This window comes from Eschrichtius robustus, chromosome 12 (assembly GCF_028021215.1).
Source record: "Eschrichtius robustus isolate mEscRob2 chromosome 12, mEscRob2.pri, whole genome shotgun sequence".
Classification (NCBI taxonomy): domain Eukaryota; kingdom Metazoa; phylum Chordata; class Mammalia; order Artiodactyla; family Eschrichtiidae; genus Eschrichtius; species Eschrichtius robustus.
In genome coordinates, this window is record NC_090835.1 from 35,725,979 (window position 1) to 35,863,519 (window position 137,541).

A 137,541-nucleotide genomic window follows, 5' to 3' on the forward strand; every position below is an offset into this window, starting at 1 on the left:
ACCATTTGGCTTAGGGGTTTTTCATGATGGAATTATAAAATCAGTTTTCTAATGGTATAAGGTAAAATATTTTTGGTCCTTAGCCACTTCGTGACTCTGCAAATTTGTGCCTATAACTGATTGTAAATGCAGAGCTTTGGCTTGAATTCTTTTATAATCTTGACTTGTTGTCAAAGCACTAAGAAGTGTTCTGGTAAATTATATGCTTCACTTTAATTCTACTTCAGAAAATTGAAGTGTTATTGGTACTTTCTAAACAACCTGGACAGTAAAATAGTTCAGATCAGCTGGGCTCAGGTAACAAAAAGATCCTGAAGTATATCATCCAAACGCAACAGAGCCTGCTTGTCACTCCTATAATAGTCTGAGAAGGGTACCCTGTTAGGCAGGCAGCTGTCCTTTGTGTGGTGATTCAGAGTGTCAGCTCTTTTCATGCCTTGTCTCTGCCATTCCTCAGGTCCTCACAGTGGCCTGCACCCAGTCAACAGAAGGGCTAAAACAAAGTCTGGAAGGGCAAGGTTCTCCTTTAAGCCTTGGCCTGGAGCAGACACACAGCACTTTTGCTAACATTCTACTGGCCTGATTTTGGTCATAGAGGCAAAGGGAAGCCAAAGGAGCTTGGTAAGTGAAGCCTAGCTGTGCCTCAGTCAATGGAAATGGATAAAAGGATTGCTGGTGAATGGCAGACAATCTCCGCCAGAGGCAAGTCAACTAATCTTGGGGCTCTGAGCTCCTTCATGTACAATTGTCTACATCCATGTACCAATCTTGAGGGCTTGTGTATATTTATCATGGACAAAAAAAAGAAGAAGAAGAAAGAAAGAAAATAAATAAAAAGGTTGCAAATAAGAAAAGAGTTTATATGAAGTCTTAGAATTTGGGAGACACAGATTTGGGTAAAACCAAAAGAGTGTTCTGTGGAAGAGAAAGAGTCAGGGGCTTCTAAAGATGAAAGCCACAATGTTGTTAAAGTTCCTGGCAAGAATTGTGATTGACTCTGATGCAAGAAGGGAAATATCTGTCCTTAAGTAATGATGAGTTATTTTAGGGTAAGGGTCTGATAATTATCTTGAGTTTCTGGTAGATGTTCTGGATGAGTGCATTAGGACACTAAGTGGTCAAAAGGTCAGATTCCATACAGTCTGAGGCATGCATAAGTCATACTTCCTCGTGGCCTCCCTGCTGCAATTTAGAGAGCTCTCTTAGCAATACCGACTCCATTTTTATTTTCCTTCCACAGTGTACCTATGAAGCACTTTGAGTTCCATGGATAAGCAGTGTATCAGTTAAATATCCTGCTGTTGTTTATGACATTGCTATGTTATTGGTAATTTGAAACATTACATTGGGTAAAGTAACAGTAAACAACATAGAACTTTCTACCAAAGAACATTATCAAAAACACCATGTTAAATGCAATCTTTCCTGGCAATAGAGGGATGAACTAAATGTTGTTCTAATCCCATGTTCTTTTATTCTCACTACATTATTCCATATGGGAAAGCTATTTCTTTCTTCCTAGTTGAAAGTGTTATTATTTCTGCTCCAGAATTGACAGATTTAACTAGTTCAACATATCAGAAATGTAATTCTAGAAAACATCTAGCACCACTTAAAATACTTTCATAGAGTAACATTTTAAAATACAGAGGTCTGACCAGATGGCTTCACAGGTGAATTCTATCAAACATTAAGAGAAGCGCTAACACCCATCCTTCTCAAACTCTTCCAAAAAATTGCAGAGGAAGGAGCACTCCCAAACTCATTCTACGAGGCCACCATCACCCTGATACCAAAACCAGAAAAAGATGCTACAAAAAAAGAAAATTACAGACCAATATCACTGATGAATATAGATGCAAAAATCCTCAACAAAATACTAGCAAACAGAATCCAACAACACATTAAAAGGATCATACACCATGATCAAGTGGGGTTTATCCCAGGGAAGCAAGGATTCTTCAATATACGCAAATCAATGGATGTGATACACCATATTAACAAATTGAAGAATAAAAACCATATGATCATCTCAATAGGTGCAGAAAAAGCTTTTGACAAAATTCAACACCCATTTATGATAAAAAAAAAAAAAACCTCTCCAGAAAGTGGGCACAGAGGGAACCTACCTCAACATAATAAAGGCCATATACGACAAACCCACAGGAAACATCATTCTCAATGAACTGAAAGCACTTCCTCTAAGATCAGCAACAAGACAGGGATATCCACTCTTGCCACTATTATTCAACATAGTTTTGGAAGTCCTAGCCATGGCAATCAGAGAAGAAAGAGAAATAGAAGGAATACACATTGGAAAAGAAGTAAAATTGTCACTGTTTGCAGATGACATGATACTATACATGAGAATCCTAAAGATGCCACCAGAAAACTACTAGAGCTCATCAATGAATTTGCTAAAGTTGCAGGATACAAAACTAATGCACAGAAATCTCTTGCATTCCTATACACTAACAACGAAAAATCAGAAAGAGAAATTAAGGAACCAATCCCATTCACCATTGCAAAAAAAAGAATGAAATACCTAGGAATAAACCTACCTAAGGAGGTAAAAGACCTGTACTCAGAAAACTATAAGACACTGATGAAAGAAATCAAAGATGACACAAACAGATGGAGAGATATACCATGTTCTTGGATTGGAAATCAATACTGGGAAAATGACTATACTACCCAAAGCAATCTACAGATTCAATGCAATCACTATCAAATTACCAATGACATTTTTTACAGAACTAGAACAAAAAATCTTAAAATTTGTATGGAGACACAAAAGACCCCAAATAGCCAAAGCAATTTTGAGGGGGAAAAAATGCAGCTGGAGGAATCAGACTCCCTGACTTCAGACTATACTACAAAGCTACAGTAATCAAGACAATATGGTACTGGCACAAAAACAGAAATATAGATCAATGGAACAGGATAGAAAGCCCTGAGATAAACCCACACACCTGTGGTCAATTAATCTATGACAAAGGAGGCAAAGATATACAATGGAGAAAAGACAGTCTCTTCAATAAGTGGTGCTGGGAAAACTGGACAGCTACATGTAAAAGAATGAAATTAGAACACTCCCTAACACCATACACAAAAATAAACTCAAAATGGATTAAAGACCTAAATGTAAGACCGGACACTATAAAACTCTTAGAGGAAAGCATAGGAAGAACACTCTTTAACATAAATCACAGCAAGATCTTTTTTGACCCACCTCCTAGAGTGATGGAAATAAAAACAAAAATAAACAAATGGGACCTAATGAAATTTAAAAGCCTTTGCACAGCAAAGGAAACTATAAACAAGATGAAAAGACAACCCTCAGAATGGGAGAAAATATTTGCAAACGAATCAACGGACAAAGGATTAATCTCCAAAATATATAAACAGCTCATGCAGCTCAACATTAAAAAAACAACGACCCAATCAAAAAATAGGCAGAAGACCTAAATAGACATTTCTCCAAAGAAGACATACAGATGGCCAAGAGGCACATGAAAAGCTGCTCAACATCACTAATCATTAGAGAAATGCAAATCAAAACTACAATGAGGTATCACCTCACACCGGTTAGAATGGGCATCATCAGAAAATCTACAAACAAGTCTTCCCTGGTAGCGCAGTGGTTAAGAATCCGCCTGCCAATGCAGGAGACATGGGTTCAATCCCTGGTCCAGGAAGATCCCACATGCTGCAGAGCAACTAAGCCCATGTGCCACAACTCCTGAGCCTGCACTCTGGAGCCCGCATGCCACACCTACTGAAGCCTGCGCGCCTAGGGCCCGTGCTCCACAACAAGAGAAGCCCAAGCACCGCAACAAAGAGTAGCCCCCGCTCACCACAGCTAGAGAAAGCCCACACACTGCAACGAAGACCCAATGCAGCCGAAAATTTAAAAAATTAATTAATTAATTTTAAAAAAATGAAAATCTACAAACAACAGATACCTAGAGACCTAGAGACTGTCATACAGAGTGAAGTAAATCAGAAAGAGAAAAACAAATATTGTATATTAATGCATATATGTGGAATCTAGAATAATGGTACAGATGAACAGGTCTTCAAGGCAGAAATAGAGACACAGATGTAGAGAACAAATGTATGGACACCAAGGGGGGAAAGCAGGGGGGAGGTGGTGGTGGGATGAATTGGGAGATTGGGATTGACATGTATACACAAATATGTATAAAATTGGTAACTAATAAGAACCTGCTGTATAAAAAATAATAAATAAAATAAAGTACAAATCAAAAATAAATAAATAAATAAAATACAGAGGCCTGAGGCCTTTCTGGAGAAACTGAAGGAAAGAACTACCATCCTAATCATCTGGCAAGGACGAGGTAAGGAGTTTTATAGTAACTCCACAACCTTTTGGATATCAATCACGTAAAATAAATATCAACAGTGAAACAGCAGCATAAGGAAAACAAGTTTCACTCAAGTGTATCTAGTGTAATTTAAGAGTGTGCCTGGCAGAATAGTAGCAAGATACATGATCTACCTGGAAACCAAGGCTAGAAGATGCTAATTCCAACTCAGCAAATGAATCATTATATGACCTTGGGAAAATTAGTTAGCTTGCTTTCTCTGCCTACAAAGGTAAACAGTAATAAGCAGATACTTTCATTTATTTTTTAAATTATTTACTTATTTATTTATTTGGCTGCACCAGGTCTTAGTTGTGGCATGCGGGATCTAGTTCCCTGACCAGGAATCGAACCTGGGCCCCCTGCATTGGGAATGTGGAGTCTTACCCACTGGACCACCAGAGAAGTCCCTAAGCAGATACTTTTAGAATAAATCTTTAAAATCTGAGAAAGAGGACTTCCCTGGTGGCTCAGTGGTTAAGAATCCGCCTGCCAATGCAGGGGACAAGGGTTCGATTCCTGGTCTGGGAAGATCCCACATGCTGCGGAGCAACTAAGCCCGTGCGCCACAACTACTGAGCCTGTGTGCCACAACTACTGAAGCCCACATGCCTAGAAGCCCATGCTCTGCAACAAGAGAAGCCACCGCAATTAGAAGCCCACGCACTGCAACGAAGAGTAGCTCCCGCTTGCCTCAACTAGAGAAAGCCCACACGCAGCAATGAAGACCCAACGCAACCAAAAAATAAATAAATAAATAAATTTTAAAAATTAAAAATTAAAAAAAATCTGAGAAAGAAGGGGAGAGGGAGGAGAGAAAGAGAGAGGAGCCAGAGATGGAGAGAAAATGGACAGAGAGAAAGTTGCAAGAGTGAAAAGATGCTGAATTCTGGGCTAAACTAAAAGCGATAAGCATAGAGCCTAAGAAACAAAATATATTAATAATACAAGTAAATCAATCATGATTATTTGTTTATACTTATATGACAAACAAACGTTTTGTTGGCTGTAGAGCTGAAACAACCATCCATGGTTTATGTGGTAGATAGGAATCATCTTAACATTCCATTTAATCCAACAAATACTTATTAAGCCTGGCCTCTGTGTCAAAATGTGATAGTAAACAAGACAGACATGGTTCCTGCTTCACTAAGCTGATGAGACAGACAAAACATAAGTGAATATAATAACTACAACTCACAGATAAGTGCTATGAAGAAAGTGAGGAAATGAGCCGTTATTATATCACAGGGATATTAGAGACAAGAATGTTCCAGAAAGGGAGAACAACAAGTGCAAAGGCCCTGAGACTAGATTCATTTAGCACTTGTCAGTCAGTGGGCTGGGATGGAAAATTTGAAAGAGCAATTCACAGAAAATGGAGATGGAAAGAAAGCAAGAGACCAGGCCCAGCAATATCTCCTCCTAGGCCATGGCAAGGACTTGGGATTTGACATTGGAGAAATGGGAAGTCTGGGACTGACAAAGCTACACAGCTGGTAGATGTATTTTAGTGCCCTTTATCTTAGAGCCCATGATTTTATTTTATTTTTTTTTAATGAAAGGTTTATTCAGGGAGATACACACTCCATAGACAGAATGTGGGCCATCTCAGAAGGTGAGAGGCCCCAAAACATGGGGTGGTTACTTTTTATAGGCTGGGTAATTTCATATGCTAATGAGTGGGAGGATTATTCCAACAATTTTGGGAAAGGGGCAGAGATTTCTAGAAACTGGGCCACAGCCCACTTATTGGCCTTTTATGGTCAGCCTCGGAACTGCCATGGCTCCTATGGGTGTGTCATTTAGCTTGCTGATGTATTACAATGAGGGTATACTGAGGCCCAAGGTCTAGTGGAAATCAACTTGTCCACCATCGTGGACCTAGAGCCCATGGTTTTAAATGGCAAGTTTTATTTTTTACCACAAAACCACTCAGAGTGGGAGAGACATGGGTTGGACTGATTGGGTTTTAGGTTTTCATATTTTAAATTATTTTTATTAAAAAACTGTCATTCATGGAACACAACGCAAATGTTACCAAAGGTTTTCCAGTGCAGAGTAAGACTCCTTCCCACCTCTGATCACATGATCCCAGCCACCCACCTCCCCACCCCTCCCACAAGTCTCTTCCATGGCCTTAAGGGAGTTGGGTCTTAAGACAACATTCATTCACCAGTATTTATTGAGAGTCTACTCTTTGCTGGGGTTGTGTTAGGTACTGGAGACCTAATAGACTGAGATGGAATCTCTGACCTCTCAACGTCTATTGTCTAAAACAGTGGTCCCCAACCTTTTTGGCACCAGGGACCAGTTTCATGGAAGACAATTTTTCCACGGATGGGGTGGGGGGTGGGGAATGGTTCAGAGCAATGGAGAGCGATGGGGAGTGGCAGACAAAGCTTCGCTTGCTAGCCCGCCGCTCACCTCCTGCTGTGCGGCCTTGTTCCTATCAGGCCTCGGACCACTACAGGTCCGAGGCCTGGCGGTTGGGGACCCCTGGTCTAAATGACACGGGAAAGGTCTTAAGGTTTGATTCACAAATATAAGGTAAAGTCAGGCCTCAAAGTAAATGAGAAAGATTTTCAGTTCCAAAATACTCACATTCTCTTTAATGTATCTTAAGAGCTGTATAGGGCATCAAAGTCAACATTAACATGTTTGGGGCCATGCAAACATGCATTTTGAAGCAATTTTCTATTCTGAATATGAAAACTCCCTAAAATAACTTGGTGTTCTTCACTAGTCTAGCCCTGTTCAATCAAAAATAAATATTTAATAAATAAAAAAAGAAATGTCCTAGATTATTTCAGGAAATCTACATAAGAAAAAAACGAATGAATAAGGCACAAGAATGTAATGTACAGCATGGTAACTACAGGTAATGATACTGTATTGCGTATTTGAAAGTAGCTAAGAGAGTGGATCTTGAACATTGTCATCATGAGAAAAAAAAATGTGTAACTATGTGTGGTGATGGATGTTAACTGGACTATTGTGGTGATCATTTTACAATATATACAAATATCAAATCATTATGTTGCACACCTGAAACTAATATAATGTTATATGTCACTATACCTCAATTAAAAAATAAAAATTAAAAAACCTAAATTCTGTTTCAGGTGTGCCTTTGAATTCTGTACCAAGGGAATGTATTACTTATTCAAAAACTACAATTAAAAAAATTAGGGTACAGATTGTTTAAATGTTCCCTTGAAAGTAGGTGGGGGGGAGGGATAGTCAGGGAGTTTGGGATTGACATGTACACACTACCATATTTAAAATGGATAACCAACAAGGACCTACTGTAGAGCACAGGGAACTCCGTTCAATATTCTGTAACAACCTAAATGGGAAAAGAATTTGAAAAAGAATAGATACATATGTATGTATACCTGAATCACTTTGTTGTACACCTGAAACTAACACAAAATTGTTAATCAACTGTACTCCAATATAAAATAAAAAGTTTAAAAAAAAAAAGTAGGTATAGGGGATGTAGGGCTCTGCCTCCACTATGAAGAAAGGCAGCCATAGTGTGGATAAAAGGACCCTGGGGTAGCAGGCAGTAGTCCCTGGATTCTAATACCAGATCCCCCGACTAGTGTGCAACAACTAGCCAGTGATTTCTCCACCCAGCTTCAATTAAATCAACCATCAAATGAGGATGAACACATTTCTACCATTAGACTGTGAGATGAAAGGAAGCCCTTGCCTTTCTTCTCTGATGAATTCCTACTCATCCCTGAAACATTAATTCAAACATCATCTCCTCCATGAAGCCTTCCTATACTTTCCTGATGAAGTTAGTGGCTCCATCCTCTGGGTTTCAAGTGAAAGGTTTCTAGCACTGCCCCTACTTCTTTCAGTTTCTCCCAGAGCTAGAAAGTTGTCTTTGAAGTTTCCAGGGGGCTACCCTTTCACAATTAGGAGTTCAATAAATACTTGCTTAATGAACGGTAAATGAATTATACATGTTTCCTTGTCTGCATTTGTATACGTAACGTGATTCTGCAAAGAATGTAAGACATGAAGTATCTTTCCATTAACAAATGGCCTTGGGATGTAAAATCATCAACAATACAACTACTATCCTTTTTTTTTTTTTTTTCTGTCAAAAATTTTCAATTCCATTGGGGTATCTTTTCTGTAAGAAAATGTTTTTTAACAAGTCGGCGGTGAGGCAGAGCTCCCTATACCTTCCAAGCCTTGTTTTCCTCTTTAGCTAGTACCTGGCTCTTTAAAATGCTCAACAGATGTTTGCTAAAAGAATGAGTTATCGTTTTAAAGCTTTAAACGATCCAAGACAAACTCAAGCCTTCACGGGCTCTTTCCAAGACAGGATAGAAATATTTTCGTGGGATTCAGACGAGGAAAATAAGTAAACGTGGATAATCAGACACTCCTGTATAGTTACAGGCGGGTTAGTTTGGCTTTTTTCAAAATTTTCCTTCATAAAAACACCAAGAGATCCGAGATCTGGGGTAATTTTCGGGGATCCCTCCCTCCTTCCTCTCCGCTTTTCTGTGCTTTCTAAACTGCCCGTGGAGCACTGCCTTGCCACAGCGAGGTTTCCATTCTGCTGCCCCGGGAGCCTAGTCCGGCAGGAACGCTGAGAAAGCTCCCGAGCAGCCTTGATCCGGGCGCCGGAACCTTTCAGCCAGCGGAAAAGTAGCACCTGAGTCCCGGCCTACCAGCTCGGCCACGCGGCAGCACACGCCACCCCGGACGGTCGGTCCACTGGGACCTGACGACACTGGAACCCGACGCCCCGGGCGTGGGCGCAGCGGAGCATAATAGCTGACGTACCGCCTCGCCGCGAGGCCCGGCGGAGAGGAGGAAGTTGAGGGCGCTGACGCAGCTGGGGGAACTTTGGCTCGATGGTACCTTCCTGTCCGCGACTCCGCCCCCGCCAGAGGGGCTAGGCTCCGGAATTCAAGATGGAGTCGCTGAGTCGAGCTGGGCAAGAGATGAGCCTAGCGGCCTTGAAGCAACATGACCCCTACATCACCAGCATCGCAGACCTCACGGGCCAGGTCGCACTGTACACCTTCTGCCCCAAGGCCAACCAGTGGGTGAGTGCAGCCAGGCCGCTGAAGTCGCCCGCCCGGCCGCCGCCTCTTAAAGGGGCCGCGCGGACCGTCCTGGGTGGGGGCCGATGAGGGAGGCCAGGGCGGCAGGGGCGAGGCCAGGAACTGGAGAAGAGTCCGGCTGGCGCCTGAGGGGTGTCGGCTGAGCCGAGGATTGGGCGAGAGGAGCGAGAGAAGTAGGTCCAAACATCCGGGGGAAAAGCTGATAGAGGAGAGGGTTGGAAGAGGATCAGTCCCATGGGGTCCGGTTCGAGGATGTGGGCGACTTGCCTTTTTTGCAGGTGTGTTAGAGAATATGAGACCGGTGGAGTCATAAAGATGCCTGAAAGATTGTGTTTGAAGCTTTGAGGGTTATTAGATAAAGTATATATACATAATCTATAAAATAAACACTCCTTCTCTCCCCCCAATAGACACATAAATAAGAGCTCCCTTCTCAGAGGTCATTTGGATTTAGAGCTTGAAATCCAGTTAGTTTCAATTCTTGGAAGAGAGGGGTTGGGGATAAGTCCCGCATTTATCGAACTACACTGGATTTCCAGAGTTTGGAAAAGATTTCAAGGCACTTAGGAAAATGACTTCCATGTTAATTGGATTACCTTGAAACCTGTGGAAAAGAGACACTGTGTCTGTTTCAGCTATGCTGCTGGTGATGTCACCTCTGAATGCTCCCATCAGACTAAGTACTTTTTGTCTTTTTTGCACGGGAGAGGATCCGAAAAGTTGCATTCAGTTTGTTCACTGGCTTGTTAGCCCGTTTGAAGCTTCGTCCGTTGTTTAAATAACATAATTAGGGAATTTCCTGGCGGTCCAGTGGTTAGGACTCTGCACTTCCACTGCAGGGTCCCCAGGTTCGATCCCTGGTCGGGGAACTAAGATCTCACAAGCCGCGCAAGCGGCCAAATAAATAAAGATAACAATTTCCCTTTAAAAAAAAATTGAACCGTCTTGATTAACTCATTCAGCTATATAGGCTTTACTTAGAAAATAATCCGTAAATGTTTGTTGGATCGAATTAATGATTGACGTTCACGTTTCAGTAAGAATTGAAATCTTTATACTAACAAAACTGAAAGATTCTTATCGTAGTATGTCCTTTACAACATAGTGCAGATACATAGGTTATATTTAATTAGTAATTTTGTGAAAAATCATTTGGCATTTATAAACAGTTAATTCAGATAAAGAGAGTTTTCAAAGTCATCTTGCTTTACTTTATCTTCTTTCCTTCACCTCCTGGAAGAGAAGGAGGTATGGGAAGCTAAAGAGAACAAAATTATAGGTTTTTTTTTTAAGTGTGGCTGTTTTAGACATTGCTTTAGTTTGAATCGTTCTGAATCATTTTTCATTTCTTGCTCTACGTATAAATTTTTGTAATGTGGATTGCAGACAAATGGTGAAGATCTGGGGCATGGACTTATTATTAACAGGCTTTTATTTCTAGTTTGTCACAGACTTCCAATATTTTGGAATTTTAATTGTGGTGTTCTCCTTTAAATATGAAATACAAGCTATAATAACCTGAACTGAAAAATAAGCTGCCATTATTCATTTGGGTCATGGCACATGGAGCATAACCTAAGTCTCTTCTCTCATTGTTATTTTACAGTGAGTTGTAACTTTGCACAGTGGTTTATTTGGGCAAGTTTTCTTTCATTGTGAAACAGTTGATTACCAATTTCTTGTACTAATAAAGTTTGAAAGGCAAGAAAAAGCCTCTGAATTTTTAGTAAGGAAAAGTTTCATTATGATGTTTAAGCTAGGGCAATACTCCTGGAAGAAATCAAGATGGTAAATACTTTTTAAAATTATTTTTTCATCCCAGCAAATTCAATTTTATATGACTAACATTTAAGTTTGCTAAGTTTGTTGATTATATTAAACCATTTAGGTCCTATCTGGGCTGTGAACTGTAGACTAATGTTTTTTTTTTTTTGCTTTTTTAAAAACATTGTAATGGTGTTTAAAACCTAAATATGCTCTTGTCACAGCAAATGAAAGATGATGAGTTGTACTTTTTTTTTTTTTTTTTTTTAATATTTGTTTATTTGGTTGTGCTGGGTCTTAATTGCGGCATGCATGTGGGATCTAGTTCCCTGACCAGGGATCGAACCCAGGCCCCCTGCACTGGGAGCGCAGAGTCTTATCCACTGTGCCATCAGGGAAGTCTCGAGTTGTACTTTCTTAATCAAAACATTTACTTTAAGCTAAAAAAAAAGTTTTTAATTATTTGTAAGACCTATAAGAATTACACTAAGACGGAGTATCATTTCAATATTCATGATTCTTCAACACAGTTTTAAAAATAACAGACTAATTGTGTTTGACAGTAACTCTTAACTAAATTTGCTACAAAATTTGCTACTCATAAAACTATACCCCCAGTGATGAAACAAAGTGTCCTATAAGAAAATTTCTTTTTTTTTTCCCCCCTACTAACTTTGATAAACTTTAAAGGTGAAGAAATTGCTGTATACAGGACCTTGGCTTTAAAATTAAGAAATTTGGGTAAAACATTTTAGTTTTAAAAAGTGAAAGCTAATTCTAGAATTTTTCTCCTTTAAATTTTAAAAAAGGAAAGGGAAATTACTGCAGATACAGGTGTGTTGCTGGATAGAACATTGCATATCAGTTAATACGCATCAATAGAATAGAAAGAATACAAAAGAAACTGGTAACAGTAGTCTGTGGAGAAGACCTCCTTGACCTGTTCAAAGTGATTAATTTTAAAATAAATAAGTTGATCTTAAACATGAAGTATTTCTTCTCCATTGGGACTACTTGGGGTTAGATTATGGGGAAAAAAACTAATTGTCTCATTGTCTGTTATAGGAGAAGACTGATATAGAAGGGACCTTATTTGTATATCGAAGGTAAGCTTTTTAAAAAAAATTTTTTTTTAATTTTTTTTTTTTTTTTAATTTGATGGTGAACGGTGTCATACGGAGTGATTCAACCCTATTGTATATTTGTCTTTGGAACCTTCCTGCTTGACCCTTCAAGTATTCATCCATCCCTTGCTGTGAGATCCTTACCAAGTAATGTCCTTTCTTTGACACTTCCTGTGATTCAGAATCAAACAGAACTAGAATTTATTTAGGAACCTAGCAAAATGGAAAACATTTTCTAGTAATGAATGAGTCTAAAGCAGTTGCCTTTCTCCCTCCCCCCATATTAAGAAAAATAGAATTCATTGAGAAAAATAGTTGAGAAAAAGAGAATACATGGACTAGCTGTTGTGTGATTACTAAACAAAAAGTTATCTTCTAAGACTCTGGTTCTGTCCCCTTTCCAGCTACCCCCAAAAGTTTTGGATTGTGTCAGTGTCTGTAGTAATATGTATTTTTAGTTTGAGAGTCTTTTAGAAAGCCTAGATTATTCATAATTGCACATTTTTTATTTTTAACTTTTCTGAGAATTATCATCTTAAAACATGATTTTAAAAAAAACATGATTGGTTTGTAAATGCAACTTGTGTTTTGTTCGGCAACTTTCTTGGCCTAAAGGCAACTGACAGGGTATGTTAGTCATTGGAGTTCCTTGTTTTCCTGGATCCCTCTTAGGTCTTGCTCTGACTGGGGTAGGTTCCTTCCCTTGGTTTCTAAAGCTTAGGGAACTCAGCAGGAGTTATTACTGATACCTGGTTCTTTTCCTGTGTGTGTGTATTGTGAGTTATCTTTTATGGATTGCCTTTCTCCATTTCTCCACTAATGGTTATTAACAAGAATTTGTCAAATATTCTTCTAAATTTTGCTGTACAACTTTGAGATCTTGTCTAAAAATACTGATCTTTTTCTTCCTTTAAATGTAAATGATTTGATGTTACTTTTTATTTTTTGACATTTTGTTTGCTGTTATTCATCTTTCTCCTTTAAAAAAAAAAAAAGCCTTTACCCTTCACCTACTTCATTAGTCTTCATTACCAATATAAATATCTAGAAGCTCTTCAACTGTTGTTAGAATGTTCGTACTTGGAAAGTGGCTTGCTGGCCTTATTGTTACAGTAGAGTACAGATCCACCGGTTATAGAAGATGAAATTTAGTTTAGTGAGCGACTTGATTTAATGAAATTTATGGAGGCTTACACAGTATTGATTCTAATAAAAGGAGACCAGAGAAACTCTATTTGGGAAATGTGAGAACATTTTATATACTTTGGATAAATATATACCAGGATGTCAGAATGTCAATTTGGAGAGACCTTAGTATAAAAGAAGCCTGGATTTGGAATCAGAAAACCTAAAGGACTCAGCGAAACAAGTGTATACAGAGAAACAAGTGAGAAACCGTAAAGTGTTGTATACAAGTGAGAAATATCTAAAGGATCATATGCTGAATCACCCTGATATGAGAACCAAGGGTGTTTCTTATTGTAGGATTCAAAGCATTTTCTATGTAACTCAGGTTTTTCCATAGTTCTCACATTTGATGTAAGAAAAATCATTGTAATGGTGGGCAATAATTAAAACCAATCCTGCAACATATTTAAAATAAATTATATTTTTATTGAGCATATGTTTATTAAACATATACTATATGTCTGTCTTGGGACATATCTTAAAAAATGACAACCCTATTTGCATGGAACTTACAGTTTAGTGGAGAAGGACAATAAATACAAAAAATGATAAGTGGTGTGGAAAAAGAGAGAGGAGGAATAGAGGTATTGAGCTTGGGAGCATTAAAAAGGGTAGTTCTCTAGTAGGCCTCAGTGAGAACAGGACAATTTACCAAAGGCTTGTGGGAAATGGGATAACTAGATTCTGGGCCAGTGGCCCAGGCAGAGGTCTTTAGGTGGAAACATACCTGTAGGAAGAATGGCAAGGAGCCCAGTGTGGCTGGAGCAGGAGGAACAAGGGAAGAGGCATAGGAGATGAAGTCAAGGGGGCGCACATCACCTAAGGCCTTGGTGGCCTTAGATAGGACCTTGGTCTTTTCTCTGAGGGACCGAGAAAGCTTCTGAGAGGAGGAGGGGTATGATCTGACTTAGATTTTTTTGTTTATAGTTTTAAGTGCTAATAATATTATATAATGCAATATTGTATTCGTTCTTTAAAATGGAAATAAAGAGGTAGATAACATTTCTGCAAATTGAACAGTGACTACAGATTTTTTTTTTCTTCTATTAAATCTAAGGTCAGCTTCACCTTACCATGGTTTTACCATTGTGAATCGACTGAATATGCACAATCTAGTTGAACCAGTGAATAAAGACTTGGAATTTCAGCTCCATGAACCATTTCTTCTATATAGAAATGCAAGCTGTGAGTATCTATCTGTTAATTACAGTGCATATGTTTGCAGTTAAAATTGAGTGACTTTAGTTTCTGTCAGCACATTATTCTTGGAAATTAAAGGTACAATAAAAAATATGGTCTATACTCTTGTGGTTATAAATGAGTCTCTTAGTAAGATCAAAGCTTTTAAATTGGGCTTCTAAAATTGAAACACTCTTTTGTATACAGTAACTTATTACATTATTTTAGTTAACTATACTATTCCATATAATAGCATTACATTATATTCCTATTGTTTGTTCTATGAAAATAAGTTTCACCCTTTGTTTTTGTTGTAACATGTATTAATGGCTGCCCATGCCCCTGAGCAACAGAACTTAGTTTAAGAGACACAGGACAGATACTGATATTTCTGTCCACAAAGAAAGTACTATCTTTGCCCTGATTGTGGTATTTTTCAATCTGTTTATTTAGTTGAGTATCTGTTGGGTATAAGGGCTGGGCCAAGAGCTATTGTACTTTAATGTTAATAATATAATAACCTCTGGAGTAGGCAGGCAGTTAAATGAGCTGAGACTCTGAGGTGAGTGGCGGCTATTCAGGTGAAGAGTGAGGACTGTAACCCTTTTTTCTGCTTCCTAGTCCAGGGTCCTTTCAGGCATTTTATAGACTCTAAAAATGGTTGGGTGTGGTCAGCAAAGCTAGAGTGGCCCTTTCAAGAAGGAAAGCACTAAAAAGTATACCTGGTTCCTGTACTTCAGCATGGCTGTTGAAGGTATGAGTGTTTGAGGACAGAAGACAGGCAGTTTGTTTGGCATTGATGGTAGGGATATCAAAACGTTACGGTGGTAAGGTGATTGTGCTGTAACCATCATCTAAGGAGATTGCTGGAGATAACTGCTCCTTAAGTAAAAGTTTGCATTTCACTTGACTGGGAGGTAACTGGTATTGGGGGAATGTCTTCAGTATAAAATGTAAAAAACTACTAGAAATTATGCATCTTTTCATTCCCTGAATGAGAAATGGCAAGGTCTGTGTTGAAGCTAGAAACCCCAAATTCTTCTCTGTAGCTCACTTTTAAGCGAAATAAAATCTGTCTCTTGACTTTTCAGTAAACTATTTGTCCAGATAATTACCTCTCTTAGATGGTTTGAATGGATTTATTTAAACTAATGTTACAGTAGAATTACTTCAAATATCTGTTTTCTTTATGCTGACCATTCTGTTAAAGGGAAAATTCTGCAAAGTAACACAGATCCAATTTTTTTTAAGGAAAATTGGTTTAATTCTGCTTTTTATTACCTGAAAATTTAATCTAGCTATTGCCTCTAAGAAAAGTTTGATTAGTAGTCAGTAGGGGAAATTATCAGAGGACCATGGACTTGATTACCATTTAGCATAAGCCTGAAGTGAATCTCATTATATTTCTTTAACAAGTAAAGTTTCCTATGAAGTTGAAAGTGCAAGATGACACAAATATAAGTGAACCATGATTAACCAAAACCTTTTTTAAATTAATTTTTATTGGAGTATAGTTGATTTACAGTGTTGTGTTGATAAAACAAAATTTAATCGGAGCCTAAAATATCTGGAAATATTTCTATAGTCCATGTGTGGAAGAAATGAAAGCAAATTGTAAAAAAAAACAAGCTAATGTTAGGTTTTATTTTGCGAAAATCTAGTAAATTTCTCATGTGTTACTTGGGATCAATAGTATAACTTTAACCGCACTATAGTGTCATAGATTGATTTGCTGTAATGATAAGACCTTAAATGGTCAGGAGTGTTTTTTATATTAATTAGAATATTCTTGAGGGAAAAAGTAAACTACTGCTTTTTATCTTAGAAAGGTTTTCAACAAGAGGTTGAAACAAAGGCTTCCTTAGTTAAACAGAAGACTCACTTAACCAGGTCATACCCTTCCTCCGTTAATTGAGGTACTGAATCATCTCAAGGGCCTTACAGTTTCTGATATTGCTAATTAGAAATTCAAGAGCACATCAGTTTGCTTTCAGACCAGAGAAAAGCCTGAAAAGGTCAAGCACAATACAGTGGATATATTAGAAACAGTCCAGAGGAGGAGCTTGGGGAAAGTATTTAAAGGAATAGCTGTATCGGGGAGAAGTGACAAGGCAGCATAAAGTGATTCTGGGAGTGTTAAGGCCTCTCTTGAGTACATGTTTTGTCTACCTAGTCTTAAAAGTAAAAAGTAGTCTTGTCAGGTCAGCAGGCTATTGAGTTGTTTAGGGATTGTTCTTTAAATAAAAAGTTAATTAGTGTCTGATTGTGTATACAGGTAATTGTACATGATTCTGTAGCTGCTCTTCTGTTGTTTTCTTTTGGAAAATACCCCCAAGACACCTGACCCATTTTACTCAAGTTACACCCTCAGATCTAGCCTCTTCCACTTAAATCAGTTTTTAGAGTTGAGAGAATATTGAGCTATAACTTTTTCCAGTTCTAAATTGTTTGTTTTGCTTTATATTATTTTTTTTTTAGTGGTTTTTTTGTTTGTTTGTTTTGGCCGTTTTGTGCGGCTTGTGGGATCTTAGTTCCCCAACCAGGGATTGAATCCCGGCCCACAGCAGTGAAAGCGCGGAGTCCTAACCACTGGACCACCAGGGAACTCACTAGTTTTTCTTTATACACTCCCCACCCACCCCAGCTTCACCACCCCAAGAGAAAAGTAAAGTCTTACAGAGGAAATGCTTATGCCCTCCAGAAGCGTAGCTTTGGTGATTCTCTTGAACCTTTTGGAAGCAGTATATTTTTGTATACTGTGCAAGGACTTTGGGCAGCCACAAGACCCAATGAGGGTTGTGGAGACTGCAGATTCTGTAGTTATTAAGCAAAAATGATGTTCCCAGCACCTTATTTCTGATTCCCAACTTACAGATGCGGAAACAAGAGTCCCAGAGAAGTTAAGAAATTTGCTCAAGAGTCACAAAGGTTATAAGTGACAGGCAGAAGTCAAATCTAGGTCTGTTGAGCTTCAAAACCAATGTTCTTTCTACTCTGCTACAACAATAAAATTACTTCATCAATCCACATTCTAGAGCAGTGCTGTCCAACAGAACTCTATGATGATGGAAAGAGTCTATATGGGCACTGTCTCATATAGCAATCGCCAGCCAGCCACATGTGACTGTTGAGCACTTGAAATGTGGCTGGTGTGGCCAAGAAAAAAAATTTTTTTAAGTTTATTTAATTTAATCAATTTGCATTTAAATAGCCGTACGAGACTAGTGGCTACCATATTGGACAACAGAGGTCTAAAGCATGGATCCATGCAGAAACACACCCTTTTGTTGTGCCATACCTGAACTGAACAAGCACTTGGGAAGCTTTAGATTAGATTTTTATGCCTCTCATTTAGTAATTCCTTTTTAAAATTTACAAATGATTTCTAGATACAAAGGCTGCAGAAGATATCCCTGAGGGTGGCTTTGCCATGGTAACACTCTTCTGCGTGGAATTTAGTTTGCAGACAAGAATTCTATTCTAGGCTTTGCCATTTTACCAACTGTAACCTTGGATAAATCACTTAAACCACTGATCTGACCTGCTTATCTTAAGAGAGCATCATATATGTAAAGGTTTTTTGTCAGGCACTTACAAATATAAAATATTATAGACTATGTCTCCATCTTGGACTTAAGCCAAATGATCTTATTAGTGGAAGAGTCATAAAGACTTTATTATCCAGGTTCTCTTATAACCAAGGCCCATAGTGTGCTTCTTTCCATCCCTTCTGACTAGCACCATGACAAGCTGGGAACTCTGTTTACCTTTACAAATATTACATTCAAATGTTGTAAGGGCAATTACTAGACAGCCTGAGGTATGATAAGTTGAAAATATATATATATGTTAAAGATGAGAAATCTTAGAGGCTACAAATTTTTTAAAACTCTGATCAGTGGGTCATGGTGTGCTGGAACACACAGCCCCCTCCTGGCTAAAATTTTATAGGATAATGTAATGCTGTTTTAATCTGTGGACACATCTCCCTTAAAAACATTTATGATAGTTTTCATTTTATCTGTGATTAGTTGAAAAATCATAATTCTTTTGCTCTGTAAACATATGCATTACTACCAATCTGCTGATCTTCTGTTTTCATTTGTGAACAGAATCCATTTTACTAACTGGATGATAAAACCATTCTTTGGGAACTCTGAATTTCGAGGACTTATGGCATAGGCACATCAAAGAAAAACTCCTGTCCAGCAATATGATGTCAGAAAATCTTCCCCCTACAAACACTTAGAAATGCTATATAAAATATTAAATGCATAGTATAGCCTGAAAGGGAATGGGGGCATTTTAATGGGTGAGCATCAAAGTGAAAACTGAAAGCCAAAGTGGGAAGCTTGTGTGCTGACACCAGCTGCCAGCTGGTTATAGGGTTCTTGGGGATAGGGAACGCTCCTTAACATAAGGACCCCATTATAATTACATGGGATCAGGAGACAAGACCTTGACCCCTCACAAGGTGGCTCATTGGAGCTGAGATGTACATACCAACGTTCACCCAGGTGCCCTAATGAGTTATATATTAATAAATTAGAAAGATATCAGGGATATCCCCACGAACCTAGGGAGATGACAGGCAAGCTAATCTACCTCAATCTAGGCTATGAGTCGGAGGGAAAATGTCTCCCCTGAAAATTGTAACCATGAGCTCTCTCATACAGATTTGAGATTCAAGTTACATCATTCATTTGGTATAATTTCTTACCCAGGCCAAAAAATTAACATAAAATTGATCGTCAACTGTTGAGTACTCTAGAACACCTGGCAAAAGCAAATACAAAACTTTTCTAGAGAGAAATATTCTTAATCCAGATTGCCCAGGCATCTTATTGACAAGCCTCGTGGTCCAAAATTCCTATATATGCAAAGAAATAATTCAGTCAGTAAAAGTTACAATAAAACAAACAGCCAACCCTTCGCAGAAACTTTGGGTAATGAAATGATCAGATAGAGACTTTAATGGATATGAGTATCCGATGTAGATTATAAAATAAAATGATAGGTAGATTTGAAAAATAACCAAGTAAAACTTCTAGAAATTAAAATTTTAGTTATCGAAATAAACTCTTTACATGGACTCAACAGTTAATTTATAACAACTGAAAAGAGAATTGGGGAACTGGAAGAGACATCTGAGAAAATTATCCAGGATGCATTCCAGAAAGGGAAAAAATGGAAAATTTGACAGAGAGGATAGGATTGGAAAGTCTTAGAAAGTTTAACATATGACAGAGAAGAATTTCAGAATGATAAAATATAGAGAGAGGTAATATTTGAAGAGATTATGACTGAGAATTTTCCAGAATCCATGAAAGACAGAAGTCTCAGATTTAGGCAGTAAAATAAGGCCCCAAGCAAAATAAATAGAAATAAATACACACCTGGACAGATGGTAAAACATCAAAGGCAAAGACAGAAGCAACCAAGCTTGAGACTGATTATTTACAAAGAGCACCAGTTTGACAGCATATTTAATTGCAGCTACTGAATTTGAAAGACAGAGGAATAATATATGCAGAGTACTGAGGAAAAAACAAACAACGATTCAGTAATTCAAGAGAACAAAATAAAGACATTTTTCAGCAAAAACAGAACTGTTGTCTCCGCAGACCCTTGTTGTATACACTTCCAAAGCAGTACTCTCCAGTATGGTAGCCACTAGTCACATGTAGCTATTGAACACTTGAAATGTGCCTAGTACAACTGAGTTTTTAATTGTAAATTAATTCTTAATTTAGTTTAATTAATTTAATTTTACCAGTGCAGTTCTAAAGGCTATAGTTCAGAAATAAGGAAATTGAACACAGAAGTAATGAGATTTAAGCAACAACAATAATGAGCAAAAAAAAGAAGGTACATCAAAATAAGCATTGACTGTATAAAACAATAACATGACTAGTTTGAGTAGAGGTATTAAAAAGGTGAAGCAAAAATACTAGACAGCAATAATATAAGATAAAAGCTTTCCAAACCTAAAGCATCCCAAGACTGAGGAGAGGGTAAATAAATTGATGAACAACAGACTTTTAAGTCAAGTGATTACCCAAAAGATTCAGGGTAATCACTGCAGAACAAAAACGAAGATGTCTTGATTTTAAGCCAGTATAAATCAAGATAGGAAAAACATAAACAGAAACCATGGGAAATAGCCCAGTTATAGTAAAATGGCATAAATAAATAAAGCAGTATTTAGAACAAATGTTAAGTGAACTGTACTTGCCAGTTAAAAGAGATTCTGAGATTGGATAAAGATACAGAATTTGCCAAAAATGCTGTTTTCAAAAAACTTAAAACTCAAAAACCAGGAAAGTTTGAAAGTAAAGGGATAGGATGACATGTATTAGGTAACTATTAACCAAACAAGGCTGATGTAACTATGTAAATCACGTATGATAGATTCCAAGGTAAGAAACATCATCAGGAATAAAGTTACCACATAATGACAAAAGGAGTAAATAACCTGCAAGATAAAACAATTCCAAACTGGTATTACCTTGTATTAATATTTGTCAGAATTACATATCAAATGTTTAAAATCCATAATTATAATGGGAGAGTTAAACAGGCCACCTCAGTAATTGACAGATAAGGCAGATAATTTAGTAAGGTTATGCGATATTTAAACAACACAGTTAGGCTTGATCTAATGGACATATAAAGAACCCTGCTTCTAGTAGTTCAAGAATTTGCATTTTTTCAAGTCTGTATAGAATTTTATAAAAAATACCATATGTAGGCTACCCAGGCACAGAAGTTATAGAGGAAAAAAGAAATCTTTAAGTTGAAGGAAAATATAGATGAGTAGAAATTAATTGCAGAAAGTAGAGGCTTCCCTGGTGGCGCAGTGGTTGAGAATCTGCCTGCCAATGCAGGGGACATGGGTTCGAGGCCTGGTCTGGGAGGATACCACATGCCGCGGAGCAACTAAGCCCGTGAGCCACAGCTACTGAGCCTGCACGTCTGGAGCCCGTGCTCCGCAACGGGAGAGGCCGCGACAGTGAGAGGCCCGTGTACCGCGATGAAGAGTGGCCCCCGCTCGCCGCAACTGGAGAAAGCCCTCGCACAGAAACGAAGACCCAACACAGCCAAAAATAAATTAATTAATTAATTAAAAAAAAAAAAAAAGAAAGTAGGAATTGCAATAGAACAGTAGAGCAAATCAACAAAAAACAAAAAACTCTCCCCTATAACTTGATTGATCCAACAACAACAACAAAAAAAGGGTAAGGAGAGGCATAATAGGCAATACTAGTAATAATATATACTATATATATATAGCAATTAAAGATAGAGAATAAAATAAGAAACCACTGCGAAGAACTTTTTAAAAATAAGAAACCACTATGAAGAACTTTCTGCCTGTAAGTTTAAAACTTGGATTATATGGACAATTTCCTGGAAAAAACACAGTGTAACAAAACTTAGGAATAAATGGACTCAATGAAATAATTGGGTCAGTAGTTTAAAATCTCTTCCATCACATCTTAAAAAATGCTGAGAAGAAAGTTCTGTCCGGTTCAGTAAATGGTACTAGAGTAGTTCTCCATATAGCAACCAGCCTCTGAAAAAGCAGCCATAGGATCTGTACATTTCTGATCTTATCTCAGGACACTTATCTCCAGTGAGGAAATTGTGCTTCTATTATCCACTATTCCTTCAAGCATTTGGTGAGCACCTGCTGCAAGCAACATACCTCACTAAGTATGTTTCTCTTAGAAGGTTCTTTTCCCCAAGATCAATGTCAGAGGTGCTTTGATTTCCACTTCTGTGGGTATCTCTCAGGGTGAACGTGGTAACCTGGAATCTGTTATTTATGTGTGTGTGTGTGTGTGTGTGTGTGTGTGTGTGTGTGTGTGTGTATGACTTAATTATGACATGCCCCAAGGCCATTTTGTAAGGTAGGTTCTGAGCAATTTTTTTAAATCCAAAATTTGGTATGTGAATCAACCAAAAAGTGAAAGCAAGCAAAACTGGTTTTTCTTTGTTACAGCTAGACAGTTTACAGGATAACCTGGTTAATTGAAAATATTAAGATAAAGGTTTGTGGTACCACTAAGCTCTGTAAAATCGATTCTAGCATTTAATGATTTTCTTTTGCAAAAACTATTTATTTTGTCCTTTACTTTGTTTTTAAACAAACAAGGTGATTATTTAATTCAGATGCACATCTTAATTCATTAATGTTTATTAAGTATCTTTTGCTAAGCATTTTACCACATGGTATATCATTTTGATTAACAGTATTGTGTACTTTTAAAGAATTTTATGTATGTTTCTAGTTCTGAGATTCTGTTTTATTTTCTTAGAAAATTATAAGCAGAAGTCTTTAAATTAAATTGTGTTAGAACTTTTAGCGTCAGAACTCTGCCTTTCTGGTAAAGGTCAAGATTCTCAAAGAAATATGCTACTATATTAATCCCAGTGCTGTGCATATTTATTCCTGAAACAACCCTGTTAATTAGTGGTAAAAATTAATGATTTAAGATCTGTGATTTGAGACTTATCAGTTGCCAATTTGAATGATTAAGCTCGTTACAGTGAAAATGTGATCCACCAGAGAGATTGTGAGGGTATTTACGTGTTGTTTTTCCTGGTCATTTTTTACAGCAATACTGATTCATGAATTAGAAGGAGTATACAGTCTACATTTTCTCTTCTCACACCTAACTTTATTCTGTCCTTAGACAAGTTTGTGATGGCAGTTTTAGCCAAAAGAGAAGTGATTATCTTACTTTGTGTGCATGTTAGACTTGACATCTTTTTACTGAACGATAATCATTTTAACAAGGACAACTCCATGTTTCCTCCACCCAACACCTTAAGGCATGGATGTCCCACTGAATGCCACTTTTCATTTTAAAATGTTTTCTATAATCCAGAAGTACTTTTGAAAAAAATCAACAAAGCTTCACTCTGTAACCAGCTTAACAACAGCAGATCACCATAACAAAACAATTGAATATAAAAATATTATTGCTATTTAATATTTTTAAGAACTTACCTCCAAAAACCTGTGCGAAGTACCCCTTCGTTTCCGCTTCACTTGTAACTTTTCCTTTATATCGGGCGTCAGTCTCTTGATATAGAGCATTTTTAATTAAAATTAGATCACTAGAAAAAGCAGGGAAATTCATTTCCATAGCGTTGAAAATGTAGCTGCCAAATGGAAAGTTTTAGTAGGAGAAATACTGTAGTGTGTGTGTGTGTGTTTCTTGGTCTCTGCTTGTCCTTTCTCAGTTCAAGGGCAAGACTCGGAACAGTAGAGATGCTAGGTGGCTGCTGGCATTTGGCGCAAATCTTCAGACTTAAAGCACAGTGCAGGAAATTTCCTTGCAAGAGAAGTTTACAATTTGTCAACTCAGAAAATGTGAGTTCTACCTCGAGACTGAAAGAGGAATTTATAAACAGTTTTTAAAGTTACACAGTTCATTCTTTGTGATCTTTGAATCCAGCACACTGCTTCTTACTTAGCCTGAAGAAAGGCAGGCAGTCTTCCCCCATCAGCAGCAGCTGCTGTGGTTGGTATGATTCTGCAATCAGTGAAAGAAGAAGGATCTGTGGCGCTGCATTAGTCTGGCCTTCTGAACCAAGATAAAGAGCCTTGCTGTTGCCACCTTTGTAGATTGAAGAGGTAAAAACACCATGAAAACAGTGACTTAGACTCCAAGGCTGATCTGGTGACACTGTTAGGTCAGACATATCAAAAATCTTTAATGCTTCCTGTCATAGGCCGCCACTTAGTATTCTAGTAGAGCTCCATCAGGTACCTTCTTGTTAACTTCATGAGTCTGTGAACGTGTCAGAATTTCCAAAGCAGATTCTTTTCATTATGACTAATTAATTACTGGCTTCCCCCCCTGCCCAAAGTAGTGTTGTCAGGGGAAAAGCAATTTTTATCATTTTTTTTATTATAGTGTTATTTTAATTGTAAAGATTTAAAAAGTTAACCATGTATGCTCCATTTATTTCTTTTAGATAATTAATGTTTTCTCTTTCAAGAACTCAAAAAGGAAAGCAACAATTACTTATAGCTAAGTGGCAGAAACTTCTTACTATGTGTTGTATAGGTTTTCATCTTGTGTTAATATAGGGAAGCACATTGTGGAGGTGAAAAATTGAAACAGAGTAACCACTTGTCCAGGAAGATTTGAAGCCACTCTGGAGTGGGCAGAATAAACCTCAAGACAGCCCTCTGACATTCAAAAAATTAGGGCATTTGGGCTTCCCTGGTGGCACAGTGGTTAAGAATACACCTGCCAATGCAGGGAACACGGGTTCGAGCCCTGGTCCGGGAAGATCCCACATGCTGCGGAGCAACTAAGCCCGTGCGCCACAACTACTGAGCCTGCGCTCTAGAGCCCACGAACCACAACTGCTGAGCCCATGAGCCACAACTACTGAAGCCCGTGTGCCTAGAGCCCGGGCTCCGCAACAAGAGAAGCCACTGCAATGAGAAGCCCGCGCACCGCAACGAAGAGTAGCCCCTGCTCACTACAACGAAGAGTAGCCCCTGCTGGCCGCAACTAGAGAAAGCCTGCGTTCAGCAACAGAGACACTCAACACAGCCAAAAATAAATAAATAAAATAAATTAAAAAAAAAAAATTGGGGTATTTTACACACACACATCTGGAGTTCTGCCTTTTCTTCTTATGATGAAATGGCATGTATGGCCACACAGCACCTGCATTCCTGCAAGCACTAACAGTCAGCAGAGCGCTGGGTAGGGCCTGCTCACCGGAGCTTCACTGATCCCATCACACCCTGAGGTCTCTTATACCCCTTCGGCATTTGCCTTACAACCCTGGTTTGGATAATCTCTTAGTAAATTGGTAGAAAAACATGTAGGAGAGAAGTTAGAGAAAGGAGAGAAAAGAAATTCCCCCTTTTCTTACACCACTGTCTGACCTGTTTCCCAAACCCCTAAGTGTAGATTTTTAGAAGCCCAGGAAACAGGAACTTGGCTGCATGGAAGCCAAGGGCCATGCTTCCCACCGTTTTTTGTCCCTTATGATACATAAAAATGATAATATGGATTTGTGTGGGACACTGGGGTGAATAGACCACTAGTGGGGGTTGGATGAATCCAACATTTTGGCACATCCATAATCACTTGCAGCTCAGGGGAAGCTCTGCCTTAGGGAGTGGCAAGTACTGTGTGGCAATAGTGGCGATAAATCCTGACAGCAGAGGTGAAACCCTAGTGTGATTCACTATTTTATTCAGGGTTGCCCATCATTAAAGAATAAAAAGTTTATAAATAAGAATCATCAGTTGTGATATTTTGGGGTTTATTTTCCTAGTCCCCCAAAACATTCAGTGGGCATTTCATGTGTCTGAATCCTATACTGAAATTACAGTGTTAAAAGGGACTGTGGAAGCAGTATTGCTGGTAAATATTTTTGGACTTGATTTAATTTAGAGAGGGGAACCAAATTTAGAAACAAACCAAAGAGTTTGCAGAATAGCATTTTTAATTTCCTGGCCTAAGTCTTTTAATCAGTGTTTACTAAATAGACATTATAATTTAAATTTTAGAAAGTGGACTCTTTCTCTGCCATGTTAGTGTTCAGTGGTGTTTTAATATGTGTGTTCTTTTGTCCAAAAAAGGTAAGCTGCTGACGTAACCCAGTTACACTTACCAGCCTTACTTATAGATTCACAGCATTTCCTCACCTGCCTGTTTGCCACCTACCACAGTCTCCAGTCGTAATCCCAGGTCCGCAGTCTTTGGCTCCATACCCCTTTTCCTGTGTGTGTGTGTTCTAACCCCCACCCCACCTCAGAGACTTTCTCTTCTCTCTCTTTCCCAACCTTTTGATACTGATATGGAGCCACCAGGCTTATTCTTGTCTTAAAGGAAATGATCTGTCAAGGCATTTTCTTTTTCACTTGTCAGGGCAGGCTTATGTTTATATCATCTACTCCATTCCTAACAGTACTTTTATAATCAGAAGGATCTTCCTCATTCTAGGGTAAATATTTTTGGTTATGTTCAAAGTACATTTTCTTGTTTTTGTTCCCCAGTCTAGGGGATCTTTGTGGGTGTCGTCTTCATAAATTTTATAATAATTTGATAACTCAATGCCAAAAAGCTTTATCAAACCCCTTTTTCTGCTTGGCACCATACTGAGAAAATCTTCAGCCTCCTCAAATCCTTTTAGAAAGTAGATCAGATCTAAATAATAAATGAATAAAAAGACAACATGCATGAGAGTGATTCCCAGCTCTGTTTTTGTGACAGTTCACAGAATCTCTAGAAGTCTCAAGGGATTTTATAAAGGCTCCAAATTAATTTGGGTTTCCTTGATCTTGTGTGTGCCATATGCCACTGCAGATGAGAAGCAAAATGAGGTATAACATCAAATCATAATTGGCTCCTGGATCTTCAAACAGGACTCTCTAGGGAAATGGACATCTTGCCCTTCAGCTTTTTAAAATTTATCAATATTAAATAATCCAATAACTTTAATCTTTGTCGGTTGTATTTTTCATACTTTCAAAAGAAAAGGGCTGTCACTTGAAAAGCAATGGAGAGCTTCCCTGGTGGCTCATTGGTTAAGAATCCGCCTGCCGATGCAGGGGACACGGGTTCGAGCCCTGGTCTGGGAAGATCCCACATGCCGCAGAGCAACTAAGCCCATGCGCCACAATTACTGAGCCTGCGCTCCAGAGCCTGCAAGCCACAACTACTGAGCCCGCATGCCTAGAGCCCGTGCTCTGCAACAAGAGAAGCCACCGCAGTGAGAAGCCCGCGCACCGCAACGAAGACTAGCCCCCGCTCACCGCAGCTAGAGAAAGCCCACGCACAGCAACAAAGACCCAATGCAGCCAAAAATAAATAATTTTTTTTTAAGTTATGAAAAGAAAAGCAATGGAAACGTTTAATTTTTTTTTTTAAGATTTATTTATTGATTGATTGATTGATTTTTTTTTTGGGTCTTCATTTCTGTGCTAGGGCTTTCTCTAGTTGCGGCAAGCGGGGGCCACTCTTCATCGCAGTGCGCGGGCCTCTCACTATCTTGTTGCGGAGCACAGGCTCCAGACGCGCAGGCTCAGCAGTTGTGGCTCACGGGCCTAGTTGCTCCACGGCATGTGGGATCTTCCCAGACCAGGGCTCGAACCCGTGTGCCCTGCATTAGCAGGCAGACTCTCAACCACTGCGCCACCAGGGAAGCCCGAAACGTTTAATTTTGAATATACTTTTCTGCACTTTGCTATTTTTTATGGAAGTACAACATAAAGGTATTTAAATGTCCTGTCACACCCCGTAACTCTTCAGTAACTGCATGACTTACTTGGGACAATGGTTAACAGCCATGATATGTGGTGGGTGTCCAATAACTAAATAATTTGCTTTCATATTGAGAAAAGCCGCTTATAAAACAGGATGCCATTATTATTTACTATAGCAAAATTATACGGTATTGCCAAATCCCTAAATCCTCTGTGGTATAATTAATCAAGATGTTTCAGCAAGCAAATTGTTGGCAAAATGTGTTGGGCCTTAGAGTGTAAGTTCTCTTGAGGGAAGAATACTTAGCTTTGGTTTAGAGACAAGGTCTTCCATGGTTTTAGCTATCTGGTGAACTTGTCTGTCTTTCCTCACCAGTGACAGTGACAGGCTCAGTGGCAGCTCTCTGGGCCTCCTTGCCAGTTGCATGCACTGAGCATTTGATATGTTGGCAGACAGAGCTGATTCTTTGATGCGTGTCTGAACCTCTACAGGTCTGCTTTTGGCAGAATCGAGTGTGACTCTTATCCTTTACCCATTAAGCTATCATTATGGCTTCCTTATCTTTATTTCTTCTGCAGCATGCCTTTGAAAGTGTTTGGCTCTTTTTTGGCCGTTTACTTGATAATGTACAAACGTGGAAAGTGTACATCTTATTTCTAAATTACAGTGTATTTCTTCAAAGGAAAGGGGGTGGGGCTTAAGTAAAGATTTGTCAAAGTAAGTTGACAGCTCGGGTGGACTTACTTTGATTACTGATATGGAATTCTTTCTTAAGAGTTTGGTTTACAAATCCCCTGTGAAAACATACTTAAAAGCCTCTGCTTAGCCCCAGAAATACTGTGTGTTCCTCTCTGAGCCTGATGTATTGCATATCATCCTTTTTTCTCATCACTCTAAGTTGTATGGGGTGTATATTAGAGAAATATTGGTGTCTTTTGTATTTGGCCTCTTGTATTTTGTGTGTTCTTTAGCCAAGGTCAGATGAGGCATATTTAGAGAAAGGTAGTTGTGTGTAATTGCCATATATGAAGTCTTTTCAGAACCCCAATCCAATCTACTCTATGTTGGAGCAATTCTTAGCTGCTAGGAACATAACTAAGAGCCTGCGGTAGATAATGCTTAGCAATTATCTCCTCTGTAACAAGGTTGCTTCTGTGCTTCTTCCATTGGGATGTCAAAGGTAAGTTTAATCTGTCGACTTACATCATGTAAAATATTCCAGAATTATCTGTTATTCCAGGATGTTAACTCTGTTTGACGCATTGGTAGTGTTTTGAAGTTCTGTGAACAGAAGAGGGGTGATGAAAATGGATTCCAAACACAGGGAACTATTCACAGCAGGCTGACGGCTCAGAAAACAAAAGCAAGCCTGGGCTGCCTCATGGTAGTACGCATGGCCAGATGTGGGGTCAGAGAAACCCCCTTGTGAACAGAGTAGGGAAAAAAATATCCATGTTCATGATCTTCATTGATTAAAATGAAACCATTCACTTACTCTGTATATCAATGTTTTATCTCACTCTACAATGGCAATAAAAAAGCCAATTAAACTTTTATTTCCACTGAAAAGAAACTGTTAAAGTTGTGATTGGTCATGAAGTCTTTTATAGAATATAATGACCTTAATTCAGGGTGAAACGAAAAATTCGCCATTAAAATAGCTTTCAGTGTACACTGAAAACTATGACATTAATCAAAGAAATTGAAGAAGACACATTGGACTTCCCTGGTGGCGCAGTGGTTTAGAATCTGCCTGCCAGTACAGGGGACACAGGTTCGAGCCCTGGTCTGGGAAGATCCCATGTGCCACGGAGCAACTAAGCCCGTGCACCACAACTACTGAGCCTACACTCTAGAGCCCGTAAGCCACAGCTGCTGAGCCCATGTGCCACAACTACTGAAGCCTGCACGCCTAGAATCCATGCTCCGTAACAAGAGAAGCCACCGCAATGAGAAGCCCACACACTGCAACAAAGAGTAGCCCCCACTCACCGCAACTAGAGAAAGCCCGCACGCAGCAACAAAGACCCAATGCAGCCAAATAAATAAATTTATTTATTTATTAAAAAAAAAAAAGAAATTGAAGAAGACACAAATAAATAAAAAGATATTCCTGGGACTTCCCTGGTGGCACAGTGGTTAAGAATCCTCCTGCCAACGCAGGGAACATGGGTTTGAGCCCTGGTCCGGGAAGATCCCACATGCTGTGGAGCAGCCAAGCCCGTGCCCCACAACTACTGAGCCTGTGCTCTAGAGCCTGCACGCCACAACTACTGAAGCCCGCACGCCACAGCTACTGAAGCCCGCACGCCTAGAGCCCATGCGCCACAAGAGAAGCCACTGTAATGAGAAGCCCGTGCACCGCAACGAAGAGTAGCCCCCCCCGCCACAACTAGAGAAAGCCCGCGTACAGCAACGAAGACCCAATGCAGCCAAAAATAAATAAATAAATACATTTATAAAAAGAAAAAAAAGATATCCCATGCTCATGGATTGGAAGAATTAATAGCGTTAAAATGTCCATCCTGGGCTTCCCTGGTGGCGCAGTGGTTGAGAATCTGCCTGCCAGTGCAGGGGACACGGGTTCGAGCCCTGGTCTGGGAAGATCCCACATGCCACGGAGCAACTAGGCCCGTGAGCCACAACTACTGAGCCTGCGCGTCTGGAGCCCGTGCTCCGCAACAAGAGAGGCCGCGATAGTGAGAGGCCCGCAAACCGCGATGAAGAGTGGCCCCCACTTGCCGCAACTAGAGAAAGCCCATGCACAGCAACGAAGACCCAACACAGCCAAAAATAAATAAATAAAATTAAAAAAAAAAAAAGTCCATACTACCCAAAGCAGTCTACAGATTCAGTGCAATCCCTATCAAAATTCCAATGACATTTTTCACCAAAATAGAACAAACAATCCTAATATTTGTGTGAAACCACAAAGACCCTGAAGAGCCAAAGCAATCTTTTTTAAAAAAATATTTTATTTATTTATTTATTTATTTATTTGGCTACATCACGTCTTTAGTTGAGGCATGTGAGATCTTTCCTTGCAGCACGCAGGCTCTTTGTTGCAGCGCTCAGGGCTCTAGTTATGATGCATGGACTCTAGACCACGCAGGCACAGTAGTTGCAGCACACAGGCTCTCTAGTTATGGTGCGCAGGCTCCAGAGCACGCGGGCTTAGTTGCCCCGCGGCATGTGGGATCTTAGTTCCCAGACCAGGGCTCGAACTCACATCCCCTGCATTGGAAGGTGGATTCTTAACCACTGGACCACCAGGGAAGTCCTGAGCCAAAGCAATTTTGAGAAACAACAACAAAGCTGGAGGCATTACCCTCCCTGATTTCAAACTATATTATAAAGCTGTAGTAATCAAAACAGTATGGTATTGGCATAAAAACACACATAGATCAATGGAACAGAATAGAGAGCCCACAAATAAACCCAGGCATATATGGCCGATTAACTTATGACAGAGAAGCCAAGAATACACAATGGGGAAAGAACAGTCTCTGATAAATGGTATTGGGAGAACTGAACACACAATGGAATATTATTCAGCCATAAAAAAGAATGAAATCCTTCCATTTGGATGGTCTTTGAGGGCATTATGCTAAGTGAAGTAAGTCAGATGGAAAAAATAATACCACATGATTCCACTTATATGTGGAATCAAACAAAAACGGAGATCATAGATACAGAGAACAGGTTGGTGCTTGCCTGAGGTGGGTAGGTAAAATGGGCGAGGGAAGTCAAAATGTACAAATTTCCAGTTATAAAATGAATAAGTCATGGGAATGTAATGTACAGCATGGTGACTATGGTTAATAGTACTGTATTGCGTATTTGAATGTAGCTAGGAGAGCGGATCTTAAAAGTTCTCATCACAAGAAAAAAAATTTTTTTGTGACTGTGTATGGTGATGGATGTTAACTGGACTTGTGGTGATTATTTTGCAGTATGCACAAATATCAAATAATTGCACTGTACACCTGAAACTAATATAATATGTCATTTATACCTTAATTTTTTTTAAAAAATAAGCTTTTATTAACAGTGGCTTTCTAAATGAATGTGTGTTGGTAATATCAATATATGTTAATGTGTATTGATGAAATTCAAGTTGTAGTTATAAAAAAGGATTTTTAATTTATTTAAAGTTTCTTATGCTAGCATTTATATTTTCTATATTTTGTCAGTCTTTTAGTGTATAATTTTTAACTTATTCAATTATTTATACTTTATTCTTTTATGTGTTGCTTTAGTCTTCAAGCATAATTGAAGCTCATTAACTTTTTTGTTTTTACAAAATATTTTACGTTATTTCAACTAATGAGGCATTGGGTGTATAGTGGCAGGATTATTGGCCTAGGAATGAGAAGACCTGAGTTCTAGTTATAAGGCTATTTTTCTCTGATTTATTAATGTCATGTAGTCTTTCCATGAGCTTCAGTTTTCCATCCATAAGCATACATAATGAGACTTCTGATCCAAACAAAATGGCATAGATTTGTCTTTCCTTGCTTCTACCCTGTTAAGTACAACTATAAAAACCAGAAGTAACGCAAAAGAAAATCAGGAACACTCTGAACAGTAGAAGGAGGAAGATGATCTGGTGCAGGACCCAGAACTCGAAGAATAGCACAGCAGCAGGTTGTCTTACAACCCTCCCACCCAACAGAAGAAGGGGACCCAGGCCTGGTGTTTCTTGACCTCCAGTGTAGCAAAGGAGGGTGCCCCAGTTAGGCTCATTCCTCTCCCAGATCAAATGGGAGTCCTGCCAACAATACCAGGTGAGCCCAGCAAAACTGGCAGGAAGGATTGGAAGCCCTACTGACAATAAGTGGCCACTGGGGTAGTATGTTTCCTCCTTTTCATGAAGGTGTGGTGGGAGCAGGGGAGGAGTCACATCACAGCCAGCCTGGCCTGGGAAGCAGTCTTCATCTCTGAAGGTCAGAGGCTCCCCACTAAAGGCATACCAGATGGCCTAGCCGTGGGAAACTTCTCTCACCCCTTCAAGCAACACTGCCTGGGAGTCTACTAAATTCCCACCTCAAGAAATTAGGAAAAGAAGAACAAAATAAAATAACTCAAAGCACACAGAAGTAAGGAAAGAACAAAGATGAGAACAGAAAAATCAGTGACATTGAAAAGATGAAAATAGAGAAAAACCAATGAAACAAAAAGTTGGTTCTTTGAAAAAGTCAATAAAATTGATAAACCTTTAGTAATGACTAACAAAAGCAAAAACACGACACAGATTAGCAATATCAGGAATGAAATAGTGGACGTTGTTACCCCAAAACTGGGTTTGCCTCTTGATGGGTGTCGAGCCAAAAGACAAAGCCAAGCCAAAGATCAGTAGAAGGAAGGATTTATTATTACTTGCAGCAATTAAGAACTACTGGGCTTTCCCAAAGCAGGGTTTCCCCAAACAGCAAAATTGGGGGAGTTTTAAGCTAAGGATACATGCATATTCATGAAGGGGCTTGAGTGGTCCACAGAGTCCAAACTTTTAGTTGATTGAAGTCATGAGGGTCGGAAAAGGTCAGCATCATCATTCCTTAGGTTTCAGTTGATCTGGTGGTTGAGCTTTTCAGGCTAGTCTTACCATTGAAACAGAACAGGGAGTCTAAGACTGATATGTTATCTTTGTTATTGTTACTTCTCTTGCCTGGTAATAGTTAGTTTCTGCATTCTTTTGTTCCCTTAAGATCATTAGTTACTGGGACCTGTTCAGGGGCAAGCATGGTAGCCAGGCTTAGATCACAAAATGTCTTAGGCCAAAAATGGCTTCTCTTCTGTCAAGAAAGCCGTGCCTGGTTCTGTTTCTCCTGGGACCTCCTACCGTATCTGCTTACAATGTCACTACACATCCTCTGTAAATAAGAGAATGCTATTAACAACTTTATACTCATAAACTTGACAACTTAGAAGAAATGGACCAATTCCTTGAAAACAACAAACTGCAAAACTCAACCGAGATAAAATAGATAAATGAGTAGTCCTATAGCCATGAAAGAAATTGAATCCATAATTTTAAAGCTCTCAAAAAAGAAATCTCCAGGCCCAGATGGTTTTACTGGAGAATTCAAAGAAGAATTAACACTAATTTTACACAGTTTGTTCCAGAAAACAGAAAAGGAAGGAATTCTTCTCAACTGATTGTGTAAGACCAGTATTTACTCTAATACCCAAACAAGGCAAAGACAGTACAAAAAAAAAAGAAAACCACAAATCAGTATCTCTCATGAACTTGATGAAAAAAATCTTTAACCGGGCTTCCCTGGTGGCGCAGTGGTCGAGAATCTGCCTGCCAATGCAGGGGACACGGGTTCAAGCCCTGGTCTGGGAGGATCCCACATGCTGCGGAGCAACTAGGCCCGTGAGCCACAACTGCTGAGCCTGCGCGTCTGGAGCCTGTGCTCCGCAACAGGAGAGGCCGCGATAGTGAGAGGCCCGCGCACCGCAATAAAGAGTGGCCCCCACTTGCCACAACTAGAGAAAGCCCTCACACAGAAACGAAGACCCAACACAGCCATAAATTTAATAATTAATTAATTAATTAATTAATAAAATTTTTTTTAAAAATTGGGTTGGCCAAAGTGTGCCTTTGGTTTAAAAAAAAAAAAAAATCCTTAACCAAATATTAGCAAAGCCAACAATATATAGAAAAGAAATATAAATTATGCCCAAATGGGCCTTATTCCAAATCTGCAAAGCTGGTTCAGTATTAAAAATCAGTCACTCTAATCCACCATATCATAAGTGAAAGGCTGAATGTTTTCCCTCTAAGATTGAAAACAAGACAAAGATATCCATTGTCATCACTGCTATTCAGCATAGCACTAGAAGATCTAGCCACTGCAATAAGGCAAAAAAGAAAAAGAAGAGGGCTACAGATTGGAAAAGAAGAAATAAAACTGTCTCCATTCACAAATGACATGATTGTCTATGTATAGACTCCTAGAACTAGTAAGTGAGTTTGGTAAGGTCTGAGGATACAAGATCAACACACAAAAATCAATCAGACTTCTACATACTAACAATGAACCTGTGGAAACCCAAGTTAAAAACAATACCATTCATAATCTCTACAAAGAAAATTAAATACTTAGGGTAAACATAACAAAAAATATATAGGGTATGTGTGCTGAAAATTACAAAATGAAAGAAATCAAAACCTAAATAAATGGAGAGATGTGCTATATTTGTGCATTGAAGGACTTGACATACTAAAGATGTCAGCTCTTCCCAAGTCCTGTCAAAATCCCAGCAAGGATTTTTGGAGGCGTAGACAAACTTATTCTAAAATTTATATGGAAAGACACAGACCCTAGAAGCTAAAACAATCTTGGAAAAAGAAGCATAAAGTGGGAGGAATTATTCTTCCCAATATTAAAGCCTATATATAGCTGCAGTAATCAAGATGATGTGGTATTGGTAGAGGGATAAACAAATAAATAGGACAGAATAAAGAATCCAGAAAAAGACACACACAAATATGCCCAACTGATATTTGACAAAGGTACAAAAGATTTCTCAATAGAAGAGAGCATTTTCAACAAATAATACTGGAACAGTTGCACCAAAAAAGAAAAAAAGAACCTTAACCTTTTTTTTCCCCAAAAAACTTCAAAATGGATCACCATTTTAAATGTAAAACTATAAACCCTTTAGGGAAAAAACACAGGATAAAAAAATTTTTTTAATTTATTTATTGTATTTATTTTACCTTTGGCTGCTTTGGGTCTTCATTGATGCTCGCGGGCTTTCTCTAGTTAGCAGGGCCTACTCTTCATTGTGGTGCATGGGCGTCTCACCACAGTGGCTTCTCTTGTTGCGGAGCACGGGCTCTAGGCATGCAGGCTTCAGTAGTTGTGGCTCACGGGCTCTAGACCGCAGGCTCAGTAGTTGGGGTGCACGGGCTTAGTTGCTCTGCAGCATGTGGGATCTTCCTGGACCAGGGCTAGAAACCTTGTCCCCTGCATTGGCAGGCAGATTCTTAACCACTGCACCACCAGGGAAGCCCAGGATAAAATTTTGAATCTAGGGGTCAGCAAAGAGTTTTTTAGACTTGACATCAAAAGCATAATCCATAAAAGGAAAAACTCATAAATTGCACCTTGTCAGAATTAAAAACTTTTGCTCTGGAAGGCCCTCACGAAGAGGATGAAAAAAAAACTACAGACAAAGGAGAAAATATTTTCAAACCACAAGTCTGACAAAGGACTGGTATATTGAATATATGAAGAACTCTCAACTCAACAGTTTAAAAAACAGTCCAGTGGGGTAAAAGACATAAACAGACATTTGACTGAAGAGGATATACAGATGACAAGCACATGAAAAGACGTTCAGTAACGTTAGCCATTAGGGAGATGTAAATTAAAACCACCATGAGATACCACTATGCACCTATCAGAATGCATAAAGTTAAAAATAGAACAACAAATGCTGGCAAGGATGCAGAGAGACTAGATGGCTCATCCATTGTAAAACTGGAAAACAGTTTAACAGCTTCTCTTTAAAAAACGTGCAACTACTGTGACTCAGTAACTGTACTTTTGGACATTTAACCCAGGGAAATGAAAACTTAGGTTCACAAAAACCTATACCCGAACATAGCTTTTTGCATAATGGCCAAAAACTGGAAACACTCCAGATGTCCTTTAGTGGATAAATGGTTAAATAAACTAGTACATCCATACCATGAAATACTATTCAGCAAAAAATGGGAACATACTATTGATGCAAGCAACAACTTAGATGAATATCCAGAGAATTATGTTGAGACAGAAAAGTCAGTCACAAAAAGTTGCATCCTCTATGATTCCATTTATAATACATTCTTGAAATGGCAACATTATAGAAATGGAGAACAGATTAGTGTGCTTGTCAGGGGTCAGAGATGGGGGAGGGGTACCAAGGGAGATGGGTGTGGCAGTAAAAGGTCAACAGGGATCCCTGTGGCTACAGAAATGTTCTGTATCTTTTTTTTTTTAATATTTATTTGGTTTTGCTGGGTCTTAGTTGCAGCAGGTGGGCTCCTTAGTTGTGGCTTCCAGGCTCCTTAGTTGTGGCATGCGAACTCTTAGTTGTGGCATGCATGTGGGATCTAGTTCCCTGACCAGGGATCAAACCTGGGCCCCCTGCATTGGAAGGGCAGAGTCTTAACCACTGGCCACCAGGGCAGTCCCAAAATGTTCTGTACCTTGATTGTATCAATGTCAGTAGTCTGGCTGTGATATTATGTTATAGTTTTACAGAATGTTACCACTGGAAGAAACAAATTAAAGGGCACACAGGATCTCTGTTTATTTTTTACAATTGCATGTTAAGCTACAATTATTTCAAAACTAAAAGCTTAATTTAAAAAAATAAAAGCATATCTGCCCTTCCTGTGCCAGAGAGTCACAGTAAGTATGAAAGGGGGTGCAACCTGGGATGTGCTGTGTCACAGTGGGTGCACATGGTAGCAATGAGCCATGCCTATCCCTATGTTTATTTTGACGTATATATTCAGTATATCTACCTTATCCAGAAAGTATTTATATGTACGACACAGAGAATACAGCCAAAATTTTGTAATAACTGTAAATGGAAAGTAACCTTTAAAAATTGTATAAAAATTAAAAGTTAAAGTAAAAAAATAAATTCAAAAAGTATCTGAGGCTTCCCTGGTGGCACAGTGGTTAAGAATCCGCCTGCCAGTGCAGGGCACACAGGTTCGAGCCCTGGTCTAGGACGATCCCACATGCCGCGGAGCAACTAAGCCCGTGCGCCACAACTACTGAGCTTGCGCTCTAGAGCCCGCAAGCCACAACTACTGAGCCCGCATGCCACAACCACTGAATCCTGTGCTCCACAGCAAGAGAAGCCACCGCAATGAGAAACCTGCGCACCGCAACGAAGAGTAGCCCCCGCTCACCACAACTAGAGAAAGCCCGTGTGCAGCAAGGAAGACCCAATGCAGCCAAAAATAAATAAATAGAAATTAATTAATTTTTTTAAAAAAGTATTTACAGTAGTTTTATATTTAGTCATCTGTATAATAAAGTTCATTTATCCATTCACCAATGTTTTTCTTTATTTTTTTATTGAAGTATAATTGATTTACAATGTTGTTCATTTCTGCTGTACAGCAATGTGACTCAGCTATATACATATATACCTTCTTTTTTATTATCTTTTTCATTATGGTTTATCCCAGGATATTGAATATAGTTCCCTGTGCTATACAGCAGGAACTTGTTTATTATTCAGTGTTTTGTGGGGGCTTTTTTAGTGGTAATCACCATACTGGGAATAAAAGATTGGAAAAGAAGTGTGAGATGGAGCTCAGCCTGGGCACTTCCATTTCACGTGTGAATAGAGTCGATCATAGGATGGGTCTGGAGTTGGTGTTTGTTTTTTAAAGCTTTGTTTTTACTGTAACATGGTATTAATTTTATATTTTTAAATTTCAAGAGACTCATAAAGGTTCTGGTGTTTGGTTTTGGAACATGGTTTTCAACGATTAAGACACCTTTTTCCCCACATTTGACTATCAATTTGGAAAGCATTTTACAATTATCAAGTGAAGAAAAACAAAACCTAAAAGTTGCAGGTTAAATTTTATTGAGACCTTTCTGAGGACTGTTGCCCAGGAGATAGCTTCTCAGATAACTCTGAAGAATGCTCCAAAGAGGTAAGGGAGGAGCCAGGATAAGTAGGAGTTTTTGCTGAAAATGTGTAGTTGAAACATCAAAATATTACTGCTAATCACAAAAAACAGATACCTCAAGTTAATGATTTTTGTGCTTTTGTGTGTACGGGAAGATGCAAGGTCTGGGCTCATTGAAATTATTCCTTAGATAGGCATCTTAGATATGCAACTATCTAGGGCCAGTATCCAGAGCACACAATGTTTGCTGTTCATCTCCATCCTGAATTTGCCTTAGGGCTCACCATGGGGGGTTGGGGGGGTGCTGCAGTGGCTGATGGCTTGATGGCAGGCAAGGGCAACATACCATATTTACTGGAATGGTAGGAGTTCCCTTTCCACACAATCAATGTTAATTCTTAGTTTAATTGGCAGCATTTTTTTTTCTTGATAATACATAAAATAATAGTTTATCTTGTACTTTAGTGGCATCTTAAGCTCGATGAGATCTGGTAATGATGTCTAAAACCAACTGTTTTTGCAATTTTCATCTGAATATTTTAGCTGTCCTAATTTTATTAATAATTTTATTATTAAACAGTTTGCGGGGAGGCTTTTTTTTTTATTTAGAGTAACTGTTAACAGTTTGAGGTCCTCATGGTAAATTCTGTGACATTTTATGGTGATAATATATTACTTACATATTACCCAAGTATTGAAACCTCATTTCCCCTTATCTTTTTTTTCTTTGTTTTTCAAGTGTCAATATACAGTATCTGGTTTTATGACAAGAATGACTGTCACCGCATAGCCAAACTCATGGCCGAGTAAGTATTTCTGTTTACACCACAGATTTAATTAGTGATATATGGGAGATGAAAAAATGACTTTTCCCCTTTCTCTTTGTTACTGGAGTCCACTAACTCATGCTATTTTCCCCTGATTTCCTGTTACTGTCGAAGTTTTGAAAAAGGCAGCAAAGCTTAAAGAAATCTAAAATTATCTATAATCCTACTACTACTAGCATTACTGTTTTTGTCTGTTTCATTCCAGTCTTTTTCTTTACGTGTACCTTGGGTTGATGTGTGTGATTGTTTCTTATGTCCACTGAGAGAACAATGCACAACATAAAATTTGTGAGTTAATTTTTATTCAGTGACCTTACTGAGCGCTATAGCCTGGGAGATGGCCTCTCAGAGAGCTCTGAGGAACTGCTTCCAAGAGGTAAAGGAGGAGCCAGGATATATATGAACTTTTTTTTTATATATATACATCAGAAAAAAATCATCTACTCAAGATGTTACCACCAAGAGGAAAATACCATAGGAAAAAATATATTTACATAATTGAAACCAGCTAAAGACCACTTTGTTTTTAAACCAAAAAGGTAAGAAAAAAAAGAATTCAAAATATGACCCTCAGCAATAGTAACAAGAATTTTAAAATACTTTAAAAAGAAAAAACCAGGGAGCTAGAGAATGGAGTGCCAGAAGAATGAGGATATATGAACTTTCTTGCTGAGAAAAACATGTAGTCAAGCATCAAAAGATTACTGCCAATAGCAAAGGACAGACATCTCAAGTTGATGATTTTCGTGCTTTTCTATGTATGGGAAGATGCAAGAATCTGGGGTCATTGAAATGATTCCTTAGATATGCATCTTAATCTAAGGACCAGTATATCCAAAGCACAGAATGTTTCCTGTTTTTCTCCATTCTGAATTCCTCTCAGGGTGCACTCTCTGTGGGCAACTGCAGTAGCTATAGGCTTGATGTTTCTTGAACTGGAATGGCAAGCAACACTTTTTTCTTTACACTTACAAAAGTAAGATCATACTGTACATCCTACTTTTCATGTCAACAGCATTTTTCCAGGGCATTCTAGTATTTATAACGACTGCATTGTATTCAGTCCTGCAGACAGATCATAATTTAACTGTTAAACATGTGGTTAGAGCCATTGAACTGCCTAGCTCCAGAGGGTATCCTCTATATCCAGTGCACAGCCTAACCGCCACATGCAGTGGATCTGACTTAGGTTCTCTCCAGATTTCCACTGTAGCAGGTGGAACTGTGTTCAGTAACTGATAGAGAACTTCTGCACACATCCGTGGCTACTTCCTTTAAGAGAACTTATTTTTGACACAGATTCTAGGTTTAGTAGTCCCCAATCCTCTAATGTATTATGTTCCAGGAGAGTTCTTATAAACCAGAATCTTGGAATTTGGAAAGTAATTTTCATTGGATTGATGTTCTGAGCGATGGTTCATCGACCTTTCTCAGACTGGCGCACAGAAGCCACCCCTCATGTGGCTTACCTGTATTGCTGGTATGGCCATTCTGGTTTCTGGGAGCCCAAGACACTTAGGTGCTAGAGGGGCCTGAGGTGCTACAGAGCTCTGGACAAACTGTTGCAGTGGGCAGCGAGTTCCGGTGCACTTATGTTTCCTTTGCAATTTTTGCCTGAATCTCCTCAGAAATGCAGACCTCTCTTTCCCCTCTGTCAAATCAAAATTCCCTTTGCTCTCCTGCAAGGTTTTTACCTACATGCTTGGGGGGAAACAGTATTAATTTTCTTTTTAACAGTCTAATTTTAAACTAATTCTTGTAAAAGTGTAAATAATTAGGCCCAAAATCTCAGTTCCAGGTATATTTGCATTTTAAAAGAAGTGCACATGGCTAAGGCCATGTTTTAGTCCAGGACTGCTAACATGTCTCAAGTGGATGTTTATCTGCTTCCTGCTTTGTTTGCTGTAGCTATGAGCCACTGGCAGGCCATGTTTATTACTGTGTGCACCCCAAGGACATTGTTCCATATGAACTTGTGTCATTCATTTGAAAATGTGTTGTTGGCTCTCTAGAACCAGACTTTCTTTTTAGAACAACTTTTCTCTAAAAAAAAAAAAAAAAAGATAATAAACTTTTTTTACAAACCCATTTATTTGACTATTTTGTAGTTTTGAAAGTGACAGCAGAGGCAGCTTCTGATAACTTAGAAGACAAAGATTTGTTGATTCTTGATTGTCCTGAAATCCAGAATATTTTTCTTAAATATCTATGCTTTGGAATATATTAATATATAGACTTTCTCCTGCAGATTGAGAGCTTTTGGGCCCAAAGTGAGAGAACTTGGCTTTTGCAGCACTAACAGCTATTTGCAGGAAACCATTTTGAGCTTTTTTCTCTCTCAGGGCAGGTGGTACACCTAAGGCAAGACTTCAGAATGTAGATAAAGCAGAAGACTGAAGGCCTATCTGAAACTATTGTATTGAGCCTAGAAATAGGATGAGGAAGTAGAAACGGAAAGCAGAAAGGAAAAAGAAGGACATTCAGGGTTCCTTCACTAGAAATGCCCAAAAGAGGGACATTTGCTTAAGCTTTAAGCTTGTTTTACTAGAAGCAGGGGTGGTATTGAAACTGATTAGTGAATGCCCTCGTGAAACTGTTGATAGTGAGTTTTCAAGTGTCTGGCCTATTTATGGCTGAAGAGAATACCTAATATGTTAACATTAACTTTGTGATAAATGGTGTTCTGGTCACCGAAGATAAAAAGGTTACTTTATCTTCCTTTGCTCTAACTTTGCCTGCATACAGCCTCTATTTGCTACATATTTCAGAATATCACCTCTCTTAACCAGAAATACAGGTAAAATTCTTTTGGGCATATTGTGCATCTAAATATATGTGCCCGTTATTGCCCATTCTGTTAAATCTAGTTCTTATCACTATTTTGACAGCTGCAATATAATAAAAATTCTTCAAGTAAAAAATTGATTTATTCCAAAAGGTGTTAATAAGAACTGAGAAGCTATGTAGGAGAGCAAGAAGGTGGATTCAGGCTGATGTGGCCTATAACTGAGTATTAACTAATTAGTCAATTTTAATAGTACTCTTTTTTCTTATTATTAAAAGAGTGCCTGTTAATTATGGAAAATGAAGAGAAGTACAAAAAAAGAAAGCGAAATTGCTTGTAACCTACCATCAAGAAATAACCAATGTATATCTCTCCAGTCTTTTTTTCCTTTGCAACAGGCCTCACAGTTGTCACAATACAGTATTTCTTTCCCAAGAGTTGATTACCAGTATGGATATAAATGAAACAATATTTATTCTAATTGGTCTGATCCTCATATCACATGCCTGTCTTCTTTCAGTCTGCCATCAAGTCCATGATTCTACATTTGTTTTATAAATAATAATCCTATTAAGAGCTGTAAGAATCTAAATAGAGAAACGACACCATTACCTTAAAGCAGCATTTTCCAAATAAGAATCCTGCTTCAAGAGAAGATTCTACGGTCAAATAAATTTGGGGAAATCTGTAAGCCCATCCTTGGAGAATCATAACACATTTTAGCATGTTAAAAACTCAGAATGTTTTTGCTGTTTAAAAAAAAAATCTGTTTAATGTTGTTTAACCCAGTATTTTCAAATAAAAGAACCATCCCACACACACTATTGGGAGTTCCTGGACAGGCTGTTTTAAAGCAGTAAGCTGACACTGGGTGGCCTGTTGTTGACCTACTCCTCTTAGTCCATAAAAACAAACCTTTTGCTACTGAATTGTTTTATTGCCTGTCATCATCACTGTCTGAAAGTTCTCAATTAATATGATTATCAAGTTGTGACTGTACCCATAATATCCCATGGCAGGTAGGCCTATTCATTACAGTTGGGATTGAAACCTGAATGGATCTTTAAAAGAAAAAAAGACTAGTTGCCTTATTAAAATTTATTACTTTTATTTCAAGCTTGAAGAAAAATATAAGAAACAATAATATATCCACGTGCTCACCACCCAGCTTTCAGTTTCTCACATTTTGCTATAACTGCTTCAGACTTTAATATGTGGCAGGGGAGAGAGGATGTTCCTAAGAAATGAAACCCCTCAGATAGATTTGAAGACCCCAACCCTCGACTTAGACCTTGCCTTTTCATGCTTTATATATTTTCAAGGGCAGAATTAGCTTAAGCAGCACCAATCAAAATAAAGAGCATCGCCACAATCACCCTAACCTCAGTCACCCACTTAGTGATTTTTTAAGGAGAGAACAAGGGAAATCTTTTGTTTGCTTGTAGTGCCATCCTTAACTTTTGAAGATTCGCCGAGACCTCCGTTTTCAAGAAGCTAATCTTTCTCCTTGCTACCCCATTATCAATACACACTCTCCACAGGGGTTGTTCAACTATGCAGCCTTCCTTTGTCTTGGTGGCATTGTCCATTTTCAAATTTACTTCACCAGTTAGTTTGACTGATTTTGAGATACTTTTAAAAAAGAGAGAGAGATAATGAGATAATTCAGTAGAGTTTTCAGGGTACCTACTTCTACCCACTCTGGAAAGGAATTCTGTATTTTTGGCCTTCTGACAGTGAAATATATTGGTTGGTACTGTTGTGAGTGAGGTGGTGAAGTAGGTAGTCGTATACTCCTGGGATGGGGTAACTGAGGCTCTGTGTTTTGTATTGTGAGGACGGTGTTACCATGTGGCATTCTTCCTGTATCCTTGGAAGATGGACACCAAAAGAGTTCTTGGGTCAGATTGTATCAAAAGAGGTCTTTCTAAAACCTGGTTCTCCTCCTGTAGCGTGGTAGAAGAGGAGACACGGCGGTCCCAGCAAGCAGCTCGGGATAAGCAGAGTCCCAGCCAGGCCAACGGCTGCAGTGACCACAGGCCCATCGACATCCTGGAGATGCTAAGCAGAGCCAAGGATGAGTATGAGAGGGTGAGACTCTGCATGCTGAGTGGGAGAAGTAAAGGGAGGAGGAGACCTGCAGGGGGGCTCGTGGGCTGGGGAAGTCACCTCCAGGGCCAGCGGGAATAAGTCGTTCAAAAAGAAAACATGTCTTATAATTTTAAGCCTAAAAGATAAGGAAAGACATTTTCTTACCTCAGAAAATTTAGAATGCTCTTTTTCTATTCCTGTAAAATTACTGTGGGAGAAAACGATCTTGGACTGCAGGAGTTAGCCTGTAGCAGGTAGTTCTGGAAAGGTTTTACGCCTCTTCTTCCACCCTGCAGGCTCTGCTAGGTCTTAGGAATTTATGTAGTTTTTGAAAAGTACTCTGATAATTTGCACCCTGTAATACCGAAGCATATATTTATGATCTGTAATTGGTGCTAGGTGCACAGCCCTCATTAAGCACCTTTTGGAATATTACCCAAATGAGAGGCTTTTCTAGAATGCTTTTTTTTTTTTCTGTTTTGTATTTTAGTTTGTTTATTTATTTATTTATTTAAGCCTCGCCACATGGTTTGTGGGACCTTAGTTCCCCGACAGGGACTGAACACAGGCCCTCAGCAGTGAAACTGCAGAGTCCTAACCACTAGACCACCAGGGAATTCCCTGGGTTTTGTTTTTTTTTTTTAATGTTTATTTGTTTATTTATTTATTTGGCTGTGCCGGGTCTTAGTTGTGGCATGTGGAATCTAGTTCGCTGACCAGGGATCGAACCTGGGCCCCGTGCATTGGGAGCACGGAGTCTTAGCCACTGGACCACCAGGCAAGCCCCTGCCTGTATTTTAGTTTAAAAGTTAATCGATAACATTTTCTCCCCAAAGTTGAATTAAACGGAATTTGTGGTGCATTCATTAATTTATTCAATACATACTTATGAACTGTCCACTATGTGCCAAGCAGTGGGCAGTTCCTCAGTGGTCTTCAAACCTTGTGGCTTTGGAACTGTCCTGGCTTTTCACCTGACATCAGCACTTCAAAGCCCCAGGCTTCATTGGAGTGAGGTGGAAGGTTTCCACTGCTGCACTTTGTTTCAGCAGAATTGTAATTGTCATCTTACTCTTTACTGACATTGGGTTAAGTTAAGCTTTTTTTGTTTAATCTTCACCTCACCAAAAGTTCAAGGAACAAGGTGTGAAAAACACTAAGACGGTAGCTCCCCTAACAGTTCTCTGACACTAGCCTCTACATTGTCAGCAGGTGGTCCTTGAAAAGAGGTTCTAATTGGTCAAATGAGTTAAGAAAACATTGTTAGAATGGCTTCTCCTCCCCCGTCTTCTTGGGGCTTTACAGTGCTCAAGACTCTGAGAGGTCCCACAATAAACAAAACAGTAACCCCAAGTTCCAGATTGACTTGACTACAGGACCATTTTTCACATACTACCCTTTAACATCTCAAGAATCTAGAGTTCGGGGAACAAACTTTGGAAGCAGTGCTCTAGAAGGTAGTTGCCCGTAATTAAAAACAGTAATATTCACCATAAACTACAACAGATCTTCTATGTTCAAACACCAAAGGTCCCACCTCCTGGGTAGAGAAATGTACATTAGAGCCCATGAGAAGTTTCAGTTTATACCAAATTCCTCAGTGTCTCATAGAGAATTACGAAGAATTTGTGGGTCTGTGAAAATTAATATAGGAAAAGCAGTCATCTCTATAATGAATTCCTTGATTCTTAGGAAACTAGGTGAGATTAATTTCAAGAATCATTTCTGAACTTTTAGGTTACCATATGTTACCATAAATTCCCTCTTGTATCCTTAATGAGATATGGGTTATCTACATAGATACCTTGTTCTGTTTTTATAGAGACCTTTTGGTGTTCTGACAACAAGTAACTAATAAGTTCCGAGCTCTGTCACCTGTTCCCAGTGATGAGTAGATCAAGGTGCCACACAGGGTAGGAAGTATAGGCGCTGTACACTAGAGCAGACACTCCAGGAGATGGCCCGCCTTCCCCCTCAGGCTGAGAAGCGAGTAATCTCCAAAGGAAAGAAAGAACTAAAGCCTTGTTTTTCTACACAGAGCTGTAAAGGAACTCTAGGTCACATGAGCAGAATAAAAATCTGACACGATTTCTAGTTAATAAACATTGCAAAACTAGAAAATATGGAAAGTGCAATAATTACTGTTGTAAAGAAAATTCTTCCATGGTGTGGAATAAATGAAATTTCTGTGGTTGGATTAAGACTAAACCTTTGGGAATTTAGTTAAATCTTTGATATTTACTTCATAATATGTTCTGTTTTTGAAAACCGTCCATAAATAGGTGGTGCTTCCTTAAACAAGAGTTTCGTTTCTTGTCTGCACTTGCCTATCATCTAATCAAATGGGGTTAGTATTAGCAGTGGCCCCTGGATGGGCTCTTCTCTGGTGCCGATTGTTCCAGATGGACCCTTTATCTTTAGGTAGAGACTTGGGAGATTGATAATTTCAAGGGCAGGGGTACAAGCTAGGCCTCAGTGATGGAATTTAATCCCAATTCTAAATCTCCCCTGTCCAGTGTATATAATACAGTGAATGAAATTCCAGACTTTTTTTTTTTTTTTTTTTTTTTTTTTTTTTTTTGGCTGCATCGGGTCTTAGTTGCGGCACACAGGCTCTTCTGCTTTGTTGTGGTGTGCAGGCTTTTCTCTAGTTGTGAAGTGCAGGCTTAGTTGCCCTGTGGCATGTGGGATCTTAGTTCCCCAACCAGGGATCGAACTGGCGTCCCCTGCATTGCGAGATGGATTCTTAACCACTGGACCATCAGGGAAGTCTGGAAATTCCAGACTTTTGAGTGAGCAATTTCTAATAGAGACTATTTGAAAATAAAAATACTTTATAATAATCATTTTCTCCCCAAGTCCTATAGTAGTTTGTTTCAACCAACTTCCTGGGTTTTTTTTGTATTTATTTATTCATCTATTTATTTATTTATTTATTCACTTTGGCTGTGCCGGGTCCCAGCTGCAGCACACAGGATCTTCGTTGCAGCATGTGGGATCTTTTTAGTTGCAGCACGTGGACTTCTTAGTTGTGGTATGCGGACTTCTTCGTTGCGGCATGCGGACTTCTTCGTTGCGGCATGCGAACTCTTAGTTGCGGCATGCATGTGGAATCCAATTCCCCAACCAGGGATCGAACCCAGGCCCCCTGCATTGGGAGTGTGGAGTCCTACCCACTGGACCACTAGGAAGTCCCCCAACTTTCCTGTTTTTAACGTAAAGAAAGATAGCTGAAACACAGGCCTTGACTAAGGTTGGCCCATTCTGAGTCACATCTAGCCACAGGATGTAATCCTAGATTTTGGTAGGGACTTTTTGTTTGTTTTAGTGTAATTGCCAAAAAAATTTTTTTAACCCAGAGGGATTTTTTTGTTCTTAAAAAAATAGGAACACTATTATTTTTCTTATTATGTAAGCAGTGCATATTAATTATAGAAAATTTTATATTTTAAAATTATTATTATTTTTTTCCTTATAAATTTATTTATTTTTTGGCTGCGTTGGGTCTTCGTTGCTGTGTGCGGGCTTCCTCTAGTTGCATTGAGCGAGGGCTACTCTTTGTTGCGGTGCAGTGGCTTCTCTTGTGGAGCACAGGCTCTAGATGTGCGGGCTTCAGTAGTTGTGGCACGTGGGCTCAGTAGTTGTGGCTCGCAGGCTCTAGAGCGCAGGCTCAGTAGTTGTGGCACACGGGCTTAGTTGCTCCGCGGCATGTGGGATCTTCCCAGACCAGGGCTCGAACCCATGTCCCCTGCATTGGCAGGCGGATTCTTAACCATTGCGCCACCAGGGAAGTCCTATATTTTAAAATTATAATAAACGGGAAAAAAAAATAATTCCACCACCTAGAAATAATTGCTACTAATGCCTTGTTATTTATCCTTCCACAAATTTGTCTAAATATGTCCCAATGTGTGTGATAATATTTAAGTACACAGTTTTATTAACTAGTTTTAAAACTACTTTTTCATTAACTTTTTTGTAACCTATCTTTTTTCCAAAGAACAGTATCTTTTTGTGACAGTATTCATCTCACAGGGAGTCCCTGGGAGAGTTCATTTGGTAGAATGAAAAGCTTTTGAAAAAGCAAACTGTGATGTTAATAGTTGTATATTTTTATTTCTGTGCCTTATATAAACAATATCCTAGATTTTTCTAATTCTGTTTGAGAACTCAGAAGTATACCTTTGTAGCTGTCTTGTTATTAATTAGCATTAATTTTCTCTTAAGATAAGTTACTTGAAATGGGATTGGTAAATCAAAGGATTTTGACATTTTTAAGGTTTTTACCAAATACCGTAAAATTATCTTCCCAAGTTTGTTTGTGGGACTTCCCTGGTGGCGCAGTGGTTAAGAATCCACCTGCCAATGCGGGGGACACGGGTTCGATCCCTAGTCCAGGAAGATGCCTCATGCCTCGGAGCAGCTAAGCCTGTGCACCACAACTACTGAGCCTGCGCTCTAGAGTCCGCAGGCCACAACTACTGAGCCCACATGCTGCAACTACTGAAGCCCACGTGCCTAGAGCCTGTGCTCCACAACAAGAGAAGCCACCACAATGAGAAGCACGCGCACCGCAACAAAGAGTAGCCCCTGCTCACAACAACTCGAGAAAGCCCATGCGCAGCAATGAAGACCCAACGCAGCCAAAAACAAAATTAAAAAAAAAAAAAAAGTTTGTTTTTGATTGTCCATTTCCCCCAATTCTTATGAATACTGGTTACTATCATTAACAAACAAACCCAAAATAAACCCTCAAAAATAAATAAATAAACAAACAAACAAACGTTCCAAGAACAGCCCTGCATAAGTGTAAGAAAATATTTGAAGTTCTGGAAACCTTTTAAAGTACAACCCATCTTATAGCTCATGAAGTAAGTATTGCAGACTCACATGTCCCAAAACCAGGTGGGCCACAGTGGCGCCCACAGTGGGCCAGAGTGGAAGTAAAACCAACAGAGAGCCTGTCCCTGTGTCATCTGGTCAGTTGCAGCTCAGCTATAGCCAGTCGTTACCAAATGGGCTGGTGTGCCACATTATTCAGCTTTTCTCTGAAAATGACAAGCCAGGATTTTTATGTGAAAACTGCCAATTTTAAAGATACTCCTGAACATTTACACCTTCCATCTTAAGAACTTGTTGTGAGCAGTGTTTTCATTTTATATTGGGTTGGCCCAAAAGTTCGTAACATTTTGTGGAGAAACCGGAACGAACTTTTGGGCCAACCCATTATATTTTCTGTAATACAATTCAGTTCCAAGTATTCCCCATAAGGTGTTGATACTGGTTGATGGTGGTGTTGCACAAAGAGGTATGTTAGAAGATAAGACAGTTCATAAGCTTTCACAGACTATTTCACCTCTGCCTAAATGGGTAACATTGAGTAAATGGTGTTCTGAAATAATACAAGGACTAAGTCATTTGAATAGAAAAAAATGCGTATTATCCACTCATTTCACATTCAGTACCTACTCCTGCACTAGGCACGTATCTTTATAGTATGGTGTCAAGAAAGTTAATCTGTCTCTGAACTAAAGTTTGGGGCTTCTTTTTTTAAAAAGTCCGGTCCCTTGACTGTTCTAAACTGTTTTTGGTATCTATTTTGACACAGATAATGCTCACTAGATGCTTGATTATATAGCCTAAATATAGCTTAGTTTCTAAATTCCATGTCCATCTAGTGATCATTTTTTTAGGATTCTTTCTAAGAACAAAGATACAAGTTAACAGGAATTTTTAAACACTTTATTACAATGTTTTGTCATCTGTGATAGTGATGTTTAGAGACTTTTTTAAAAATTTATTTATTTATTTTGGCTGTGCTGGGTCTTAGTTGCAGCATGCACGCTTCTTAGTTGCGGCATACATGAGGGATCTAGTTCCCTGACCAGGGATCGAACCAGGCCCCCTGCATTGGGAGTGCAGAGTCTTACCCACTGGACCACCAGGGAAGTCCCTAGAGACCTTTTTAATTTAATTTTTTAAATATATGATGGTGTTAGAGTACTTGTACATTCATATGTCCAAAAAAATGAACCTCAACCTAAATGTAACACTTTATACAAAAATCAACTTAAAATGGGTCAATAGATCTAAATGTAAAAAATAAAATTACAAAAATTTAGAAGAAATGTATATTTACCATATGACCCAGAAATACCACTCCTAGGAATTTACTCTAGAAAATGAAGCTTTTGTCCACACAAAAACCTGTACATGAATGTTTGTAGAAGCTGTATTCATAGTCACCAAAAACTGGAAGCAACACAAATGTCCTCCTATAGGTAAATGGTTAAAAAACTTGAAGATCGTTACGGAAAAAACCCAAACGAACTTTTTGGCCAGCCCAATACATAACAACAGCTTGGATGAATCTCAAAGGCATTAGGCTAAGTTAAAGAAGCCAGCATTCCATTTATATGACACTGTCAAAAAGACAGAACTAGTGCCAGAGAACAGATCACTGGTTGCCAGGAGTGGAGGGAGGGCATGACTGCATTGGGATAGCCCGAGGGGGTTTTGGGGGGTGATCAATATGTTTTATATCCTGATTGTGGTGATAGATAGGTACACAGATAGAACTGTGCACTCCAAAAGTTAATTTCACCATATATTAACTTAAAAAATAAAATGGAAAAGAGTACATGATAAAGTAATGCTACTTGCTTTTCCTTAAAGGGGTTATAAAAGTAACAGTTGTTACTAACACTGTTGTCTAAAATCAGGTGCTCAGCTTTCTAGAAATTTTATTGTACAGGTTAATTTACATGCAGGTCCAGAGCAAACATTTGGGGGGATTTTATGCTTGACTTTTAAAATAATGTTTCTAGTAACCTTGAATGCTGTTTTGTGAGCCAAAGAATAGCAAGCTTTTCACATGATATACTTTTCCTTCTAATTTAAGAATCAGATGGGCAATTCAAATATCTCCAGCCCTGGGTTACAGCCAAGTACTCAGATCTCCAATCTGGGAAGCACCGAGACTCTAGAAGAGACGCCATCCGGGTCCCAAGATAAGGTTTGTACAGCTAAAGCCCTAACTTTATCCAAGGTAACCTAACAGAGTCAACATTTTGTAAGGATTTTAATGCAGTACAAGTTTGATTTGTTGTTCATCTGTCAGAGTATGTATGTACAGGCAGCAACGTAATGTCATCCTCTCATGTCATATCCCCTGGTCCATGTAACTGTCTTTCATCTGGATTTTGCCGTAGCCTCCTGTCTGGTTTCCCAGCATTTGCCCTTGCCACTCCCTCCCCTATTCTTAACCCAGCAGCCAAAGTAATCCTGGTATAACATCAGTTAGATCATGGCCTTCCTCCAGTGGTATCTCATCTCACTCAAATAAAAGCCAGGGTCATGGCAGTGGCTCACAAGCCCCTACCTGATCTGGCCCCCCTAACCCTGGCCTCATCCTCTATCTTTCTGCCTTGCTCCCAGCCTCATTGGCTTTTCTGCCTTTCTGCAAATGTGCCACACATGCCCCTGCCTCAGCACAGGCCTTTGCAATTACAGTTCCCTTGGCCTGAAAGACTTCCCTCCTAGAAGTAGCTTGCTTCCTTTCTTCCTTCAGATCTCTAGTGTCTTCCATAAAAGTGAGAGCCTCTCTCACCACCCTATTTTATTTTATTTATTTATTTTTTTAATAAATTTATTCATTTATTTATTTATTTATCTTTGGCTGCATTGGGTCTTTGTTGCTGCACGTGGGCTTTCCCTAGTTGTGATGAGTGGGGGCTACTCTCCATTGTGGTGCACGGGCTTCTCATTGCGGTGGCTCCTCTTGTTGCAGAGCACAGGCTCTAGGCACATGGGCTTCAGTAGTTGTGGCTCGCAGGCTCAGTAGTTGTGGCACACGGGCTTAGTTGCTCCGCGGCATGTGGGATCTTCCCAGACCAGGGATCGAACCTGTGTCCCCTGCATTGGCAGGAGGATTCTTAACCGCTGCGCCACCAGGGAAGTCCCTCACCACCCTTTTTCTTGGCTGTGTTGGGTCTTCGTTGCTGCGCACGGGCTTTCTCTAGTTGCGGCGAGCAGGGCTGGTCTTTGTTGTGGTGCGCGGGCTTCTCATTGCGGTGGCTTCTCTTGTTGCAGAGCACGGGCTCTAGGCGCACAAGCTTCAGTTGTGGCACACGGGCTCTAGAGAGCAGGCTCAGTATTTGTGGCACACGGGCTTTGTTGCTCCGCGGCATGTGGGATCTTCCCTGACCAGGGATTGAACCTGGGCCCCCTGCATTGGGAGCACAGAGTCTTAGCCACTGGACCACCAGGGAAGTCCCAGAAAACCATAGTTTTTTAATTAAACTTTTTATTTTGAGATAATTATAGATTAATATGCAGTTGTAAGAAATAATACAGAAAGATCCATGTCCCCTTTACCCATTTACTCCATTGATAACAGCTTGTAAAATACAGTACAATATCACAACCAGAATATTGATACAATATACCCATCTTGTTCACATTTCCTCAGTTTTATTCGTATTCATTTGTGTGTATGCGCATGTGTTTATTTAGTTCTATGCAATTTTATCTCATGTAGAGCTTTGTATGTCTTCCACCACAGTCAAGATACAGAAGACTTCCATCACCACAAGAATCCTCTGTGTTGCCCTTTTGTTACCGCGCTAACTTACATGTCACACCCTCCCAGCCTTCTTCTGGCATCCCTAACCCCTGGCAGTGACTAATCTGTCTCCAGGTCTGTAATGTTGTCATTTCAAGAATTTTCTATAAATGGAATCATACAATATATAACCTTTTGGGATTATGTTTCTTCACTCAGCATAACTCCTGGAGATTCATTGAAATTGTTATGTATATCAATAGTTCCCTGTCATTGCTGAGTGGAATTAACATTTTTAACCATTAACCTGTTAAAGGACATCTGAGTTGTTTTCAGTTTGGGACTATTATGAATAAAGTTTCCATGAACATTTGTATACAGGTTTTTGTACATAAATTCCCTTTACTCTGGGATAAATGCCCAAGAGTGCAAATTTGGGTAGTTTGGTAATTGCATGTTTTAGTTTAATAAGAAACTGCCCTGCCATACTGTTTTCCAGAGAGGCTGTACCATTTTACATTCCCATCAGCAATGTATCTATAAAGTTTTTAGGTATGTAGATGGTAATTCAGTTAAACCACATTTTGTGTACCACATTCCTTTCCTCCATTTTTACTGTATTTGGACTTAGGATCCTGAAGGTCAAACATATATTAGAAGCAATGCTGTGTTTTAAAAAAATCAAAGAAAAAAGTAGTGCTATATAAAATTTAATTTTTACAAAATGTATGTTAAGAGAGGCGGCAAGGGAAGGAGCAGATTCCTTCTGGTCTGGTTTATCAGCCAGTGGGCCAGTCACTTCCCCTTTCCTTCTGAATCATGGGATTAAGGATTCTTGCAGTGCCTAACTCACAGACTTACTGTGAGATCCAAATGAAGAAATGGACCCCCAAAAACTCCATTTTATAGCCAAAGTGACAGCATTTTGTAAAATATTGAGATCTGGATATTGTCAGAGCCATGTCTAAAATTAGCTAAAATCCATAATCGGGGTTCAGTAAAGTTCTCTCGAGGCGGCTGTGCAGTCTACGCTCTCTGAAAATGGCTACAACTTCAGAAAGCTCTGGGGGCTTCCCTGGTGTCGCAGTGGTTAAGAATCCGCCTGGCAGTGCAGGGGACACGGGTTTGAGCCCTGGTCCCGGAAGATCCCACATGCCACGGAGCAACTAAGCCCGTGCACCACAACTACTGAGTCTGTGCTCTACAGCCCACAAGCCACAACTACTGAGCCCGCATGCCACAACTACTGAAGCCTGTGCACCTAGAACCCATGCTCTGCAACAAGAGAAGCCACTGCAATGAGAAGCCCGCCCACCGCAACGAAGAGTAGCCCCCGCTCGATGCAACCAGAGAAAGCCCGCCCACCGCAACGAAGAGTAGCCCCCGCTCGACGCAACCAGAGAAAGCCCGCGCACAGCAACGAAGACCCAATGCAGCCAAAGATAAATAAATAAAATAAATTTATTTAAATGAAAAAAAAAAAGAAAGCTCTGTATATGGAAAAAAAAAGTCAGACTTTTGGCAGAATGCTGCCAGACAGATCGGAATTCAAACTCATTTACCTGTCCCAATTAACTAAAAGGGCAGACTTTGAGCCCTGCTATTGGGATTTAAAGTTATTTTAGAATTTTAGAACTTCTTATTTAATATAAATGTATTGAGAATATTTATATATTTAAGAACACTATTGTTCCCTTAAGCCCAAATGCACAATTGCTACAAATCTAATAAATATCTTGAGATTGGATGCAAAAAAAAAAAAAAAAAATCCATAATCGGCCCTCCATGCAGATTGTATGTTGGTTTAGAAACACTGCCATCTAGTGCTGAGGAGCAAGTAATGCTGTCAAGCCTTAATAGTATTAAATTTTATTTCAGTTTCATAATTCACTTATTAAAATTCCTTTGGGACTGTTTCCCTAGTTTGTTTAGTATTGTTTTTTTGGTTCCTGTGGTTAAGAATAATCGTATCTTCTAGTGTGCCCAGGGCACTATCAGGTAGGAAATCTGACATGGACACAATAAATCCAAACAGAAATATGAAGTTCTCTAAACAGCAAGAGCTATGGGGTGAGGAAGGAACAATGGAAAATCTGATACAGTTTTGTTGTTGTTGTTTTGTTTCTTGGGGTTTTTTTTTTTAATATTATTTATTTGGCTGTGCCGGGTCTTCATTGTGGCACGCAGGATCTTCACTGCAGCACGTGTGATCTTTTAGTTGTGGCAAGCGGGATGTTCAGTTGTGGCATGCGGGATCTAGTTCCCTGACTAGGGATCGAATCCGGGGCCCCTGCATAGGGAGCTCGGAGTCTTAGCCACTGGACCACCAGGGAAGTCCCCTGATACAGTTTATTAGAATTTTTTTGAGTACCGTACATGGTGTCACTCACTGAATTCCATTTCCCAGGGGCATGGTCAGACTAAATCTTGATTTAAGTGAGGCATTACAGAACTCAGAATCCAGTCTTTAAAGATGAGTAAATACAATTTCACCTTTTCTATGGATGATGGAAGATGAATCCATGAATAAATAAGCCCAGCTACTAGAGGAATGCAGCCAGTTTTTCTTATCAGAGGCAGAGAAGTGTAGAGAGGGTCCTGTCCAACTCAGAGACTATAAAGCTTTGGGGAGTTTGTGTGGAGACGCGTGCTGTGCCCACTCAGCCTCTTGCGACTGATTCAGCCAGTTACATATTTCCAAAAGTTCGTACCTTTTGACTTGTATCCACCTCTTAGTTATTCAAGTCTTAGCTGCACCTCTGTTCCCCAGAGGATCATATCACCATTCAGTTGAGTAGGTAACCTATCATCTGCTTGATGGACATCTCAGTATGGTGGCATAATGGTTAAGAATATGGACTGTCTTGTTAGAACTAGGTTGGAGTCTGGTTCTGTTGTTGTACTTGGTCATCATCTATAAAATGGCAATGATAATAGTACTGCCCTCACCGATTAATAGAGTAATGCGTGTAAAGTGTGTAGCACAGGGCCTCATGTGTAATGAGCGTTCTGTCTATGATAACTCTTATTGCCCTCATAACCTCATTTATTCTGCCTCATGTGAGATACCTCTGAAACCCTAAAGCTTTACCACACACCCTATTCCAGAGAAAGTCTGAGAATCTGTCTCTGGCCTGGCAGAAGTTGCAGGGAGGCAGCATGGAGAAATTGGAAACTTTCTGCTGCTTTTGCCGTCAGAATTCAGCATTCTACCATATGGTTTCATTATTTATTTACTTATTTACTTATTTATTTATATTTATTTAGGCTGTGCCAGGTCTTAGTTGCGGCACGAAGGATCTTCACTGAGGCATGGGGGATCTTTTAGTTGCGGCATTCGAACTCTTAGTTGCAGCATGCATGCAGGATTTAGTTCCCCGACCAGGGATCAAACCCGGGTGCCCTGCATTGGGAGTGTAGAGTCTTACCCACTGGACCACCAGGGAAGTCCCATTTTTTAATATGAAGTAGATTTCGTACCATTAGAAATACCAGTTTTGGGGACTTCCCTGGTGGTCCAGTGGTAAAGAATCCACTTTCCAATGCAGGGGACTCAGGTTCAATCCCTGGTCAGGGAACTAAGATCCCAACTAAGATCTGTGGGGCAGGGCTTCCCTGGTGGCACAGTGGTTTAGAATCTGCCTGCCAGTGCAGGGGACACGGGTTCGAGCCCTGGTCTGGGAAGATCCCACATGCCATGGAGCAACTAGGCCCGTGAGCCACAACTACTGAGCCTGCACGTCTGGAGCCTGTGCTCTGCAACAAGAGAGGCCGCGATAGTGAGAGGCCCGCGCACCGCGATGAAGAGTGGCCCCCACTTGCCGCAACTAGAGAAAGCCCTTGCACAGAAACGAAGACCCAACACAGCTAAAAATAAATAAATAATAAAAATAAAGGAATTCCTTAAAAAAAAAAAAAAAAAAAAAGATCTGTGGGGCAACCAAGCCTGTGCGCCACAACTACCAAGCTCTTGTGCCTCAACGCTAGAGCCCGCTCTCGCACCACAACTACAGAGCCCACACGCTCTGCAGCCTGCACACCACAACTAGAGGGAAGCCCACGTGCTGCAACGAAAGATCCCGCATGCCTCAACAAAGATCCTGTGTGCAGCAACTAATACCTAACGCAGCCAAAAAAAAAAAAGAAAGAAAGAAAGAAAGAAAATAAATAAATATATATATTTTTTTTTTTAACGGAGGATTTAGAGAGACTTTAAAAAAAATACCAGTTTTTTTCAACAGTCTTAGATATATGTATTAATTCAGTAAATATTTATTAAATTTATACTTCAAAGTAAGCCGTGTTTTTCTATATTGAAATAAACATTATCATCAAGCACCATAAGACATTCACCATTCTAATCGTCTTGGAAGGTGATTTTTTTTTTTTTTTTTTTTTTTTATTTTTTATTTATTTGGCTCTGTCGGGTCTTAGCTGTGGCATGTGGCATCTTTCCTTGCGGCGTGCAGACTCAGTTGCAGCGCGTGGGCTAAGTTGCCCCGCAGCATGTGGGATCTTAGTTCCCTGACCAGGGATCAAACCCATGTCCTCTGCATCGGAAGGCAGATTCTTAACCACTGGACCACCAGGAAAGTCCCTAGAGATACCAGTTTTTAAGTGTAAGTGTAGAAACATTCCACATGTAAATGTGGGTAATGTTAGTTGTTCAAAAGTTGATTTGTGTTCCACTAGATAGGTAAAAATTGCTACCTGGATCGTGTCATTTATGAAGCCTAAGGTGTATTTCATGGTGAGCTTCTCCATGTCCTATTGTTTGATTGCTCCTTTTCTTATAACATAAAATAGTATTCTTCCCTGGAAAAGACTCTTAAGTTTCTGCAAGATAGTCCCAATGTGGTCTGTGTTTTTTAAAGTAGGTATGTCTAAATGTTGGTTTGTGCGTGTGTATGTATATATATATATATATATATATATATATATACACACATATATATAAAAGAATATGGTGCTTAAGATCTACGTAATTGGGAATTCCCTGGCGGTCCAGTGGTTAGAACTCCGCGCTTCCACTGCAGGGGGCACAGGTTCAATCCCTGGTTGGGGTACTAAGATCCTGCATGCCGTGTGGCGTGGCAAAAATAAACTACATAATTTGCATTAATGAATAAGAATTAGTGTAGTTTTCCAGCACTTCTTTTGCCAAGCAGTCTTCACCATTTTGTTCTAAACATGATGTGTAAAAAAGGAATTAACCCAACTCAAAAATGGGCAAAGGGGGAGCTTCCCTGGCAGTCCAGTGGTTAAGACTCCGAGCTTCCACTGCAGTGGGCGTGGGTTCAGTCCCTGGTCGGGGAACTAAGATCCTGCATGCTGCATGGTGCAGCCAAAAAATAATAAATAAATAAATAAATTTTTAAAATGGGCAAAGGGCTGAATAGACATTTCTCCAAATAACATACACAAAAGGCCAACAAGTGTTATGGTAATGTAAAATGGTACAGCAGCCCTGGAGAACAGTTTGGCAGTTCCTCAAAAAGTTAAAATGTGGAATTACCATATGATCCAGCAATTCTTTTCCTGGATATGTACCTGAGAGAACTGAAAACAAGGACTAAAACAGACACTTTTACACTGATGTTCTATGAAGCATTATTCATAACAGCCAAGAGGTGGAGACAAATTGTCAATCATCAGATGAATGGATAAACAAAATGTGGTATATACGTACAATGGAGTGTTATTCAGCCTTTAAAAGGAATGAAATTCTGGGAATACCCTGGCGGTCCAGTGGTTAGGATTCTGCACTTCCACTGCAGAGGGCACAGGTTCGATCCCTGGTTAGGGAACTAAGATCCCGCAAGCCACGAGGCACAGCCAAAAAAATAATAATAAAAATAAAAAATAAAAAGGAATGAAATTCTCTACAACATGGATGAACCTTGAAAACATGCTAGGTGAAATTAAGTCAGTCACAAAAGGACGAATATTGTATGATTACACTTATACAAGGTAGGTAGAGTAGGCAAATTTATAGATACAGAAAGTAGAATAGAGATTACCGGGGTCTGTGGATGGGGCATTGGGGGTGACCAGGAGAGAAGGTAGGGAGTTGTTTAATAGGTACAGAGTTTCTGTTAGGGTTGATGAAAAACTTCTGTAAATAGACAGCATTGTGAATATTCTGAATGCCACTGAATTTTACAGTTCAGTATAAATATGGTTAAATATGGTTAAAATGGTAACTTTTGTTATGTATATTTTACCATAACTTTTAGAAATGGGAAGGGGGAAGGAATTGTCTCTCTGCTCATCAGCAGACATTTATAATGCCGGGGATCCAAAAGTGAGTAGATCACAGTGTTCAGCTTGGGGTTGGAACCTATGCGTTCTACTACAGTTATGTGGCCTGGACAGAGAGAAAGAGACATCTGTCCCATATCAGAATTCATTGTCTATTTCAGATTACTTTGAATGGATTTGAAACGTTACCAGTGAATTTTGAACAAATAGCTGTGTCTTTAATGACTCCTTGCCTCAGGGAACAATGGGGTGATTTATAATAGCACAGCCTCCATATCCCATCAAGTGGTTTTGTTGTTATTATTTTGCATTATAGGGGATGATATTCTAAAAGGATTTGATAGATTTTTAATATCCCCACATATTATTTGATGTTCTTTAAAACATATCCACACACAGATTTATCATAATTGCTATTAAGAGTGTATGTGGGGCAATGTGCTCACCGGTCCCGCAGATCTTTCTCTTGCTTCAACAGTGTTTGGACAGAACAGACCCAGGGACGCCCCTTGCTCCAGCCTCCTACCACTCTCCAACCTTTTTTCCAGTCCCAACCTTCGGAGTCAGCCACTCAGCTATCCTCGGCCACCAGGACCAGCTAACACCATTTTTTGAGCTTAACTCTTTATTACCGATCAACCCTGAGCTCCCAGATTCGTCAGAATTATTCCACCAAGGTGGAGGCCGCCATCAACTGCCTGGTCAGCATGCATCTGCGGGCCTCCTACACCTACCTCCTCTCGGGGCTTCTATTTCGACCGCAACATCGTGGCTCTGGAGGGCATGGGCCGCTTTTTCTGCGAATTGGTGGGGAAGAAGTGCGAGGGTGCCCAGCGTCTCTTGAAAATGCAAAACCAGTGTGGCAGCCGTGTCCTCTTCGAGGACATGCAGAAGCCATCTCAAGATGAGTGGGGTACAAACCCAGGACACTTTGGAAGCTGCCATTCTCTTGGAGAAGAACCTGAACCAGGCCCTTTTGGATCTGCATGCCCTGGGTTCTGCCCGCCCAGACCCCCACCTCTGTGACTTCCTGGAGAGCCACTTCCTAGATAAGGAGGTGAAACTCATCAAGAAGATGAGTCACCGCCTGACCAACCTCCGCAGGCTGTTTGGTTCCCAGGCTGTGCTGGGCGAGTATCTCTTCGAAAGTCTCACCTTCAAGCACGACTAAGAGCCTCCAGAGCCCAGCGGCCTTTGAGGAGCCCCTCTGGTGTCAGGGCTTCTGCCTGAAGCCCCTCTCTGCAGCCACTAGGCAGCTTTTTAACCACCCTGGAGCCCTCTCCCAAGCCTTGGACCAAATGGAAACAATAAAACATTTTGCAGCAAAAAAAAAAAAAGACTGTATCTGGGTTCATATAATGATGATAATAGCCAACTCCCAATTATTGAATGCTTGTTGGGCACCAGACATTATATCGAGAAACTTAATTTTTACAACAGCTCTGTGAGGCAATTAGCCACAGTTGCCCTCAGTTTTCAAATGAGGGAACTACATAGAAATGCTGTAATTTTACCAGTTAACAGCTGGTACTTGAACCTAGGTACTTTTTATTTCAGACCCTAAGCTCTGCAGTTTTCCAGAAGTAAAAATGTAAGGATATGAAACCATATAAAGTCTTTTGCAGTTCTTCACATCCACAGTGTATGATGAGGTGTTAGTGCTGCCTAGTATTTGGAGTGAGACTGTGAATCTGGAAAATCCCCTGAAGTGCTAGAAAGTGTGACAAGACAGTCTTACTAGTCTCGCTACGGCATTGTTAGCGGGGGCCTGAATGTGCCATGTGAGAGTTCCTTCACCTAAACAAAGCCTCTTGTCACATTAACTTGCCAAGATAAATTATGTTAGCTTTAATATTAATAGAATTCTCTTCATTGACTATTTTCTGAGATATAATGGTTCGGTACGAAATTGTAATTTTTTACAACTGGAGGAGGCTTCTGCCTCTTCCTCCACAACGGCTATTCCGCACCACCTACGCTCTCCCGGCCACCTCTCTCTCACCCAGCAGGTGCTTCTGCCCTCACACCAGGGAGAAAATGCACAGCGGCGCCCCCGAAACTTTTTCTGTCCCTTATGTGTAAGCTCCCCTGCATGCTCAGTCCTCCCTTCCCTGTTGTCCCTCAACAAAGGGGATCCCTAACCCCCTTCCCTTAAGAGCCTGCTGCCCAGAAGCTCCCTCTCTCTTCTTCTCCCCACCTTTCACAGCCCAATGCCCCTGGCACCTGGTTAACACCATTAATTATTTGTCAAATGGACGCAGCAAACATTGGGGGAAAACTGAGCTTGTTTTCCTGTAGAAATGGGATCATACCATAGTGTTATCATCATTGTATTTCAGATGCAGTGTACTTGAAGGCCTTTATAGACTTTCTGGGGCCCTGAAAATCATGTGTTTTCAGTGAATTTTTTTTGTCATGTAAACATATATGTAAACAACTAAGAAGTCCATACACTTCAGGGATAAAACCATAAATTGAGACTGCTTGTGTTCTCAGAGTACTTTGTCTCCCATGAGAATGTAAGCTCTGTCAGGGTAGGACTTTTTTTTTGTTACTTCCTGGTATGTCCTTTGGGCCCAGGTCGGAGCAGGACCTGCCACCCTGTGCATACTCAGCAAATAAAGGTTAAATGAATGCAGCAATACTGCTTGAAGGGAAGGGGCCGGAAAGCTCACAAGTGGGAAGCATGAATATTGCTCCTTTGAGTCGTTGCAGTGGTATCAATAAGCCAGATCACTAAAATATATGTAAATTTAACATGTTCAGGCTTAAATGCTTTGCTTTTTCTTAAGGATTCTGTGATTCGGGAGTAGGAAGGAGGAATGGCTAGCTATTTAAAAAATGGTTAAATTGGGAGGGGCAAGATCGGGGTAGGGGATTAAGAGGTACAAACTACTATGTATAAAATAAATAAGATATAAGGATATATTGTACAGCACAGAGGACATAACCAATATTTTATAATAACTTTAAATGAAGTACGAGCTATAAAAATACTGAATCACTATGTTGTACACCTGTAACTAATATAATGTTGTATCAGCTATACTTTAATTTTTTTTAATGGTTAATTTTATTTTCTGGTATTTGAGGCCTAGTCCTCAAGGTGCAATGCCTACCTTTTAGTCAAAAATCATGAAAATAAAGGTAGGATTGCTTGATCAGCATTTGGTCCCTCTGTCCTCTTGAGTGTAATTTCCCTACCATGTGTGACTGACATAGGACAATTAGGCACAATTAACTTTGAAGTAAAGTAATTGCCCCTTCACCTTATATCTGTTTGCCAACAAAAAAAAGATGAATTCTAAGCTATCACCTAGAGTCCGGAAAATTGGAATTTTACTACTAATGCAGATTTCTGTCCACCACCTTGGGGAGACCAGATAGATGTACCTAGGCCTTAATCCTGAGGACATCTTCAGTTTGTTCCACTTCCTATTTTCAGACTCCACCCAGCCTTGCTTCTGCAAACTGTTTTGGTTGATGGAAAAGAAGTTTAGTTGCGCTGGTTTGCAAGAGATTTCTTTCATTGGGTGGTTTGATTTGTTTTTCAGTCTGCTCCGTCTGGACACAAGCATCTGACAGTGGAAGAATTATTTGGAACCTCTTTGCCAAAGGAACAGCCAACACTTTTGGGTCTGGATTCAGAAGAAGTGGAGAAGCTGCCAGGAGATGCCTCCCAGAAAGAGCCCAGCTCGTTCCTACCATTTTACTTTGAGCCAGGAGGGGCCCCTCAGTCGGAAAACCTGGGTGTCCATCCTGCTGCCCAGCACTCAGTCCAGCCTGAAGTCACCACCCCGGTGCTAATCACTCCTGCCTCCATCACACAGTCCAGCGAAAAGCAGGCCCCAAGCTATGCGATCCCGTTGCACCCTGTGCTTAGTCCTACTCTACCAGCAGAAGCTTCTACTGGACAGGCTCCCCCAAGCCTACCCCGAAACACCACCATGATACAAGCAGTGAAGACCACACCTAGACAGAGGTCTCCACTTCTGAGTCAGCCAGTCCCTGAGCTGAGCCACACCAGTCTGACTGCCAGCCAGAGCCCATTCAGGGCCCCGCTGAGTGTGACAAACACAGCTGGTACATCCCTCCCAAGCGTTGATCTTCTCCAGAAACTCAGGTTGACCCCACAGCATGACCAAATACAGACACAGTCACTTGGGAAAGGTGCAGTGGCACCCAGCTTTTCTGCAGCAGCTGGCCAGCTGGCCACGCCTGAGAGCTTCATAGAGCCTCCCACGAAGACAGCAGCAGCGAGAGCCTCGGCCTCCCTGAGCAACATGGTGCTTGCTCCCCTTCAGGTACTGGCAGGAGGGTGGGGGGCTGTAACTGGGTGGGATGAAACTGCAAAGACCTGGATTTTAATTGACAGGAGACAGAGTTGTTTAAAGAGACAGCTGTTGAGTGTGTCAGGAGCTAGAAGAAAGGAGAGATAAGCCCTGCAGTGATCAGCCAGACCATTGGTAACTGGTGTTGTAACTCAATTCACTTCCCAAAGTTATTTCAACTGATAAAAGCTAAGAAACTATTTTCTTTCCCGGGTGTACATTTTAGGGTTTTTTGTTTATTTTTGCCTAACAGTTCCAGAAGTCCTTATTTGACTCGGGACCACGGATCCAGATTATCCCAATCTTTGTTCCATCCCTGGCTCCCTCAGTACTCTCACTGAGTGCCTGCCTTGTGCCAGGAGCGTTAGGGCTGCCATCAGACCATCCCAGATTTGGAGGTCTGGGGTCAAATAAAGCTTCCTCAGGAAACTGATGTTCAGCTGAGATCTGAAGACTCAGTAGAAGTTAGCCAGACCTATTCTAGAAGTAGGAAGAGTGTGTGGAAGCAAGGAAAGTAGCACATACAGAGGCCTGGACGTGAGAGGGCTTTTGCTGAACTTGCACTGCGGCTGGATCTACGTGGAAAGAAACGTAGGGGAGCAGGTATTTGTTGATGAGCAAAACTTTGTAAATTGTGTCAAGGAGTTAGAGGTTTGTTCTAAGGGCCCTAGGGAGTCTTTTAAGTGCTTTGAGCCAAGGGTGGTGTGCCGGGAAACGAGAAGATGGAAGTAGAATGACCCATCAGGAAGGAGGCTGGGGCAGTCACCCAGGCTTGAGCTGCTGGGGGCCTGCACTGGGGAGTGTGGACACGTGGATTTGTTAAGAAGTAGGATCAGTGGGACTTAGTGGTGAAGTGGGTGTGGGGGTGAAGAAGAGGCTTGTCCCTCAATTTATAAGGTCGGTGAGTTTACAAATGAGGAAGTCAGGTCAGAGTTGGAAGTGACTTGTGCAAGATCACAGAACTGAAAGGGGGTAGAACCTTTCAGGGTTTTAGTCTCATGCCCTTTAATAATTATAATCCCCAACTCTTAACATTTTACCAAATAATATTATGTAGAAGAGCCCATCATAATAATTGAGTATTATTTCTTAGTTAATGGAGTATTTTTTCCATTCCATTGAAATTCTGTACAGAAAAAGGGGAAACCTAGTGTCCCGGTTACATCATTAAATTGTCATTTTTTGCCATTTCTGTCTGCAGTATAAGGAGGAGAGAAAATGTTCTGTTTGACAGGTAGGTATCACACCCCTGCAGTGTGTCTGCTGCCACTGTTCCTGTTCTTCTGGAAGTACAACCAGCAGTGGTGAATGCCACCCCCTCCAGATTTTGACCTCTGGGATAGCACCCTGCTCTCCAGCATGCCTCCTTGCAAGGGAAGCTTACAGACATGTACATTTTCATTTATGTGGCAGTATTGAATTTTAGGACCTTGGGCTTTATTGAGTTCTAATGTATTTGCTCTACACAGGAAGTTTTTTGTCTCCCAGTGAATGGGGATAAAATTTAGCATGTGGAAGTGTGACTCTGTATGAAGACTATTTAGTGCCACCTGTCCAAAGTTTAAATCACCTTATCAGGAGGTATCACACTGCCAGGATCTTGCATCTCTACAGCCTCAACAGCAAAAATACGCTTGGGCTATCCCAGCTCTTATAAGAGACACAGGTTTCAGCTTTTTCCTTAGAGACACTTTCAAGACTTTGCACGCACCCCTGTTCTCGGGTGGAACTGAAGGGGGTCGGGTACTGTCCCAGAGCTCTCATCCTGCATTGTCACAAGTTCTGGTCAGCCTCTCCCCTCAGGAGTCTAGGAACCAGTTCATGTCTGAACTATTCCTTACTGCTGCTAACCTAGATTTTTCCACAGTAACTAAGAAATCTTAATTGAAACTTGCTACATCTGTTCATCTTTTCTTTTTAAACGTTGCAGTCTATGCAGCAAAACCAGGATCCTGAAGTTTTTGCCCAGCCTAAGATGTTATCCAGTGCCATCCCGGTAAGGATTCCCTTTTTCTGAAGAGCACAGTATGTTTAAGTTCTTCTGCTGAGTGTGAAGTAAAACACTGTCACTTGAGTGAAAAGTTTTAGCTTTCAAGCCTAGGCCCATCTTAGATGCCCCCTCCTGCTCCCCTAGGCAGAGTTCATTGCTGTGGCCTCTGTAGGCCTCAAGGCATCTGTCTGCAGTGATGTCTTCCCTGACTGTGTGTATGGGAGGGCAGGGTGGGCCACAGCAGGGGCACTCACTCAGTGTTTGTGAATGGGCGACTGCTGAGAGCAAGTCAGCCTGGTCCCTATGAGTAGGAGATTGTCTTTGCCCTGGAAGAGCTGTGGTGTCTCAGTAAACAGAAGGCAGCATCACTATGCTGCTCTCATTGGCTTCCCGTTGCTCTGATGACAAAGCCTCCCAGGCCTGTGTGCTCTGTGTCTTGCTGTTTCTCCCCTGCCTCATTTTTTAAAAGTTGCCCTCATCCTCCATTACCTACCAGCCTTGACATGCACACTTATTTTTTTCAGTTCTTAAACTTTTACATTCCTTTTGCCTTTGAGCCTTTACACCACTCCTCAAGTCTCAGAATTTAAAGTATAGCCAGCTTCTGACTGGTCTTGTTAACGGGTCTTTTCTGTAGCTTGTCCTGCTGCATGGTGATCGGCGGGAGCTCTCAGCCTGGTGTTGCACCAAAACAACAAACCAAATGGCTCAGAACCCAGAAACCACATTCTCAAAACTATGGCAAGCTCTTGGCTATTTGTAAATGAGGAGAGTGACAGATAGGAGGAAAAAAATATATAGCTGTCTGTTGATTATATCAAAATGTGAGAATTATTTAAAATACTAATTATTACTCTTTTGTGTATTCTGATGGTTAGCTATTATTAGCCCAGAAGTACATCTAAATGAAAGGAGATAGATATTAGATTTATGTTTTTAAAATGTATCTTTGAGGGCTTCCCTGGTGGCGCAGTGGTTGAGACTCCGCCTGCCAATGCAGGGGACACGGGTTCGAGCCCTGGTCTGGGAGGATCCCACATGCCGCGGAGCAGCTAGGCCCGTGCGCCACAACTACTGAGCCTGCGCGTTTGGAGTCTGTGCTCCGCAACAAGAGAGGCCGCGATAGTGAGAGGCCCGCGCACCGCGATGAAGAGTGGCCCCCGCTTGCCGCAACTAGACAAAGCCCTCGCACAGAAACGAAGACCCAACACAGCCATAAATAAATAAATAAATAATTTTTTTAAAAAATGTATCTTTGATACCTGTAATGGTATAATAAATACGTTGAACACCACCAAAGAAACTAAGGCTCAGGATTTCCCTGGTGGTCTAGTGGCTAAGACTCCGCGCTCCCAATGCAGGGGGGCCCAGGTTTGATCCCTGGTCGGGAAACTAGATCCCACATGCCACAGCTAAAAGATCCCGCCTGCCCCAACTAAGAGCCAGTACAGCCAAATAAGTAAATATTTTTTAAATGAAAGAAACTAATGCTTCATATAACTGGGTTTTTTTAATTCTCTTTTGATTGAAATAAAACTTACATATAATAAAATGCAGATTTTTTTAATTGAGTTTTAACGTACGTATATCCCCTGGGTAACGACCCAGCCAAGGTATGTAACATTTCCATCACCTCAGGAAGTTCCTTCACACCCTCTTCCAGTCATTTCTGTGCCCCTCATGGAAAAACTTCGCATGTTTGATTTATCACAGGACTATTCTTACTGTGCATACCCTGCTGTTATTTATCAGATACCCCTTCTGTGATGATCGGGCTTGGCTTCTCATAACAGCTCTAGGGCATCCTTATCATATAGATGGACTCTTTATCCTTCAGCTAACAAGCTTCCTAACCAGACGTAAAATGCCCAGATGCTGCTCCTGAATGTTCATCTGAACCCCAGATAGTTAGCATTGGACTCTGGGCTCCAGTCCCCTGCTGCTTATGCTTGTTATCAGGCGTCCACTGCTCTGGACGTGGCTGCTGGCTTCCACACTTCGGTGCAAAACGACCATTGTTCCCCTGCAGGTGGCAGGCCCCCCGCTGGTTCCTGCAACAACTTCGGCAGTGTCCTCAGTCCTGCTGTCCCCAAGTGTTTTCCAGCAGACAGTTACAAGGTCCTCAGACCTTGAGAGGAGAGCAAGCTCCCCTTCTCCTCTCACTGTCGGAACATCAGAAAACCAGAGAAAGCCTTCCATTATCCTCAGCAAGTCTCAGCTCCAGGATACATTAATACATCTAATTAAGGTATGTAGGATATCAATTTAGTCTTTGAATTTCATTCTTTAAAAATAAAAAAATTGTATGACTTCTTAGAAAATCAGTTCATAAAGAAAATTCAAGACTAGCCAGAACCAGTGTTTCTCTCTTCTTGGGCATACGCTCCAGGTGGAAAAATAGCTGAGTGGGGCTTCCCTGGTGGCGCAGTGGTTGAGAGTCTGCCTGCCAGTGCAGGGGACACGGGTTCGAGCCCTGGTCTGGGAAGATCCCACATGCCACGGAGCAGCTGGGCCCGTGAGCCGCAATTGCTGAGCCTGCGCGTCTGGAGCCTGTGCTCCGCAACAAGAGAGGCCGCGATAGTGAGAGGCCCGCGCACCGCGATGAAGAGTGGCCCCCGCTCGCCGCAGCTAGAGAAAGCCCTCGCACAGAAATGAAGACCTAACACAGCCATAAATAAATAAATAAATTTTAAAAAAAAATATCTGAGTGAATTCCAAAATATTAATGATGGTTATCTCTGGGTGGTGGGATTCTTTGGGTAATTAGTTATACAGATCATGTATACAGCTTCTTCCTAAGCTGTTATCAAGAAAGTAAGCTCTAATGAGGTAAATGTGACATTACCATCTCTTCCAGAATGATTCCAGCTTCCTCAGTACGCTTCATGAAGTCTACTTGCAGGTTCTGACCAAGAACAAAGACAACCACAACCTCTGACTGGAGCAGAGTAAATACGAAGGCAGAATGTCGACCTCAGAAACAAATAGGCCTCATCATGGAAACTTCTAAACAGAACATTGAGTTTTGAGAATCCTGAAATTGAGCCTATGAGAAAGAGACTCATTCCTTAAGAATGTTTTCCAAGTGACGTTCCCAGTGATAATGGAGGTTTCACTGTGAAGCATCACCAGCAGACCTTTGTTTTGACAAAAAAAAAAAAAAAAAAAAAGACCGTTGTGTTGAGTTGTGTGGGTGTTTTCATCAGATCTAAGCAAGTTTGTGAAATAAGGAATCTGATTTTCAACTCACTTTCACGTTCAAGGTCTTAGGGAAAAGGGGTCACCAGCCTTGCAGCAGTCAGAGTTCAGCCCAGCCTGCACCCCTCTCCCCTCCACTTCCCCCCTAAAAACTTGAGCATTGGGCTGATAGTCAAGTTCAGAACAGAGCAGAAGTCAGCTCTGTGCAAAGTAGCTACGTGTTTCAAGGGTCAGAGTTTAAGCTGGCAAATTAGGACTGATTTGTTCAAGTGAAGTATATTTTATATGAAGGCCTCACTTGGGCCTTAAAAGTTCTGAAATTTCTTAATTGTGTTTTGTTTTTAAGTGTCCCCAGTGCTGCCGTGTAGCAGGCTCCCAGTGCGGGGATACACTGGAATCGGGCCCTGCAGGCCCTGTCATGGTATGGGAGCAGGCGTGGCACACCTTTGAAATAAAGGCTGGGACTGGTAAGGCCCGAATTCTATCAGAAATCTTCACTTTAAGTTACTCTCCAGTGGTTTTGAAAATGTTAAATTTGTGTGTGAATCATAGCCTTATTTTCCTTTTCTGTCTAAACACAGTGAGAAGTCATTGTTAATTGTTTTCCTTAACACTTTGACAAAAGGACCAGTGGACCAATCTGACAAAGCCATTCTGGTTCCATTCCTCAAGTCTACTGAGAACAGTTTTAAAGCTATGCAGAAAAGGGAGCTGTTATTCACACTGCCCTTATTTTATTATAGAATATGGAGTTAAAAACAAAGTGTGAAATTCAGAACTTTACCAATGTATTCCTAGGCTGTGAGTACTTTTGCAGCCCAAAGTGTGAAAATATGTAAAGATGCTTTGTTACGCTGCTATTGATCCGCCATGATTTATATTTATTCTTTTATGGCATGTAATGGTGATTAGTAATATTTTAATGTAGATTTTGATTTATTTCAGCAATAGTAATTTTAAGATATTCTTTGAATGAAAGTGTCTTCGTTTCTATGATACAGGTCATTTTGTAGTATTTAACCAATTAAGATGCACTGCTTACTTTTCTGAGCACTATTTAATGATGGGGTAAAACCCAATTGGCTCAACCAGCTAGCATAAGGATTAGCTGTGAATAATGCTGACAGATGTAATGGTTCCTCGGGAACAATCATTTAAGCTTTAATGGTAACTCAATCATAAGTCCACAGATTTTTTTTTTTCTAGCTGAGATTTTAGAAAATTACTTGTGAATTACATACTTGTTTTAGTTTGCTCTTAGTTTTTTAGCATAAAGAATACCTTGATTGGCTTTTGTTAATCTAAACATGCTTCCTGAGCAACTTTTCTGCTTCCCAATTTAGTGTCTTCTATTGCATTTACCTAGTTATTTGTGAATTGCGCAGAAGTCAGGGAAGCTTTTAAGTTCTCATACTCCATTAGGAATAGTTTGTTTTCAAAGGTAGTGTGTAAATTCAGCAACCAAAAATGAATTGCTTGCGTGTCACCTGGGAAAGAGAAAGTTACAGTAAGACATGAAGTGTTGCTGACACCAGGAGATGGTGTCCAGGGAGCCACGTGACTGTTCTCAGAAAACAGTTGCCCTGGTAGGTTTGCTCGCATCCCAGGTGTAGTCTCAGTGGGCTTTGGTAAGCGGAAGAATCAAGGGATTCTTGTTATGATAGACATTTGAATTGAAATGATGATTTGAGTATGGACAATATTATGAGAGAGTTGAGAGAATATCCTGAAGAGGGTCTTTAATCAAATCTGTTAATTTTCACCCTTTAATCCAAGTAATGAATATGACAGACAGTAAAGAGAATCTGTGATAAGGTTTCCTTCGTGTGAAAGTAAATTTTTAAGTGCCCAAGTCATGGAGATTTGAAAAGGGTAAACCTGTTTCAACTCCCAGATTTCTGTATTCAAAGCATTTTGAAAATTCAGAAGCCAGAAGTTCACCGTCATGATGACTAGGAAGCTCAGGCCAGAATGAGTCCCTAGAGAAGTCAGGCCAAGCCTGAACAGTTGCAGTTGGATGACCCTGGCCCGAAAGTCGCAGTTCAGTTGCCTTATTCCTCGTTCAGGCTTCTGTCCAGAACCTCATGCTAGTTTAGGTTGCATGTTTACATTGCTGCAGTGACTTTACTGGAATCTTAGTTTTAAACCTTAGTTGAATCAAAATGGACACCAAAACAGAGATGCTTCTTGCTAGGTTTGCAGAACTGCAGGTGACCTGCATTTAGGTCACCGTGACTGTCTGTATGCCCCCCCTCACCTGGGTGGGTGGCACTACTCTTCTTTGGTTCTGGTTAATGTGGTGTCTTTGAATGGACTCCCACCTCCCAAACAGCCGTGCTCCTTTCCTTTAAGGAAGAAGCTCCTCCTCATTGTGCATCTCTCCTGACGTTTGTAAGGTGTGACTTTGAATCCTAGGTTTTCAAGTGACTTGTCAGTTTCAGAAGCATTCATGCTGTCTGCATGTGAATGTGAGTGTCCATGGCTTACTTTGGAAGGCTTTTGGGAGTGGGGTTTTGTTAAGAGCCCAAGTTGACCTGGGTCCTTCTCTGCCGGAGGATGCACAGGCTAAGTTTAGAATATGACCCGATTTTGCATGTCAAGAATTGTTCTTTTTCCACCCATGTATTCTTGTAAAAATTTTAAACCCCATCAAATCTTCTACTAGGTAAATATTTTTAAACCACGCAGCTTTATTACTCTCCTCCCCAAAGAATGTAGTTTGAAATTTTCTCATTTTGGTAGTAGAGGCCATAACTGCCATTGTATTACTAACAATGCAACATGAAATTGAAGGTGCCTAACTGCTTAAAAAACAAAATTAGCCATCATACTGTAACTCTGGGCAAAATGAAACACAGAGGAATGAGAGGCGGCACAGGCACGAGTGGGCTCAGTCCACGTGAGTGAAGACGAGGAATCACAGGGACATGTGTCCTGCATTCTTGCTGCGTGTTTGCTGCTGAGCACGTGTTTCTTTCTTACTTGTCTTTGGTTTTCTTCAGTTGTATTCAAAGGGCCTTCTGGAACCAATAGTGCCCTGTGTTTTCAGGTGTCTAAAACGTTAAGATCTGAAACAAGTAAAGCAACTTACACTGAGCTTTTTAAAGCTGTGCTTGAGAACATTTCCCTGAGTGGGCTGGGGCCTCAAGGAGCCTGTTTTTCAGCAAATTCAGCAGGAGAGATGTGTGCAATGTTTCACTCGGTTTTGTATTTGACATCTTCATTTGAAATGCTATGATGCAATATCGTTCACTTTGAATGGGGAAAATGCAAAATTGTGTTGCCCTTTTATCTGTGTGATTCCTTAAGAAACGTGTTTTTAACAGTATGTGTTCTAAATGGTTTTTTATTCTGTATTCCTGCTTTGGCCATGTGGCTCTCATGACCTTCAGTGTACCAGAGTCTCAGCGCCCTGAAATGTGAGCATGAGAAGCTCTGGGATTACAGCAAGATTTTTGTTCCATGAGCGCAATACAGCATCATTAACATTTTTAATGGTATGGATTTTATACCATCTGTGTATGTTTGCAAATATTAAGTTATTACCTGTTTTCAGATGAGCATTTTTCATCCTAAATTTTATATGTTTGCAAATATATTTTTTTAATAAAAGTTCAAAACCAAGTTTTAGCACCTACTAAATTTTAATTGTGTTTTTATTGAATTTACAGAAATAGGAACTTTTGAATGAGTTGCTACACTTTGCCAGAGCCTCCTACTGCTGAGAGGGAGTGAGGTGAGAGAGCAAAACAGCTCCATTTATTCCTCTGAGTTTTCCCCAGATGGAGGGTACAGGTCTAATCATGACCAAAAACACTGTTTTACAGGGGACTTAACCTTCCAGGTCACTTCCCAAATTCACTCAGTTGATGTGTATTGAGCTGTCATATGTGCCAGGCATCTAGGATGATAAGGAAGGAAAGAGGGAGGGAAGAAAGTAAAATGTGATCATTATGGGACGTAGGGAAAAGGAAAAAAGTGTTAATCACATATCTCCCTAGTAATCGTTCACATTAAGTGTGTTTCCAAATGAAATTCTCTCTAAAATGTTTGTTATACCTGCCTGCTTTTGTAGAGCAGAGCATATGCTTAACCCTTGCTTTATGACTTTTGTACACACGCCCCAGTCATCATTAATGCATGCTCATTCAGCACTTAAGCACTGCTGTCCATTATTTTCCTGATCTTCACAATAACCCATTTTAGGGAGAAGGGAGTTGAAGCCGAGAGTGACAGGGCCTGCTGCTTATTAAGCCAGTACTGAGTTAGGAACCCGAAGCCAAGCAGACCGGAGGGCTGGTCTAGAATTCCTTTCTTGACTCCATTGCCTCCACGATAAATTATTCTAGATTGCCTTCTACAATTCCTTAGGTCACACATTACCACTGTTTATTAAAAGCTAGTTTGACCTACTCACGTGCTGCTTTTCAGCTCTCATGACCTAGGAAACCAGGTAACCAGGTTCATTGGAATTTCGTGAAAAACTAAGGCCACTGGATCGTGAACAAGAGCCATAGGGTTTGGGATTTTAGGCTTCCTGGTTGTTTCTAATGATGTTTTCACTCACCGTTTATGGATACTGGTTCATGCTGTTGCTAAAAGATACCTCGTCTTGGGCTTCCCTGGTGGCGCAGTAGTTAAGAATCTGCCTGCCAATGCAGGGGATACGGGTTCAAGCCCTGGTCTGGGAAGATCCCACATGCCGCGGAGCAACTAAGCCTGTGCGCCACAACTCCTGAGCCTGCGCTCTAGAGCCTGCGAGCCACAACTACTGATCCCCGCGCACCTAGAGCCCGTGCTCCGCAACAAGAGAAGCCACCACAATGAGAAGCCCACGTACCGCAAGGAAGAGTAGCCCCCGCTCTCCGCAACTGAAGAAAGCCCGCATGCAGCAACAAAGACCCAACGCAGCCAAAAATAAAATAAGTAAATATTAATTAATTGAGTGGTTAATTTTAAAAAATACCTGGTCTTTGAGCAAGTGTGTGAGTTAGAAATTGCTGAGGCTTCTGTGTTTGTCAGAGCTACAAGAACCAGCCTGTCTCTCCTGGATGAGCAGCTAGAAATCTGGCCACGGGGTTTCCTCTAAAGATGAAGCCGGGTTCTTGGAAAGCTGAAGGGAAGAGCAGCAAAACAGTCATTAAATCAAGCAAACCCTGGAGCCCAGCCTGCATTCCCTCCTTCAGACCGTGTCTTTTGGGGTCTCTGTTACCCCCAAATGTAATGGGAAGACGCCAACAGGTTTCTAAAGGGCTTAGATCAATTCAAGATTCTTCACCCGTCTAAGTTTGCTGCCACGCTCATGCAGACGGAACCCATGGCAGGGCAGGAGGATGGGGCTTACACATATCTCTTCAGGTTCACCAGGCAAATTAGCTAAAAGTAAAGATGACTACTAAGAGATTTCTTATGCCCAGCGGTAGAATGGCTCGGAAGGAGGTGATACAAAGGCCGCATGACAGTCACATCATGTTTCACAAACACTTCTTTCACGTAAGTTTGAATAAATTTGAAGTACAGTCCCACAAGTAATCATAACCGATGTTTGTTGTGTGCTGTGTGCTCTGTGTGCATTCTTTAACCCTCCCCACATCCCTGGGAGGTGGAGGCCATTCAAAGTGCAGCCTCGGGAAAGGGCCACTCACGACACCAGCTTCCTGTCATCCTGGGAAGGGGCAGAGGCCCTGGCTGTGGTTAGACTGACGTCAGCCCATCAGTCTAAAGAGGGCCCCAGAATTTGGAGCTGAGAAGGCGGCCACAGTCCACAGGAACTGCTGCTTGCTTACCACGTCCCTGCCCCTGCAGAAAGATGGGTCTGGTACTGCCTGAGCCCTGGCAAAGCTCTAGAGGCACCTCCAGCAAACTGCCCGCCATGTTCTGTGGAATTTCTCAGTGTTGGTAATGGTGCCCTGGCTTCTGAAGCATGTACAAAATCTGGACCCCTACACATTTTGCTAACCAAGCCCCGTTTCGTTGTTTCTATATCTGACGCGTCCCTGCCCCCAGAGATTGCCCCTCCCAGCCTCTCCCAGGCAGGGGTCTTTCCCCTGGACAGAAGGGCTAACACCCTCTCCTGTCCTGCTGGCACCGAGAAGCTTCCCTGACTTCCGTTTGACCCTTACCCCAACAGGCCCCCTGATGGGAAAGGGGACTCTAGCAATGTTGCCGGCAACACCCCCATTTACTGTGTGGTCTCCACCCCAGCAGGCACCTCACCCCCTTTTAAACAAATATTTTGTCATTTCACCTTTACCATTTTGACCTAGAATTCATAGAGAATGTAACCTATGCCTACGTAATTTTTAAATAAGACCTTAACTGTGATATAGAGGAGAAGTTTTAAAGTAATTTATAATCAGATGTTCCATATTAAATATGGAAATGCTTGGGCATGACTACACAAATTCTCAGAATGCCCCCGTAAATAGGAGCCCTGGTCTTCACTCTGACACGGCTCCCCTTCACCTAGAAGACGGCTGCTCTCCCACAGAGGGCCCGTCCAGGGCCGACACACGTGGGAGCCAGCTCCCGCGCCCCTCCATCGCCCGCCCTGACTCACTGGGCTCCTGCCCAAGAGGAGACTGAGGAGCTGTTTGCGCTCCAGCCCAAGATGGCGAGGCTATTAATTAACATTCCCCGAGGACTTGGGAGCCCTTAAATGATGGGCCGGTGCGATGGCTGGTGCCTCAACCTCAGAGAAAGGTAGGGGGGAAGGTGGGAGAGAGAGAGACACACACACACCCTATTTGTTGGTCCCCATCCGACCCTTGGGGCTGGGGGTAGCAGCTATTCTGTCCCAGACTCAGTGCTGGACACTATGGGCACAGCCCCACACACGCCTGCCCTGTCCCCTTAGCCTGGGCTCCGTGGTAAACTGCGATTTCGGGAGCAGGGATGCACGTCACTCTGTGGAATAGAGTGACTTTCACCGTCCTGACCACCTGGGGGACACATGTCATTGCCTCGTTTTCCAGATGAGGGAACTGACCACTGAGTGATTTGCTGAAGGCCATCCGTACAAGTTCACCCAGCTAGGGGGCAGCAGAGGCAAGAGTTGACCTGGACGTGTTCAGTTCAAACCTCCCTCTGGGTTTGTGGAACATGGAAAAAGCTTTTGGGTCCCTGGAGAATTTTGAAGCACGTTTGGAAATGACAGTGGCGTTGCTGCCAGTCACCTGTTGTTATCCCTTCCTCCCAGGTATGGCTCTTCAGAGGGCTTTCTCAGCCCTAGGCCGGGGGTGGGGGGTGGGGGGGTGCGTGGGAGTGGCTCAGAGGCATCCTGCCAGGACACTGGCCGAGCTGGGAAGCCGAGGTCCAGATCTGAAATGGGTTTATAGTCTCAATCCCCATCACCCATGCCAGCATGACACAGGTACAGTTTGGTGTTATTTCAAAATTTGCTGTCGGTTGTCACCTCCTCCTTGGAGCCTTCCCTGATCTGCAGTCTCAGCAGGCAATTCTTTGTACAGATCACAGGACAGGGCCGCGTGGCCCCCGCCAACCTGTGACCTGTGATCTGAGAACAAGGACAGGATCATCTTCTTCCCCAAACAACTAGCACAGTGCCAGCACACAGGCCTTGGTAAATGCAACGAACGAGTGAATTCATGAGGGAATCAAAGGGTCAATCGAGGCCTCATCAAAGTCACCAGAAGGAAGGCTGACTAGATGTCATTGCTAATTCTGGGGGTGGGGTGGGGAGAAAAAGCCATTGTGTTTGGAGGGCAACCAACCTGGGCTTGGGACTTCCTGTGGCTGCTGACTGTTCCTCCCAGCCAAGCACTGTTAGGGCTTCGTGTTTCCCAGGAGGAGCCGTGTGGCTCTGAACAGGGAAAGGATCCCTCTCCATGCCTTTCCCCAGACTGCTGCAGCCCTACCCTAAATAACCACCACTTCAGCTACTCAACAACTGCCCAGGAGAAGATCCACTTAATCTCCCCACAACAAAACCAGAATGTTCATCTTTAATATCCACAGGAACAAAAGCCACCTCTACCACCCAGCTTGCTCAGGGAAACCAGGAGATATCAGAAGAGGGAACAGGGTGACAATCCCTCCCCACTCTGTGCCGCAGGCCATGCAGGCGGGCCCGGCTGCCCTAGAAGTGCCCTGACTGTCAACAGCACTGCCCAAGCCCAGCCTGGCATGGCACACCCGGACAGGAACTGATGGGGGCTGTTGAGGCAGCTCCTTACTCCCCACCCAGGGAGGTGCCCAGGCTCTGCTACTCAAACCACAAGCTGCAATGACTAGGCACTTTTCCTTTGTGTGCAAGGAAAGCAGGCCTGGCAGGGCTGCGCTGGGCTTCATGCTGGTGCTCACCTTTCAGGAGTGCCAGGTGCCTGCAGCCCCGGCCTTTGGGGGTGACTCAGAGGGTCGACCACCCAATCTGGTCCTGGGATTGGCCAAGGACACACAGTGATGACCAGAAAAGAAGCCCTCTCTCCCAGAAGCAAGTGCTAGCTATAGTGAAAGCACAAGTATTGTTTGATACAGTACAAACACGGAAGCAATGCAAACGTCCAACCAAGGGGGGACAGTGGATGACCTTCCTCTGTGCCAGTAATAATTCTGGGGGAGAAAAGCACGCGGACTCTGCGGGAAAGCATTTAAGATGCACAGTGATATAAACCAGAGGGATCGTGACCTTACTTAAAATATTTATGTTCATGGATAAAAAGGAAAAAAAAAGGCCAGAAGGAAATAACCAAAATGTTGTCCTTAGTGACCTCTGGATGGTGGATTATGGGGGATGAAGTTTTCCTCTTTGTGTATCAGTCAGGATACAAGCAGAGAAGCAGAACCTGTAGGTCTATATTAAAGATTTGTGGCAAAGAATTGGATTGTTCCAAGGTGGTGGGGCGAGGGGACTGATAGGTAAGTCACAAACTGCAGAGGAGGCTGGAGCTGCCACAGAAGAAGTCACTTTTCTTCTTCAGCCTTTCAACCAACTGAATCAGATCCACCCAGTTTATCTAGAATAATCTCTTCTACTTAAAATCAACTGATGATGGGATTTAATCACATCTACAAGATACCTTCACAGCAGCACCTAGGTTAGTGTTTGATTGAATAATTGGGGACACAGCCTAGCTGAATTGAAACAGGAGGGAAGGGGGGCAGGGCACAACCTTTGAAAGAATGACATAGCCCGAGGACATGACATAAACGGATTAGAACCAAATGGGTCCAAGATGGTGGACAAGTCGACTTCCACTAGACCTTGAGCCTCAGTATACGCTCATTGTAACACATCAGCAAGCTAAATGACAAACCCACAGGCGCCATGACAATTCCAAGGCCAACCATAAGGATGAAAAAGTGGGCAGTGGCCCAATTCCTGGAAATCCCTGCCCCTTCCTGGAATAGCTGGAATACTCCTCCCACTCATTAGCCTATGAAATTACCCACCCCTATAAAAACTGACAATCCCTTACCCTGGTGCCTTTCTCACCTTCTGAGATGCCCACACGCTGTCTGTGGAGTGTGCTTCTCACTTCTTACCTATTACTTTGTCTCACTGAATCCTTTCTGCAATAAGACATCAAGAACCTGAGCTTCATTAAGTCCTGAAACCAGGTGTGCAATCTCAGTTGGAAGACTGGGGGTTTTGGCCAGGTTCAAGTCCCGGCCGTGTGGGTTCAAGTCCCAGTCTGGGTTTTGGCTGGGTTTGAGCCCCAGCACGTGAGTTCAAGTCCCAATTTGGGGTGCACGGTTTCAGAATGACATATAAAACAGACTATCACAGTATTTTGCTATATTCTCAAATTTTCTACAAAGAACATGTGTTGTTACTTGTATAATTTTTTTTTTTAAAGCAGTAAATGACAAAACCACCATGAGGTACCACTTTGCACCTACGAGGCTAGTTAAAATAAAAAAGACAACAGGATGGGCTTCCCTGGTGGCGCAGTGGTTAAGAATCTGCCTGCCAGTGCAGTAGACAGGGGTTCAAGCCCTGGTCTGGGAAGATCCCACATGCCGCGGAGCAACTAAGCCCATGCGCCACAACTACCGAGCCTGCGTGCCACAACTACTGAAGCCCACGCACCTAGAGCCCGTGCTCTGCAACAAGAGAGGCCACTGCTATGAGAAGCCCGTGCACCACAATAAAGAGTAGGCCCCGCTCACCGCAACTAGAGAAAGCCTGCGTGCAGCAACAAAGACCCAACGCAGCTAAAAATAAAAATAAATAAATTTATTTTAAAAAATTATTAAAAGATACATTTCTGCAAGAAGAAAAGTGAATCCAGAGAGAAGATTTGGGAGTAAAGAAGCAACCCTGACTGGTTCGAGTCCCAGCTGCGTAGGTTCAAGTCCCAATCTGGGTTTAAGCTGGGTTCGAGTCCCGGCATGTGGATTCAAGTCCCAATCTGAGGTGCACAGTTTCAGTACCACGTGGCTTACGGGATCTTAGTTCCCCGACCAGGGAATGAACCCAGTCCCCTGGCAGTGAAAGCGCCGAGTCCTAACCACTGGACCACCAGGGAATTCCCAAGTTGTGATTTTTTTAAAAAGCAATAAAATGAGAAAGGAAGGAGAGAGAGCCATGTGCACCTGGGTTAGAGCTGACTTCTAGCAAAGTCGAGGAGCTGGTGAGTTATCCCCTGTGTCCAGGTTCCCTTTCCCCACCCCTGCCTCCCTGTCGTGGGGCTCTTGCCCAGTGCCCACGGTCCCAGAGTCTGCAGGTGTCCTGGAGAAAACCATCTATAAAACTCATCTCAGAATTCTCTCTTCGCATTGATTTTCCCTTTGCTCACTGGCCAAGGGGGTCTAATACCTCCTGCTGCCTACATACCACTGCCAGGAAGAGCTTACAGCTGTGAAAATGAGGGCAGCCTCCCCACCTTGAATTTGCTTTCCCCAGGCAGAGAAAGGGAAAACAAGAAGAAACCTCTGTTTGTTGTGAGAATGAGCCCATTTTACAAATGTGAGGAAACAGAGGCCCAGAAACATGCAGGGATCCACCCAAGGCCATGCAGGTCTTGGATTCCCTCCCTCTGCCCTCTCCCCCAAGCACATGGCTGGGACCTCTCTACTAAGAGGCAGAGGTGACTGAGTCACAACCAGACTTCCTGGAGAGCTCATTGCCAAATATGTATCAAGGGCTTTAGAAGGGTTGCCACCCTCTGACCTAGCAGTTTCCCATTGAAAACTCTGGGAAAACTCCCGGCTAAGCTGCCAGGAGGACAAGGATTTAGGTACCACATGTTAACTGCAGGGTAATACATCTTGCTGAAAACCTGGAAGCACTCCAAACACTCATCACTGAGGGATGGTTAATAAATGAGGACATAGCTCCATGATGGGACAATACACAGCTAGTAAAAACGATGTCTTTGAAGAATTTGGGAATGCTAATGGGAAAACGTAAATGAAAAATGGAGAATTTTATGTGATCCTGACAATAAGAAAACAAAAGAAACTATAGTAGCAAACACCTATTGAAGGGACCCCCACTTCTACTCTCCAGCCCCTCTCCCTGACCCTTGACCCTGTTTTATTTTCTTCAAACAATTGTAATAAATCAGTATTTGTCAAATGAGGGAATTCCCTGGCGGTCCAGTGGTTAGGACTCCAAGCTTCCTCTGGAGGGGTCACAGGTTCGATCTCTGGCGGGGAGCTAAGATCCTGCATGCAGCGTGGTGCAGCCAAAAAAAAAAAAAAATTTGTCAAACCAACAAATGACTTTAACAGTGGTCCTCTTTGGGTGGCATTACATACAATTTTAGTTTACTGCTAAATTTTCTATATCTTCCAGGTCTTTACAATGAGTGTACTTTACTTTTACCTTTGGAGGCGGGGGCAGTGTTTTTAAAAAACAAGAACAAAAACAAAAGTTAAATCAGAAAAATCAGAGGTTCTGTGAGTTGAACTGTGTGTCATCTCACATCCCTGGGGGCAACATTATCAAAAGAAACTTTACCCCAAAAATGCCTCTGGAAGGAAATTTCTGGCATTGAGAGGAGAGATGGATTTATTAAAACTGAATTCTTCATCAACCTACAAGCCCGTTAGAGAGTGTCCAAAAGTGGGCCCTCTGCTACGCATTGGTGGACACGAGGCTGGACACATCCTCGCACAAGGACTCATCCCAGGCCCCCACAGGCTTTCAGCCCCGGATATGAGTCAAAGACAGTGTCCTGAAGACCCAGACTGGGATGTTGCCTCCACTGCAAGCCCAGTGCTGACTTAGGGCCCCCAGCACTAGCCCAGGCCTGCCCCAGGAGCCGCACATGGGCCAGACCTGCCAAAGTGATGCCCAGTGCTGTCATTCAGGAACACAGCTGCTCAGGACCCGTTCACGCCTCATTGGTGTCCACTCAGGGGATGTGCAGAAGCACATCAGGATAGCTCTGCCCTGAATTTCATGTAGATAGCAGAGCAAGGGCAGGAGGGACCTCCCACTGGTGAGCACCCACCGCCTGGAGGTTTGCTCCCAACTCAAAAACATCCAAGGAAACAGCCTGGCTTATGAAACACAGAGGCAGCTTTACATAATCATGAGAAATTACAAGAAAAAGCGCATTCATAAAAATGCATCTCGAGGGCTTCCCTGGTGGCACAGTGGTTGAGAATCCACCCACCAATGCAGGGGACATGGGTTTGAGCCCTGGTCCAGGAAGATCCCACATGCCGCGGAGCAACTAAGCCCGAGCGCCACAACTATTGAACCTGCGCTCTAGAGCTCGCGAGCCACAACTACTGAAGCGGGTGCGCCTAGAGCCCGTGCTCCGCGTCAAGAGAAGCCACCGCAATGAGAAGCCCATGCACCGCAACGAAGAGCACCCCCCGCTCGCCACAACTAGAGAAAGCCTGCGCGCAGCAATGAAGATCCAAAGCAGCCATTAATTTAATTAATTAATTAATTAATTTAAAAAATGAAAATTAAAAAAAAATACATCTCCCAATCTCAACAGTGCTTTTTCAAGATGGAATTTTGTTTTGCTTTTTTTTGGATTATAAAAGTCAACAGTGTTCACTAGCACTAAATTCCAGCCAAAGAGAAATCTGTAAAGTAGAAACCCAAAGTCTCCCTCAGTCCAACCCTCCAAAGTCCCCCACGGCTTGAAGTCTGTCCTTGCAGCCTCTGTTCTGCCCAGGCACACTTATGAACACGCACATGTATGGGTACACACGCATGCATGCACACACACATGCGTGTGCACACTTTATTTTTGACAGAAATAGGATCACACTCTACGTGCTGTTCTATACCTTGCTTTACTCTGTTTTCATGTCACGGACATCTCCCCACCACAGCTGGACTTTCAGTGCTTCACTTAGCCCCATGGCGTAACCAGCGAGGCGTTGAACTCAGGTCTGTCCAGGTCTCCCCCATGTTTTTCTCTGGAGAGTTCTCAGAACCCCAAAACAGAATTGCCTGAGGGTCTTTTAGAAATGCAGAGTCCTAGGCCCCACCCTAGGGATTCTGATTCAGAAGGTTAGATGTGGTGACCAGGGATTCGTGTGTAGAATAACTGTTTCAGGCAATTCTTATGACTTAGCCAGCTAGGGGACTGTCATGTCTGGTGATTGGGACCCTTAGGAGCTATACAGTTCCCCACAGGCCCTTCCAATTTCTGTCCGCAAGTCAGAAATGGGGATACTTTAGAGTATCCCCATTTCTCAGGAGGCTTGGTCTTCACACCGATTGGGTGAAATGACCACGTAGGCCCCCACCAGCCCGTGCCTGCTGCCATTGCAGACATGCTTGCTGATGGAACTTCCCTCAGCATCATCTCCCAGGCACAGAGTTCCTAGTGGAAGGGCACAAGCATTGTGAAGGTCTTCATGTCCAAGGGTCTAGTTGGGTGCCCAGATCTGAGCAGCAGGAGGAGCTAGACCTTGGCTCTGCCCTGTGCCTTAGCTAAGGCACCCAGACCTTGTAGGCCAGGGGTGTCGGGGAGGGGGGAGGGAGGAGAAGGCTGTGGTGATGCCAAACTGGGTCTTATTCACCTGGAATCCTGGGATGACAAGAAGCTGCCCCAGGGGTCCCTAGAACCCCACAATGGGGCAGGTGGAGGGGCATTTTCTTCCATCACTGCTGGATCCCCAGAGCCATGGAGAGACCTGTGCCACCATTAGAGACCAGGGTGGGTGCAGAATGGCGAGGATTAGTCCCATTGGGCAGAGGGAGAAATTGAGGTTTGGAACAGGAAACCACTGCTCTAAAGGCCAGAGTTGGAAGGCACAGAGCTTCCAAAAAGGGTTTCAAAGGTATGTCCTTTCTTATCAGACTGAGGGCAGAGGCACACGTCAGGTCTCTGACATGGCATACCCTTGGGGCTATCTCACTCCAATCCAGCCTGCAGCCCTTGCCAGCTTTGGAGCCAAACTTGGGTGGGCAGGCCTCCGTGGGCTGGGCCAGCAGGACCCAAGTGCTATGAGATGCACTTGGCTTAGGGTTTGGCTGGGCATCTGGGAGCCAGGCCAGCAGAGGAACAGCCAAGAAGCACCCGGAGGTGGGGTGGGGGACTCAGTCACATTCAGTCCATTGTCCCTTGTGACCCAGAGCTCTGAGTGTTGGCAAAAGACACAGAGGGGACACAGGCAAGGAAGGCCTGGCCACTTGCCTCCCTCAGCTCGCTCAGGGGCTCAGCATCAGACAGATCTGATGCAGGCCCCTCCTCAGCCACTGATCTGAGGGGATACCTTTCTCTGTCCTCTGTGAAATAGAGCTTCTTCCTGTATAAGACATGGTAAAGGGTATCAACCTCCTGGGGCATGTGGGGTGGGTCAACTCCACCAACAGCGTCTGTGATGACAGTCCCCTCCCTACTCCCACTCGGGGGACCCTCGTCCCCCTGGGGGCCAGGGGACCTGGTAAGAGCAGAGGTGGGTTCTCCTGTCCCTACAGACCTGGAACCAAACCCAGTGATCTCCCTAGGAGTCAGCAGTGTTATTAGGCCCTAATAACTTGTGAAGGGTTTGCCTCTAGTAATTTCTCAGTTAACATTAGCTGATATTATCATTACTACTAATATGTGTTCTCATTTTCATAATCCTCATCGTCCTACAGGCTCCTCAAGCCCTGGGGTCCCTCTCTGGGGCTGGGGCTTGAGGATAGGGCGTGTTTGCTAGGGCAGAACCCCCTGCACGCACCAGCCCTGTGACCTTAATTGACCTTGCCAGTTTCAGTTTGCTCATTTTTACTAAAGGATAATCAATGAAGCCTCCCCTCTCAGTTTCACTCCAGGGCTTTGTGGAGGAAGGAGAGCGGTCTGCAGTGAAGATGCGAGTCAACCGGAGAACCCTGAGCCGGGCCTATGTATAACTGATTCACTTTGTTATAAAGCAGAAGCTAACACACCATTGTAAGGCAATTATACTTCAATAAAGATGTTTAAAAAAAAAAAAAAAAAAAAAAAAAGAACCTGGAATTATTATCACATTATTTGTGTCGGTGGTTAATCCCGGCATGGCAGTGCAGCCTGACTCACAGAAGCCTCGCAGCCCGCAGCTGCCCCGCAGATTTCGGAGGAAGTAAAAAGAGACGGAGAGGTTCGGCGGGTGGACAGCATCGGGGCGGGTCCAGAGTCTCCCAGGCTCCCAACCGCCTCGGTTTCCTATCAGCGCCGGAGGGCTGGGGCGGGGCTGCCTCCGCGGGTCCGGGGGCGGGGCGGGGCGGGGCAACCTGGGGTGATGCCGGCGCCCCGCCCCCGCGGGCGGCTCCCGGGACTCTTAACGCGCCCCCGCGCGGCGTCCGGCCTTAGCAGTTGCCTGCGGCTACGCTGCACTGCGTCTCCGTGTCCTCGGCCTCCCCACCCGCCCGTCCGCCCGGCCGCGCCATGGAGGCCTACCATAAGCCAGACCAGCAGAAGCTGCAGGCCCTGAAGGACACGGCCAACCGCCTGCGCATCAGTTCCATCCAGGCCACCACGGCGGCCGGCTCGGGGTGAGTGGGGGCGCAGGGCGAGGGCGCCGGGGCCGCGGGCACGCCGGCTCCATGTCGCGCTGCACGGTGCCACCACGAGGGAGGTGGCCGGGGGCGCGGTCAGATGGCGGAGCGCGCGCCTCTCAGGTCAGCGCCGGAGGAGCCTTCCGCCGCGCCCGCGCTCGGCCCGGCTTCCGCCGGCTGGGGCCCGGCTCCCAGCAGGCCTCAGGCCGGCTCGGCCCCTCATTCCCCGCTGCTCTAAGGCGCAGGGGACGCGGCTCCGCACTGCGGAGGCCCCTCGCCGGCCGTGCCGGGAAGGCCACCATTAGTGCCCACTCGCCGAGAGACAAGCCCTGTACCGTGCCCTCGGCACGCGCGGCCCCTGGACGCTTTCCACCCTGGTAACTGGTAACGTTGCACCCACACGTGAGGAAACTGAAGCTCCGAATTTGTCAGTTGCCCGAGGTCACACGCGGCGAGAGCTGGAATTTGAACCCATGCTGCCCAACTCGAGAGCGCCTGTTTTAACCCCTCATCTTGCAGAGGAGCCTGGGGCCCCGGCCTTGTCCCTACCTCAAACTACCCGTCCCCTCCTCCACCTCACATTCCTGTTCAGAGTCACATTCCTGCCACCCTTGGCTCTGGAGCAGGGGTGCTGAGACTCCAGGGGAGTAGGAGTGGGGAGTGAGGAGGAAGGTGGCCACGTGGATGCAGAACCCTGGCATCCCTTGTGAAGGGAAGGTCTAAGAGCTCCTCTGGGGTGGGGGCAGGAGGAGGGGATGGGGTGGAGGAGGGGAGACTTGGAAGGTTAAGAGAACCAAGAACCAAGCCCCAGGGCCCTGGGGTGAACATGCAGGGCCAGCCTCCAGGTGCACTTTTCTCAAGTCAGAGGCCCATCTCCCAACGTTCTTTCCCGCCAGCCCCAATGGCTCAGAAGATGGAGCAAGGCTGTTGCCCATCCCAGGGAGCCTTCTCTGAAGATGGCCAGTTGCAAGGGACAGTAATGATAACTGGCCACTGTGCAGCTGGAGGCATCAGGTGAGGTAGTTGAGAGGATCAGCTAGTGAGTCACTTCAGAGCCTGTTTCCCCCTCTGTAAAATGGGAACAATAGTAGCACCTACACACTGAGTAGTTTTGAGGATTCCAGCCCTTTGGAGCGGGGCATGAGGCTGCCCAGACAGCATGTATGGGTTCATGAAATGATTTTGAAGTCTGGGTGGGGGATGGTTTCCAGGAACCTTCCCAGCCAAGTCTTCTCTTTAGAACAAAGACAAGATTCTAGCTTCTGGCTGATTTCATACAGGATATGCTTTTAATGAGTCAACATGTTGACCAGCAGGGCAGGTAGCCACTCACCCTGTGTGCCTTTAAGACACCCATTTCTCAGAAAGGATTAGACCTCTCCTGGGAGGCCATTGCCCTCCCATCCCACCTCTCCCACCCCACCCACCATGCACTCTTTGGACCCTTTATCTCCACTGGGTTTATATCAGTGGAGAGACACTGATACCCAATCATGCGGGGTATCCCTTGGCCAGGCAGGGATCTGGCTTACTCCTGGTGCCCTCTCCCCCGCCTGGCACACAGTAGGTCTGCACACCTATATTGCTTGGTGAGTACTACTGGATCCCCTTCCCTTGACCACTTCAGGGGATCATTTGCCCTGCAGAACCTTGTTGAGCCCTGCTGTATGCTAGGAGCTCTCTAGCCAGATTCCTGGCGGTCTAGCTGGAGGGACACAAAATAGTGTTACACTTCTGAGCATCTTACAGGTCTAGATAAAACCTATAGACAATTACAGGGTTCCTGAGTGGTCAGTAAGTATCCCTGGTGTGACACAGCATCCTTTATTGCTAATATTATCTTATGGATTCTGAGAATAACCCTATGAGACAGATGCTGTCATATCACATTTTATAGATGAGGAAAGTGAGGCTAGTGTGTTAAGTGACTTGCCCAAGCTGGTCATTGGTCGCCGTTCCATGCTGTCCAGTGAGGGGCTCACGTTAACCAGGAAGAGTTCTTGGGCAGGCAGGCAGCACCAGGCCAGAAAATGGAGAGAAACTAGAAAGGGGAGGATAAGGCACAGTGATAGGGGATCTCAGTCAGTTTGAAGGCACTTGGAGAGAAATGAAATAACATTGACAACTGGGGGAGGGGGGCTCCCAAAGGAAGAGGGTGTCCAATAGGTCTCCTGGGTCTTTGTTAGATAGATAAACTCTGATTTCTATGGGGAAAAGATACTGGATTTGGCAACTAAGTTACACCCAGGTTTACTGTTGTAATGCCTTAGGGAGGAACTCACTGAACTCAAAGTGTCCATTTACAAGAAGAAAAAGTGCAAGATACAGTGATTCCTGTTCGTTTTAAGCATGCGTAAAAAATGAAGGAAAGAAATACGTAGAAAAAAACTTGCCGCAAGGCCAAAAAAAGAAATACTTAGAAAAAACTTAACTTTTCAGAAGGAAGTAACATTACTAATACTACCTCTGTCACAAGAGATTTTGAAAGGCATGTGCCAAGAGCTCTGTGTGCACACACACAAAAAAAACCAGTAAAGGAAGACTTCAACAGGTCTCCGGATGTATGTTTTGAGGCCGACTATTCCCTCACAGCAATGGGTGCGGTCCATCAGGTGAAGGCTCAGCTTTGAGGCCCTGGCTCTGTGCAGTCATGGCCAAAGTGACCATCCTGTCAGGTTGTCTCCTTTCTGGGGGAGCTTACACCCCCAGTGGTGAAACAGCACTTTGGCCAAAGTCTTTTCATGGTCAGTGTGGAGGCTGGACTGACATTGGATCAGTGAGGACCAGGCCGTGGTGTTCAGGATTCGGTGAAGTCCTGATATCTTGGTAGCTTTCCCCTTCCTGTGCCATAACTGACCAAGTGACAGTGGACCTCACCAGGCCCGGGAAGTGAGGACACTGGCCTCTGTGTCCAGGGAGCTGAGGGACAGAGCCAGCACAGAGGGCTCCTTGTGGCAGCACCCACAGCTTCTCCAGGTCACCTGCCCCTCCCTCCGCGTGCTGGGGGAGCTGTGGCAGCCGTGGCAAGGGTCCAGCTCATCCAGGCTTTAAAAGATGAGACTTGATGGCCTTGTCAGAGGGGCCCTTACTGCTGAGGCTCATAGTGGAGATTTCTTAGTTCTCAGCAAGCGGGCTAGACTGGCGTTATCCAAACAATGCTGAGTGTCATCTGAGGACACCATCAGAGTCAGGCCCGGCTCTGGAGGCGCGGGCTGTGCTTAGAAGTCCCCGGGGCTCTGACCCGCAGTGTTGGGGTGGATACTCAGGAACATAAGGTCTGGCCAGGCCTGGCTGGTGGGCACAGGGAGACGAATCTAACCCTGGCTGTGTTCCGACTGGCTGTGCCCTTGTCAGAAAGACCCTTCCCATCCCAGGGCCTCAGTTTCCCTATCTCTAAAAGAGAAGTTCACAGATAGGTTGTTTTTGAACTGGGTTTCTCTGGGGTGGGGCTGGGGGACCAGAAGGAGCAAGCTCTGGGGTCCTGCCACCTCCTGTTGTGGGTTTCATGTCCTGGGGGTCCACGTGACCTTGAAGTGGCTGGAAGTACATCCCTCCCTGCTACCCAGCTCTGGTGCTTAGAGAGGCTTTGAGTGCTCAGAGGGCCCCTGTTGGCCCAGCCTCTCTGGGCAGAAAACTGCTGCCTGGGCCTGCTTCTCCATTCGGGCTGTCTTCACCCCAGCTTGGCCCTGACTGAGGCAAGAGCAAGCCCGTTGAGATTACCCCAGCAGCAGCATTTCCCAACTCTGTTTGAGGACACCCGGCTGTCCTGCAATGACTCTGTTCTTTGCCTCTGAACTCAGCAGGGCTGATGGGCAGTGCTTCCTGAAGCTGGGAACCTGGTGCAGCCACCTGGCTAGGGTCTGAGGTGTTCTGTCTTCCCATGAGCTGATCACACTGTGGCCCCTGGACCACCAGCTCTGACTCCCCTTGACTTTGCCTCTTTAGGTAGAGGCCTGTTGTCACTAGAGCCCAGTCTCACAAAATCAGGAACTCCTTTATTGCCACAGACTACAGCTACCAGCCCTGGACGCTGGGTCCTTGGGCAGACTCTGTGCTCCTGCCCTGAACAGTGAGGTGAAGTCCACTCCATGGGGTGGGCTGGTGGGAGCTGGCGATTGCCCCAGCATGTGGGTCTAGCTGGCGGGGGCCTGCACTGTGTGGCCTTCTTGTTCAGAAGTCAGTCTCACCCATGGCCTGGCTGTAATCTCTGAGGGCTGCACAACTGGGTAAGGGAGTGTGGCTGCTCAAGTACTTCCTCTACTGGGCTCTGAGCACCTTCTTCCTTTTAAACATCATCCTTTTATAGCTCTAATGAGGTATAATTTTCATATGATAACATTCTTAGTGTATGGTCCAGTGGCTTTTAGTAAATTTAGTATATTGACAGTGATTTACAGTAAGTTTTAGTGAATTTACCACTTCCCATTTTAACTCTTCTGGATATTTCATATAAATGGAATCCTACAGAATGAGGTCTTTGGGGGTCTGGCTTTTTTCACTTAGCACAATATTTGGAAGGTCATTATGTTGTAGCATGAATTAGTACTTCATTTCCTTTTATTGCTGAATAGTCCATTGTTTGGATATACTACATTTTGTTTATCCATTCTTCACTTTCTCTTAGCGTTTTGCTTTTCTCCTAGCTCTTCTGATGGTAGGCTGTGTGACCTTGGGCAAGGTACTTCCCCCTTCTGTGGACCTTAGTGGTCCCATCCTCAAAATGAGAAGGAGGTTCGACTTCATATCTGGTATTTTTAGAGCTGATATTTACTGAGCAATTGCCGTTTTCCTATGCACTGTGTTAAGCTCTTTACACACAAATACTACCTCATTCAGTCAGATTCTGCTACTGTCTCCATTTTACAAAAAGGAAGCTGAGGCTCAGAGAGGTCACATCCCTAGAGTCTTGGAGCCAGGATACATCATTTATTTGTGCACTCTTTGTTCCAGATGCTCTTCAGGCCCGAGGCTACAACAGTGAAAAGACTCAAACTCCCTGCCCTCCTGGAGCTGGAGTTGCACCTAGGATAGACAGGCAACAAATAGCCACATATAATGTCAGTTGGCGGCAAGTATGAGTGAGGGGAAAAAGGTTTTTTGTGTTTTTTTTTTTTTTAACGCGATATGCGGGATCTGAGTTCCCTGACCAAGGATTGAACGCAAGCCCACTGCAGTGGAAGCACGGAGTCTTAACTGGTGGACCGCCAGGGAAGTCTTGAAGAAGGTATTTTAGATAGTGTGGTCAGGGAGGGCTTCTCGGAGGGAGTGGTGTGGGGCATAGCTCTGTTTCTTCACAGTCTGAGGTGTGGAGGCAGTCTTTCCAGGCAGGAGTCAGCCCAGGTGGTTCTAGGAACAGGAGGAACAAGGATGGCTTCTGTCCTGGCATCCTGAGATTCTCTTGCCTGAGTATTTTCTTTTTTAATGTTTTTTTAAAATATATAAGTTTATTTATTTTATTTATTTATTTTTGGCTGCATTGGGTCTTCCTTGCTGCACGCGGGCTTTCTCTAGTTGCGGTGAGCGGGGGCTACTCTTTGTTGTGGTGCGTGGGCTTCTCATTGTGGTGGCTTCTCTTGTTGCAGAGAACGGGCTAGGCGCGCGGGCTTCAGTAGCTGTGGCTCGAAGGCTCCAGAGCACAGGCTCAGTAGTTGTGGCGCACGGGCTTAGTCGCTCCGCGGTATGTGGGATCTTCCCAGACCAGGGATCGAACCCGTGCCCCCGGCATTGGCAGGCGGATTCTTAACCGCTAGTTAAGAATGCCACCAGGGAAGTCCCCTGAGTATTTTTTTTTTTAATATATACCTAAAAAAGAATATAAATGATGTACATGTTATAAATAACGAACCTGGGTGTACCTACCTCCAGGCTTAAGAACTAGGACGTTAATAGTGCTTTAGAACCTGCTGGGTGTCTCTCCCTCCTCAGATAAGGAAGGTTTCCCCTAGAAAGAACTATACACTGAGTTTTGCATTTTATTGTTTTCCTTATAGTCTTATAACATTTGTATAAATTCATAAACAGTATGGTCTTCCCTGCTGTAGAGATCTGTCAGCAGTGTGCTTTGTTCACGTGTCGTATTTGTGAGATCTTGTTGAGGTTGCTGCGTAGTATTCCATTATAGGAATATATTGTCATTAAATATCCTCTTTATTTCTTTATGGCTGCATTGGGTCTTCGTTGCTGTGCGTGGGCTTTCTCTTGTTGTGGCGAGTGGGGGCTACTCTTCGTTGTGGTGCACAGGCTTCTCATTGCGGTGGCTTCTCTTGTTGCGGAGCACGGGCTCTGGGGCTCACGGGCTCAGTAGTTGTGGCTCACGGGCTCTTGAGCGCAGGCTCAGCAGTTGTGGTGCACAGGCTTAGCTGCTCTGTGGCATGTGGGATCTGCTCGAACCCGTGTCCCCTGCATTGGCAGGCAGATTCTTAACCACTGCGCCACCAGAGAAGTCCCTTTTTTTTCCTTTTTGAAGAGCTAACTCCTGACTTCGATTTTTAAAAATTGAACATTTGCTTCCTATTTCATAAATTTCCATTTTTTATCTTTCTACTGTCTTTGAGCTCACTGTATTTTTTAACTTTTTAGGTTGGACCTTAACTGTTGGTTTTCAACTCATATTTCTTACTTTTTCCTTCGGGTACTTATTTCTTCTTCATAACAGATTATTTTTCTTTGTATTTTTAAGCATTGGAGAGGCTGTTGTAGTGCTCACCTCCCTGGTTCATTTTCTGAGGCCTTGAGGCATGTGTATGGCATGTGTAGGGTGGGAGAAGGGCCATCTTCCAGCAGCTGGCAGCATTATCTGTTGATAATGGAGAGGAGCCCAGCCAGGGGGTGAGGGATCTTCTCTGCACTTTTTCTGCAGGGAAATCTGTGAGCAAGCAGAGTGAATGCTGAAGGGAAGGGTGGTGGTGGAGACATCTGGAAGAATGTCCTCCCAGAGGTGGGGGGCCTTTGGGAGACTTGCCTAGGCCCAGCTCTAAGGCCTCAGCACCGCCTTCATAGATTGAACTAATTAGGAGTAAGTGGACAGGTTTTGGAACAAACTTACAATCCCCATGCATCACAAAGAGTTGCATAGTGGATAAAGTTCCCTGCAGCCTCCCACCTTGCCCACACCCCTCCCTGCCTCTTGCCAGTTTACATTCATGGGTTTGTCCTGTACAGCACCTTGGGGTGGGCCCCCGCCCACAGTTGTCCCCCCAGGGCAGGCTGGGGTTACAGGAGAATCTCAGGCCCTCAGACCACAGACTCTGTACACTGAAGTTCCTCTAGTAATTTGCACCTAAAAGTAACTGTCTCCCTGTGTTCAGCAGTTTATGGCTTGCAGAGCCCCATCTCAATCCTCAGCTCATTTCTTCCCTCCTGCCTGCCCCGTGGTCCGCAGAGGGTCGCGGTCCCAGCCTGGAGATGAGGAGTTGGAGGCACTGAGAAGTGTGGCATCTGGTCTTCCAGCAAATGGTGGTGGCTGATGGTAACCTGGGCACTTTGAGTTCATTGTCTTAGGGACCCCCCGCCATCCCCACACAGCACCCCATTTACAAGTGAGGAAGCTGAGCCTCGGCGAGGTGAAGCATGTGCTAAAGTCACAGCCTGCGTGGCCCATATCCCCACCCTGGGACACCTCTCTCAGAGGGAGTCCCCTGAAAGCTCTGGGGTGGGGTGGAGCAGACACCTGGCCCCCAAGGATCCCTTATTCTGTATGTTTTTATTTGGCAGGTATGAAGGTAGGGCCAGTAGTGTGTCCGGGATGCAGTCTTTGGAGGAAATATAGGCTCAACCTCCGTGGGTCTCGCAAGGAAGGGTTAAAATCAGCTACTTTTCAACTTCTGGTGTCTCTTCATGGGTGACCTCCCTCCCACCACGTCAGCTTTGCCTGGGTCAGGCACACTTCCATCATGTGCAGAAAGTGCTTGTGTCACAGCCCTTTCTCCCTGAAGCCCCTTCGTGGGAACCGCCAGGGGGGCAGGGCAGGCCAAGCTCCTGTCCGTGTCTGCCTTCTTTCTCTTGGAGCAGTTTGGCCTGCTCTCAACCCCCATCCTTCCCCCACTGTTCTCCTAACAGGGTCATGACTTTTGAAAGAGGGTTCCTCAGGGATGAAGCTGCCCTAGGAGGGGAAGGGCAGGAGGTCAGCCTGGCTGGTGTCGACTGGGGTGTCCCCCAGCTGAATTTTGCGCTAGGGACACGGGAGTTGGGTTCCTGCCAGGCAGGGAAAGGTTTCTCGTTCACATTTCCTCACCTCCCTCTTTCAGGTCTAGTGTCTTTCCCCATGACCAGGAGTTCGTAGAAATGGTTAAGTATAAGACGATTGTGTGCTGGGGATGTGGGTACTAAACCAGCATGGACAGTTCCGGATTTCTCTACTAATGTGTCTGCTCTGGGAGTGACTCACCCCTAACCCGTGGCGGGAGCCGGCTGGCAGGGAGGAGGGAGGCCCACGTGAACTCCAGGTGGTGCATGTGCCCTTGAGTTTGGCAGTGGGCATGTTTTAGTGTGAAGGGCCTCAGAGCAGCGGCAGAAGGCTGCGCTGAGCTGCATGGAGGGAGCGGCTGGGAGGCACGTGCCCTGAGGCTGACATTGTAATCAAACTGCGGACCGGACCGCAGGGCTTCAGGAATCACAGCATGTCCTGCCGGGAACCCCAGTCTCCACTCCTGGGGGCTGGGGCTGAGGCTGAATCCATCAAGTGAGTCCTAAGAAACCTGAATAAGTCACATCTCTAAGACAAAATCCTTGTACTTTCTCTGGTTAAGTCCTTTGCCCAGTAGCCATTCAAATAACTGTGCAACAAATAGAACAAGAGCCTAAAAAGGGGAGACCCGTTGACCCCACTGCTCCAGGCCTGGAAGGGCAGGCGCTTGCTGCTGTCAGCCCCAGCCCAGCCCTGTCTCAGGCAGAAGGAATTTTTATTTTTTCCAGGATTGTAGCCTTTGTAGAAGGTAAGAGATTGCTTTGCCTTTTAAATTCTGTGCAAAAACATGGTTTCTGGTGGCTCTGCCAGCCCTCAGAATGCCCATTAAAGGCCTGCCGAGTAGCCCAGTGATACTCTTGGAGAGCCCGAAGGCCCAGCTTTCAGACTACCAACCCTGTGGGTGGAGGCTGCTGGGAGCCTTCGTCCGTTAGCCCCTGCCCAGGGCCGTAGGAGGCCCAGCACCCCTGGGGGCCTGGGAGGCCAAGTTGCCCTGACAAGTGGGCAGAGTCCTGGGCAGTCCCACTGGGACTTAGCTAACTGTTCATAGAGGGGCCACCGCAGTCTCCTGGACCCCTCCTCCTTTCTTACTGTAGTCCAGCCCCAGAATTCTTCAATTACCGTGACTCTGAGGGTCCAGACTGTTGGCCCCTGGGAGGGTGCAACCCCCATGCTGCCAGCAGTGCCTCCTTGAGACCCCATGTAACCCTCCCAGGAGGGAGGAGCACGTGTCTCTGACAAGCCAAGCCCGTGACTCCTTGGGACCTGCACCCCCAGGTCCCTGTCTGTGGGCGTGGGATAAGCCCTGTAGATCAGGGGTTCAGGGCTGTGATGCATGCGTCCGTCTCTCTCCTGGGCCACAGCCACCCCACGTCATGCTGCAGCGCCGCCGAGATCATGGCTGTCCTCTTCTTCCACACCATGCGCTACAAGGCCATGGATCCCCGGAACCCTCACAACGACCGCTTTGTGCTCTCCAAGGTAGGAGGCCAGCCCTCTGTCCTTCACCTGGGGCTGGGTGGGCCCTGAAATGGTGAGAAGGGGACCTACCTCCCTGGTGTGAACCCAGCCCCTCACCACTCTTCTCCACCTGCTCCGCCCGGCCCCTCCCTCGGTGTCTTGCTCTGTGCTGACCCAGCTGGTAAACTTAACCCCAAGCTAAGGAATAAACAGCCGAATTAGTAGGGGATAATGGAAATGATCTGGGTGTTCCACCCATGTGTGGTGTTGACAGGCAGGACTGGAGTCCAGGTCTGGGGTATAGCTTTGTGGCTTTCTGCACGCGTCTCTGCTGTGCCAGTACCCAGGCCACGCTCGCTCTCTCAAGAGTGGTGATGCCCTGCAGTAGGGTTTGGGATGGGGCGCACTGACCGGCACTGACCACCTCCCCCTGCCGCCCCGCTTGAGAACCATAGCCACAAACTATGCCATGAACCCCCGAAATCCACCTGTACCCAGGCCTGGCTCCATGGCCTCTGGTCTCTCGGGGTAGGCATGAGAGCTTAGAAGCCTGTCCAAGTCCGCTCACATGCCAGAACCCAGGGATTAGGGCGGCCGGCTGCCTGCTGGGGTTTTGGCCTCGGGCCTCACAGCTGCGCTCCCCCTGCACCTGTCCTAGGGCCTGCTCGGCCTTGGCTGTGGGAACCTTGGGCTGGAGAGGGATGACAGGAGGGGAGGTAGCCTTCACTTGCTTCCTTTCCTGAAAGGGATACCCGGGCCGGCAGGTTCGGTTCGGCCAGGCCCCGGGTTTCGGGGCATGGCGGGAACAGCGCCTCATCTGACCCATCCCCCCACCGTCCATCCCCTGCAGGGCCACGCAGCGCCCATCCTGTATGCCGTCTGGGCTGAAGCCGGCTTCCTGCCCGAGGCAGAGCTGCTGAACCTGAGGAAGATCAGCTCTGACTTGGACGGGCACCCTGTCCCGGTAAGTGCACCCCACTGGGAGCCTCTCCAGGCCTCTGCTTCCACTTCCTGTTTCTCAAGGCATGCGGGAAGGGGGCAGGGCACCCACTGAAGAGCCGAGGGTGTTGGAGGGCAGAGGAGGGCATTAAAGTGAGGGAGAAGCAGGTATTTGGGGGCACGCTGTTTACCCCAAGCTTGTGCTGAAGCATGAGACCTTTAAGGCCCCAGCCCAGGGCACTCTGGGTCAACTGCGGAAGGGCCTCTCCCCAGGCACCAAACACCGGCTTCCCTTCCCTGCTGGGCCTCCCTGGCCACTTAGACACAGCTTGGGAGAAGAGGTTCACCAGGGATTCTCTAAGGGGGTTGCAGCAGGATGCTGGTGACACCCACGGAAGGGGCCCGGTGTGCTCCTCAGGGCGCTGCAAACATTTGGAGTTCATGGGGTTACCATGGAAACTGTGACGCCCCATCTGGGCACCCACTAGGGCCAAATAATTCAGTTTTGTCATGAATTCTCCCAGCCACTGTGTGAGGTGAATAATGTGGGCTCTGTTTACAGATGAGGGAACCGAGGCCCAAAGAGATTCAGTCCGTGGCCTGAGGTCACCCAGCTCCCCATGGGCCGAGCTGGTATTTGAAACACACCCACAATTACTGCTGTAGGGGAATAATGAGAAGTCACACTCTGCCTTCTGCAGACCTGCCTGCACCTTGGGTATGGGTGGGGTGTGGCTTCGAGGCTTGCAAGGTCACAGGGCTAGAATCCTGGGAGGCACTTCTGGGAAACATTGCCTGTGGTAACTGTAGCCCTCTGTCATGACAGAAGCAAGCTTTCACCGACGTGGCCACGGGCTCCCTGGGCCAAGGCCTTGGGGCCGCTTGCGGGATGGCCTACACCGGCAAGTACTTCGACAAAGCCAGGTGACACTCCCACTCCCCACCCCCACCCACGATGGTTTTGGGAGGGGTCCTGGTGGCCCAGCTTTACTCGATGCCCCTAGGCACCTCCTTGCCTGCCCAGGGCGGAGTAGGAACTGAGTAACTAACCGTGCATGTGTGGCGTGAGGCTGGTACCAGGACCAGCTCCCTTTTCAGATGAGGAAATAGGCTCAAAGGAGTGAAGGGACCTGCCCAGAGTCCCTGGATCGTTGACTGGTAGGGCCAGGCTTGCGTCCAGGGCCACGTGCTCTTTGACCAGAGCGCTTTGGCTCATGAGTCCGTGCTGCCCCCAAGCCTGGCAGCTGGACCCTGGAAGTCTTAGGTGGGCCCACCTCTCAATGCCTGACTAGGTGCCGAGAACCCAGGCCCGAGCCACTCGCCTTTACCTCGGGAAAGGAGAAAATGGGGTGTTCCGGGGGTGTTTCTGGGCCTCCCTGACCCCCGCGTGTCAGCCAGGGAAGAGATGAACCCTGGAGAGAGTGGCCTGTGGAGGGTGAGCAGCCTGGTCAGAGAGGTTTGCTGCTCCAGCACCAGGCAGTTTGGGAGAGCGCCCCCTCGAGGCAGGTTTCAGCTACAAGGCCGTCCACCGTAGCCTGCAGACAGGTCTCTGTTGCCGAGGGGAGGAGTGTTGGCTGCAGGCTGTCAAAGTGGTTTCTTCATTCCTTTACCGTTTAGGGCCCTGTCCTCTGTGCTTTATAGGGTTTCACCTTGATAAGGGGATAAGGTGCGTACAGCTGCCCCTCTCACAGGTGGGGAAACTGAGGTAAGATGTTTGCCTTATGGTGGAGGCAGGATGTGAACCCAGGGTGTGCATCTGGGGTCCATATTCAGGGTCCCCAGGCTGCTCTGAGGGACCTGAGGGAAGCACAGCAGGCTCGGGGAGCCCTGTGGGCGGGAAGCTTCCCAGAGGAGAGGCCGAGGGAGTCTGGCCTGCAGGCGGCAGGAGGCTACAGGGAGCCTGACTGGATGCTCCGCCCCAGTGAGCACCTACTGTGTGCAGGGGAAGCTCCTGAGACAGCTCTCCAGGAGGTGGGCTGGGGCTGTGAGGCCTTCCAGACTCAGGCCAGTGTTACCTGACGGCATAGCCTCCCGGGCTGGGCTCTGGGGCCAGGCTCAGCTACACCCAGAAGTGATTCACCATGCAGTGAAGAAAGTCACAAAGAACGGGGTGTGTGGTTAAGAGTATTTTATTTGGCACAGAACCAGAGCTGTGAGTTAATTATTCTCTACAGTTGCTTGAAATAATTCCTCGTGAAGGATCGTTTCCTGACCCTAACATAATGGGAAAAGCCAGTGTAGGGAGAAAACGTTTAGCTGGGTTCTCAGTGGCCAGGGTTGGCTAAGGCTGAGGGGTTAAGGGAATTATCAGGCTGCGCCAGCTGCCAGAGTTCCTGGATCCAGCCTCCAGTCAGGGCTGTCCAGCCATCAACCAGGGAGCACACATCCAATTGGCTCTCTTCCATTTCTCTTTTGTTTTTTTTTTTTTGGTTGCACTACATGGCTTATGGGATCTTAGTTCCCCAACCAGGGATCGAACCTGGGGCCCCGGCAGTAAGAGCACTGAGTCCTAACCACTGGACCGCCAGGGAATTCCCCATTTCTCTTTTAAATAATTTTTTTTTTGGATTATAAAATACATACTAATCTAAAATACAGGAATGCATTAAAAAGAAACGAGGGATTTCCCTGGCGGTCCAGTGGTTAAGACTGCGCTTCTACTGCAGGGGGCATGGGTTCAATCTCTGGTCAGGGAATGAATACTGTGAGGTGTGGCCAAAAAAAAAAAAAGAAACAAACATCTTCCTTATTCTTAACCACCTCTCCCCCATATCAGTCTCACTTAACAATGTATCCTATTTCCTCCATGTTATTGTGAGAAGAAACTTAATGGATTTATAATCCTAGTATTTATACAACTTTACCTAATTCTTTTTAGAAAAATCTGAACACTTTCTCACACCCTAACTGTCAAGAGCTAGTGTTGTTGTTTTTTTAATTAATTTATTTATTTTTGGCTGTGTTGGGTCTTCATTGCTGTGCGTGGGCTTTTCTCTAGTTGCGGCGAGCGGGAGCTACTCTTTGTTGCGGTGCATGGGCTTCTCATTGCGGTGGCTTCTCTTGTCGCGGAGCACGCGCTCTAGGTGCGTGGGCTTCAGTAATTGTGGCACGTGGGCTCAGTAGTTGTGGCGCACAGGCTCAATAGTTGTGGCTCACGGGCTTAGTTGCTCCGTGGCATGTGGGATCTTCCTGGACCAGGGCTGGAACCCGTGTCCCCTGTATTGGCAGGCGGATTCTTAACCACTGTGCCACCAGGGAAGTCCAAGAGCTAGTTTTAATGACTGGATACTGTTCTGTTTTATGGGGATGCTGTAACACGTTTAGACCGTCATCTGTTATTGGATATTTGAGGTGGTTTCCCAACTCCTGCAGCAAATGTTGGCCCTCTCGTTAGGGTCTCTTCTCTTCATGGTAGTTCAGGACTGTGGGCATTTGTAGCTCTACCCTGAATCTAACAGCTTCAGGAAATATGCAGCCTCAGGGTTAGCCCTGGCTTCTGCAGGGCCCCCTTTCCTGTTCACAAGCACCCCCAGTGTCTCCCCACGCCGCCCTCCTGACTTGAGTCTGAGGCTATGCTGGAACTCCACTCTTGGCTCCAGTTCAGCTTCCTTGGAAGTGGGTGTGGGGTTGGGAAGGCAGCCAGTCTGCTTCCCTAGAATCCCTTTTTGGGGAAGTCGAGTTCCCTACAGGCTTCTCTGGCTTAGCCCCATCAGGCTGGCCATTTTCGGGAGCTGCTGTGCCAGACCCCACCCCTGCAGTGTCTTCGGGCCCCCCTTGCAGCCTGCAAGACCCAGCTTCAGATAAGCCTCTGTGAGTGGGACCTTCTGCTCCTTGTGGGGGAACCAGTGGCCTGGCCTGCTAGAGGCCGCAGAAGGGAAGGTACGGGCCTGGCATGGCAAGGGGAGGACGCAGGAGCCCTCCCTGACCTGGAGGCCTGCAGGGGTGCTGAGTCATGCTGACAGCACCACAGCCGTCCCCACCTCTCTTCAGCTTCCCCTGCCTTGGCCCTGCAGCAAGGAGGCCTGGAGGCCCGACCCACTCAGCAACAGGGCGGCTGTTTCCCTCCGAGCCATCCAGGCACCAGCCTCCCTCCCTGGGGTCACACATCTGGACGCTGGGCAGGGGAAAGGGGTTCCCCGCATCCTGCTGCTCTTCCCTCGCGTGCGATCCTAGTCAGCAAGGAGTGGACAGTCTGGGCTGGGCAGTCGGGCCTGTGTTTGAATCCTCGCTCAGCTGCTCCCTGACTGCATGATCTTCAGGCAAGTGCCTTGACCTTTGAGCCTGTTTCCTTGTCTGTGTGTTTTTTTGGGAATAACGACTGCACTTACCTTCTTTGAGAGTGTTACTCAGTGCGAAGCAGAGTTGGGGGGTTGGGGGTTGGGGTCAAGGTCCCTGAACTGGTCTCCCTGCCTCCAGCCTCACCCCTTGGCTCCACCCTCCCCGACCAGGGAAGGTTCTGTTTCTGGGTAATTTATCCCAACTTCATTGCTCTTTTTACCGTGTCACACTGCCTTTGGAACAGTCATGGCTGCCTGTGTTGAGGGCAGGAGATGGCCCCTGGGGTGGAGAAAGCCTAGGCCCAGCTCTAGTCTTGGGTAAGAACCAGCCCCAGAAGTTTGGGAGGAGCCCATCCTTTGAGGCACCTGCCCACACCGTGATCCCGGCCTTCAGGCCCCCTCGTGAGTGCTCATTTTCACCTGAAGCCTCCCTCTAGGGTGCATCACAGATGGCCTCCCTGGCCCAGCTCCTCTGAGCAGAAAGGTCCTCTGTCCCTCTGGCCCACTTAGTGAGTCCCAGGGCTCCCGCAGCAGTCCTGGTTCACGGTGGGGCGGAGAGAAGTGGGTGCACCCCGGCAGCGGGCGGCTCCAGGCCCTCCCGCCAGCGTGAGTAGTTAGCCCCTGTGAGCCTCAGCATTTTCTTCACGCCCTAACAACTCCAGACTGCTGTCTGGAGCTCTGTTTCTTGGCAGCTGGTACTGCTTTCTGGAGCTCCTGACAGCTTCCTTCACAGCCCCTTCCTCACTGGGTGTGGACTTGGGGTGGGCACAGCTGTTGCACGTCCCAGAGGGAAAGGCCAGGGGCACGTGGGCCAGGCAAGGGGGCCAGTCTCTAACCCACCCCCCCACCCCCGCACCCCCGCAGCTACCGTGTCTACTGCATGCTGGGAGACGGGGAGCTGTCAGAGGGCTCCGTGTGGGAGGCCATGGCCTTTGCAGCCATCTACAAGCTGGACAACCTCGTTGCCATTCTTGACATCAACCGCCTGGGCCAGAGCGACCCCACCCCGCTGCAGCATCAGATGGACGTCTACCAGAAGCGCTGCGAGGCCTTCGGGTACGTATGAGGCTGTGGCCTGAGCACCCTCATAGCAAAGGAGGCCTCTGTGCCAGAAGCTTTGCAGATGCAGGGGCTGAAGCCAGAGGTTAAGCCCCAACAAAAGAAGGTCTCCCTTCAGGGTCTGACTCACAGGGCATTTGGACTTAAAGTGGCCGCCCTGGCCAGTGCCATGGATTTGTGGGCTGAGGCCCAGCTCTGAGCAAGTTCCTTTACTTGCACGTTGGGTGGTGTGATGGCTCTCAGAGCTTCCACATAATGTGATCTCACACATCCTCACCTTGTTCTTGGGTGAGGAGGGAGGAGGTGCATGGTGTGGACCAGGCTTGCTCAGTACGTCAGGCCACTGGTTACCTCCTGTGACAGGAGGAGGAACAGGCCTCTCATAGGGAAACGGGAGATAGGGTTTCCAGATTTCCCCCATAGCCTTGGATGGTTGTGAGTTCAGAGTCACGTGTTACAAAGCAGGGAGGTCCATCTGGGTGGGTGTCAGCCAGAGAGGGCCTCACCTTGATGTCCCTCCCCTACCCCAAATACAAGTTCTGCAGTTGGGCTCTGAGGGTCCAGGGCCTCCAAGGCCACCCTTCATGGATGAGCCGATGACCAGGGAGAGTCGAGTTGGAGTTGCAGTACCTGATCACACAGCAGACATAGGGCTGTTACCTCTGAGAGACCTTATAGAGAGAAAATGAAGAGAAGAAAGATTCTCTGTTGGACAGGGGAAGAAACAGCCACAACATGCCTCAGGGACAGACCTCCTCAAGGCCACATCGGGCTGGGACTTGGAGTATAACCCCGGCAGCACCCTTGGGTCTGTGTCCATAACCTTGTGGCTACGAAGCCAGATTCCTTAAGTCCTGGCTTCATCACTTAACTTGCTTTGCGGCCTTGGGCAGATTACTCCACCTTCAGTATGTCAGTTTACATGTCTATAAAATGGGGACAACAACAGGTTTTTGTTCGTTTGTTTTTAATAATTTGCCTTTTATTCTTTTTTTTTTAATTTATTTATTTTATTTATTTATGTTTGGCTACGTTGGGTGTTTGTTGCTGCGCATGGGTTTTCTCTAGTTGCATCAAGCAGGGGCTACTCTCTGTTGCAGTGCGCGGGCTTCTCATTGAGGTGGCTTCTCTTGTTGGGAGCATGGGCTCTAGGCACGCGGGCTTCAGTAGTTGTGGCTCGCGGGCTCTAGAGTGCAGGCTCAGCAGTTGTGGCACATGGGCTTAGCTGCACCGCGGCACTTGGGATCTTCCTGGACCAGGGCGTGAACCCGTGTACCCTGCATTGGCAGGCGGATTCTTAACCACTGCGCCACCAGGGAAGCCCAACAACAGGTTTAAATGGGTTAATATGTGCTCAGCCCCGTGCCTACATAGAGTGGGCACTCAGTAAGTGTGAGCTGCTACTTCTGTTACTGTTAATCTGCCAAAAAGTGTCCCAAAAGGGATTGCCTGAAAGAGAAAGGCTCCTTCCTCAACATGGCTCATTTTATACAAGTTTCCGGCACCACATCCAGCATCTATGGAGTGATCGGATGTGTCCCTTAAATAAAAATTCATCAAAAATCTAGTAGTAGATTCCAAACCCAGTGCATTGTCCTAAAAGCAGCTTTCAGTAGGAAATGAATAGCTCAGGAATGAAAGACAATAAGTGGACTAGGCTTTGCATTACTTAGGAGAGAGGAGGAAAATCTGTTCAAAGGCAAACAAGAGGAAGTAAAACAATGTGAAAAGAGAAAATTAAACCCAAATCGGAAACCGGCAGGTTTGAGGCGCCCCAACTCCTCCAGCTCTTTTCCAGATCACAGCCGTGCAGTGGAGCGAGGGCAGAGCCTTTCCCCAGGACCCTTCTCAGGGCCCTCGCCCCTCACGCCCTCTTTCTGTCCCCAGCTGGCACGCCATCATCGTAGATGGACACAGCGTGGAGGAGCTGTGCAAGGCCTTCGGGCAGGTCAAGAACCAGCCAACGGCCATCATTGCCAAGACCTTCAAGGGTCGAGGCATCACAGGTCTGTATGCTCGAGTCTCCTTCCACCCACCACCCCGGGACTGGGCCCTGCGGCTGACTGAAGAGGGGGGGGTTAGGAGGCGTGCCTCTGAGAGCCCGCGTCGGGGGTTGAGCCAGCCCCTTGTTTCCTCAGCGGAGTGCACCCAGTCCAGGGAAGGGGGAGCAGGAGACTAGCTGGGCCGTGTGGCTGAGCTGGGATTTAGACCCTGGTTTGGCTGGTCTCGACTGGGGGTCATGTGTAGGCAGGAGGAGAGGGAGGACTTGGAAAGGACTGTGGGTAAGGAGAGAGGACACTCCCTGCCTGGCATCTGCAGAGCGACCTTGACAGCTCCAGCTGTCTGCCCTGAGCCGAAGGGCTGTTGCAGGGAGCCCCAGGAAAGCCTGGGGAGACCTAGATTCTTCCCTAGGAGGCAAGCGGGGTACCCCTCATGCAATGGAAAAGTGATTCCAGAGGCCTGTGTGGGTGGGCAGCCCAGGAGGGTCTGGAAGATGGTTCCTGTGCCTGGCCTGAGAGCCATGCAGACATAAGTCCCTCCCTAGCACCTAGGCCCAGGCTCCAGACCCTTGCTTGGGGCTGGGATGGCCCTTGCCCATTGTAAAGATGGGAAGATGGGGCTAGAAGTGGCCAGGGACTTGCCCAGGGATACAGGGAGTCTGGCACTAAAAGAGCCAACTGCCCGCTCTGGGCTGGCTTCACTGTGCCACGTGCCCGGCTCTCCCCCTGCCCACCAGGGGTCACGTCCCCCTCTGCCTGTGTGGACTTGAGGTAAATGAGGATATTCACTGGTATCTGGGAAGAAGTGTACAGCTCTGGAACCTTCTGGGAGAGGACTCTGGGATACAGTCATGACCTCAGTGCTGCTGATGCTGACCCCTCAGGTGTTACCACCACGTGGGCTCTGGAAACCTCATAGCTCCTGGGGGCTGCTTGGGAGGGTTAGTCCTTGGCTTTCTCCAGGCTGTGGTGACATCTGAGGTGACCTTAGAGGAGAGGGTTATTAAGCCTCACTGGTCCCCACACAGCCAGATGCCACGGTGGGGGATGCACCTGGGGGCTTACAGAGCCCCGTCTGCTGCTCACTGATGCATAGGTGACCTTGGCGGTGCTCCCCCTGCCCTAGGCCTCAGCTTCCTCTCCCAGCCTATTCAACAAATTGAGTGTGATTTCTACAGCAGACCCCACGCTGTGCAGGCTTGGGGTGGGGAGGTGATGCAAGGGGAACGGGATGGGGTGGCATGCCAGCAACATTCATCTACCACACATGCCCCCTCCCCACTGGGAGCTCCTGGGGGACTGGGCCTCTACTCAACGGGGGCCTGCAGTTGAGTGCTGGTCACCATGGTCCTCCTTCCCTGACCCCCATGGTGGCCTGCCCTTGACGTGTGGAGGGTTAGGCCCCCTCGAGCAGCTTCCTGGCCCTCTGGGAGCTTTCACCTTACCTGTCCCTCTGCCCTCCTATGTTGTACCCATAGGGATAGAAGATAAGGAGTCTTGGCATGGGAAGCCCCTCCCCAAAAACATGGCTGATCAGATCATCCAGGAAATCTACAGCCAGATCCACAGCAAAAAGAAGATCCTGGCGACACCCCCGCAGGAGGACACCCCCTCAGTGGACATCACCAACATCCGAATGCCCACCCCACCCAGCTACAAAGTTGGGGACAAGGTACCCAGTTGGCCCTCACTTTTCTGGACCGGTTGGGCTAGGGTGGCACCGGTTCTCTGGTTCCCCAGGGGTGGGGCCGGGAAAGAGAAGAGAGGTTAGATTAGTTGGGGGTCAGGAGGAACCCTGAGATGTTGCTCCTGCCAGTTCTTTCATGGGGCCAGCCAGCTCTGGAATTATTTACATGCAGAGGCTCAGAGAGGGCAAGGGTTTGCCCATAGTCACACAGCAAGCTACTGGGATCAAAGCTGACAGCTTCTGAGTCCCCCCCAGCCCCGGTCCATCATGGCCTTGGCCTGCGCTCAGGACTCCCCCACTTCTGGCCAGGCAAAGGCAAAGGGCAGGCCTGCCCGGCTCTGGGCACTCCCCCTTGTGGACCCATCATTGTCACCTGAGTCAGGCTTTCTGACTCCCAGGCCCTCAGTGTATTCTCGTGCAGAGTAGGGCGAGTTCACAGGCCTCTGTCACAGGGCTGGGGAAATGGGGGTGTTAGGACATCTTTTCCAGCTCAGATGGTTCATAGCCGGGCTGGAGACAAGAGGCTGCACCCAAGACATTCATCGTTTTAAGTTCTTACTGGCAACCTTACAGAAGTTTCCACAGGGCCATATGCTGCTGGGCTTCCTGTTTTTACCCTTTTCCGCCCTGGTGGAAGCTGTGGCCCAGAGGCTGAGCTGGGCTCCAGGCCACATACCCCCCGAGGTGCTCAGCCTTCCCACTCTCCTCCCTACAGATAGCCACCCGCAAGGCCTATGGGCAGGCCCTGGCCAAGCTGGGCCACGCCAGCGACCGCATCATCGCCCTGGACGGGGACACCAAGAATTCCACCTTCTCAGAACTCTTCAAAAAGGAGCACCCAGACCGCTTCATCGAGTGCTACATTGCTGAGCAGAACATGGTGGGTGCAGCTGGGGTCTGAGAGGTGCAGGGGCAGGGCTGAACCCCTTCTGTTCCCTTGAGCAGCCGTGTTTGGCACTGCCAGGTGCCTGCTAGGCCCTAGAAACAGCTAGGACCCAGCATTGACCCTTGACCTCAAGTAACTGGTGGCAGGGGGGTGTTGTGACACCCAAGGGCTGGGTGAGTGCACACGGCGGAGCTGAGCAGGGGATGCTGCGCGCAGGCCAGGCATTGTGGTGGATGGGCTTTCTCGGGGGGTAAAGGGCCCTCCAGGTGGAAGGGCAGGCACAGCCAGGAGGCTGGAACTAGCAGCCAAAGTCCGCTGGGCCCTTTTATGCACAAGGCTTTGGCCCTTGCCACCCTGTGGAATACAGAGATGAGAGAACTTTGTGGACCCCTGCCATGCACACAGTTGGGTTAACAGCTCCTAGTCAGGATCTATGGTTGTTAAATAAGGAACAGTGTTTTGTCCTGTTTTTCAAAATATCCTGGCCGAGGAGCCCAGTCTGGCCTGCAGGCTTCTAGGAACTGGGAGCTTCCTCCCCCTGGAGACCACCTGACTCTGTTGCATCCAGAGTTCTTCTTCAACCTGAAGTTGTCTCTGGCTTCCAGCCTTGGCAGCTGGAGGGTCCGGGGAGGGTGGTGGCTGGGGAAGGAGGGCTCCTGTCAGCTGGTGGGTTTCAGAGCTGTGGAGGTGATGCCAATTTAGAACCAGTGCCTGCACTCAGTGCTTCTGGGCCAGGATTTGGGGCCTGGGGCCTCTGGGCATACAGAGGGGTTGCGAGGGCTGGTCTCTGCAGAGGCCTTGGGGTGGCAGGGAGATGGTGGAGGAGACTTGCAGAGGCCTGGGAAGGATGGACCATCCATGCCCAAGCTTACTAGCCTGCTCTGTGAAAGGCTTTGCTTGTTGCTAGAAAAGTGTTCCCCAGGACAGTGATCTTAAGAGAACTTGTGAAATTACTATTTCAAGTTGAAGGAGTTTGGAAACAGACTGTGGAGTCAGTGGGTGCACAGGATCACTTGCATGGGAGGAGGAGAATTAACAGTTACTAGGATGACGGAACCCTCACCTCCCAAGAGGTGGGCCCTGGGGGTCCTGGGCCCCCTGGCCACCCTCTCCCTCCTCGGGGCTGACACCACCCACTCTGCCCCCAGGTGAGCATCGCCGTGGGCTGTGCCACACGTGACAGGACGGTGCCCTTCTGCAGCACCTTTGCAGCCTTCTTTACACGGGCCTTTGACCAGATTCGCATGGCAGCCATCTCCGAGAGCAACATCAACCTCTGTGGCTCGCACTGCGGTGTGTCCATCGGTAAGGAGCTGCGGCCGCGTGCTCACGCCTTGTGACCTCCCCGGAGTTCTTTTTTTTTTTTTTTTTTTTTGCTTTTTCCCACACATAAACATTTATTAAACATTTTGAGTATTACACACAATTTGCTTCTTTTACTTAGCAATTTTTGGCATTTTTCTGTCAGTACTTCATTCTTTTTAACTGCTACAGATTTACATTTTATAGACATATTGGTTAGTTATTTATTAATCAACATTTGGGCTGCTTCCAAGTTTGAAAAAGAAAGTTGCAACAGATACTCTTGGGTCCATTTCTTTGTTCAGGATTAATTTCCAGAAGTGGAAGTTCTGGGTTCAAACCCAGAATACTTCGAATTTTAATTGATATTGCTAACCTACACTCTAAAAAGGTTGTACCAATTTATAAGGCAGAAAATGCTATTTTTTTTGGATACTTCATCTAAATCTTTGCTAACGTGATGGGTAAAACATGTTTTAATTTTCATTTTTTAATTCTGTGAAGTTTAGTTTCTAACTTACTAATTTTGGTTTCTAGCAATATTCATTCTTAATTTTTACCTCTTTGACTTTTTAATTTTAGCCATTATGCTTGATATTAGGTTATTCTTTTTTGTAAAGAGCAGCCAGTTCTTGTTCTATCGTTGTAACATCCCACGCAATCTGATTGAAGGTCAGAAACAAAGTTTTCTAAGGTCTCAGACCTTCTCCTTTAACCACCAAAAAGGTAGTCTCGTACCTGCCTCTTTACTATCTCTGTGGAATATCCTGGAGTTTTCAACTTACTGACTCCTAGTCTGAGTGAACAGAATTTTTTTCAAAAGTGTGATATAAAGTAATTCACAGTCCCTCTTTTGATCTAATTTTAATAACTGAATGCTAGCTCTTCTGTTTATAATCCATTTCTGACCTTTGGACCCATCTGCCTAGCTCCTAACTCTATAGGCTCTGGTTTCAACTCATGCTACCAGGGGACTCTGCCACTTTGGGCTGTCTTGGTAGATATTCTACCCTAGGCAGGTGCTGGTCACCTATTCTTGACTCTTGATGGGCATTCAGGCAGTTACAGCAGGAAATGTTTCACAAATGGTATCTGATACAGTGTAGTTAAGATTAATGGGGAATAAAAGTACTTTGCTTAGAAATAATTATCCATAGATCTAAAGTCAACAAAAGTCTCCACAACAAAAAATACATAATTTTTTTGGGGGGGTGAGGAGGAGGCTTGAAATAGATCAGAAATCACTTTCACATTAATTGTTCTTTTTATATACTTCAAATTTGTACTTAATGCCTTTCTCCTCCTGGACATCAGAAGGAACACCTGGATATCCTATAAACGGAACTGCCTTCCACTATCCAAACCATGTCCACTTTATTTGTTAATTCTGGTTGCTCAATAAGTTTTAAGGCATCATCCAGACTTTTAGCAAGAAAATGAGCTCCCTGTGGAGGTTCCTTGAGTTCTCTACTGAGAACTATATTAATGCTGTCCTTTAAAGGTCGATTCTTCTCTGGAATGGAGATCCAGGTTTTCCCACCCATAATCACCAAATTCTGTTTACCTGAGCGGGGGCCAGGGCAGGTCCCCATTCTTGCCGATGCCCATGTTCTGGGACACAGCGACAATGCAGTTTAGCAGATGAACCATGACGGTGGCAGAAAACACTTCCGAGCTAGCATGTCACACTAACACGGGGATAGCCCGCCAGCTTGGCGCGAAATTCTGTCCCCGGACTTCTGAAACAGGGTTTGGGGCCAGGATTCCATTCCACGCATGAGGTCGTACTTCAGCATATCCTTTCCCACACCCCAGGGGAAGATGGGCCCTCCCAGATGGCCCTGGAAGATCTGGCTCTGTTTCGGTCTGTCCCCATGTCAACCGTCTTTTACCCAAGCGATGGGGTGTCTACGGAGAAGGCAGTGGAATTAGCAGCCAATAGAAAGGTGGGTCACTTGACTGTTCTTTCTTCAGCTGGCAGCTAGCGCTTCCCTAAAGGAACAGGAAGGGAGGCCAGCATGCAGGCCCAGAGCTGGTCATTTGCTGCCCCAGAGTGGTGTCTCCTGACCTTGCACTGGTGTTGTGGCTTGGAGGAGTTAGACCAGGAAAAATGAAATACACACCACCCTTCCTGCTGCGTGGCAGACATTGCTAATTGAACACCGTTGTCTTTCACCACTGAGCATCCTGACAGCCCCTGCCAATCCAGCAGTTGATGCCTGTCTGCCCTCCCTGAGTTGGATTCTCCAAGACAGAATGAACTGAGTCCTGAACAAGAGCCACGCTGCCATTGACTGGAATGTCTCACGTGGTTCTCGTTCCTCTGAGGGCAGGGGGCGAGCCACAGCACTCTGGGGTGGGGGGTGGAGGGGGTGCATGCAGTCATTGGAGGCCAGTCTACCTGATGGAGAAGTTATCTTCCATCTGGGGCTTGGGGCTGGCTCTCACGCAGGAGTAATATTTGGAGAGGCACGTGCTGCAGAGGAAAGACTCCAGTCCTCAAGGTTGGAAGTCCTGCGTCCTGAAATCCTCAGTTATTCTGTTTCATTCCAGGGCATCTGCTTCATCCGAACCAGCCGCCCAGAAAACGCCATCATCTACAACAACAATGAGGATTTCCAAATCGGACAGGCCAAGGTCAGTGTGGTTTATGCCCCAGTGAGACCCCATAGAGCGAGCCTGAGGTCAGGACCCACCCCAGTCTACCAGTCCCTGAGCCTCACTGGCCCCCATGTTGCCCCCAGGTGGTCCTGAAGAGCAGGGACGACCAGGTGACTGTGATCGGGGCTGGGGTGACCCTGCATGAGGCCTTGGCTGCTGCTGACCTGCTAAAGAAAGGTAAGGAGGGCGGGACCCACAAAGTCTTAGATGGGGTGCTAACTGCAGACCCGGTCTTGGGTGAAGAAAAATCTCATCTAATTAAATGATGAGAGTATTACTAAAAGCCAGGCTGGGAGCACTTCCTGTGTGCCCAGCATGGTGGCCAGATCAGAGGCCCTGGAGCCTGAATCTACTTAGCTGGCTTCTAATTAAGTATGTTATTCAGCATCATTGTGCCTCGTTTCCCCATCCATGATGGAGGTACTATCACCTTCCCCATGGGGCTGTCCTGAGGATTTAATAAACGTGACCTGACATTATTATCATTGCGAGCTCACGAGTGTTAGCTGTAGGGAAGACAGGCATTAGCCTCCCCTGCAGTAGAATCACAACAGATTTCAGCCGTGCTGAGCACCCAGGAGAGGGCGGACATGGGTGTCCTTAGGAAAATGACCTCAGGGCTTCCCTGGTGGCGCAGTGGTTAAGAATGCACCTGCAAGTGCAGGGGACATGGTTCAAGCCCTGGTGCAGGAAGATCCCACATGCCGCAGAGCAGCTAAGCCCGTGCTCCACAACTACTGAGCCTGTGCTCTAGAGCCTGGGAGTCACAACTACTGAGCCCACGTGCCACAACTACTGAAGCCCACGCGCCTAGAGCCCGTGCTCTGCAACAAGACAAGCCACCGCAACTAGAGAAAGCCCGTGCGCAGCAACAAAGACCCAATGCAGCCAAAAATAAACAAATTAAAAAAAAAAAAAGAAAATGACCTCAGATGTGAGTAGGAACTGATAAGCGAAGAGGGTGTCCAAGAGGCCCAGGCATAAGGAACAGAGCTCTAAGGAACTAGGGGGAGGGCCAGAGCAGGAGCGAGACGGGCTGGAGATCCAGGGGGAGGGTTGACCCATCCTGACCTGACACCGTCCTGCCTGCAGCCACAGCTCCCCTCCCCACCACCCCACATGCCCTCACTTTACCTCAGGGCGGACCCTTGGAGGCGGCCGTCCCCCTGGCTTTCCCTGACAGTCGGTCCAAAGGCCAAGATACTGCAGCCCAGGGCGTGAGGGGAGAGAGGAGGCGCTCCTCTTCTTGCCTGAGACCTGCTGCTCCTGTCAGGCCAGGGAGGCTCCAAGGTGGAGGGGTGGGTGCGGAGGACACGGGCATCACAGCTCAACAGAGGCGGTGGCCGAGCCATCGGGGGTGGGTAGCTGTGTGACAGGCCCCCTCGCAGGGTGCCCATCAGAGGCCCCCAGAGGGCAGACCCACGGCGCCCAGCTCCTTCCCCTCAGCCCGCCCCGCTTCTTCTCGCCTCACAGAGAAGATCAACATTCGCGTGTTGGACCCTTTCACCATCAAGCCCCTGGACAAGAAGCTCATTCTCGACAGTGCCCGGGCTACCAAGGGCAGGATTGTCACCGTGGAGGACCACTACTGTGAAGGTGACAGAGCCGGGGACACACGGGTTGGGAGGGCTGGGGCACAGGGCTGGACATCCTCCTTTATCCCAGCCCCAGGAGGGTAGCTGCGGCCCAGGAAACCCAGAGCAGCTGGGACTTGGCCTCTTAACAGACCTCAGGCTTGGCCTGGGGACCCTTGAACTCGATGGCTGGAATGGCTCCTTGGATCCCTGCCTGACTCAGGAAGCCTGAGAGGGTTCCAGCCGTGCTAAGAGCACACAGTGGTCATGTCCCTGAAGTACCTGAAAGTTAAGGCTGTTGTGCAGAATCAAACTGGGAAAGCGACACAAATTTCTGGCTTTTATGAGTTTTTCACAAAGCCATCCTCTACAAATACACACTACTCTCTCCTCCAAGGGAGGCCCCAGGGGAATAGACGGGCTTAGACCCTGAGATCAAGTGCAGATGTCGGTTGATGACAGCTGCCCAGAGGATGGTGTTAAATATGATTCAGAGGCCATATTTGGGCTTACGAAAAAAATAAGTACTGTGATTGGTGATGTCTGCTCTGGCTACTGGCGTGGGGCAGGGTGGTTGGTATATATGCCATCCCCCCATCCTTGGGAAAGGGAATAAACTCAGACTGATTCAGGGCCCGGGGGCGCAGCTAGGGGCTCTGGGGACCCACCCACCGCTCACCTGAGGCTGCATCACCTGACTCACCTCTTTTCCTTTGTCCAGGTGGCATAGGTGAGGCAGTGGCCTCTGCAGTAGTGGGCGAGCCTGGCGTCACTGTCACTCGCCTGGCTGTCAGCCAGGTGCCAAGAAGCGGGAAACCAGCAGAGCTGCTCAAGATGTTCGGCATTGACAAGGACGCCATCGCGCAAGCCGTGCGGGGCCTGGTCACCAAAGCCTAGTGGGGGGCATGGGGTACAGCGTGGGAGTGAGTTCTACACATTCCTGAGATCCTGGCAGAGGTGCTCAAAGATGTACCGAGAGGAGTCATAAATATACGTTTTGAGAACAATGAATTGGCTCCTGAAATGTTTTTTTCTTTGATGTGAATGCAGCCAGTGCTGGTTCAGAGGAAGAAGGGTGGAGGGAGAAGTAGGGAGGTTGGCGCAGTTGGTTCTGAGCTGCTGCTGCTTCCCAAGCACCACCAGGTTCGCCTGCAACCTGCCTTCCAGCCCAGAGGCGGAAACCCTCACCCTCAGCTGGCCCGGCCCCAGGGGCCTAGGGAGCCGCCTTACAGTCAGACCCCTGTGGTCCAAGGTCTCCTGGGGTAGGGAGGGCACTTGCTTCTTGTTCTAGTTCCTTCCCATGCCCTCTTAACCAGCAACCTCAGAGAAGCAGAGGGAAACAGGGTAGCCCCATCCTGGGAAAGAATGTAGCTCTCAGGTTGGCATCAGAGCTGCAGGCAGCAAGAAAAACAAGAATCTCCCACCCAGCACCACAGACCCAGCAGTCCTCAATTCCAAGTGTGCAGAACTGCCTCCCCTCGACTTGTGAAAATGCAGTTTCCTGGGCCTTGCCTCTGGGGCCGGGGCTCTGTATTTGACAGCTGGCCCAGGAGCTTCTCCTCACACTTAGAGAGCTGTGCAGGCCCAAGCTCCAGCCTCTACGCGGGGCTGGTTCCCTCACCTCAGTGACCACAGCTTATTTCTCCCTTGCTCCCTGGGCTCAGCTACGGTAGGCCTTGCCTGTAGCCAAATGCATAGAACCTTATCCCGACCTAGGACAAATTAATGCCAGGGGAAGAGGGCTGGGTTCTCCCAGCCACTGGTGGGGCTCCCAGGAAATCCGGAGTCCTTGGGGAGATGAGACATTCACAGACATGCCTGTTTGTCCACCCAACAATCTGGACAGTATGAACCAATCACACCCACAGTCAGCAAGCTCACAAGGCTACTCAGCCAGGTTTGGCTGGACCAGGGGCTGTGCCTGTGTTTGACACCAATTCCAAAGGGTGCCAGGAAGAGCAGGGGTGGGGAGGAGTCCTGGGCCAGGGCTCATCAGCCTGCTGGCACCAACTGGAGGCAACTTAAGCACTAGAAGCCGACATCAGGGCAAACACCAGGGAGGCTGGCACCAGGCACTGCAGGAAGCCCACATGGGTAGGGGGAGGAGGGGAGGAGGCAAGCCCTCTCTTCCTGCCTGGGACCAATGCGGTGGGGGGAAGAGGATAGTTCTCAGCCAGAGCTCCGGATCCTGACACAACTCTGATGCCCCTTCTTGTATAATCCAAAATAAACTACAGTAAACCAGAAAAAAAAGTAAGGAAATCCATGGAGGTCTGCAAAGCAGCAGCCTGGGGACAGGGAGCTGGGGGTGGGCGCCACCTGGTGGTCATCCCTGGTACTGTGATGCCTGGAACGGATCCCCAAGGTGGGGCTGAGACGAGGAATGGGATGGTGGCTGTTGTCCCAGGACTGGGCTGCAGCCAGCCAGGAACAGTGAGGAGTGGGAGGTGAAGGTGACATTGCTGAACACCTGCAAGCCAGCGCTTTATGTGTACACATCTACTTAGCCCTTCCAACTGGATCATCCCCATCTTTCAGATAAGGTAGAACTGAGGCTCAGATGAGACACCAGTTACTCCAGCACAGTAGTAAAAGGCAGAGCTGGGATTGGAACCTGGGTCTCTCTCACTCCAAGACCTCAGCCTCTGCACCCTACTGCCCCTCGGCCCCCTGGAGAAGGGGTTGTGCAGCGGGCACCTGGAGAAGGGCCTTGGGTCCTGCAGGACCATGGCTATGGGGAGCGTGGAGGGAGCACGCTGGAGCTCAGATTCTGTACAGCTGTCAGCAAAGCCGCCTGTGGTCCTTGGGGCCTAAGGCCCATGCATGTAAGTTTCTAGAAGCAAATGGTGGGAAAAGGGCACCTGAGCCATGGACACAGGCCCAGGCCTGAAGGGAGGCTGGGGTAGACCTGCTGGGCCCATCTATATGCATCAGCCATGACCCCAAGGACCTGGGCAGCCCTGGATAATCCAAGCAGAGGGACAGGAGAGGCAGCTGCCCCAACACCCCAGCCTGCTCAGCCTCTCGAAACCCACACAGCTTGTGAGGGAGAAGACAAAGGCCTGGGCGGGCAGGCCCTTGGGGCTTGGGCAGGATATGGAGGAAGTGACAATACTCCCAAGGCCCCAGACCTAGTCCTAAGACATCAGGGACACAGGAAACTGGGACATTTATGGACCCAGAGCCCATGATGAACCTTTGAAACCCTGCTTCCTCTCTTTGGCTGAGAAGACATAGTATAAAACGTGCTTGGTAGAGACTTCCCTACAGGTCCAGCGGTAAAGACTGCGCTTCCACTGCAGGGACCGCAGGTTCGATCCCTGATCAGGGAACTAAGACCCCACATGCCATGCGGTGTGGCGAAGCACATGCAGGAAGCCCAGTCAGCTGGGCCCTCATGAAAGTCCGAGGAACCTGTTATTTCCTCCTCAGCCCCTGGCCAGGGAGGATGAGAAGCCAGGACACAGTGCCCAAGGCTCTCCTTGGCCTGACCTCCCAGCCAGAAAGGCCTGGCCAAGCCTCATGGCTTAGGCAGCTGAGTGGGAGGTCAGTTTCAGGGCCCCACAACAGCCTCAGGACCAACTCCTGGCACCAGTGAAGGGCCTCCCAGCCCAGCTGGCAGGGAGGGGAGGCCAGGGACCACTTTTCTTTGCACCACCCCACAGCCGTGCATGTGACATGGCTACAGGGGTGAGGGGTGCCCTGGGGACTTCTCGGTTCTCAGGCGAGGCTGAGCCAGGTGAGCCTGACAAAATTATACTGGTCTTTTCTGCCTTCTTTTACTTACCATAATGTTTTTAAGGTTCACCCGTGTATCAGAATTTCATTTCTTTTTATTGCCAAATAATATATTATTGTATGGTTATACCACATTTTATTTTTCCATTCATCAGTTATTTCTCCTTTTTGTCTATTATAAGTAACGCTTCTATAAACATTTGTGGTCTGGAGGGACATATGTTCTCATTTCTCTTGGGTGTATACCTAGGATTGGAATTGCTGGTAACTATCTATGTTTAACTTTCTGAGGAACTGCAAGGCTGATGGCTGTGCCATTTTACATTCCCACCAGCAATGCATAACAGATCCAATTTCTCCTCACCCTTGCCAACACTTGTAATTATCTTTTTTATTACAGGTGAGGTCGTATCTCATGGTTTTGATCTGCATTCTCACGATGGATAATGGTATGGAACACCTTTTTATATGCTTATTGGCCATTTGCACACCTTCTTTGGAGAAATATCTATATGGATTCTTTGCCTATTTTTAAAATTGGGTTATTTCTCTTCTTATTATTGAATTGTATGGACTGAATGTTTGTATCCCCTCAAAGTCCATATGTGGAAATTCTCATCCCCAGTGTGATGAAATTTGGAGGTGGGGCCTTTGGAAGATAATTAGGGTTGGATAAGTCATGAAGGTGGGGCTCTTACAATGGAATTAATGCCCTTTTAAAAGAGGAAGCAAATAAGATCTGTCTTTCCTGTATGCACACAGGAAATGTTATGTGAGGACATAACTAAAAAGCCATCTGTATACCAGGAAGAGGGCTTTCAGACACCAAACCTGAGGGCACATTGATCTTGGACTTTCCAGAACTATGAGAAATAAATAATTGTTGGCTAAACCACCCAGCCTATGGCAATTTATAACAGTAGCCCAAACTAAGACAAATTGTAAGAGTTCTTTATTTATGTAGTCCAGATACAAGTCCCTTATCAGACTTATGATTTGACAATATTTTCTCCCATTCTGTGGGTCTGCCATTTTTTAAAATCTTTTTTGTTGAGATAATTGTGGATTCACAAGAAGTTGCAAAAAAAGAAGAGGTCTCATGACCTCAACCAGCTTTCCCCAGTGGTGGCATCTTACATAACTATTGTGCATCACCAAGACCAGGACATGCACGTTTGTACAATGTCTCAGGTGACCACAAACCTTACTCAGATTTCACAAGTTCCTGTCTTTTTGATAGGACTTGAAGGCCTTCACTTCTTGTCCTTTCTGTGGTGAGGACAGGGGGGCAGAATGTGAGGTGTCTCACTGCAGCTGGGGACCAAGTGCTCCGTTCTCTCCCAGTGAGGATACCTGTGCTTCCAGGATCTCCGTGTGGAGATCAACACAGACGTCTCTTGCAGCAGAGCTGGGGTCACAACCGTTCCCTCATCTCACCAAAGATCCCTTCCCCGGATGTTGTGTGTAGGGGGATCCAGGTTCTGCCACAAAGAAAGCCGCCACCTCAAACATCCTGTCCTCCCCAGCCTCCGGGACAAGGGGTTTTGGGGGTGGGTATTACTTTAATAATTAAAGCATTTCAGAGGCAGGTTCCAGCCCTCCTCCCCAAGATGAGTCCCTGCCTGGGGTTCCCCAGTGCTCTTCTGTCCCCTTCGGGGTAGGGGGAGAGGTAACAGGAGAGCAAGGGGACACTGGCAAGTGCTCTGGGCAGGAGTCCAGAAATCACTAACCCTCGGGGATCTGGGTGTTACAGACATGGGGATTTGAAGTATGAATCTGGGAAAAAACATAAGGGCAAAGACAGGTTGCCCACTCTCACCACTATTATTCAACATTGTTTTGGAAGTTTTAGCCACAGCAATCAGAGAAGGAAAAGAAATAAAAGGAATCCAAATCAGAAAAGAAGAAGTAAAGCTGTCACTGTTTGCAATGACATGATACTATACATAGAGAATCCTAAAGATGCTACCAGAAAACTACTAGAGCTAATCAATGAATTTGGTAAAGTAGCAGGATTAATGCACAGAAATCTCTTGCATTCCTATACACTAATGATGAAAAATCTGAAAGTGAAATTAAGGAAACACTATCATTTACCACTGCAACAAAAAGAATAAAATACCTAGGAATAAACCTATCTAAGGAGACAAAAGACCTGTATGCAGAAAACTATAAGACACTGATGAAAGAAATTAAAGATGATACAAACATGGAGAGATATACCATGTTCTTGGATTGGAAGAATCAACATTGTGAAAATGACTATACTACCCAAAGCAATCTACAGATTCAATGCAATCCCTATCAAACTACCACTGGCATTTTTCACAGAACTAGAACAAAAAATTTCACAAGTTGTATGGAAACACTAAAGACCCTGAATAGCCAAAGCAATCTGGAGAAAGAAAAACGGAGCTGGAGGAATCAGGCTCCCTGACTTCAGACTATACTACAAAGCCACAGTAATCAAGACAATATGGTACTGGCACAAAAACAGAAATATAGATCAATGGAACAGGGTAGAAAGCCCAGAGATAAACCCACGCACATATGGTCACCTTATTTTTGATAAAGGAGGCAAGAACATACAATGAAGAAAAGACAGCCTCTTCAATAAGTGGTGCTGGGAAAACTGGACAGCTACATGTAAAAGAATGAAATTAGAACACTCCCTAACACCACACACAAAAATAAACTCAAAATGGATTAAAGACCTAAATGTAAGGCCAGACACTATAAAACTCTTAGAGGAAAATATAGGCAGAGCACTCTATGACATAAATCACAGCAAGATCCTTTTTGACCCACCTCCTAGAGAAATGGAAATAAAAATAAAAATAAACAAATGGGACCTAATGAAATTTAAAACCTTTTGCACAGCAAAGGAAACCATAAACAAGACAAAAAGACAACCCTCAGAATGGGAGAAAATATTTGCAAATGAAGCAACTGACAAAGGATTAATCTCCAAAATTTACAAGCAGCTCATGCAGCTCAATATCAAAAAAACAAACAACCCAATCCAAAAATGGGCAGAAGACCTAAATAGACATTTCTCCAAAGAAGATATACAGATTGCCAACAAACACATGAATGGATGCTGAATATCACTAATCATTAGAGAAATGCAAATCAAAACTACAGTGAGGTATCACCTCACACCAGTCAGAATGGCCATCATCAAAAAATCTACAAACAATAAATGCTGGAGAGGGTGTGGAGAAAAGGGAACCCTCTTGCACTGTTGGTGGGAATGTAAATTGATACAGCCACTATGGAGAACAGTATAGAAATTCCTTTAAAAACTAAAAGTAGAACTACCATACGACCCAGCAATCCCACTACTGGGCATATACCCTGAGAAAACCATAATTCAAAAAGAGTCATGTACCACGATGTTCATTGCAGCTCTATTTACAATAGCCAGGACATGGAAGCAACCTAAGTGTCCATCAACAGATGAATGGATAAAGAAGATGTGGCACATATATACAATGGAATATTACTCAGCCATAAAAAGAAACAAAATTGAGTTATTTGTAGTGAGGTGGCTGGATCTAGAGTCTGTCATACAGAGTGAAGTAAGTTCGAAAAAGAAAAACAAATACCGTATGCGAACACATACATATGGAATCTAAAAAAAAAAAAAATGTCATGAAGAACCTAGGGGCAGGACAGGAATAAACACGCAGACCTACTAGAGAATGGACTTGAGGACACGGGGAGGGGGAAGGGTAAACTGGGACAAAGTGAGAGAGTGGCATGTACATATATACACTACCAAATGTAAAACCGATAGCTAGTGGGAAGCAGCCGCATAGCACAGGGAGATCAGCTCGGTGCTTTGTGACTACCTAGAGGGGTGGGATAGGGAGGGTGGGAGGGAGGGAGACGCAAGAGGGAAGAGATATGGGGATATATGTACATGTATAGCTGATTCACTTTGTTATAAAGCAGAAACTAACACACCACTGTAAGGCAATTATACTCCAATAAAGATGTTAAAAAAAATACATAAGGGCAAAAAGTGGGAAAGGATGAGGCAATAAAAGGGTGTGAACTACAAGGCTCCTCCCCCAAGTAGTGGCTCAGTGGGGGCCACTGAGACCCCCCCAAACCAGGTCTTGTGCCCCCACTATCCACTCTAGAGAAAGGGGGTCACGCAGATGTGGCCCTAAGGGCTAGAGGAGGAATGTGTCTCCTTTGAGTTGGGTCCTGGATGGAGGCACAGGGTCTGCATTGGTGCTGGGCTTGGTGCTGACTCACTCTAGGTCAGGCGCAGCCTTGGGAAGAGTGAGCCTTTGGTCAAGCTGGCAAGGCAGGACAGGGTCCTCGGGGTCAGGTGTCTTGCTACTGCTTCTACAGCATAAGCCTGAGCCAGGAGGTGTCCTGCTTCCAGGCATCTGGGAACGGGGAGGGACAACGTCAGCATTAAGGAGGATCCCAGGGCTTCCCTGGTGGCGCAGTGGTTAAGAATCCGCCTGCCAATGCAGGGGACACGGGTTTGAGCCCTGGTCTGGGAAGATCCCACATGCCGCAGAACAGCTAAGCCTGTGTGGCACAACTACTGAGCCTGCGCTCTAGAGCCCGCGAACCACAACTACTGAAGCCTGCGTGCCTAGAGCCCGTGCTCCGCAGCAAGAGAAGCCACCGCAATGAGAAGCCCGTGCACCGCGACAAAGAGTAGCCCCCGTTTGCCGCAACTAGCGAAAGCCTGTGCACAGCAACGAAGACCCAATGCAGCCAAAAATAAATAAATAAATAAATAAATAAATAAATAAATAAATAAATTTTTTTTAAAAAAAGGAGGACCCCAAAGCTGCTGAAGCCCCATTCTTAGCTAGGGCTGCATAACAAAATTCCTTAGGCTGGGTGGCTTAAACAACAGAAACTTACTTCTCACTGTTCTGAAGGCTGGAAGTCCAAGATCAAGGTGCCAGCCAATTCGGTTTCTTGTGAGGGTCTACACTGTGGCTTATAGATGTCCTCACATGGCCTTTCCTCCCTGTGCCAGTGGAGACAGACAGAGCTCTTGGTGTCTCTAAGTAAGAGGACACTAACCCTATCTGGTCAGGGTTCCACCCACATGATCTCATTTAACCTTAAATACCTCCTTAGAGTCTCCATCTCCAAATATGGTCACATTGGGGGTTAGGGCTTTAACCTATGAATTTGGGAGCAACACAGTTCAGTGCATAGCAGCCCCCAAATCTGCCCAGTTCATGGTTCACCCATCATCTCCCAGGGGAACACTCAACTGTACATTAGAACTTGAAGTTTAAGAGAAAAAGGAAAATATCTGGGATTTAAAGGGGAAGAGGAGGGAAGGTTCTTTAAAAAGGGAGCAGAAATTCATCCACAGGTCACTGACCACCTCCCTACACACACCCAAGCCAGGGTGGAGGAAGCCCAGAGCCCCCATCCTTCATGACTTTACTAGTACCCAAGTCATACATGGCCCATTTTTATGTTGCCTTCAGTGACTTCAGATCTGAACATGCAATAAATGTTTTTCTCATATTTTCATGGGGGTAGGAGGCAGCTGATCAGAGTTTTAACAAAAACTTCCTAACCATACTCTGCACCTTAAATTCAAGAAGTTTCCACCTCTGCTCCTCCAAGCTCAAAAGATGAAGAAAACCATCACACAGTTCAGAACTGGATGAGCAGCTCTATCCTTACAAGAGGTATTTGGAGACAAGCCAGGGCCTCTGCATGTGCTTGAGCCCAGGTCCACCAGGCTGGAGGTGAGGGGTGCTGAAGTTTAGACCCACCAGGAATTTCATTTTAGCTGATCCCAGGAACACAGACCTCAGCAAAGAGCCTGTCTCTCCATCACCTCAGAGGCCCAAGTCACATCACTTTGTAGGAAAAAGTGGCCCATGTGGAGGAGTAGCCTATACCTCCACCTGTAAAGACTAGGGAGGAGCTGACTCATGGACCAGAGACCCTGGGCTGCAGCAATGACTCCCAGTAGTCACACAGCACTGAGATTGCAAGATGCATGCTGGGACGAAGAGGAAGTTTTGGGCAATTACTCACCCCCACCCCACTCATGGGACTGGACAGGGTTCTCTCCCAGTAACTCCAGGCCCCATTGATTTTGCTTCCTAAATGATCCCAAATATGCCAGCTTCTGCCTTCATCCTGGTCCAGACCTCCATCACCTCTTCTTCTTCTTCTTTTTTTAAATAGACTTATTTATTTATTTTTGGCTGCGTTGGGTCTTCGTTGCTGCGCACTGGCTTTCTCTAGTTGTGACGAGCGGGGGCCACTCTTTGTTGCAGTGCGCCGGCTTCTCATTGCGGTGGCTTCTCTTGTTGCGGAGCACGGGCTCTAGGCACGCAGGTTTCAGTAGTTGTGGTGTGCGCGCTCAGTAGTTGTGGCTCACAGGCTTAGCTGCCCCGCCGCATGTGGGATCTTCCTGGCCCAGGGCTCGAACCCAAGTCCCCTGTGCTGGCAGGCAGATTCTTAACCACTGCGTCCCAGGGAAGTCCCCGTCACCTCTTCTTATACAGAGCACAGTCAATGGCCTCCAGATGCCTTCTGACTTCTGCCCCTCGCCCCAGCTCATTCTCTACACAGCAGCCCAAGGGAATCCTCTAGAACCTGACACAAGCACTTACTGTTCAAGCGTATCCCCTCCCTCATGACTCCCACTGGATGAAGCCCTGAATGGCCTCTTCCTGCCCTGCTGCAGCCTCACTTCAAACCATCTCCCCCTGTCTCTCCAGCGCCAGCCCCGGTGGCCCAGCTTCTGTCACTTCCTCCATGGTCTCTCCCACTTCCTCTTCTCCCTCCCACCCCCTCCCCAGGCTGCGCTGGTACCGATCACTTAGTGCGGAGAAAAACACAAGGCAGTCTGACAACAGGAAGAAAACGGGGGACTGAGGAGGAGGAAGAGAAAGCTTGGGTTGGGGGGCAAGGGCCTCTCAGGAGGAAGGCACAGCCTATCTGGGTGACAGCCCATGCCTACTGTGATTAGAGGGCACACATGGTGGGGGGCTGGGGAGGAAGGATGCAGCCTTGAATGCTAACTTCAGTAATTTGGATCTCAACTATGCCTGAAAAGACTTCCAATTTCACTTTCACAGGAAGAGGAACTTCTTTTTTTTTCCTTCTCCAACCAATATTTTATTGAACGTTTTCCATGGCCCGGATCCTGTGAAAAGAGGAATCCAAAGCTGGACCAGCCCTAATTCATGTCCTCCAGGCCAGTGATTCCCCGAACCCTGCTAATGAACAGAATGGGAGATTTCCACACACACGTCAAGTCCCAGGCCCAGAATATCAACTTTCTGTGGCTTTCCTTAGCAAAGACAAGATGGGCTGAAATTCTCAAGAAAGGGTCCACTAAACCAAGAGAAAACAAAAAGGATATCAATGCATAGAGTGCTTGAAAAATTAATCACACTTCTCCACAGATTCCAAACCTCCCGAACCAAAAGGTCGTCTTTCTGTTCACACCCCCTACACACCTAAGAAATCTGCAAGCAAGCCCAAATTACAGTCGTAATTTCCAAGGCCACTCACCCTGCTACCAGCGGCCTTTGGAGATAATCGAGATATTCTGGTGTTGAAAACTATCTTCCTCCACTTTGCTGCTTCACCATCCATTCTGTGTGTTCTCTCCCCCTCCCCCTCCCTCTCCACGCTCCTCCAGTTTCAAACACAGTAGAGTAACAGAAGGCAGGGGCATGAAGCAGGAGGAGAAATCTTATATTTTAACCAGAAATTTAATATTTTCATCAGAAATTGCCAACACGTGACAGATAAGATGCAGCTTTTCTTAACTAAATGTTTCTAAATTCTCATGCTTTGGAGGGTTACCTAGGAAATGGCCTTCCTTAGATCTCTGGTTGGGAGAAATCCCTCCCTGCCTCTTCTATATTTCTTCCTTTCATAAGGCAGTTGTATTTATTACTTGCTATTATGGCAATTTGTTCTAGACTGTGAAATCCTTAAAACCTGGGTAATTTTCTGGTTCATCTTTTTCTCCACATAGCCAATTGCAGTGTTGTGCATGGGGCAGATGGCACATGAATAGCTGTCCAACAAAGTGGGTAAATGAGAAATGAGTAGCAAAAGAGTACAATTAACCTGAGAAAAACTTCACTGTGGTGGTTGGGAAAGGTGTATGCAGATGCATTGCTAATTTCCTGCCCTTCATTATCTGCAGAAACAGTTTTCCTGCCTTGTGTCCACCCCTAGAGGAATAAGGACATTTTTATAAAGAAATGTTAAATCATGTTACCTCTGGAACTAATTGGCCTGCATGTGCAGTTCCAGAACACAGTTCACCAAAGCTTCATTACTAGACCAAGTCATCCATACTGTTCCTATTTCTGGTATGCTTTGTTCCTTTGTGTAGATTCCTGTTTCCATCTGGAATAATTTTCCTTCTGCTTGATGGACCTCTTTTAACATTTTCTGTAAATGCTGGAGATGAATTATTTTAGCTTTGGATGTCTGAAAAACTCTTGACACCCTTGCTGGCCATAGAATTCTGAGTGTGTGTGTGTCTTTCAGTATTTTAAAGACTTGCCCCCTTGTCTCTTCACTTGCCTTGTTTCCAAAGAGAAATCTGTTGTCATCCTTATTTTTTTTTGTTCCTCTGCCTGTAACATGACTTTTTTCTTTGGATATATTTAAGATTTTCTCTTTATCACTGCTTTTTAGCAATTTAATTATGATGTGCTTTGGTGTATTTTCCTTGTGTCTGTTGTGCTTGGGATTCATTGAGCTTCTTGGAGCTATGGATTTATAGTTTTCATCAAGTCTAGAAAATTTTCTGCCATTATTTCTTCCAATATTTTTTCTGTACCATCATCCCCTTATCCTTCAGAGATTCCACTTCAATATAGATTAGATTGCTTGAGGTTGTACCATGACTTACTGGTGCTGTTAATTTTTCCCCCAGTCTGGGTTTCACTGTGGATACTTTCTGTTGCTATGTCTTTAAGTTTTTATCTGCAATGTCTAATCTGCTGTGAATCCCAGTCAGCATATTTTAAAATCTCAGACATCATTGTGTAATTGGGGTCTTTTTTTGTATCTTCCGTATTTATGTTTTTTTTTTTTAAATAGGCTTTATTTTTAAAAGCAGTTTTAGGTTCACAAGCAAAACTGAGTGGAAGGTAGAGTTCCCATATACTCCCTACCCCAACACATGCATAGGCTCCCCAACTATTGACATCCCCCACCAGAGTGGTACATCTGTTACAACTGATATGAACCTATATTGACACATCATTATCACCCAAAGCCCACGTTCACATTAGGGTTCACTCTTGGCGTTATACATTCTATGAGTTTGGACAAGTGTATAATGACATATATCAATATATTAACATATAGAATAGTTTTACTTACTGCCCTAAAAATTTGTTGTGCTTTGCCTATTCATCCTCTACTTAACTTTTTGAAATATGGAATAGTTATAATTTTATAGTTATAATTATAGTTATAATTCCTGTTATAACTATATTTATAATTATAAATAGTTATAATTTCCTGTTTCTTTTCATGCCTGGTAATTTTTTTTAAATTTATTTATTTTTTATTTATTTATTTTTGGCTGAGTTGGGTCTTCGTTGCTGTGCGCAGGCTTTCTCTAGTTGCGGTGAGTGGGGGCTATTCTTTGCTGTGGTGCACGGGCTTCTCATTGCGGTGGCTTCTCTTGTTGCAGAGCACGGGCTCTAGGCACGTGGGCTTCAGTAGTTGTGGCACACGGGCTCAGCAGTTGCGGCATGAGGGGTCTAGAGCACAGGCTTAGTAGTTGTGGCACCAGGCTTAGTGGCTCCACGGCATGTGGGATCTTCCCAGACCAGGGCTCGAACCCGTGTCCCCTGCATTGACAGGCGGATTCTTAACCACTGCGCCACCAGGCAAGTCCCCATGCCTGGTAATTTTTGATTGGATACCAGACATTGTGGATTTTATGTGATTGGATGCTGGATACTTTTTATATTCCCATAAATATTCTTAGGCTTTGTTCTACGATGTGGTGACCTCTGGGTACTCTACACAGTGACCCTGAATCATGAGGTTTTCCAGTATGGCTTCTGAGAATAGCCACTGTTCCCAACACCCTGTGAGTTCTAAGGATTGCTCCCTCTTATCCACTCAGATAATCCTTTCTCACCTTGGAGCATTTCCTCACACACATGCCCTGATGAGTGCTTAGCCAAGTACTCCAGAAGGATTCTCTGCAGACCTCTGGGCCTTTCTCTCTCATCCCCAATAGGCTACATTCTGAATTCCATCCCCCTTGGCTTCCCTGAATTCCCAGCTTCATCTTCCCAACTTGGGGAGTCCACGGGGCACCACCTGGTTTCCCCTCCCTAAGCCTCAGCCTGAAGACTGTCTCCAGGCAGTAAGCTGGGCAAACATGGGGCTCACCTCCCATGTTTCCCATCTCTCAGGGAACACTGCCCTTTGTTACTTCATGTCCAGAATCTTGAGAACTGTTGTTTCACTGATTTTATCTTGTTTTTGTTTTTGTTTTTTGTTTTTTTTCTTTTTTCCTCAGGCAGGACAGGAAGGTATATATAGTCCCTTCTACTCCATTTGGCAGGATGAAAGCAGGATTCTACATCATTTATTTGGATAAAGTGTGGTCAATATATATGATGGGATATCATACAACCCTGAAAGGGAATGCCTTAACCAGTCACAAAAGATTACATATTGTATGATTCTATTTATATGACACATCCTGAATAGGCAAATCTATACATTCAGAAAGTAGATTAGTGGTTGCCAAGAGCTGGGGATATGGGGGAAGTAGGAGGCTGAAGGCTAAAGAGTATGGAGTTTCTTGAGAGGGCAGACAGCAGAAGCAAGAAGAACTACAATCCTGCAGCCTGTGGAACAAAAACCGCATTCACAGAAAGATGGACAAGATTAAAAGGCAGAGGGCTATGAACCAGATGAAGGAACAAGATATAACCCCAGAAAAACAACTAAATGAAGTGGAGATAGGAAACCTTCCAGAAAAAGAATTCAGAATAATGATAGTGAAGATGATCCAGGACCTCAGAAAAAAATTGGAGGCAAAGATCGAGAAAATGCAAGAAATGTTTAACAAAGACCTAGAAGAATTAAAGAACAAACAAACAGAGATGAACAACACAATATCGGAAATGAAAACTACACTAGAAGGAATCAATAGTAGAATAACTGAGGCAGAAGAACAGATAAGTGACCTGGAAGACAGAATGGTGGAATTCACTGCTACAGAACAGACTAAAGAAAAAAGAATGAAAAGAAATGAAGACAGCCTGAGAGACCTCTGGGATAACATTAAACACAACAACATTCGCATTATAGGGGTCCCAGAAGGAGAAGAGAGAGAGAAAGGACCCAAGAAAATATTTGAGGAGATTATAGTCGAAAACTTCCTTAACATGGGAAGGGAGACAGCACCCAAGTCCAGGAAGCGCAGAGAGTCCCATACAGGATAAACCCAAAGAGAAACACGCCAAGACACATAATAATCAAACTGGCAAAAATTAAAGACAAAGAAAAATTATTGAAAGCAGCAAGGGAAAAACGACAAATAACATACAAGGGAACTCCCATAAGGTTAATAGCTGATTTCTCAGCAGAAACTCTACAAGCCAGAAGGGAGTGGCATGATATACTTAAAGTGATGAAAGGGAAGAACCTACAACCAAGATTACTCTACCCGACAAGGATCTCATTCAGGTTCGATGGAGAAATCAAAAGCTTTGCAGACAAGCAAAAGCTAAGAGAATTCAGCACCACCAAAACAACTCTATAACAAATGCTAAAGGAACTTCTCTAAGTGGGAAACACAAGAGAAGAAAAGGACCTGCAAAAACAAACCCAAAACAATTAAGAAAATGATAATAGGAACATACATATCGATAATTACCTTAAACGTGAATGGATTAAATGCTCCAACCAAAAGACAGAAGCTTGCTGAATGGATACAAAAACAAGACCCATATATATGCTGTCTACAAGATACCCACTTCAGACCTAGGGACACATACAGACTGAAAGTGAGGGGATGGAAAAAGATATTCCATGCAAATGGAAATCAAAAGAAAGCTGGAGTAGCAATACTCATATCAGATAAAATAGACTTTAAAATAAAGAATGTTACAAGAGACAAGGAAGGACACTACGTGATGATCAAGGGATCAATCCAAGAAGAAGATATAACAATTATAAAAATATATGCACCCAACATAGGAGCACCTCAGTACATAAGGCAACTGCTAACAATTCTAAAAGAGGAAATTGACAGTAACACAACAATAGTGGGGGACCTTAACACCTCACTTACACCAATGGACAGATCATCCAAAACGAAAATAAATAAGGAGACAGAAGCTTTAAATGACACAATAGACCAGATAGATTTAATTGATATTTATAGGACATTCCATCCAAAAACAGCAGATTACACTTTCTTCTCAAGTACACATGGAACATTCTCCAAGGTAGATCACATCTTAGGTAACAAACCAAGCCTCAGTAAATTTAAGAAAATGGAAATCATATCAAGCTTCTTTTCTGACCACAACGCTATGAGATTAGAAATGAATTACAAGGAAAAAAACATAAAAAACACAAACACATGGAGGCTAAACAATACATTACTAAATAACCAAGAGATCACTGGAGAAATCAAAGAGGAAATCAAAAGATACCTAGAGACAAATGACAATGAAAACACGACGATCCAAAACCTATGGAATGCAGCAAAAGCAGTTCTAAGAGGGAAGGTTATAGCTATACAAGCTTACCTCAAGAAGCAAGAAAAATCTAAAATAAACAATCTAACCTTACACCTTAAGGAATTAGAGAAAGAAGAACAAACAAAGCCCAAAGTTAGCAGATGGAAAGAAATCATAAAGATCAGAGCAAAAATAAATGAAACAGAAACAAAGAAAACAATAACAAAGATCAAAAAAACTAAAAGCTGGTTCTTTGAGAAGATAAACAAAATTGATAAACCATTAGCCAGACTCATCAAGAAAAAGAGGGAGAGGACTTAAATCAATAAAATTAGAAATGAAAAAGGAGAAGTTACAAAAGACTCCACAGGAATACCAAGCATCCTAAGAGAAGACTACAAGCAACTCTATGCCAACAAAATGGACAACCTGGAAGAAATGGACAAATTCTTAGAAAGGTATAACCTTTCAAGACTGAACCAGGAAGAAATAGAAAATATGAACAGACCAATCACAAGTAATGAAATTGAAACTGTGATTAAAAACCTTCCAACAAACAGAAGTCCAGGACTAGATGGCTTCACAGGTGAATTCTATCAAACATTTAGAGAACAGCTAACACCCATCCTTCTCAAACTCTTCCAAAAAATTGCAGAGGAAGGGACACTCCCCAACTCATTCTATGAGGCCACCATCACCTGATACCAAAACCAGACAAAGATACTACAAAAAAAGAAAATTACAGACCAATATCACTGATGAATATAGATGCAAAAATCCTCAGCAAAATACTAGCAAACAGAATCCAACAACACATTAAAAGGATCATTAAAAAAAAAAAAAAAAAAAAGGGTATGGAGTTTCTTCTCTGCGTGATGAAACTGTTCTAAAATTGATTGTACGACTCTATGCACATACTGAAAACCATTGAATTGTACACTTTGAATGGGTGAATTGTATGGTATATGAATTATATCTCAAAGCTCTCACAAAAGGAAGGAAATACACTTGAGCTACAGGGCTTAGTAAAGGTCAATTTCAAAAGCATGCGTGGGTTGGCGGGGTGGGCAATCAGGCGGCAGAAGGATCCTCCTGTGCACAGACACTGTTTATAATGAAGTTTAAAAACATGGAAAACAATACTCTAGGGACTTCCCTGGTGGCGTAGTGCTTAAGAAGCTGCCTGCCAATTCAGGGGACATGGGTTCGAGCCCAGGTCCATGAAGATCCCACATGCCGCGGAGCAACTAAGCCCGTGCGCCACAACCACTGAGCCTGCGCTCTAGAGACCGTGAGCCACAACTACTGAAGCCTGCACACCTAAAGCCCGTGCTCCACAACAAGAGAAGCCACGGCAATGAGAAGCCCGCGCACTGCAACGAATAGTAGCCCCCGGTTGCCACAGCAACAGAAAGCCCACACTCAGCAACAAAGACCCAACACAGCCAAAAATAAATAAATTAATAAATTAATTAAAGCAAAATTAAAAAAAAATTCTCTAGACTATGCTCAGGGTTGCCTATGGTACAGAGAAATGGTCCACACTCTAAAACCAGGTGCTGGTTCCTGCTGGAAGAATGCAGAGGAAATGAGGGTGGGAAGTACAAAGGGTGGCAATTTTATCTCTGCAGTTTTCTTTAAGAGCTTCGTTTTTTTTTTTTTTTTTTTTTTTGGTTGGGCCACAGGGCATGTGGGATCTTAGCTCCCCAAGCAGGGAGCCAACCGGGCCCCCTGCAGTGGAAGCACGGAGTCTCACCACACTGGACCACCAGGGAAGTCCCTTTAGGAGCTTTCTTAATAAGATTACTTGTCAGATAAATCACCCACATTTCCCCTGATGTCAGTGCCCCTCCATCCCTGCGCAGGCCCAGCACCTCACAGCGAACGCCGGCCCCACGGAGCCTGACTTCCCATCTCTGATGCAGAAAGAACACCGGAGAGTTTAAAAAAACAACCCCTGAAGCTTGTTTTTTGCTTCCCTTGGGAAAGCGCAACTATCCCACCACACTTGCCCGTGCTGCGTCGCCCCCAACCTTCCCAAAGCCCCAGAAAATCTTACCGAGCTGGTTCAGGCTGCAGTCAGCGGAACCTCGTGAGCCCATCGGGGTAGCTGCTCCTCCGCACCCACGCCCAGGGCCCGCAGCACTCTCTCCGCAGCCCCGCCGGGCCGCCACGCCCCGGCCAGGAGCTCCCACACTAGCTCAGCTGCAGCCCGCCCACAGCCTCCAACAAGTAATGCCAAGCTCATGATAACCCCCACCTGCGGGCTGCACGCCCACCTCTTAACACACCAGGAGGGGGTTAAACCGCTCATCAAGCCTGTCCTCTCACTCCAGCTGGCTCCCCTGCCTGAGCGCTCACTTTCTGCCAGCCTGGCCCCCCAGTGCAGAGAGCCCGACCACCCACCGGTGGGGGCTGGGAGCAGGGCTGTGCTCAGGGGACCACACATCCTTGGGGCGGGACTCCAGGGCCCTGCCCAGCTCCCAGGCCTTGGCTCTGCCAGTTCCTCTGCCTGGGACCGCTTCCCCGACCCCACCCTGTTGCCTGCTCATTCTTTTTAACTTCTAAAATACTGTGAAATGTCACCTCCGTAAAGAAAAGCACATAGCACAAATGTACAGTGTAACAAATCATTAGAAAGGGACACCTGGGTAACCAGCAGTCAGGTCAAGAGACAGAATGCCTACCTGTTCTTGAAAAAAATACTTTTATAAATTATGAAACGTTTTGAGCATAAAGCACAGAGGATAAAATAAGCATCTGCAGACCTTCCACCAAGCGCTATGAACCTCTGATGGTTTTCTGTACATGCTTCAAAATTTTTTTGAAAGAGGTAAAGCATTACAGACAGAAGCCAAGCCCTTAGGTAGTCTCTGGAGCCCAGGTCTCCCCCCACCCCTACCCTTCAGAGGAGCCAGCGTCCTGCGTCCTGGTTGCACCCTCTGACTCCTGGAGTTCTGGGCGCTTCACACAGAAGCTTGCATCCCTGAGCTCGTGCAGCTCTGCGCTGCCCTATTTCATCACCCCACACATATCCTTCCACATTTCCTCTTAACATGGGTTTGAGAGTCAGTTGGTGTCGAAGCTGGCAGCCCTGTCCACTGTGAGGGCGGAGGCTCCATACCCACTGCACGAACTCACCTCCAGTTCTCCATTTAGTCTCCTGTGTGGACATTCGGTTGTTTCCACTTTTGCACTTTACAGTGTGGCAATGAAAAATCTTACCTGTGTGGCTCTCAGTGTCGCGACCAAGACTTTCTCCAGCAAGAAGGCTGGGTCTTCAGCAGTCCCAAAGGGTGCCAAGTTGCCTTCTGGGGGAATGAGGCCAATTACGTTCCCACGCTTGCTAACAGGGACCCGCAGCTTTGCATCTCAGCAAAACTTGGTATTAGCAGACTTTAAAAATGTTGCAGATCCGACAGTGGGACCTACTCATTCTTTGGATCTCAGGATTAAATGTCTCCTCTTCCAGGAGGCCTTTTCAGTCCCTGTTGCCCTCCCAGGAAGAGCCGGTACATCCTCTGTCCACCCACAGCCCCAGCGGACACCCTGACCCCCACCCTCCCCTGTACGGAAATTTGCTTACAGACCTGCCTCCCCCAGGAGACCACAAGCCTGTTCATTTGCGCAGTTTCCCACCATCCTGCAGAGCCCGGACATGCAGTCAGCGCTTACTAAATGCTCACAGAGTGAATTGACGAGTCCAGCCTTCATTTCAGAGACATGACCACAAATACACTAGAAAAGCCTCCAGTGCAGGATCTGACCTTAGTAGCTGCTCAAGAAACATCAGCCCAACCTGTGTATCTGCATCCTGGATGCATTTGGGGGCTCCCAGGAGGCTCTCCAGCTCTGCCTCTGGAACATGCTGGGCAAGGTCCTGAGGGGTGAGGGAGAGTTTTTAGTGTGGCCCTAAGACCAAACAAGAGGGGGTGGAGAAGGGGAGACCTCCAGGCATCTGTCTCTCCTTCTGCTGCTGTGGCAGCTTTCAGTGGAATTCTGTGACAGTGGGAATTACTACCTTTCATGTCATTGGATTTTAGTTTTTGCCAAGAACTGGGGCTTTTTTTTTTTTTTTAATTTTCTTTTATTTATTTTTTTATACAGTAGGTTCTTATTAGTCATCCATTTTATACACATCAGTGTATACATGTCAATCCCAATCTCCCAATTCATCACACCACCACCCTCACCCCCCACCGCTTTCCCCCCTTGGTGTCCATACGTTTTTTCTCTACTTCTGTGTCTCTATTTCTGCCCTCCAAACCGGTTCATCTGTACCATTTTTCTAGGTTCCACATATATGCGGTAATATGCATTATTTGTTTTTCTTTTTCTGACTTACTTCACTCTGTATGACAGTCTCTAGATTCATCCACGTCTCTACAAATGACCCAGTTTTGTTCCTTTTTATGGCTGAGTAATATTCCATTGTATATATGTACCACAACTTTAACCATTCGTCTGTCGATGGGCATTTAGGTTGCTTCCATGACCTGGCTATTGTAAATAGTGCTGCAATGAACATTGGGGTGCACGTGTCTTTTTGAATTATGGTTTTCTCTGGGTATATGCCCAGTAGTGGGATTGTTGGGTCATATGGTAATTCTATTTTTAGTTTTTTAAGGAACTTCCGTACTGTTCTCCATAGTGGCTGTATCAATTTACATTCCTACCAACAGTGCAAGAGGGTTCCCTTTTCTCCACACCCTCTCCAGCATTTGTTGTTTGTAGATTTTCTGATGATGCCCATTCTAACTGGTGTGAGGTGATACCTCATTGTAGTTTTGATTTGCATTTCTCTAATAATTAGTGACGTTGAGCAGCTTTTCATGTGCTTCTTGGCCATCTGTATGTCCTCTTTGGAGAAATGTCTATTTAGGTCTTCTGCCCATTTTTTGATTGGGTTGTTTGTTTTTTTTAATATTGAGCTGCATGAGCTGTTTATATATTTTGGAGGTTAATCCTTCGTCCGTTGATTCGTTTGCAAATATTTTTTCCCATTCTGAGGGTTGTCTTTTCGTCTTGTTTGTAGTTTCCTTTGCTTTGCAAAAGCTTTTAAGTTTCATTAGGTCCCATTGGTTTATTTTTGTTTTTATTTCCATTACTCTAGGAGGTGGGTCAAAAAAGATCTTGCTGTGATTTATGTCAAAGAGTGTTCTTCCTATGTTTTCCTCTAAGAGTTTTATAGTGTCCGGTCTTACATTTAGGTCTTTAATCCATTTTGAGTTTATTTTTGTGTGTGGTGTTAGGGAGTGTTCTAATTTCATTCTTTTACATGTAGCTGTCCAGTTTTCCCAGCACCACTTATTGAAGAGACTGTCTTTTCTCCATTGTATATCCTTGCGTCCTTTGTCATAGATTAGTTGACCATAGGTGCGTGGGTTTATCTCAGGGCTTTCTATCCTGTTCCGTTGATCTATATTTCTGTTTTTGTGCCAGTACCATATTGTCTTGATTACTGTAGCTTTGTAGTATAGTCTGAAGTCAGGGAGTCTGATTCCTCCTGCTCCGTTTTTTTCCCTCAAGACTGCTTTGGCTATTCAGGGTCTTTTGTGTCTCCATACAAATTTTAAGAATTTTTGGTCTAGTTCTGTAAAAAATGCCATTGGTAATTTGATAGGGATTGCATTGAATCTGTAGATTGCTTCGGGTAGTAGAGTCATTTTCCCAGTATTGATTCTTCCAATCCAAGAACATGGCATGTCTCTCCATCTGTTGGTTTCATCTCTAATTTCTTTCAACAGTGTCTTATAGTTTTCTGCATACAGGTCTTTTGTCTCCCTAGGTAGGTTTATTCCTAGGTATTTTATTCTTTTTGTGGCAATGGTAAATGGGAGTGTTTCCTTAATTTCTCTTTCAGATTTTTCATCATTAGTGTCATCATTTCATCATTAGTGTCATCATTCATCATTAGGAATGCAAGAGATTTCTGTGCATTAATTTTGTATCCTGCAACTTTACCAAATTCATTGATGAGCTCTAATAGTTTTCTGGTGGCATCTTTAGGATTCTCTATGTATAGTATCATGTCATCTGCAAACTGACAGTTTTACTTCTTCTTTTCCAATTTGGATTCCTTTTATTTCTTTTTCTTCTATGATTGCCATGGCTAGGACTTCCAAGACTATGTTGAATAATAATGGCGAGAGTGGACATCCTTGTCTTGTTCCTGATCTTAGAGGAAATACTTTCAGTTTTTCACCGTTGAGAATGATGTTTGCTGTGGGTTTGTCATATATGGCCTTTATTATGTTGAGGTAGGTTCCCTCTATGAGCACTTTCTGGAGAGGTTTTTTATCATAAATCGGTGTTGAATTTTGTCAAAAGCTTTTTCTGCATCTATTGAGATGATCATATGGTTTTTATTCTTCAATTTGTTAATATGGTGTATCACATTGATTGATTTGCATATATTGAAGAATCCTTGCATCCCTGGGTTAAATCCCACTTGATTGTGGTGTATGATCCTTTTAACGTGTTGTTGGATTCTGTTTGCTAGTATATTTTGTTGAGGATTTTTGCATCTATGTTCATTGGTGATATTGGTCTCTAGTTTTCTTTTTTTGTAGTATCTTTGTCTGGTTTTGGTATCAGGGTGGTGGTGGCCTCATAGAATGAGTTTGGGAGTGTTCCCTTCTCTGCAATTTTTTGGAAGAGTTTGAGAAGGATGGGTGTTAGCTCTTCTCTAAATGTTTGATAGAATTCACCTGTGAAGCCATCTGGTCCTGGACTTTTGTTTGTTGGAAGATTTTTAATCACAGTTTCAATTTCATTACTTGTGATTGGTCTGTTCATATTTTCTATTTCTTCCTGGTTCAGTCTTAGAAGATTATACCTTTCTAAGAATTTGTCCATTTCTTCCAGGTTGTCCATTTTATTGGCATAGAGTTGCTTGTGGTAGTCTCTTAGGATGCTTTGTATTTCTGTGGTGTCTGTTGTAACTTCTCCTTTTTCATTTCTAATTTTATTGATTTGAGTCCTCTCCCTCTTTTTCTTGATGAGTCTGGCTAATGGTTTATCAATTTTGTTTATCTTCTCAAAGAACCAGCTTTTAGTTTTATTGATCTTTGCTGTTGTTTTCTTTGTTTCTATTTCATTTATTTCTGCTCTGATCTTTATGATTTCTTTCCTTCTGCTAACTTTGGGTTTTGTTTGTTCTTCTTTCTCTAGTTCCTTTAGGTGTAATGTTAGATTGTTTATTTGAGATTTTTCTTGTTTCTTGAGGTAGGCTTGTATAGCTATAACCTTCCCTCTTAGAACTGCTTTGCTGCATCCCGTAGGTTTTGGACCGTTGTGTTTTCATTATCATTTGTCTATAGGTATTTTTTGACTTCTTCTTTGATTTCTTCAGTGATCTCTTGGTTATTTAGTAATGTATTGTTTAGCCTTCATGTGTTTTTGTTTTTTACGTTTTTTTCCCTGTAATTGATTTTTTAAAAAAATTTTATTGGAGTATAGTTGATTTACAATGTTGTGTTAGTTTTAGGTGTACTCCCCTCTGTTTCTTTTTCTTTTTTAAAAAAATTAATTAGTTTATGTATTATTTATTTTTGGTTGTGTTGGGTCTTCGTTGCTACACACGGGCTTTCTCTAGTTGCCTGTAATTGATTTCTAATCTCATAGCGTTGTGGTCAGAAAAGATGCTTGATATGATTTCAATTTTCTTAAATTTACTGAGGCTTGATTTGTGACCCAAGATGTGATCTATCCTGGAGAATGTTCCGTGCGCACTTGAGAAGAAAGTGTAATCTGCTGTTTTTGGATGGAATGTCCTATAAATATCAATTAAATCTATCTGGCCTATTGTGTCATTTAAAACTTGTGTTTCCTTATTAATTTTGTTTGGATGATCTGTCCATTGGTGTAAGTGAGGTGTTAAAAGTCCCCCACTACTATTGTGTTACTGTCGATTTCCTCTTTTAGAGCTGTTAGCAGTTGCCTTATGTATTGAGGTGCTCCTATGTTGGGTGCATATTTATATTTATAATTGTTGTATCTTCATCTTGGATTGATCCCTTGATCATTATGTAGTGTCCTTCCTTGTCTCTTGTAACATTCTTTATTTTAAAGTCTATTTTATCTGATATGAGTATTGCTACTCCAGCTTTCTTTTGATTTCCATTTGCATGGAATATCTTTTTCCATCCCCTCACTTTCAGTCTGAATGTGTCCCTAGGTCTGAAGTGGGTCTCTTGTAGACAGCATATATATGGGTCTTGTTTTTGTATCCATTCAGCAATGTGTCTTTTGGTTGGAGCATTTAATCCATTCACGTTTAAGGTAATTATCAATATGTATGTTCCTATTATCATTTTCTTAATTGTTTTGGGTTTGTTTTTGCAGGTCCTTTTCTTCTCTTGTGTTTCCCACTTAGAGAAGTTCCTTTAGCATTTGTTGTAGAGTTGTTTTGGTGATGCGGAATTCTCTTAGCTTTTGCTTGTCTGTAAAGCTTTTGATTTCTCCATCAAATCTGAATGAGATCCTTGCTGGGTAGAGTAATCTTGGTTGTAGGTTCTTCCCTTTCATCACTTTAAGTATATCATGCACTCCCTTCTGGCTTGTAGAGTTTTTGCTGAGAAATCAGCTGTTAACCTTATGGGAGTTCCCTTGTATGTTATTTGTCATTTTTCCCTTGTTGCTTTCAATAATTTTTCTTTGTCTTTAATTTTTGCCAATTTGATTACTATGTGTCTCAGTGTTTCTCCTTGGGTTTATCCTGTATGGGACTCTCTGTGCTTCCTGGACTTGGGTGACTATTTCCTTTCCCATGTTAGGGAAGTTTTCGACTGTAATCTCTTCTCTTCTCGGGTCCTTTCTCTCTCTCTTCTCCTTCTGGGACCCCTATAATGCAAATGTTGTTGCATTTAATGTTGTCCTAGAGGTTTCTTAGGCTGTCTTCATTTCTTTTCATTCTTTTTTCTTTATTCGGTTCCGCAGCAGTGAATTCCACCATTCTGTCTTCCAGGTCACTTATCCGTTCTTCTGCCTCAGTTATTCTACTATTGATTCCTTCTAGTGTAGTTTTCATTTCAGTTATTGTGTTGGTCATCTCTGTTTGTTTGTTCTTTAATTCTTCTTTGTTAATCATTTCTTGCATCTTCTCGATCTTTGCCTCCATTCTTATTCCGAGGTCCTGGATCATCTTCACTATCATTATTCTGAATTCTTTTTCTGGAAGGTTTCCTATCTCCACTTCATGTAGTTGTTTTTCTGGGGTTTTATCTTGTTCCTTTATGTGGTACATAGCCCTCTGCCTTTTCATCTTGTCTATCTTTCTGTGAATGTAGTTTTTGTTCCACAGGCTGCAGGATTGTAGTTATGCTTGCTTCTGCTCTCTGCCCTCTGGTGGATGAGGCTATCTAAGAGGCTTGTGCAAATTTCCTGATGGGAGGGACTGGTCGTGGGTAGAGCTGGCTGTTGCTTTTGTGGGCAGAGGTCAGTAAAACTTTAATCCACTTGTCTGCTGATGGGTGGGGCTGGGTTCCCTCCCTGTTGGTTGTTTGGCCTGAGGTGACCCAACACTGGAGCCTACCCGGGCTCTTTGGTGGGGCTAATGGCAGACTCTGGGAGGGCTCACGCCAAGGAGTACTTCCCAGAACTTCTGCTGCCAGTGTCCTTGTCCTCACGGTGAGACACAGCCACCCCCGCCTCTGCAGGAGACCCTCCAACACTAGCAGGTAGGTCTGGTTCAGTCTCCTATGGGGTCACTGCTCCTTCCCCTGTGTCCCAGTGTGCACACTACTTTGTGTGTGCCGTCTGAGAGTGGAGTCTCTGTTTCCCCCAGTTCTGTCGAAGTCCTGCAATCAAATCCCGCTAGCCTTCAAAGTCTGATTCTCTAGGAATTCCTCCTGTTGCTGGACCCCCAGGTTGGGAAGCCTGACGTGGGGCTCAGAACCTTCACTCCAGTGGGTGGACTTCTGTGGGGTATCTTTTTTGGTGAGTTCCAGTGTCTTCCTGTCGATGACTGTTCAGCAGTTAGTTGTGATTCTGGTGTTCTTGCAAGAGGGAGTGAGAGCACGTCCTTCTACTCTGCCATCTTGAACCAATCCTCTATTTGTACTCATTCTTCAATCCAACTCAAGTTCTGAAATCAATAATGAGTCATACAAGATTTAAGACATTCCTTTTTCATTTTCCTATGACTCATACTTCTTTCTTCCTGGCAGTTTGTTGGGGCGGGGGTACGAGGAGGAACTCTCCAAACTCCGGAACTCCACACTCCAGAGGCAGCCCTTTAGACGTGCTGCCTCTCCACTTCTGGGCAGGTCCTAAGCAGAGGCCCCGCCCCATGCTTGAACGTCACCCCACCTAGCAAGAACTGGGGCATTTGACATTCATATTTTCTTTTTCATAATTTAAAACCACATGAGACCCACCTGCCACTCACATCAGCCTTAGACTCTCATTTTCCTGCTGTGGAGCTGGCTGATGGCCCAAAGCCCACAGTAAGGAAAGGGGACACAGAC

General features: G+C 44.6%; 2 protein-coding genes and 1 pseudogene across 3 annotated transcripts; 2 read left to right on the forward strand and 1 right to left on the reverse strand.

The window, feature by feature from the left end:
• Nucleotides 1-9,311: 9,311 nt before the first annotated feature.
• Nucleotides 9,312-72,321, forward strand: DCP1A (decapping mRNA 1A). Of its 2 annotated transcripts, XM_068557737.1 has the most exons (10): nt 9,312-9,466; nt 12,314-12,354; nt 14,618-14,745; nt 39,389-39,455; nt 44,214-44,352; nt 51,254-51,367; nt 62,731-63,480; nt 65,438-65,503; nt 67,527-67,745; nt 68,355-72,321. In XM_068557737.1, the coding sequence occupies exons 1-10, from the start codon at nt 9,332-9,334 to the stop codon at nt 68,433-68,435; spliced, it is 1,740 nt and encodes a 579-aa protein (XP_068413838.1). In that variant the 5' UTR covers nt 9,312-9,331; the 3' UTR covers nt 68,436-72,321. The 2 variants fall into 2 exon arrangements, with proteins under 2 accessions (XP_068413838.1, XP_068413839.1); XM_068557738.1 differs by lacking the exon at nt 51,254-51,367.
• A 12,086-nt stretch (nt 72,322-84,407) lies between these two features.
• TKT (transketolase) lies at nt 84,408-111,635 on the forward strand. Its single transcript, XM_068559042.1, has 14 exons — nt 84,408-84,593; nt 94,143-94,260; nt 95,090-95,203; nt 96,005-96,102; nt 100,320-100,511; nt 102,402-102,520; nt 103,993-104,186; nt 104,917-105,081; nt 106,236-106,392; nt 108,205-108,335; nt 108,943-109,026; nt 109,134-109,227; nt 110,524-110,646; nt 111,346-111,635. Exons 1-14 carry the CDS (start codon nt 84,487-84,489, stop codon nt 111,519-111,521), a joined length of 1,872 nt encoding a protein of 623 aa, XP_068415143.1. The 5' UTR covers nt 84,408-84,486; the 3' UTR covers nt 111,522-111,635.
• Nucleotides 107,640-108,039, reverse strand: LOC137773940 (dihydrofolate reductase-like; annotated as a pseudogene).
• Nucleotides 111,636-137,541: the final 25,906 nt, after the last annotated feature.

Bases quoted from the DNA above. Each gene is read 5' to 3' on its own strand.
- DCP1A (XM_068557737.1), top strand. From the start codon at position 9,332: ATGGAGTCGCTGAGTCGAGCTGGGCAAGAGATGAGCCTAGCGGCCTTG. The intron at 39,456-44,213 runs GTAAGTATTTCT...CTCCTCCTGTAG, and splicing joins ATAGCCAAACTCATGGCCGA to CGTGGTAGAAGAGGAGACAC. The intron at 65,504-67,526 runs GTAAGGATTCCC...GTTCCCCTGCAG, and splicing joins TGTTATCCAGTGCCATCCCG to GTGGCAGGCCCCCCGCTGGT.
- TKT (XM_068559042.1), top strand. From the start codon at position 84,487: ATGGAGGCCTACCATAAGCCAGACCAGCAGAAGCTGCAGGCCCTGAAG. The intron at 105,082-106,235 runs GTGGGTGCAGCT...CTCTGCCCCCAG, and splicing joins ACATTGCTGAGCAGAACATG to GTGAGCATCGCCGTGGGCTG. The intron at 110,647-111,345 runs GTGACAGAGCCG...TCCTTTGTCCAG, and splicing joins GGAGGACCACTACTGTGAAG to GTGGCATAGGTGAGGCAGTG.